General features: G+C 42.9%; 3 protein-coding genes across 13 annotated transcripts in view; 1 reads left to right on the top strand and 2 right to left on the bottom strand.

The window, feature by feature from the left end:
• Nucleotides 1-45,663, bottom strand: part of PLEKHB2 (pleckstrin homology domain containing B2) — a 77,234-nt gene extending 31,571 nt beyond the window's left edge. Inside the window, exons 1-4 of one of the 5 annotated variants that reach the window (XM_064586348.1) lie at nt 45,414-45,663; nt 14,706-14,750; nt 10,734-10,886; nt 9,290-9,392 (exon numbers count right to left, since the gene is read on the bottom strand). In XM_064586348.1, the coding sequence (XP_064442418.1) occupies nt 9,290-9,392; nt 10,734-10,886; nt 14,706-14,742 (293 nt within the window). In that variant the 5' untranslated portion in view covers nt 14,743-14,750; nt 45,414-45,663. The remainder of the gene's footprint in view (nt 1-9,289; nt 9,393-10,733; nt 10,887-14,705; nt 14,751-45,413) is intronic. The other 4 variants (XM_064586347.1, XM_064586345.1, XM_064586346.1 and 1 more) reach the window with 4 other exon arrangements.
• A 12,862-nt stretch (nt 45,664-58,525) lies between these two features.
• FAM168B (family with sequence similarity 168 member B) lies at nt 58,526-104,128 on the top strand. Of its 6 annotated transcripts, XM_064586341.1 has the most exons (8): nt 58,577-58,794; nt 62,167-62,322; nt 67,344-67,424; nt 74,730-74,813; nt 96,734-96,876; nt 97,011-97,188; nt 98,971-99,096; nt 99,551-104,128. In XM_064586341.1, exons 3-7 carry the CDS (start codon nt 67,355-67,357, stop codon nt 99,081-99,083), a joined length of 588 nt encoding a protein of 195 aa, XP_064442411.1. In that variant the 5' UTR covers nt 58,577-58,794; nt 62,167-62,322; nt 67,344-67,354; the 3' UTR covers nt 99,084-99,096; nt 99,551-104,128. The 6 variants fall into 6 exon arrangements, with proteins under 6 accessions (XP_045725063.1, XP_064442411.1, XP_045725062.1 ...); XM_045869107.3 differs by lacking the exons at nt 58,577-58,794; nt 62,167-62,322 and adding an exon at nt 58,526-58,570; XM_045869106.3 differs by lacking the exon at nt 62,167-62,322.
• Nucleotides 104,129-104,884: 756 nt separating this feature from the next.
• Nucleotides 104,885-130,070, bottom strand: ARHGEF4 (Rho guanine nucleotide exchange factor 4). Of its 2 annotated transcripts, XM_064586339.1 has the most exons (7): nt 129,968-130,070; nt 118,444-118,623; nt 117,240-117,416; nt 116,979-117,158; nt 114,831-115,063; nt 114,399-114,528; nt 107,779-108,594 (listed from the first exon to the last, which is right to left on the bottom strand). In XM_064586339.1, the coding sequence occupies exons 1-7, from the start codon at nt 130,031-130,033 to the stop codon at nt 108,433-108,435; spliced, it is 1,128 nt and encodes a 375-aa protein (XP_064442409.1). In that variant the 5' UTR covers nt 130,034-130,070; the 3' UTR covers nt 107,779-108,432. The 2 variants fall into 2 exon arrangements, with proteins under 2 accessions (XP_064442410.1, XP_064442409.1); XM_064586340.1 differs by lacking the exons at nt 116,979-117,158; nt 117,240-117,416; nt 118,444-118,623; nt 129,968-130,070 and adding exons at nt 104,885-106,059; nt 106,594-106,671; nt 107,437-107,680 and having other exon boundaries at nt 108,463-108,594; nt 114,831-115,786.
• Nucleotides 130,071-144,179: the final 14,109 nt, after the last annotated feature.

Raw genomic sequence — 144,179 nt, 5'->3', positions numbered from 1 at the left:
TTTTTTTCTCAGCTTGAGAAACTGACACATAACATGTAAGTTTAAGCTATATAATGTGGTGATCTGATATATATGTATCACAGTAAGATTAATACCTTCATTCCCTCACATAACTGCTTTATTTATTTTTTCTGGTGATAACATTTAAAATCTACTCCCTTAACTTGTTCAAGTATATAATAAAGTATTTGTTAATTATAATCACCATACTATATAATTAGATGCCCAACTTATTCATCATATAGTTGAAAGTTTGTACCCTTCAACCAACATCTCCTGATTTCCCCCAACCACCGGCCCTGGGCAACCACCATTCATTCTACTATTTTTAGGAATCTGGCTTTTTTAGATTCTACCAGTAAGTGAGACCATATAGTATTTGTCTTTCTCTGTTTGACTTATTTCACTTAGCACAATGCCCTCAAGGTCCATCCATGATGTTGCAAAGGGAGGATTTCCTTCTTTTTTTCATGACTGAATAATATTCTGTGTGTGTGTCCCATTTTCTTTATCCATTCATCCATCAACAACTGCTTAGGTTGTTTTATGTTTTGGATACTGTGAATAATGCTGCATTGGACATGTGGGTGCAAGTATCTCTTCAAGATAATGATTTCATTTCCTTCAAGACAGATATCCAGAGAGGGATTGCTAGATCATATGCTGGTTCTACTTTTAGTTTTTTTAGGAACACCGTAATATTTCCATAGTGGCTTGTACCAATTTACATTCCTGCCAACAATGCACAGGGTTCCCTTATCTCTATATCCTCACCAACACTTATCTTTTTGTCTTTTTGGTAACAGCCATTCTAGGAGGTGTGAGGTAATCTCATTATATTTTTGATTTGCATCCCTGGTGATTAGTGATGTTGAGCATCTTTTCCTTTTGGCCATTTGTGTATCTTTGGAAAAATATCTATTCAAGTCCTTTGCTCATTTTAAAATAAACCTGTGGGGGGGCGCCTGGGTGGCTCAGTTGGTTAAGCGGCTGCCTTCGGCTCGGGTCGTGATCCCGGAGTCCCGGGATCGAGTCCCGCATCGGGCTCCCTGCTCGGCGGGGAGCCTGCTTCTGCCTCTGACCCTCCCCCCTCATGTGCTCTCTCTCTCTCTCAAATAAATAAAAAAAATAATAATAATAAATAAAATAAACCTGTGGGGTTTTTTGCTATGAAGCTGTATAAGCTCCTTATATATTTTGGATACCAAGCCCTTATCATGTAGATGGTTTACAAATATTTTCTCCCAGGGGCACCTGGGTTGCTCAGTCGGTTCAGGTCATGATCTCAGGGTCCTGGGGTTGAGCCCTGTGTCGGGCTCCCTGCTCAGTCAGTGGGGACTCGGCTTCTCCCGCTCCCTCTGCCCCTCCCAACTCATGCTCTCTCTCTCTCTGATAAATAAAATCTTAAAAATATATTTTTTTCTCCCATTCCATAGGATGCCTTTTCATTTTTCTGATTGTTTCTTTTGCTCTGCAGAAGCTTTACAATTTGATGTGGTGCCATGTGTTTACTTTTGTCTTTGCTGCCTGCGCTTTTGGTGTTATATCCAAAAAAATCACTGCCAAGACCAATGTTAAAGAGCTTTTTCCCAAAACTACCATTTTCTTACACCATACACAAAAATAAACTCAAATGGGTTAAGGACCTAAACCTGAGACCTAAAACCAAAAAATCCTAGAAGAGAGAGCACAGACAGTAATTTCTCTGACATAAGCCATAGCAACTTCTTTCTTGACATCTCCTGAGGCAAGGGAAACAAAAGTAAAAATAAATTACTGGGACTACGTCAAAGTAAAAAGCTTCCCCGCAACAAAGGAAACAACCAATAAAACTAAAAGACAACCTACAGAATGGGAGAAGGTATTTACAAATGGCATATCTGATAAAGGTTAGTATCCAAAATATATAAAGAACTTCTAAAACTCAACACCCAAAAAACAAATAATCCAATTAAAATAGGGCAGAAGACACGAATAGACATTTCTCCAAGGACACAGCCAGATGGCCAACAGACATATGAACTCAACATCACTCGTCATCAAGGAAATGCAAATCAAAACCACAGTGAGATATCACCTCACACCTGTCCAGAATGGCTAAAATCAACAACACAAGAAACAAGTGTTGGCGAAGATGTGGAGAAAAAGGAACCCTCTTGCACTTGTGGGTGGGAATGTGAACTGGTGCAGCCACTATGGAAAACAGTATAGAGGCTCCTCAAAAAATTAAAAATGGAATTACCCTATGATCCAGCAATCACACTCCTGAATACTTACCCAAAGAATATGAAAACACTAATTTGAAGAGCTATACACATCCCTATGTTTACTGCAGCATTATTAACAGTGGCCACACAGCAGCCCAAGAGTCCATCAACAGATGAATGGATAAAGAAGTGGTGTGTGTGTGTGTGTGTGTATGTGTATATGTATACATATGTGTGTATGTATATGCATATATACGTGTATGTATATGTATACAGACACATATGTACGTATACACACACACACATATATACACATGTACACACAAAATGGAATACTATCAGCCATAAAGAATAGAATCTTTCCATTTGCAACAACATGAATGGAGCTAGAGAGTATTAAGCGAAAAAAGCCAAAGACAAATAACCCTATGATTTCACTCATTTGTGGAATCTGAGAAACAAAAGAAATGAACAAAGGGAAAAAGAGACAGACAGACAAACACAAACCAAAAAGGAGAGTCTCAACTATGGAGAACAAATGGATGGTTGCTAGAGGGGAGGTGAGTGGGGGGGATAGGTGACATTGGTGAAGACGATTAAGAGTACAACTTATCACAATAAACACTGTATAATGGACAGAATTGTTGGATCACTGTATTGTACACCTGAAATTGATGTAGCACTGTATGTTAACGTGTAAGAATTAAAAAAAAAAAAAAAAAGACAAAGAGCTTTTTCCCTATGTCTTCTAGTAGTTTAACAGTTTAAGGTCTTACATTTAAGTTTTTAATCCACTTTGAATTAACCAGTGTGAGTAGTCTAAGATAGCATTCTCATTTCATTCTTTCGCATATCATCCAGTTTTCCCAGCACCATTTATTGAAGAGACTGTCCTTTCCCCATTGAGTATTCTTTGCTCCCTCATCAAATATTATTAACCATACACCTGACTGGCTCAGTCAGAAGAGCACACGACTCTTGATCTCAGGGTCATGAGTTTGAGCCAAAAAGAGATTACTTAAATAAAAAATAAACTTTATGGGGTGCCTGGGTGGCTCAGTCAGTTAAGTGTCTGCCTTCAGCTCAGGTCATGATCCTGGGTCCTGGGATTGAGCCCCACATCTGGCTCCCTGCTCATTGGAGAGCCTGCTTCTCCCTCTCCCTCTGCCTGCCACTCTGCCTACTTGTGCTCTCTATCTCTCTGTCAAATAAATAAAATCTTTAAAAAAAAAAATTAAAATTAAATAAATAAAAAAATAAAAAATAAACTTTAAAAATATGTATTATTGACTATATACACGTGGCTTTATTTCTGGACTCTTAATCTGTTCCATTTGTCTATGTGTCTATGTGTATCCCAATACTACAGTTTTGATTACTATAGTTTTGCAATAAAGTTTGAAATCCAGAATTGTGATGTCTCCAGACTTGTTCTTTCTTTGGCTATTCAAGGTCTTTTGTGGTTCCCCTTGAGTTTGCTCTTTTTATTTGGATTAAAGGATTGCTCTTTTTATTTGAAAAATGCCATTGAAACTGACAGGAACTACACTGAATTTACAGATGGTTTGGGGTAGTAATGATATTAATTCTTCCAATCCATGAACACAGGGTATCTTTCCATTTGTCTGTGTCATCTTCAATTTCTTTCATCTATGTCTTGTAATTTTCAGTGTACAGATCTTTCATCTCCTTGGTTAAATTTATTCTTTTTTTTTAAGCATTTTATTATTTTTAATGCTATTACAAATGGGATTTTCTTTTTCAGAAGTTTTGTTAGTATAAAGAAATGCAACTGATGTTTGTACATTGGGTTTATATCCTATAATTTTACTGAACTCATTTATTAGATCTAACAATTTTTTGGTGGAGCCCTTAGGGTTTTCTTTTGTTTTTTAAGATTTTATTTATTTGTCAGAGAGAGAGTCAGCAGAAGCAGGGGGAACAGCAGGCAGAGGGAGAAGCAGGCTCCCCGCTGAGCAAGGAGCCTGGTACGGGACTCGATTCCAGGACGCTGGCTGGGATCATGACCTGAGCTGAAGGCAGACACTTAACCAACTGAGCCACTCAGGCATCCCTCTTTAGGGTTTTCTATATAGAAGATCAAATCATCCATAAACAGAGACAATTTTACTTCTTCCTTTCCAATTTAAATGCCTTTTATTTTTCTTTCTTGCCTAACTACTTTGGCTAAGACTTCCTGTGTACTGAATAGAAGTAGTAAGAGTGGGAATCCTTGTCTTATTCCTGATCTTGGTGGGAAAGCTTCCAACCTGTCACTGTTGAATATGTTAGCTGTGGATTGGCCATACATGAGAACTACGCTATTATTAAAACAAACATCCTTATTACCTTTGTACCCTTATGTAAACATTTCTATAGGACAAATTCCAAAGAGTGAAACTGCTAGGTCAAGAAATATAAACATATTTCAGTGGACACTGCCAAATGACCCTGGGAAAAGTTGTAACAAATTCTATTCCTACTAACTGCCCATATATGGTCACAAAAACTAGATACCTAAATCTTAAGTCTCACAAATTTTCTGTTCTCCCTCCCTCATCCCCTCACCTTTCTTAATGACTATCGTTCTGCTCTTATCTATACCAGTTCCTTTTCTGTTTTATTGTCATTTCACTACCTCCTTGAGTTAAAACCTTTGCTAAGTTATTTTCAAGCTAAGCTACTTTCAAACATTCTGGTTTTCTAATGGATGCAATCAAGTTGCAAAATTCCCCCAACAGATTTATAAGCAGTTCACTACTATCATTCATTTTGCTAAAGGGTATCCTATTGGATTGTTCATATATTGTATCTGGATTTAATATTGTCAGGTAGGAGAGTCTATTATGGACTTTGGTCTAATTCAGTTCTAGTATTTCAGAAAGTTTTTCTTGCACTGAATTTCTAACTACCTTCTTGGGTTCTGTACTTTGCAGACTATTGATCAATAATCTTCCTGATAAACTCTTTTAGTCTAACATAATTCTGATCTTTTCTCTAAATTCTTTAATCTTTTCCCCCTGCTTTCCCTGAGAGTACGCTCAAGTCTTTCCTTCATGTCAGTGATTCATTTTTTAGTTGGGCTTGTACCCCAAGGAAGGGAGCCAAGATTTAAATTAGATTATAAAATGAATGGCAGATATACCCTACGACGGACCTTCTTGGCTACACAGATGCTAAAGGGCACAGAAGAAACATGAATTCCCTCTCTCGTGCAGTTTATATTCTAATAAAAAGAGACAAACAAGGTAAACAAATAGCTAATTAGATTGTAAGTATGTGTGTATATGTATGATGCAAGAGAGGGGGTTATAATTTTAAATATGGTAGCCAGGAAAGCATTCTTGGAAAATTTGATTCTGTTTTGTGGGTTTTATTTTCCTACAGATGAGGAGCTTTTTCTGAGGCTTATTACATTTTCCTTCTTATTTTTCCTTTACAGTATATTTGGCACACCATTTCTTTGCATCCTGCTCATGTTTAACATGGGAAATGATACCTAAAAATTCTATTTGCTCTCATATAGTATGTGTTATTTCTTCTTGACACCCTTCCTACTTAATCTGACATCTATTGGTAGCCCCACCTCACTCCACCCCAGCAACAGACTAGGTGTTACCCTCAATCATTTTTCTGTAATCAAAGAGAATAATGGTGAGAGAAAAGAAAATTTCTTGTGGCAGTTAAGTCCTTTCTGAAAAATCTGGCTTCTACACTCTTCTGAGCATATTCTTTTGAATGTCTCATGCTAGGACTTACTTCATCAGCCACAGAATTATCCTACTCCTGTGAGCTCTGAAGTCTTCCAGTGGCTCTGGAATGACAAACCCTGGTGGGAACCTTCCACTCTCCACTGAGGTCCCAAGGATATCATATTCTCAAGGATTTTTCCTTAGCTTTCCCAAAAAGTACCTTACTCCTTTAGTCAACATCCTTCCAGACTGCAGAGTATTACTGAAAATTTGCAAGACTTAACTAACTCCTCTTGTTACTACTTCTGGGAGTTGGAGGTAAAAACAATGAAACATCTCAACAAAATCTTCTATTTCTTTCTTTGGCCATCACTCTTTGTAGTTGGTGCTTAAAGCTGAACTTCTTCATTTGGCTGTTACTGCTAAAAGGTTTCCCCTTCATTTCACCATTTTTACTCAAAGGTCTCAGTTATGGGTTGAATTCTGTCCTCTGCCAAAAAATAAGTTGAAGTCCTAATCCCCAGTACCTTTGACTTACTTAGAAATAAGGTTTTGGGGGCGCCTGGGTGGCTCAGTCAGTTAAGTGTTCAGCTCAGGCTGTGATCTCAGGGTCATGAGATCAACTCCACGTAGGGCCCTGTGCTCAGCACAGAGTCTGCTTAAGACACTCTCTCCCTCTCCCTCTGCCCCTTCCCAGGCACATGTGCACTCCCTCTCTAAAATAAATAAATAAATCTTAAAGAAAAGAGAAGAAAAAGGAAGGTGGGTTGGTCGGTCTTTACAGATGGACTCAAGATGAGGTCATACTGAATTAATGCGAATCCTTACTCTAATACAGTTGGTGTCCTTTTAAGAGAACATCTGGACACAGACACACAGGGAGAATGTCTTTTTACAACAGAGGAAGAAATTGGACTGACACAGTGGCAAGCCAAAGAACGCCAAGGATCAATGGCCACAACCCAAACTAGGAAAAGGCAAGGAAGGATTCTACTCAGGAGTCTCAGAGGGAGCAAGGCTCTGCTGACACGCTGAGCTCAGACTCCTAGCTTCCACAACTGTGAGAGAAAACATTTGTTGTTTTAAGGCACCCAGTTTGTGGCAGCCATGGGAAACTAACAGTCTCCTGAAACTAAGAGTCTCCTATTCGTTACTTTTTTACCTTTCTGAGTCATTTTATTTCAAGTATGTTTCTTGTTAACAGACTATATAGTTAGACTTTGCATTTTTTACCCAATCTCAGATCTTATTCTTTTTAAGGGGAATTTAACCAGTTCACATTTACTGAGATCATAAACATCATCGGTCTAATTACTGCTAGTTCCAGATATTTTTGCCACTACTTAAACATTCCATGCAACACCTCAGTGTATAGTAGAACAAAGCAGTTAAGAACAAAGGTCTCTGTGGAGACAAAGGTTCAAATCCTGAGTCTAATCTGTTAGCTCTAAAATCTTGGGAAGTGTGGTAGGCAGAATGACATCTACATCCTAATCCTGAAAACCTGTGAATGTTATCTCACAGGGCAAAAGAGACTCTACAGCTGTAATTAAGGTTAAGGACTTTGAGATGGGGAGATTACCCTGGATTATCCAGGTTGGCCCAAACTATTCATTAAGTGCTTAAAAGCATATAACCTTCCCCACCTGCAGAGAACCAAAGAGATGACCGTAAGAAAAGGGCATGGCCCAGAAGCCAAGAAACCAGGAAGCCTTTAGAAACTTAAAAGACAAGCAGACTCTCCCCTAGAGCCTGCCAATACTATAAGACCCAGTGTTGGACTCCTGACCTTCAGAAATGCAATCATAAATTTGTACTGCTTGAAGCCACTAAGCTCAGGGTAATTTATTATAGGAGCATTAAAAAAGTGATATAGGGTGGTGCCTGGGTGGCTCAGTTGGTTAAGCATCTGCCTTCGACTCAGGTCATGATCCCAGGGTCCCCTGGGATCAAGCCCCGTGTCAGGCTCCCTGCTCAGCAGGCAGGAAGGCTGTTTCTCCCTCACCCTCTGCCGCTCCACCTACTTGTGCTCTTTCTCTCCTTCTCTCTGTCAAATAAATAAAATGTTTAAAAAAAGAAAAGAAAAGAAAAAAAGTGATATAGGAAGTTACTAGTTTCTTATAACAAAAACAGCACTTACCTTATAAGATATGGTAAGGATTAAATAACATATATAAAGCAGTTAGCATAGTGCCCAGTGCCAAGTAAGTGTTCAATATACATGTTTAAATTGTTGAGTAGTAATACTGTAAGTCCAGTTTATTAAAAAGTAGCAAACTGGCTTTACGTGTGGTCATTTCTCCATCAGTCTATAGGAAAGCTATATTTCTTCCAAAAAGTATCATTTAAGATTCACTGATATGAATCATAAGAGTGTAAAAAAGCAGCTATATATGGGATTTAAAATTAATTCTGTGAGTTTAGCATGGAATAAATGTTTATATTTAAAATGAACATATATGTGAAATGCAGAGCAAGCACTCGACAAACTGGTCTGGATTGTACGAAAATAGTCACCTACATATAAATATTTTAATATAAATGAATATTACAATAATATGTTAGTGAATTCTTATAATGTCCAGACTTAACTCATAAGAGTGGTACAGAGTGGCCAGGAAAAAAAAAAAATTCTTCCCCCCAAATTCTTTTTTTTTTTTCGTTTTTGAGAGAAAGAGAGAGTGCATGTGCTTGTGCTTGGGCAGAGAGAGAGGCAGAGAGAGAGAGAATCTTAAGCAGGCTCCACACCCAACGTGGAGCCCAATGCAGAGCTCAATCTCATGACCCTGAGATCATGACCTGAGCTGAAATCAAGAGTCTGATGCTTAACCGACAGAGCCACCTAGGCACCCCCTCACCCCCAAATTGTATTTAATCAGTGTTTTCAAGATTCTGATCCAATTTCACTGCCAATGTTAACAGGCTGAGAACTGATAAAGCTGGGTTTTCTTTCTTGCGGCTCTACATCTCTTCTTCAGAGATGGCAGATGGAGCAAGAACCACCAAAGGAAGGAACAGACTGTGTAATAGAGATGTCAGTGCTTTTTTAAAAGATATTTACATAAAAAGAACAAGATTTAAGAACCCATTCAACTATGCCCATTACCCAATGTACATCTAGTAATGAAAAAGTACAAAGTGGCTATATACTAATACTTTGTCATTCCCGCTATAACGGGATCTTGCCTGCACAGCTCTGGAGAAGCAGAAACTAGGACGAGAGTTATTAGGCTTGGAATAAGGCCCTGTTACATTTGTTTCACACATCCTCTGAGTCACTTATTCTGCTGCCTGAAGGAAAACGCCATTCTCATTCTACTCCCTTCCTGATAACTGGAAATTAAAACACAACACTTTTTAAATTAAAACACATAAAAACCCAAAACTTACAAACAATCATCTGTGCTTTCTGCACAAAGACTGATAATTTTCCCATCTCGGCAAACAATCTGCAGCATACAGTCTTTTGGCTTCCCATCTGGAGGCTGAATATCTGTGAAAAGTAAGTAGAATAAGGCAATATTTATATAGTTCTTTTTAAAGGCTTTATTCTTACCTAACAGCTCAGATAAGCAAAGGACGAATATTTCAGAACGTTCCAATAATAAAACATCTTTGTCCTGCTCTACAGAACCAAGCACATGAATTACAACTCTGTTCCAATTAAACTTTCTGCAGGAGGGGCGCCTGGGTGGCTCAGTCAGTTAAGCATCTGCCTTCAGCCTGGGTCATGTTCTCAGGGTCCTGGGATGGAACCCCACATCAGCCTCCCTGCTCAGCAGGGCGTCTGCTTCTCCCTCTCCCCCTCCTCCCACTCGTGCACTATCTCCCTCCCTCTCTCAAATAAATAAAATCTTTAAATAAATAAATAAATAAACAAACAAACTTCCTCCAGGAAGAACAAGCAGGCCTCTTCTAGAGGGCAATCCATAAACAGAGATGTACAGAACAGCCCAGATATTAGAAGAATAAGCCCCAAACAATGAAAAGTGTTAATGAGCATCAGATAACAGAATACTTATTGTTTTTATTCACAGGAAATACTAAACTGGACCACTGCTTTAAAAGTGAAAATCATACTTTAAAGTAGTTCTGTGTACCAAGAAATAAGGTCTGTGATATTTGAGCCTGGTTTAGGTAGATATTTCAACAGCTAGTCATCCATGGACACTTGTGTTTCAAGAACTAACATGCAGGGGGGCAAGATGTTACAACAACAATGGTTACTACAAGCATATAGGCCATTTGTAACTCTTTAATTCAAAAACTATTTATAGGAGCAGGATGTTTCAAACATCAATGTTTACTAAAACAGACTCTATTCCAAATAGAAACAGAGCTAATAAGCAGGGAAGTCTACATATGCCCTTAATAAGAAATAGAAAAGTCTATACTTATTAAAAATTTATTCCTTTAAAATGAATATAAAGAATAACTCAGGAAACCAAGGCATCATGGATTTTTAAGTAACTGACTGATGGTGTTATCAATGAGATGCCTGTTTCTGAGCAACAAAACCTATACACTACCTAGGGTGGTTCCATCTTTCTTGGGGATCCCAGCACTCTGGTTATTCTCCACCACTTTCTCCATGACAGAGCAAGGAATGTGGACTGCTGGGTCTGATTCAGATGAGAAAATTAATCTGCCCCAATCATATGATTCATGATCCAAGTGTCTGGGTGCCCACTGTGTTTACCTCCCTTGTTTGATGAAAGATGAAACCCTTCTTTGGTCTGTCAATGAAAGCAAAATGAGTAAGGAAAATGATTCAACTCCCACCAAGAATGGGGAAGGGTAGAGGACAGAAGCTGGCCACAACTGACTCACTTACCCCGACACTCGTGCCCGGTGCGGATATTGATGCAGTCCACTGGCATATGGACCTTATCCTCGACACTCTGCCGAGTTTGGTCATCATAATAGATCAGGTGACCATCTGACCACAGGTCAAACCAATTCTTCTTCCAACGCTTCAAAATAGTACCTGAAAAAAATGGAAAGGTTGGCTTTGAGCCAAAAAAAGCAAGGACTTTATCCTCTAGCTCACAGGTAACTGAAACGAAGGAAACTTTTCTCTGGCCCCATAAGTACACATGCATACAGTTGCCCAGAGCACTACATCAAAATGGAGATGAAATCAAACTCCAATGGCACAAACACCCATGCTGTACATGCACCTTACACTAAAGATACTAAGAATGCTGCCAACTTAATAGTCCAAATTTTTTTTTTTAAAGTTCAATAAAACCTTGATTTTGATAACAAGTGTTGGTGAGGATGTAGAGGAAAAAAGAACCATCATGTTGGTGGGAATGTAAACTGGTACAGCCACTGTGGAAAACAGTATGGATGCTCCCAAAAAAATTAAAAACAGAAATACCATATGGTCCAATAATTCTACTACTATTTACCCAAAGACAACAAAAACACTAATTCAAAAATATATAGGCACCATGTTTATTGCAGCATTATTTACAATAGCCAAGATATGGAAGCAACCTAAGTTGCTAAGTGTCCATCAATAGACAGATGGATAAGGAAGATGTGATAGTTATATACAATGAAATATTATGCAGTCATAAAAAAGGATGAGACTGTGCCATTTGTGATGACATGGATGGACTGAGAAAGTATTACACTAAGTGAAATAAATCAGACTGAGAAAGACAAATACCATATTATTCCACTCAATGTGGAATCTAAAAAAAAAAAAAACAAATGAATAAACAAACATTAAAAGCAGAAACGACACATAAATACAGAGAACAAACTGATGGTTGCCAGATGGGAAAGGGCTGGGAGGATGGGCAAAACAGAGGAAGGGTAGTGGGAGATAGAGGCTTCCAGTTATGAAATGAGTTAAGTCATGGGAATAAAAGGCACTGCATGAAGAATACAGTCAATGATATTGTAACAGTGATGTATGGAAACAGATGGTAGCTACGCCTGTGGTGAGCATAGCATAACAAGAGTTACACACCTGAAACTAATGTAACATTACGTCAACTATACTCAAAATTTTAAAAACCAAAAAAAACCCCAAAATCCTTCATTTTAAGCTAATAAAACATCTAATATTTAATTTTCCATGTAGTATATCTACACTCTCCCAGGAGTATTTAACTTTGCTAAACTGATCAGAGAACATTGGACTGTGAAGTCTCTATATACAAAAAACAATAATACATTCCTCTTTTAAAAAAACATGCTTTGTTTTGTTTTTCTCGAAGAGCTTTCACATATATTCTTCTCTAACATTCACCATCCCTTAAAGCCCATGGTGTGGGAGGGTCTCCCTGCTTCAGACAGACACAGAAGCAGGTTCGGACACTGGGTGTACCCGCAGCCAGGACACTGACTCCCATCCTGTGTGCATCTGTCCTGCTACCTCATACGTCCCTATCAGTTTAGGGAATTCATCCTAACATTTGTAATCTTGGAGTAGGCACTTAACTTTATGAAACTCAAATTTCCCTATTAGCCAAAAAGGAAAACTAAAAGGCCAAGTCAGTCACCCCTGCTCCTTCCTCACACCCAGACACTACCTACTACATCCTTTGTTCCTGTAGATCCCACCCTTCTTGGCCATCGTGCACAAATTCCATTCCATGTACCTCTCCTTATGCTCCCATAGCTATTACTGGTGTGAACTAAATATGCATCGTATCAGCTCTCCAAATTTCTTTTACCACTATCAGGCACCCTCCTTGCTAAGAAGGGCATCCACAGCAGTGTCCCAAACTGATAAATAAGTGACATCAGCATCCACTTGATTGGCAGCCCCTGAGCTGTACAGAAACTACCAAATAGAGCCACCCAGACACATAGGTGAACCGGATTAGGGAGTTCTACCCAAGTATCTCACCTGCCACCAAAGCCCTGACTGCAGATTCCCAAATTAGGCTGTCCTCCATAGTCCTAAAGGTCTGTGTGGCAATAGCAATAAAAGGAATCCTCCAGACTGCTTTGCATACATGTAACCATCTGTGTACCTCTGCTACCCAGTGAATATAATACAAGTCACCTCATCTTATTTTATTAGGATTGATAGTTCTGATTTTTGCAAAGGAAAATGGAATAAGTCTTCTGAATATACACTTCAAGACTGCCATGGACCAGGACACTAGAAAAGTCTGTACAACTTATTTAAAAGACATCTATTTTGTGTACGTCATTATGCTAGGCATTGACTGGGAGAGGGGACAAAAAGTCAAAATGGTCACTGTTCACTTATGTTGACAGAACATTTACACTGAGTCATGGTGAAGAAAGGAAAGCTTGTCCTCAAACAAGGACACAGCAAAGCCTAAAGAGAAAACCAGAGGATATCCTTAGGACCAGGAAAGGAAGGTACATCCTCTAGGTCCAAACAAGGCTCTCCACATCCCCTGACAATTTAGGGAAGGATGGGATCACAAAACCCAAAACAAAGAAACTTACACAAAGACTGGGGCTAGGCTCCAATATGCCAGGACTTTCTTTTTAAAGCAACATTGCTCTATCTATTCTTAGAATATAGAACTGTCACAGACCTTGAAAGGACACCTGGTTCAGCTCCAGGTCTGGGAATGTAGAACTAGTGACAGGACAAATAAGCTGAAGGCTTGTGTTCTGGTAGAAAGTGTGTCAATGCCGAAATGACACAGTCCTGAATCTGAATACAGGTTTGCCACCCACAGTGTTAAGTTACCTAATATCACTAAAACTCAATTTCTTCAACTAGAAACCAGGATAATGCCACCTACCTCACAGAGCTGCTGTGGTAAGTACATAATATATGTAAAATCTATGTAACAAGGTCACAAACAACCTTCATAAATAATAGTTTTTATAAACCATCTAAGGTATGCAGTCCATTCTTCACTGCTAGTCTCAATTTTAGCTAAGTTCTGAAGGTAACCCCCCAACAGAAATTTGTATCTGAATAATAAACAGTATAAACTATAGCTCAGTTTTTTGCTAGTCATAAATGATATAGTAGTCACTTTTCCCTTAACTCTGCTCTTTATAGAGGGACAGCAGAATAATCTGTTTACTTTTTCTCTAATGAACAGAGTTGGTTATTCCTGCTTTAGAACACACCATGAATCTGGGGGCCTGGGTGGCTCAGTCGGTTAAGCGTCTGCCTTTGGCCCAGGTCATGATCCCAGGATCCTGGGATTGAGTCCTGCATCAGGCTCCCTGCTCAGCAGGGAGTCTGTTTCTCCCTCTCCCTATGCCCATCCCCACTGCTCATGCGTTCTCTCTCTCTCTCATGCTCACACACTCTCTCTCTCTCTGCCTCTCTCAAATAAATAAAATCTTAAAAAAAAAAAAAAAAACTGATTCTCTTCTGCAGAGTCCTTTTGGAGATCCAAAAGATTAGTTTTAGATAAACTCATTCCTTCAAGTCAAATCTTCATCTCTATAAATTAAAGTCTCCAGTGTTTTAGAATCTTAGTCACTATTCAATCCCCAAATAAAACAGGTATTTCCCACAAAGACAGCAGTACCTCCATGCTAATATATCAGAGTTCAGCTTGGTTAGATTCAAGCAGGGACTCAGGTCAGCCATGAGTACATGGGCCCCTAGATAACTTTAGGATGGGGCTGACTGCCAAGGAAATAGCAACCAAGAAGGAACTCTGGTGAGCAGAAACACAGTTCACAGAGCTCTAAAAATTTCCCAGAGGAAATCCAGAGCAAGCACATTAATAAGACTTTGACATTTATTTTTAAATGTGATCTGTTTCAGCAATAGAAATAAACATGTACCCTAAGGCAACACTAAACCCAGTCCAACAGGCTCATGTTCTGTACTTACTCTGTCGCAGCAACCATCCACTCTTCACAAACGCCATTTTTCCACCTGTAAAAGAAACAGCCAGGTTCAAAGTTATACCCTGAAAAGAGAATGGCCCATACAAGCTGTTTTTCACTCACAACAGTTCTGACACCAAACATGTGGGGTCTTTCCACATTAACAACGAATTCTCCAAATCTCAGGACAACAACTAGATGTCTACTGATTCAACTCGATTCTGACCTGGAATGAGCATCAGTTAAGGGTTCAGTTCCACAAGAGTGCTCCCACTTCAGAAAACAAGTTCTGAGCCTCCAATATTTCTGACCTACAAATTGGGGGTTCCCATAACCTCTCTTCAAATTTGATAATTTTGCCAGAATGGCTCACAGAACTCAAGAAAGCATTTTACTTACCATGTCCTATTTCTTATAAAGCATACAACTCAGGAAAAGCCAGATGGAAGAGATGCACAGAGCAACGTAAGTCTTTCATGCTTTCTCTAGGCACACCGCCCCCTCCTAGCACCTCTGTGTGATCATTAACCCAGAAGCTCTTAAAACCCTGGCTTTAGGGGTTTTAAGGAAGTGACATTAGGTGGGTGTGATTGATTATCACATTACTGACCACTGGTGACTGAACTTAATCCCCAGCCTCTTCCCATCCCTGCAGGTCCAGGGATGGGGCTGAAAGTTCTAACCTTCTAATCACAAGGCTGATTTCCCTGGCAATCAGCCCCATCCTAAAGTTATCTAGGGGCCCAACAAAAGTCACCTCATCAGCATAAACAGATATGGTTGAAAGGGGCTCATTATGAATAAGAAGATACTCTTGGCACCTCTACCTCAGGAAATTCCAAAGATTTTAGTTCACATAGTTCTTACATCACAAAAATCACAGCCATCTGGTCTAACTCTCCATCCTGATCTCTGTGTCAGCTGAGGAAGGCAATAAAACCATTTTACCTCACTGGCCATCTGGCATTTACTTAATACCTCCTCAGTAGGGCCAACACAACCCCTCCCCCCACCTCCCCCCACCTCCCACTCTAGGCTTTGGGCTCAACACTCTGCCCACCTTACTAAATCTAACACCACTCAACAGACATAAAGCATCCCAGGAACACTAAGATTTAGCTCTGTCAAGGATTTGTGGCTTCTCCTAATATGACCAGCATCCTGGGGCTCTGGGGTCCACTGCCTCAGCTTTATACCTGGTGTGCCCAGTAGCATTCACACAGCCCAGTCATATGTGCACTGGTGTCAACAGGCCAAGTGGCCAGTCAGAGCAGAATACCGAAGTCAAGAAAGAGTGTGATAAATTTAACTCCATAAAAATAAAAATCTGAGTGGCAAAAAAAGTCAAGAAAACAAAATACTAAGAAAAACATTTACAACAATGTTTTTGGCAACAATGAGCTAATTTCCTTCAAGTACAAAGCTCACATATAACAAAAATGACAATCATCTGGCAGTTCACAAGAAAACAAACATTAATAGGCAATAAATTTGTTAAGATATTCAATTTCTCTCTCAATTCAACACACAAAATTCAAAACACAAGTTAACAATATTACCTATCAGATGGGCACAAATGAAAAAAAACTATGATACCCAGAAAGGAGTAAGCATGATGGCAGGAATGAAAACTGTTGCAAACTTCTGGGAGAAGGATTTGACATCTATCAAAATTTTAAATGTTCATAAACTCTGACCCAGAGATTTCACCATTACTAGGATTATACCTCATTGATACACGTGCAGAGGTCTACCAACAAATCTGTATATTTATGGCAATGTTGCTTATACTGCAAAACACTAGCTCCAACCAAAGTGATCCACATCAGAAGATGGCTCAAAGGGTACCTCCACACATGACATATCATTATGCAGATATGAAAAAGGAGGTAGAACAGTGTGTGCTGATACCTGCACAATTGTTTTGGGGAAGGAATCAAAGAAACTCTTAACCACATGTACCTTTGAGGAGAGAAAGAAGGCAATGCTGTGTATGTATCAGAAAAGAAAGTGACTAGGGGCGCCTCGGTGGCACAGTCGGTTGAGCATCCAACCCTTGGTTTCAGCTCAGGGAGTGAGCTCAGGGTTGTGAGATGGAGCCCCACATCAGACTCCACACTCAGTGAGGAGTCTGCTTGTCTGCTTGATACTCTCTCTCCCTCTCTCTCTGCCCCACCACCCACCCTTCACACACAAAAATGCTCTCTAAAATAAATAAATCTTTCAGAAAAAAAGTGCCTATTCAGTCCTATTATACCTTTCTTTCTATTAATACTTAAAATTTTTAACAACTTGCATGTATTATATTTTTTCTTTAATCAACAGATTTTAGGGGCCCCTGGCTGCCTCAGTTGGTAAAACATGTAATACTTGACCTCGGGGTTGTGAGTTTGAGCCCCATGTTGGAAACAGAGATTACGTTTTTTTGAGGGGGGGCATAGAGATTACTTTTTTTTTTAATTAAAAAAAAATAAGGGCACCTGGGTGGCTCAGTCAATTAAGCACCTGACTTCGGCTAAGGTGATTTTGGGGTCCTGGAATCAAGGCCCAAGTCAGGCTCCCAACTCAGTGGGATTTCTGGTTGTCCCTCTCCCTTTGACTCTGCCCCTCCCCCTACTTGTGCTCTCTGTGTCTCTCAGATAGGTAAATAAAATCTTTAAAAAAAACAGATCTTACTTGGAGATTTTATGGGAACCATTTTTCTTTTCTACTTTAGCATTTTTAGGTACTCTCTTTAACAGTTGGATGGTTAGCAAAAAGGAGGAAAAGCCCAAGTGGGCACCTGAAAAGAACAAATCAGCCCCCCCAACCTTTAATTTTTCCCATGTCTAAGTATGACTAAATTCTCACCATTCTCCAAACCTTTACAAAAAGAGCTACACAAGCTTGGTTTATCCTATACTCCAGCATCTCCAAAATCTCATACTCAAGGTTCTTAATGTCCTTGTGATTTCTGCCAATTCATGCTGTCTGCCCTCTCTACGAAAGTTAGAAAGTTTTTCATCTTTCCCCATTTTTCTCCCACACACTCAGGTAAACTAGAAACAGAAATGCAGTCTCTCCCATTTATCCCACTGGACATGCATGCTGCTCACTGCTGACTAGAGGGGACTAGCCCAAGTGCTGCTGACTAGATGGCTAACAGCACCTATCACTGACCAGGAAACCCACTCTAATCCAAAGCTCTCTGTTAGGCAAAATGACAGTTTATTATTTAAACTGGGTTGAACTGGTTTGCTAAACTCGCAGGAAAAAAAAGGAAAAACAAAAACAAAAAAAACATGCAGCCAAAAACCATCATTTACTTCCAAACAGATACCATCATATCTTCATCCAACAAATATTGAGTGCTAATATGTGCCCAACCTTGTAGTAGGCACTAAGGACACAGCAGTGACCAAGCTAAAGTCCCTGTTTTCATGTAGCTTACACTGTAGGAAAGCAATTGGTTAAACTTATAAATTAAAAAGACAGGTGGGGAGGAGCAAGATGGCAGAGGAGTAAGAGACCTAAATTTCGTCTGTTCCCAGGAATTCAGCTAGATAGTTATGAAACCATTCTGAACACCTCAAACTTGACAGCAGATCAAAGAAAAGAAGAGCAACAATTCTATGAACAGAAAAGGGACCACTTTCTGGAAGGCAGGACGTGCAAAGAAGGCAATATTCAGGAAGATAGATGGCCAGGGGAGGGGGCCTCCATCAGCTGCTATGGGCAAGTGATACAGCCGCGGAGCACAAAATCAAAACTTTTAGAAGTCGGCTCCGCTGAGGGACTTCGCTCCGGTGGCTAAGCATGGGGTGGGAACCTCGCTGGGACAGTGTGCTCTCAGGCCCTCGGGATCACAGAAAGACCAGGGGAGCCGGAGAGTGGCAGAGCTCCCAGGTATCAGAGCAGGGAAGCCAGCTGCAGAATCGGGGAGACTCCCCTTCCTGCCCCAGGAGAAGCAGCACGGGAGCGCACCGCAGGGATCTGCTGGGTTTGGAGACTCCACATGGGGTCCGGTGGCAGAGATAGAAACCCTTGGTCACAGGCCAGGTGAGCACGGACTGCAGCCGGAGGCCGGAGAGATGGGAGAGATTGACTGCTTTTCTCTGGGGGCTCAATGAGGAGTCACCTGAGTTCTTGGCTCCTCCAGAGCGGAGACTGGGAGGCTGCCATTTCACTCTGTCCTCCAAGGCTGTAAAGAAAGCTTTTAGGGAACAAAAGCTCCCAAGAGCAAATCCAAGATTACTTAGCCCCGACCAGGCAAGGGAGGGGCAATTCCGCCTCTGGCAAAGACATTTAAGAACCACTGCAACAGGACCCTCCCCTAGAAGATCAGCAAGAACTTCCGGCCAAAAGCAAGTTTACCGATCAATGAGAACTGCAAAACTCCAAGCACTAGGGGAATACTACACATAGAATTCATGGCTTTTTTCCCATGATTCTTTAGTCTTTCAACGTTAATTTTTTTTTATAATTTTTTTTAATTTTTTTTATTTATTTGCGAGAGAGAGAATGAGAGACAGAGAGCATGAGAGGGGAGTGGGTCAGAGGGAGAAGCAGACTCCCTGCTGAGCAGGGAGCCTGATGTGGGACTCGATCCCGGGACTCCAGGATCATGACCTGAGCCGAAGGCAGTCGCTTAACCAACTGAGCCACCCAGGCGCCCTCAAAGTTAATTTTTAAAATTTTCTTTTTTCTTTTCTATTCTTTTTTGAATTTTTCTACTTTCCTTTTTCAACCAACATCTTACATTATCAATTCATATTAAAATCTTCTTTAATTTGCATTTTTAGTCATATTCTATCCCTTCATTGTATTTAACCTTATTTTTGTGTGTGTGTATATATATGTATATATATATATACATAAATACACATACACATTTTTCTTTCTTCAAAATTTTGGGATAGAGTTTCTTCCAAGAGACCAAAATATACCCTAAATCTAGTATATGGCTTGGTTCTAGTCTCCTGCCTGATCACATTCTATCCTTTTTTCTTTTTTTTAATTTTTTTTCTATATTTTCTCAACCAACTTATCAATTCCGTTTTTAAAATCTTTTTTGATTTTCATCTTTACAGTCATATTCTATCCCTTCATCATATTTACCCTTATTTTTGTATATATACATGAGTTTTTCTTTCTTTAAATTTTTGGAGGCAGTTTCTTCTAACAGGACAAAATACACCCAAAATCTAGTGTGTGGCTCTGTTCTAGTCACCAGCCTGATCATATTTTTTTTTTCCTTTCTTCCCCACCCCCCACCCCTCTGGTTTTTGGGTCTCTTCTGATTTATTTAGTGTATATTTTTCTGGGGTCGTTGTTACACTTCTGGCAATTTGTTCTCTCACTTATCTATTCTCTAGACAAATTGACAAGACAGAAAAACTCACCTCAAAAAAAAAGAAAAAGAGGCAGTACTGACTGCCAGGGACCTAATCAATACTGACATTAGTAACATGTCAGAACTACAGTTCAGAATGACGATTATAAAGATACTAGCTGCACTTGAAAAAAGCATAGAAAACACTAGAGAATCCCTTTCTGGAGAAATAAAAGAACTAAAATCTAACCAAGTCGAAATCAAAAAGGCTATTAATGAGGTGCAATGAAAAATGGAAGCTCTAACTGCTAGGATAAGTGAGGCAAAAGAGAGAATTAGGGATATACAACACCAAATGATGGAGAATAAAGAAGCTGAGAGAGAGAGAGAGAAACAACTACTGGATCACCAGGGGAGAAATCAACAGATAAGTGATACCATAAGATGAAACAATATTAGAATAACTGGAATCCCAGAAGAAGAGAAAGAGGGGCAGAAGGTATACTGGAGCAAATTATACTGGAGAACTTCCATAATGTGGGGAAGGAAACAGGCATCAAAATCGAGGAGGCACAGAGAACCCCCTCAAACTCAATAAAAATAGGTCAACACCCCAACATCTAATAGTAAAACTTACAAGTCTCAGAGACACAGAGAAAAATCTAAAAGCAACTCGGGACAAGAAGTCTGTAACCTACAACATTAGAAACATTAGATTGGCAGCAGACTTATCCACAAACCTGGCAGGCAAAGAAAGGACTGGCATGATATACAGAGCACTAAATGAGAAAAACAAGCAAGCAAGAATGCTATATCCAGCTAGGCTATCATTGAAAATAGAATGAAAGATAAAAAGCTTCCAAGACAAACAAAAAATAGAAGAATTTGTGAACACCAAACCAGCCCCACAAGAAATATGAAAGGGGTCCTCTAAGCAAAGAAACAGTCTAAAGGTAACATAAACCTGGAGGGGGGAAAGATACCAGAGGAGTAGGGAACCCTATTCGAACCGGGCCCTGGAATTGAGCTGGATATCTACCAGGCCACTCTGAACACTCACAAAATCAGCCTGAGATGTAAGAAGATAGATTTGGACCTCTACAAACAGAATATCGCAGGCGGTTCGTTTCGAGGTACCAAGCGGGGAGCCGATTCCATGGACAGATATCGAATAAATGGAAGGGGGAGGGAGCCTGGCCGTGGGGATCCTACATCGCCAGTGAGCAAAAGCCTCTCGCACTGGGAACGAGGCACAGGCTCCCAGATGAGTAGCGACGGGGAAAGGACTTTAGGACAGCCCCATGGAGGGAAACCTGGAGCAGCAGGCTGAGCCTGCAAACTGGGGGAGGCTGGTGGTTTTAGAAGCACAAAGGCAGAGACGTGCCCCAACCTGGAGGCAAGGACTGGGAGCTCTGCTGAGGGGCGCACAACCCAGGACGCTGCAGTTTATAGCAGCACAGACAGAAACAGAGATAGTGTGGCCTGGAGAGCTCACTGAAGAACAAACAGATCTCTCTGCTACGAGGCAGAGGGTTGGAAACAGTCTCTTCTGCTCTCTTGGAAGAGATGCACAAAGCCTCCAGGGAAAGGTGCCAGAGAACAAAAGCCCCAAAAAACCGGTTTCCACTGAGCCCATACCTGGCCACAGGGAGCAGGGCAACTCTGCCCGAACAGGGTTGCCTGAGTATAGTGTGGCAGGTCTCTCCCCCAGAAGACAGGCTGGGAAAACAAGAGGCCAGCAACCCTAAGGTCCCTAGAAAACAGGTGCATCTTGCTTGGGTTCTGGTCAATAATTTGGACTCTATACATTCCCTCAACCACCATCAACAGAATGACTAGGAGGAGGAACCCCCAAAATATGAAAGACTCATACTGTGACTTCTGCCACAGATTTACAAACGGATACAGATATAACCAATATGTCAGAAATGGACTTCAGGGTAACAGTTATGAAGACAAGAGCTAGAATGGAGAAATCGATTAATGGCAACATAGAGTCTCTAAGCACAGAAATGAAAGCTGAATTGGCAGAAATTAAAAATTCTATCAATGAGATCCAATCTAAGCTAGATAATCTAACAGCTAGGGTAAGTGAGGCAGAAGAACGAATTACTGACCTGGAAGACCATTTAATAAATAAAAAGGGAAAAGAGAAGGTCAGGGAAAAACAACTCATAAGCCATGAAAATAGAACCAGAAATAAGGGACACCATGAAGTGTACCAATGTCAGAGTTATTGGAATCCCTGAGGAGATGGAGAGAGAGGACTAGAAGATATATTTGAGCATTTCATAGCTGAGAACTTTCCTAATCCGAGAATGAAACAAACATTCGTGTCCTACAGGCAGAGAGGAAACTCCCAAGATCAAGAAAAACAGGCCAACACTCCAGCATGTAATAGTAAAATTCGCAAATCTCAGAACCAAGGAAACCACCTTAAGGGCAGTTAGGGAGAAGAAATTGCTTACGTACAGAGGGAGGAACATCAGAATAACGTCAGACTTATCCATAGAGACCTGGCAAGCCAGAAAGGCCTTGCAAGACATATTCAGGGTACTAAATGAGAAGGACATACAGCCAAGAATACTTGATCCGGCAAGGCTGTCATTTAGAATGGATGGAGAGATGCAGAGCTTCCAAGACCAGCAGAAACTGAAAGAATTTGAGACCACTAAACCGGCCCTGCAAGAAATATTAAGGGAGAGTTCAATAAAAGGAGAAAGACCCCAAGAGGGATATAGAAATTTACAGGGACAATCTAGAGAGACAAGGTCTTCACAGGCAACATGATGACATAAATTCATATCTTTCAATAATCACTCTCAATGTGAATGGACTAAATGTTCCCATAAAAAGGCAAAGGGTTGCAGATTGGATAAAAAGACAGGACCCATCCAAATGCTGTCTAAAAGAGACTCATTTTGAACCTAAAGATGCATCCAGACTGAAAGTAAAGGGATGGAGATCCATCTTCCATGCCAACAGACCTCAGAAGAAAGCTGGGGTAGCAATTCTTATACCAAACAAATTAGATTTTAAACTAAAGACTGCAGTTAAAGACACAGAAGGACACTATGTCATTCTTAAAGGGTCTATCCAACAAGAGGATCTAACAATTGTAAATATCTACGCCCCCGGGCGCCTGGGTGACTCAGTTGGTTGAGCGACTGCCTTCGGCTCAGGTCATGATCCTGGAGTCCCGGGATCGAGTCCCGCATCGGGCTCCCTGCTCAGCGAGGAGCCTGCTTCTCCCTCTGACCCTCCCCCCTCTCATGTACTCTCTCTCATTCTTGCTCTCTCAAATGAATAAATAATTCTTAAAAAAAAAACAAAAACAAACAAACAAAAAAATATCTACGCCCCCAACACGGGACCAGCCATCTACATAAGCCAACTGTTAACCAAAATCAAGAGTCATATTGATAACAATACGTTAATTGTAGGACACCTCAATACTGCAGTTTCAGCAACACACAGCTCCTCTAAGCAGAAAATCAACAAAAAAACAAGAGCTTTGAATGACACACTGGACCAGATGGACCTCATACATATATACAGAACATTCCACCCTAAAACAACAGAATACTCACTCTTCTCGAGCACACATGGAACTTTCTCCAGAACAGACCACATACTGGGTCACAAATCAAGTCTCAACCAATACCAAAAGACTGAGATTATTCCCTGCATATACTCAGACCATAATGCTTTAAAACTGGAACTCAATGACAAGAAAAAATTTGGCAGAAATTCAAACACTTGGAAGCTAAAGACCACTCTGCTCAAGAATGTTTGGGTCAACCAGGAAATCAAAGAAGAACTTAAACAATTCATGGAAACCAATGAGAATGAAAACATATCAATCCAATACCTATGGGATACTGCCAAGGCGGTCCTAAGGGGGAAATACATAGCCAGCCAAGCCTCACTCAAAAAAATAGAAAAATCCAGAATTCACCAACTTTACACCTTAAAGAACTAGAGAAAAGGGAACAAACGATGCCTAAGCCACGCATTAGAAAAGAAATAAGGAAGACTGGAGCAGAGATCAATGAATTAGAAACCAGAAACACAGTAGATCAGTTCAACGAAACTAAAAGCGGGTTCTTTGAAAGAATTAATAAGATTGATAAACCACTGGCGAGACAGAAAAAAAAGAAAGGACCCAAATTAATGAAATTATGAATGAAACGGGAGAGATCATGACTAACACCAAGGAAGTAGAAACAATTATTAGAAATTATTATCAACAACTATATGCCAATAAACTGAGCTATCTGGATGAAATGGATGCCTTCCTGGAAACCCATAAACTGCCAAGACTTTGGAGCAGGAAGAAACTGGCCACCTGAATAGGCCAATAACCAGTAAAGAGATTGAAGCAGTGATCAAAAACCTCCCAAAAAACAAGAGCCCAGGGCCTGATGGATTCCCTGGGAAATTCTACCAAACATTCAAAGAAGAAATAATACCTATTCTCCTGAAGCTGTTTCAAAATAAAGAAACAGAAGGAAAGCTTCCAGACTAAATCTATGAAGCCAGCATTACCTTAATCCCCAAATCAGGCAAAGACCCCAACAAAAAGGAGACTTTCAGACCGATATCCCTGATGAATATGGATTCCAAAATTCTCAACAAAATCCTAGCTAATAGGATCCAACAATACATTAAAAGGATCATCCACCACGACCAAGTGGGATTTATCCCTGGGCTGCAAGGGTGGTTCAACATTCGCAAATCAATCAATGTAACAGAACACATTAATAAGAGGTGAGAGAAGAACCATATGGTGCTCTCAACTGATGCAGAAAAAAGCATTTAACAAAATACAGAATCCTTTCCTGATTAAAACTCTTCAGAGTATAGGGATAGAGGGAACATTCCTCAAGTTTATAAAATCCATCTATAAGAAACCCACAGCAAATATCCTCCTCAATGGGGAAAACCTGAGAACCTTTCCCTTAAGGTCAGGAACACGTCAAGGATGCCCACTCTGACCACTATTGTTCAACATAGTACTAGAAGTCCTAGCAACAGCAATCAGACAACAAAAAGAAATAAAAGGTATTCAGATTGGTAAAGAAGAAGTCAAAGTCTCTCTTTTCGCAGATGACATGACACTTTATGTGGACAACCTAAAAGACTTCACCCTCAAATTACTAGAACTCATACAGCAATTCACTAATGTGGCACGAAACAAAATCAATGCACAGAAATTAGTTGCTTTCTTACACGCTAACAATGCAACCATAAAAAGAGAAATTAGAGAAACGATTCCATTTACTATAACACCAAAAACCGTAAGATACCTCGGAATAAACCTAACCAAAGAGGCAAAGGATCTATACTCTAGGAACTACAGAACACTCATGAAGGAAATTGAAGAAGACACAAAAATATGGAAAAACATTCCATGCTCATGGATCAGAAGAATAAACATTGTTAAAGTGTCTATGCTACACAGACCAATTGATACCATCAATACCATCCCAATCAAAATTCCAATGACATTTTTCAAAGTGCTGGAACAAACAATCCTAAAATTTGTATGGAATCAGAAATAACCCCGAATCGCCAAGGAAATGTTGAAAAAGAAAAACAAAGCTGGGGGCATCACATTGCCTGATTTCAAGCTACGTTACAAAGCTGTGATCACCAAGACAGCATGGTACTGGCACAAAAACAGACATATAGATCAGTGGAACAGAACAAAGAGCCCAGATATGGACCCTCAACTCTATGGTCAAATAATCTTCGACAAAGCAGGAAAAAATATGCAATGGAAAAAAGACAGTCTCTTCAACAAATGGTGCTGTGAAAATTGGACAGCCACAGGCAGAAGAATGAAACTCGACCATTCTCTAACACCCTATACAAAAATAAACTCAAAATGGATGAAAGACCTCAATGTGAGACAGGAATCCATCAAAATCCTAGAGGAGAACATAGGTAGTAACTTCTTTGACATCGGCCACAGCAACGTCTTTCAAGATACATCTCCAAAGGCTAGTGAAACAAAAGCAAAAATGAACTTTTGGGACTTCATCAAGATAAAAAGCTTCTGCACAGCAAAGGAAACAGTCAACAAAACAAAGAGGCAACCCACAAAATGGGAGAAGATATTTGCAAATGACACTACAGATAAAGGGCGGGTATCCAGCATCTATAAAGAACTTCTGAAACTCAACGACCAAAAAATAATCAAGTCAAAAAATGGGCAGAAGATATGAACAAACACTTCTCCGAAGAAATACAAATAGCTAACATACATGAGAAAATGTTCATCATCATTAGCCATCAGGGAAATTCAAATCAAAACCACATTGAGATACCACCTTACACCAGTTAGAACGACAAAAATTGACAAGGCAAGAAACAACAAATCTTGGAGCTTGTGCAGAAAGGGGAAGCCTATTACACTGTTGGTGTTTGTACAGCCACTTTGGAAACAGTGTGGAGGTGCCTCAAAAAATTAAAAATAGAGCTACCCTATGACCCAGCAATTATGCTACTTGGTATTTACCCCAAAGACATAGATGTAGTGAAAAGAAGGGCCATATGCACCCCAATATTCATAGCAGCAATGTCCACAATAGCCAAACTGTGGAAAGAGCCGAGATGCCCTTCAACAGGATAAAGAAGATGTCCATATATACAATGGAATATTACTCAGCCATCAGAAAGGATGAATACCCAACTTTTGCACCAACATGGATGGGACTGGAGATTATGCTAAATGAAATAAATCAAGCAGAGAACGTCAATTATCATATGGTTTCACTTATTTATGGAACATAAGGAGTAGCATGGAGGATATTAGGAGAAGGGAAAAATGAAGGGGGGAAATCGGAGGGAGAGATGAACCATGAGAGACTACGGACTCTGAGAAACAAACTGAGGGTATTAGAGGGGAGGATGGTGGGGTGATGGGTTAGCCCAATGATGGGTATTAAGGAGGGCATGTACTCCATGGAGCACTAGTATTATACGAAAACAATGAACCGTGGATCACTACATCAAAAACTAATGATGTATTGTATGGTGACTAACATAGCAGACATAAAACAAAACAAAACAAAACAAAAAAGTAACATAGACCTGAAAGGAACACAGACAATATACAGCAACAGTCACCTTACAGGCAATACAATGGCACTAAATTCATATCTTTCAATAGTTACCCTGACTGTAAATGGGCTAAATGCCCCAATTAAAAGACACAGGGTATCAGATTGGATAAAGAAAACGAGACCCATCGATAAGCTGTCTGCAAGAGACTCATTTTAGACCCAAAGACACCTCCAGATTTAAAGTGAGGGGGGTGAAAAAACATTTACTATGCTAATGGACATCAAAAGAAAGCTGGGGTGGCAATCCTGAGATCCAATTAGATTTTAAACCAAAGAGTATAATGAGAGATGAGGAAGGACACTACATCATACTTAAAGGGTTTATCCAACAAGAAGATCTAACAATTTTAAATATCTATGCCCCTAACTTGCGAACAGCCAATTATATAAGCCAATTAGTAACAAAATCAAAGAAACATATCGACAGTAATACAATAAAGTAGGGGACTTTAACACCTCCCCCTCACTGAAATGGATAGATCATTTAAGCTCAAGATCAACAAGGAGATAAAGGCTTTAAATGACACACTGGGCCAGATGGACTTCACAGATATATTCAGAACAACGTGGATGCAACTAGAGGGTATTATGCTAAGCGAAGTAAGTCAATCAGAGAAAGGCAATTATCATATGATCTCACTGATACAAGGAATTTGAGAAACGAAACAGAGGATCATAGGGAGAAGGGAGGGAAAAATGAAACAAGACGAAACTGAGGAGGAGACAAACCATAAGAGAATCTTAACCTCAGGAAATAAACTGAGGGTTGCTGGAGTGGAGGGGGGTGGGAAGGATGGGGTGGCTGGGTGATAGACATTGGGGAGAAGTGCTATGAATTGTGTAAGACTGATGAATCACAGACCTGTAACCCTAAAACAAATAATACGTTATGTTAATAAAAAAAAAAAAGAAATATAGACTGTTAAGATTGTTGCTTCTACTCTGAATCTACTTAACTCCTATTACCAAAAATGTGTAAAATAAAATTGGAAGTCTTTCCATATTAAAAAATATTAAAAATAAAAAGACGGGTTTTGCAATGTTGTAGACAGCATTACATCTTTATAATAGTGTTATTACCCCCCAGAACATAAAACCGTATTCATTTACGCCAAAAACTGAATAATTATACTAAAGTATCCTACCATCATAATAATGTGTATTCTCAATCTGTATTTCACGTGGAAAAGAAAATATCTGGGTATACGCCAAAAAATTATTAGCAGGTATTTGGGAGCTACCAAGTCACAATATAATACAATTAAAGCTGGCTGAAATGCTATCATACAAATTCGCTGGTACTTGATCAGTTGGTGGTTATGTAAAAGTGTGGAGCAATAGAAAGGAGTTTCCTGAACTTCTGTGTTAATTTTTTATAAACTTTTATGACTTTTTTAAAAGATTTTATTTATTTATTTGACAAAGGAAGACACAGTAAGAGAGGAACACAAGCAGGGGGAGTGAGTGGGAGGAGAAGCAGGGTTCCCGCGGAGCACGGAGTCTGATGTGGGGCTCGATCCCAGGACCCGGGGAGAGTGACATGAGCCGAAGGCAGACACTTAACGACTGAGCCACCCAGGCGCCCCATCTTTTATGATTCTTGATATCAACTTGTCTCTATTTGCTGTCATTCATAATAGTCAAAAATGTCAGACAACTGTTAACACTGATAAGAACAGTTACATTTATTCAAAGGTCTTTTAAGAACCTGAGTACAACAACTTTACATACCTATAAAATTAGTAACACTACCACTCATGAAGATAAGAGTTAAAAAGAGAGTTCGAGCTAAAACCTTAAGGACCTAGAGATTTCCTATTATCTACAAATTGTATGCGTCAACATCTGAGTTGCCAGATACTGTACCTGTATTCTCTTTGAAATTTACTTGCTGGGAGCCTGAGTTTTACTTTTCGGGTACCTGAGGTTCAAAGGTATGTCAACATGAGGGATCAGAACAGTTTGGGAATCAATACCAAGCCATTTGAGAAAAAATGCAAAAAGAAGAAAAAAAAATACATGGAGGTTAAAGAACATCCTACTAAAGAATGAATGGGCCAAACAGGAAATTAAAGAAGACTTAAAAAATATATGGAAGCAAATGAAAATAAAAACACGACAGTCCAAAACCTTTGGGATGTAGCAAAGGCAGTCTTAAGAGGACAGGATATAGCAATACAGGCCTTCCTCAAGAAACAAGAAAAGTCTCAAATAACCTTACACCTAACCTTACACCTAAAGGAGCTAGAAAAAGAACAGCAAATAAAGCCTAAATCCAGCAGGAGAAGAGAAATAATAAAGATGAGAACAGAAATCAATGATACAGAAATTAAAAAAAAAAAAAATGAAACCAGGAGTTAGTTCTTTGAAAGAATTAATAAGATCAATAAACCCCAGGGGCACCTGGGTGGCTCAGTCGTTAAGCATCTGCCTTCGGCTCAGGTCATGATCCCAGGGTCCTGGGATCGAGTCCCACGTCGGGCTCCCTGCTCAGCGGGAAGCCTGCTTCTCCCTCTCCCACTCCCCCTGCTTGTGTTCCTGCTCTCACTCTCTATCTCTGTCAAATAAATAAATAAAATCTTTAAAAAAAAAAAAATCAATAAACCCCTAGCCAGACTCATCAAAAAGAAAAAGAACCCAAATTAATAAAATTGTGAATAAAAGAGATCTCAACCAACACCACATACATACAATTATAAGAGAATATTATGAGCAATTAAATGCCAACAAATTAGGCACTCTGGAAGAAATGGATGCATTCCTACAAACATATAAATTACCAAAACTGAAGCAGGAAGAAATAGAAAACCTGAACAGACCTATAAACAGCAAAGAAATTGAATCAGGCATCAAAAATCTCCCAATAGGGTTAGAGCTCTTCGTCCACCTGGAAGGCGCAGCTCACACTGGGCAGAAACCTTGCTGAGGGGGTGGAGCAAGATGGCAGAGGAGTAGGAGACCTGGATTTCGTCTGGTCTCAGTTATTCAGCGGGATAGGGATCAAACCATTCTGAACACCTACAAACTCAATAGGAGATCAAAGAAAAGAATAGCAACAACTCTCTGAACAGAAAAGCGACCACTTTCTGGAAGGTAGGACGTGCGGAGAAGTGAATCTGAGGTGACGTTCGGGAGGATAGATGGCAGGGGAGGGGGCCACCGTCAGCTGATACCCGCAAGTGATAGAGCAGCAGAGCACAAAATCGGAACTTTTAGAAGTCTGCTCCGCTGAGGAACTTCGCACTGGTGGCTAAGCAGGGGGTGGAAACCTCGTGGGACTCTGTGGTCTCAGGACCCTTGGGGTCACAGAAAGACCAGGGGTGCCTGGGTGCGGCAGGGCTCCCAGGTATCCGAGCAGGGAAGCCGGCTGCAGAGACGGAGCTGAGATGCGGGCTCTCTGCTCAGGGTTGCCATAAACCGCGACCCGTGGCACAGTCGGGCCACTGCTCCTCCAGGAAGGACCCAACAAGCGGCAGATCCGGGGAGACTCCCCTTCCTCCCCCGGGAGGAGTGCACGGGAAGTGCACCGAAGGGATCTGCTGGGTTTGGAGACTCCACACGAGGTCGGGTGCCAGAGATAGAAACGCTCAGTCACAGGCTGGGTGAGCACAGAGTGCGGCCGGAGACCGGGGAGACAGGAGTGACTGACTGCTATTCTCTAGGGGCTCACTGAGGAGTGGGGCCCCAAGTTCTCGGCTCCTCCAGGGCAGAGATTGGGAGGCCGCCATTTTCACTCTTGGCCTCCAAAGCTGTACGGAAAGCTTTCAGTGAACAAAAGCTCCTGAGAGCAAACCCGAGCAGATTACTTAACCCGGACCCGCAAGGGAGGGGAAATTCCGCATCCCGCAAAGACATCTGGGAACCAGGGCAACAGGCCCCTCCCCCAGAAGAGCAGCAAGAACAGCCAGCCAAGACCAAGTTTACCGATCAATGAGAAGAGCAGAACTCCATCACTAGGGGAATAATGCACATAGAATCCATGGCTTTTTTACCATGAGTCTTTAGTCTTTCAAAGTTAATATTTCTTTTTAACTATCTTTTTTTTTTAATTATTCTTTTTCCCAATTTTTCTTTTTCCCCTTTTCAACCAACATCTTATCAATCCCTTTTTTAAAAAACATTTTTATTTTTCATTTTATTTTTCATTTCATTCTATCCCTTCATAGTAGTTACCCTTATTTTTGGCATGTATATATATAAATTGTTCTCTCTTTAAAATTTTGAGATAGTTTCTTCTAACAGATCAAAATATACCCTAAATCTCTAGTGTATGGTTTTGTTCTACTCTGCTGCCTGATCACATTCTCTCCTTTTTCTTTTTTTTTTAAATCCTCTTCTTTCTTTTTTCAAACAATTCCTTATCAATTCCTTCTATAAAATTTTTTATAATTTTCATCTTTACAGTCATATTCCATCCCTTCATCATATCAACCCTCATTTTTGTACATATATAAGTTTTTCTTTCTTTAAAATTTTGGGAGGCACTTTCTTCTAACAGACCAAAATACACCAAAAATCTAATGTGTGGCACTGATCTATGCACAAGCCTGATCATATTTGATCATATACTGTTTTTTTTTTGTTTTGTTCTGTTTTTGTTTCTTTTTATCTTTTTCTTTTTTTTCTTTTTTCTTTCTTTCCCCTTCTTTCCCCCCGGCTTCAGGTCTTTTCTGATTTGTTTAGAGTATATTTTCTGGGGAAGTTGTTACCCTGTTAGCATTTTGTTCTCTCACTCATCTAGTCTCCTCTGGACAAAATGACAAGATGGAAAAAATCACCTCAACAGAAAGAACAAGAGGCAGTACCGACTGCCAGGGACCTACTCAGTACGGACATTAGTAAAATGTAACCTACAATGGTAGAAACATTAGATTGGCAACAGACTTATCCACAGAGACCTGGCAGGCCAGAAAGGACTGGCATGATATATTCAGAGCACTAAACGAGAAAAATATGCAGCCAAGAATACTATATCCAGCTAGGCTGTCACTGAAAATAGAAGGAGAGATAAAAAGCTTCCAGGACAAACAAAAACTAAAGGAATTTGCAAACACAAAACCAGCCCTACAAGAAATCTTGAAAGGGGTCCTCTAAGCAAAGAGAGAGCCTAAAAGCAACATAGACCAGAAAGGAACACAGACAATATACAGTAACAGTCACCTTACAGGCAATACAATGGCACTAAATTCCTATCTTTCAATAGTTACCCTGAATGTAAATGTGGCACAAGCCAAGCTACTCATGCTCTTTGACAAAGTCCAAGTATGGGGGACGATTCTGAAAACAGGAGATTCCAGAGCTGGCTCCTACTATTCTCTTTCATTTTGTTCATGGCAATCTTTATAATTGTGGGAATATTTCTGGGCTGGCTCCTGTTATTCTCTTTCATTTTATTTATGGCAATCTTTGTAATTGTGGGAATATTTCTGGGGTTTCATGATAAAGTGACTACTCAGTTACGCCTATCTAAGCAATCATAATGAAACTAATTCCACGAAGAATTAGTTTCTATAGAACAAAATAAGAAGACAGTCATGCTCTGTCTAGCAGCTTTCTCTTTGCGTACTGTTTTTTGGTTTTAGCGAAAGCCAATAAAGCAGAAATCAATAAAGGTCGTGTTAATCATTACAAAGGAAAAATGAAAGAAGGCTATGGCTGTAATCAAGAAAATGATCTAAGATTTGGAAAACAAAAATATCCTAACATATATATAAAGTTCCTCCGAGGCTATCAGGAGGAGATGCTTGCAAACGGATCCTGTGTCTCTGTCTCCTCATTCGCCGACGATGTCCTTTCCTATGAGAGACCCACCCCGGCTGGAGCTGGACTCCGGCATAAAAGGGCTAAATGCCACAGTCAAAAGACACAGGCTATCAGATTGGATAAAAAAACAAGACCCATTGATATGCTGTCTGCAAGAGACTCATTTTAGACCGAAAGACACCCCCATATTGAAAGTGAGGGGGTGGAAAACCATTTACCATGCTAATGGACACCAAAAGAAAGCTGCGGTGGCAATCCTTATATCAGAGAAATTAGATTTTAAACCCAAGACTGTAATAAGAGATGAGGAAGGATACTATATCCTACTTAAAGGGTCTATACAACAAGATCTAACAATTGTAAATATGCCCCTAACATGGGAGCAGCCAATTATATAAGACAATTAATAACAAAAGCAAAGAAACACATTGACAATAATACAATAACAGTGGGGGACTCTAACACCCCCCACACTGAAATGGACAGATCATCTAAGCAAAAGATCAACAAGGAAATAAAGACTTTAAATGACACCCTGGACCAAATGGACTTCACAGACATATTCATTCCATCATTCCATCCCAAAGCAACGGAATACACGTTCTTCTCTAGTGCCCATGGAACATTCTCCAGAACTGATCACATCCTAGGTCATAAATCAGATCTCAACCGGTACCAAAAGACTGGGATCATTCCCTGCCTATTTTCAGACCACAATGCTTTGATACTAGAACTCAGTCACAAGAGGAAAGTCGGAAAGAACTCAAATACATGGAGGCTAAAGAGCATCCTACTAAAGAATGAATGGGTCAACCAGGAAATTAAGGAAGAATTAAAAAAACTCATGGAAACCAATGAAAATAAAACCACAACTGTTCAAAATCTTTGGGATGCAACAAATGCAGTCCTAAGAGGAAAGTATATAGCAATACAAGCCTTTCTCAAGAAACAAGAAAGGTCTCAAGTACACAACCTAACCCTACACCTAAAGGAGCTGGAGAAAGAACAGCAAATAAAGCCTAAACGCAGCAGGAGAAGGGAAATAATAAAGATCAGAGCAGAAATCAATGAAATAGAAACCAAAAGAACAGTAGAACAGATAACGAAACTAGGAGCTGGTTCTTTGAGAGAATTAACAATATTGATAAACCCCTGGCCAGACTTATCAAAAAGAAAAGAGAAAAAAAAAGAAAAAGAAAAAGAAAAGAGAAATGACCCAAATCAACAAAATCATGAATGAAAGAGGAGAGATCACAACCAACACCAAAGAAATACAAACAATTATAAGAACATATTATGAGCAACTCTATGCTAGCAAATTAGATAACCTGGAAGCAATGGTTACATTCCTAGAGATGTATCAACTACCAAAACTGAACCAGGAAGAAATAGAAAACCTGCACAGACCATTACCACTAAGGAAATTGAAGCAGTCATCAAAAATCTCCCAACAAACAAAAGCCCAGGGCCAAATGTCTTCCCAGGGGAATTCTATCAAATATTTGAAGAATTAATACCTATTCTTCTGAAACTGTTCCAAAAATAGAAATGGAAGGAAAACTTCCAAACTCATTTTATGAGGCCACCTTACATTGATCCCAAAACCAGACAAAAACCCCATCAAAAAGGAGAATTACAAACCAATATCCTTGATGAACATGGATGCAAAAATTCTCACCAAAATACTAGCCAATAGGATCCAACAGTACATTAAAAGGATTACTGACCACGAGCAAGTGGGATTTATCCCTGAGCTGCAAGGTTGGTTCAACATCCGCAAATCAATGAACATGATACAATACATTAATAAAAGAAAGAACAAGAATCATATGATCCTCTCAATAGATGCAGAAAAAGCATTTGACAAAGTACAGCATCCTTTCTTGATCAAAACTCTTCAGAGTATAGGGATAGAGGGTACATACCTCAAGATCATAAAAGCCATCTATGAAAAACCTACAGCGAATATCATTCTCAATGGGGAAAAACTGAGAGCTTTCCCCCTAAGGTCACGAATGCAGCAGGGATGTCCACTATCATCACTGCTATTCAACACAGTATTAGAAGTCCTAGCCACAGCAATCAGACAACAAAAAGAAATCAAAGGCATCCAAATCGGCAAAGAAGTCAAACTCTCACTCTTTGCAGATGATGTGATACTTTATGTGGAAAACCCCAAAGACTCCACCCCAAAACTGCTAGAACTCATACAGGAATTCAGTAGTGGCAGGATATAAAAGCAATGCATAGAAATCAGTGGCATTCCTAAACACCAACAAGACAGAAGAAAGAGAAATTAAGGAGTCGATCCCATTTACAATTGCACCCAAAACCATAAGATACCTAGGAATAAATCTAGCCAAAGAGGCAAAGGATCTGTACTGAGAAAACTATAAAATACTCATGAAAGAAACTGAGAAACACACAAAGAGATGGAAAAATGTTCCATGCTCATGGACTGGAAGAACAAATATTGTGAAGATGTCAATGCTACCTAGAGCAATCTACACATTCAATACAATCCCCATGAAAATACCATCCACTTTTTTCAAAGAAATGGAACAAATAATCCTAAAATTTATATGGAACCAGAAAAGACCCCGCATAGCCAGAGGAATGTTAAAAAAGAAAAGCAAAGCTGGTGGCATCACAATTCCAGACTTCAAGCTCTATTACAAAGGTATCATCATCAAGACAGTATGGTACTGGCACAAAAACAGACACATAGATCAATGGAACAGAATAAAGAGCCCAGAAATGGACCCTCAACTCTATGGTCAACTCATCCTTGACAAAGCAGGAAAGAATGTCCAATGGAAAGAAGACTGTCTCTTCAACAAATGGTTTTGGGAAAATTGGACAGCCAACCACATGCAGAAGAATCAAACTGGACCATTTCCTTACACCACACACAAAAATAGACTCCAAATGGTTGAAAGCCCTAAATGTGAGACAGGAGTCCATCAAAATCCTAAAAGAGAACACAGGCAGCAACCTCTTCGACCTCAGCCACAACAACTTCTTCCTAGAAACAGTGCCAAAGGCAAGGGAAGCAAGGGCAAAAATGAACTATTGGGACTTCATCAAGATAAAAAGCTTTTGCACAGCAAAAGAAACGGTGAACAAAACCAAAAGACAACTGACAGAATGGGAGAAGATATTTGCAAATGACGTATCAGATAAAGGGCTAGTATCCAAAATCTATGAAGAACTTATCAAACTGAACACCCAAAGAACAAAGAATCCAATCAAGAAATGGGCAGAAGACATGAATAGACACTTCTCCAAAGAAGACATCCAAATGGCCAACAGACACATGAAAAAGTGCTCAACATCGCTCGCCATCAGGGAAATCCAAATCAAAACCTCAATGAGATACCACCTCACACCAGTCAAAATGGCTAAAATTAACAAGTCAGGAAAAGACAGATGTTGGCAGGGATGTGGAGAAAGGGGAACCCTCCTACACTGTTGGTGGGAATGCAAGCTGGTGCAACCACTCTGGAAAACAGTATGGAGGTTCCTCAAAAAGTTGAAAATAGAGCTACCATATGACCCAGCAATTGCACTACTGGGTATTTACCCCAAAGATACAAATGTAGGGATCCAAAGGGGTACGTGCACCCCGATGTTTATAGCAGCAATGTCCACAATAGCCAAACTGTGGAAAGAGCCAAGATGTCCATCGACAGATGAATGGATAAAGAAGATGTGGTATATATATACAATGGAATAATATGCAGCCATCAAAAGAAATGAGATCTTGCCACTTGCAACAACGTGGATGGAACTGGAGGGTGTTATGCTGAGCGAAATAAGTCAATCAGAGAAAGACATGTATCATATGACCTTACTGATATGAGGAATTCTTAATCTAGGAAACAAACCGAGGGTTGCTGGAGTGTGGGGTGGGGTGGGAGGGATGGGGTGGCTGGGTGATAGACACTGGGGAGGGTATGTGCTATGGTAAGCGCTGTGAATTGTGCAAGACTTGAATCACAGATCTGTACCTCTGCAACAAATAATGCAATATATGTTAAGAAAAAAAAAATAAGAAAATAGCAGGAGAAGAAGAATGAAGCGGGGTAAATCAGAGGGGAAGGCAAACCATGAGAGACTATGGACTCTGAAAAACAAACTGAGGGTTCTAGAGGGGAGGGAGGTGGGAGGATGGGTTAGCCTGGTGATGGGTATTAAAGAGGGCACGTTCTGCATGGAGCACTAGGTGTTATGCACAAACAATGAATCATGGAACACTACATCAAAAACTAATGATGTAATATATGGTGATTAACATAACAATAAAATTTTTTTTTTTTTAAATCTCCCAATAAACAAGAGTCCAGGGCCAAATGGCTTCCCAGGGGAAATCAACCAAACATTTAAACACAAATTAATACCTATTCTTTTGAAGCTGTTTCCGAAAACAGAAATGGAAGGAAAATGTCCAAACTCATTTTATGAGGCCAGCATTACCCTGATCCCAAAACCAAAGACCCCACTAAAAAGGAGAATTAACAGACCAATAGCCCTGATGAACATGGATGCCAAAATTCTGACCAAGATACTAGCCAATAAGATCCAACAGTACATTAAAATGATTATTCACCACGACCAAGTGGGATGGATTTATTCCTGGGCTGCAAGGATGGTTCAACATCCAAAAATCAATGTGATACATCGCATAAATAAAAGAAAGGACAATAACCATATGATCCTCTCAATTAATGCAGAAAAAAAAGCATTTGACAAAATATAGTATCCCTTCCTGATAAAAACCCTCCACCATGTAGGGATAGAGGGAACACACCTAAACATCATAAAAGCCATATATGAAAGACCCACTGTGAGTATCATGCTCAATATGGAAGAACTGAGAGGTTTTCCCCTAAGGTCACGAACAGGGATGTCCACTCACACTGTTGTTCAATATGCTACTGGAAGTCCTAGCCTCAACAATCAGACAACACAAAGAAATAAAAGGCATCCAAATCAGCAAAGAAGAAGTCAAACTTCCACTCTTTGCAGATGACATAATAACCTCGGAAACCCAAAAATTGCTAGAACAAATACAGAAATCCAGCAAAGTGCCAGGATATAAAATCAACACAGAGAAGTCAGTTGCACTTCTATACACTAACAATGAAGAAGAAGAAAGAGAAATTACAGAATCAATCCCATTTACAATTGCACCAAAAACCGTAAGATACCTAGGAATAAAACTAACCAAAGAGGTATAAGATCTGTACTCTGAAAACAATTTAACACTTATGAAAGAAATTGAGGAAGACACAAAGAAATGGAAAACCATTACACACTCATGGATTGGAAGAACAAATATTGTTAAAATGTCTATACTGCCCAAAGCAATCTACACATTCAATGCAATCCTTATCAAAATACCATCAGCATGGGCGCCTGGGTGGTTCAGTTGGTTAAGCGACTGCCTTCGGCTCAGGTCATGATCCTGGAGTCCCGGGATCGAGTCCCGCATCGGGCTCCCTGCTTGGCAGGGAGTCTGCTTCTCCCTCTGACCCTCCTCCCTCTCATGCTCTCTGTCTCTCATTCTCTCTCTCTCAAATAAATAAAATCTTTAAAAAAAAAAAAATACCATCAGCATTTTTCACAGAGTTGGAACAAACAATCCTAAAATTTATATGGAACCACAAAAGACCCCAAATACCTAAAGCAAACCTGAAAAAGAAAACCAAAGCTGGAGGCATCACAACTCTGGACTTCAAGCTGTATTACAAAGCTGTAATCATCCAAACAGTATGGTACTGGCACAAAAACAAACACATAGCTCAATGGAACAGAATAGAAAACCTAGAAATGGTCCCTCAACTCTATGGTCAACTAGTCTTTGACAAAGCAGGAAAGAATGTCCAATGGAAAAAAGACAGTCTCTTCAACAAATGGTGTTGGGAAAATTGGACAGCCACATGCAGAAGAATGAACCTGGACCATTTCCTTACACCACACACAAAAATAGACTCAAAATGGATGAAAGACCTAAATGTGAGACAGGAATCCATCAAAATCCTTGAGGAGAACACAGGCAGCAACCTCTTTGACCTCGGCTGCAGCAACTTCTTGCTAGATAGGTCTCCAAATGCCAGGGAATCAAAGGAAAAATAAAATTGTGGGGCGCCTGGGTGGCTCAGTCAGTTAAGCATCTGACTCTTGGTTTCAGCTGAGGTCAAGATCTAGAGGTTCAGGGATCGAGCCCCACGTCGGGCTCCACACTTAGTGCAGAGTCTCCTTCAGATTCTTTCTCCCTCTCCCTCTGCCGCTCCCTGCTCATGCTGGTGCATGAGAGCTCAGGCTTGCTCTCTCTCTTTCTAAATAAATAAACAAAATCTTTAAAAAAAAAAAAAAAGTATTGGGACTTCATCAGAACAAAAAGCTTTTGCACAGCAAAGGAAACCAATCAACAAAACTAAAAGGCAACCCATAGCCTGAGAGAAGATACTCGCAAATGACCTATCAGATAAAGGGCTAGTATCCAAAATCTATGAACTTCTCAAACTCAACACCCAAAAAACAACAAATCCAGTCAAGAAATGGGCAGAAGACATGAATAGACACTTCTCCAAAGAAGACACACACAAATGGCTAACAGACACATGAAAAAATGCTCAACATCACCCGGCATCAGGGAAATACAAATCAAAACCACAATGAGATATGACCTCACACGAGTCAGAATGGCTAAAATGAAGAAGTCAGGAAACAATAGATGCTGGTGAGGATGTGGAGAAAGGGGAACCCTCTTTACATTGTTGGTGGGAATTCAAGCTGGTGTAGCCAACTCTGGAAAACAGTATGGAGGTTCCTCAAAAAGTTAAAAACAGAGCTATCCTACAACCTAGCAATTGCACCACTAGGTATTTATCCAAAGGATACAAACAGTGATTCGAACGGGTACATGCACCCCAACGTTTATAGCAGCAATGTCCACTTCAGCCAAACTGAGGAAAGAGCCGACAGTTGAATGGATAAAGAAGATGTAGTGTGTATGTGTGTGTGAAGATATCTATAATGGAATATTACTAAGCCATCAAAAAGAATGAAATCTTGCCATTTGCAACAACTCAAGTGTACAAAACTTACACAGTAGAGAAGACTAGAGGTATAGGCTTTGAACCAGTATAGGCTGCTGGGAAGAAGGATGTTCAGGAAACGAACCTTGGACTCACACCCTCAGAAATACACTGAGTTTGACTACTTGCACTTGCTGAGCAGGCACTTACAAGCCAGTCTCCAGAAAAGTCAAAAGAAACCAAGAAAAGATTAAAGCCCCATGATAATAAAAGCCTCCTAAAGCCCCCTGTGAGATCTTCACTCTAATTGGGCAATATCATCCATGACAGCACATCTTCTTGGGGGACTAAAGCCAGGGTATTTTGCCATCTTAGCAGAGACTGCAAGGTGGGCCCTCATCTGAATGCAGGAAAATAAGTTCTTTATCCCCACTAAAGAGATGTGTGTCCTTTGTGCTAATAGCCTCTTCTGTCAGGCATCACTTTGGTATCATGACCACCACATGAAGCTTATTGCCTCATCAGCCTTAGTCTCAGCCTCTAAAGCAAGAGAACCCTTGCCTCTGACTCCCAACCCATAAGCAACATGTAACACAATACAGACCCTCCACATAAGATACACCAAGGTCCTATAAATAAGATACACCACGGGCAACAAGTCCTTAAATAAGCAGCTGCCATCAACTGCTCCTTAAATGACCCACCTCACCTAAACTGGACCGCAGGTACATCTTTCTATTTAGAGTCTGTACCCTGCCAGGCTCCTGAATCCTGACCACAAAGCAGAGGAGGAAGGGACATTATCACTCAGCCTACTTGCCCTCAGCCTTACAGAGCACTCACATGCCACTGCCTAAAAGAGGTACCCTACTCATCAGCCTAGCCCAATTTCTGATCCCAGATCCTGCTAGCCTGCCCTGCCTTGAGATTACCTGGAAACAGTGCTCAGAGGGGGGAAACAAACAAACAAAAGGCAGACTTTAAACATCCATCTTTTCATTTTTCCCTCCGTGTTAAACAAATATTACATAGATATGTAAAATCCATATTTCTTATCACTAAACACTGAAATTCACAGGAGAATTATTTTCATAGAAGACACAACAGTAATACTAAAATGAGGATCCAAGACAAAAGATATACCAATAATGTCAAGATCACCCATGCTGGTGACTGCTTTGCTATTTTCAACATTAATGATGGATTATAAGGAGCACAAACAACTAACTCTGTTCCCTCCTGAAATGGAACTTAAACGAGTTAAGGGGAAAACAAGGCATAAATCACAAAGACAAAAGATACCAACAGCAGAGACAAAAGCAGATGACCCATGTTCAAATCCTGACTCACCGACTTATAAATAAACTTGGGCAAGAGGGGCAGGGTTGGGAAATAAATAAGTAAATAAATAACCTTGGGCAAGTTACTTAACTTTTCCAAGCCTTAGTTTCTTGATCTATACAATGAGAATGCCAACACCTACTTGACAGATATTTGGAAAACTGGGTGAAATAACATGTGTTTGGCATAGTGCCTTACATTTACTAAAACTCAAGAAATGGGAGCTGCTCACACAGCAATTATTACTGTTATCACTATTACTTCCTCACCTGACAAAATTTGCCCAAAACATTCCAGGAGACAGAAGCACATTAGGATGCTTCTCAAATGGCTTAGAAGATTTAATAAATTAAGATGCCCTTGAAGGTCAAAATTTGAACACATATACACTTAAAATAAAAGCAAAAAACAAACAAAAGACCTCCCAGTACATAACCAAATCCATCTCTTAAGGAACAGGAATATTTCTTTGCTTTCCTTGCTGAATTCCACATCACTTCACAATTTATTTCAACATTTCACTATTTATATCCTGGAGCAAGATCTATTGCATAAACTAAAACTCATCAGATAAAAGTCCTGCTGGTGGTCTCTAAACAATAAAACACCAGCAAACTAACTAGTTGAAAAATACCCACATTACTCACATGCCAGTAAACCTATAGGAAGTTTTCAAATATAAATCATATTCAGCAATTCAAATTATTTTAAATGTGAACTGAAATCATTTCAAAAACACTAAATCCAGGGGTGCCTGGGTGGCTCAGTTGGTTAAGCATCCCAACTCTTGGTTTCGGCTCAAGTCCTAATCTCACCAGGGTCATGAGATTGAGCCCATGTGGGGCTCTGCACTCAGCATGGAGTCTGCTTGACATTCTCTCTCCCTTTCCCTCCAGCCCTCCCCGCCTTTGTGAGTGCATGCTCACTCTCTCTCTAAAATAAAATAAATTTTTAAAAACAAAACATAACACTGAATCCAAAAGAGATCAATTTAACAGGTAGAAAGAATATTGCCTTTGGAATCTGGCAACAGATTCCTTTTACTACCTTTTACTAACTGGTATGACTTTGAGCACAATACCAAACCTCCCAAGCCTCACTTTTCTTACCTATACAACAGGACATTACTAGTTATCTTATAAGGTTAGTGTAAGAATTAACTGAGGCAATATGCCCAAAGAGCCCCTTAGGAGGCTCTCCAAAACAGAGAACAGCTATAATTACATTACTATTTTGTTCTAAGAACAGCAATTCAGGGTTGTCTACAACTGACTCATTCACAATACCCTCGTTCCTCTGGCTAGCCCTCTCTGTACTTTAACTGTAAAAGTTACTACCTTATGAAAGGGAGGAAAACTCTGTTCTTCAAAAATGATAATGCAGGGGCACCTGGCTGGCTTCGTCAGTAGAGCATGACACTCTTGATCTCGGGATTGTGAGTTTGTGCCCCACACTGGGTGTAGAGATTACTTAAAAGTAAAATCTTTAGGGGTGCCTAGATGGCTCAGTCAGTTAAGTGACCAACTCTTGGTTTCGGCTCAGGTCATGATCTAATGGGGCGTGAGACTGAGTCCCGCCTTGGGCTGTGCACTTAGCTCAAAGTCGGCTTGAAGATTCTCTTCCTCTGCCCTTCCTCACCGTAGGAACACACACACACACACACACACTCTCTCTCTCAAATAAATAAATCTTTAAATAAAATCTTAAAAAAAAAAAAGAATGATACTGTAAAGGCAACAAGAATTCCCAAGCGTCTCTAAATACAGGGGACAAGAACTGGGTGACCCATCATCATTTAGAGGTCAGTTCGTATGTAGCACTGGCCATTGCCGGGTAGCAACCATTTCTTGATAACAAGCCTAATACAAGCACTCATCAAAGGGCAGACACACTGGACAGGCAAGAAAGTTCAACTTTCTGTCCCCATGATCAAATTCAGAAGCAAACATACAACCAATAAATCATAACTAAACCACTTTTTGTAACATGTTTAATAGTTTATTTTACTCTCTGCAGTTTTTCATAGTTACAGACACTAATAATTTTTAATTTCTTCAGACATCTAGTAAGAAAGAAAAAAAGGCAGAGTTAAGGAGAAAGAAACCAAATATTAATGTAGGGTGGCAAGCTGGGAAGCATAGCAAAGTTTCTAGAGGGAATCAGAAAAACCCTCTATCTTCCAGAGAAATAATACGACCATCACACCAAGAATGGTATCTGTTCATTCTATAGAATGATGTACACACACACACACAAAATGTGTACACATTTCATAAATTCAGTCCTTGAGATTATTAGGAATATTGCCTACAGAATGTGCCAACGCAATTAAAAATATGCTAGTGAAGAACCTCTGTCAGGTTCTGAGTTCCTTTCCGCAGCCTCCTTTAGTAAACATTTACTGAACACTATATTGTCTGCCAAGACCATCCTGCAACATTTTGGATTCCTGCCCTCAGAGATTAGTATGTTGGGGAGGGGCAGGAGGAGTCAAGTACAGAAATCACTAACGCAAAAAGTAATGCCCCAGGCATTCTCATTCCCATGTACAGGCTGGCCCTTAAGACAGTCCGGCTGCCCAATCACATATATTTTGGTCATTGATTTGTTCGACAAAAAATGACGGCCGTAAGTCAGCTGACAATCCCCGCTTAGGCCCTAATTCCCCTTGTGACTTAAGACAACTCACTTCCTGCGCTCGCAATGGTTTCCTCAAAGACCACGAGACCGAGGAACTTTCCTCCCTTTCAATTTAAACACTCCTGCCTCAAGCAGTGGCTCCACCCTGTCCTAGTCAGAAGAGGCACTCAAAAAAAGAAAGATTCTCAGGGGCCAGGAGTCAATGGCGTTGGGAATTAACCACGTTCCTCTAGATTTCTTGACAGTATGACTGTCACACCTCATTCCCTCCACCCACCCTGAAAAACAGGAACTTACTATTCGTTCATTTTTATGAAGCCTCTTCTTTGTAAATTACTCTACATTTGAGATAAAAACAAAAAACTCTTTGCGACACAAAATAAAAACCGTGGGCTCCGGAGTTCCCGATCTGGCTGAGTGAAAGGATCAAACGTGAAAAAAGATAATGTACAACCAAAAGTCTTAACCACCACAAAGCCAAGAGTAAGTGAAACGAAGCGGGAGGCCGGGCGCACCCGCGAGTCCACAGCTTCAATGCCGCTCCGGATTCCTAAGGAGAGTACGATCTCAGTGCGGGCAAGGGCAGAGACCAGGCACTGGGAGACCCATGCGTGCGGAAAGGTGGCGGGCTCGCGGGGAGCACCTGCGGGAAGGGGGCAGCAGAAGGAGATCGGGCGGGGCTGGGCGGCTCTAAGGGAGGCTCTGGAGCGGCGGACACCAGAGAGGGGAGAAGGGGAGTGGGCCGGGGATCGCCTCAGAGGGGCGCCGAGTGGGTGGCGCTAGAGGAGGCTCCACAGGACCCTGGGACGGAGGGACGCTGACCCGGAGGAGGGGGTCCTCTCCGAGGGGTGCGGGGTTGGGCGGCTCTGGAGGGGCCGGCACCAGGGAGGGGAGGCGACGCGGGCCGAGGACAGTGCCTCCAGAGCGGCTTGGAGCTGGGCCGCTCTAGCCTGGCCGAAGCCGAGGGGGTCCGCTCCGAGCGGCGCGGGGTGGGCTCTAGGGAAGAAGGCTCTGGAGCGTCCAACACCGGGGAAGAGGAGGGCGCTCGGAGCTCGAGGGCTCTAGCGGAGGCTCTGGTGGAGCCAACACCAGGAAGGGAAGAAAGGAGGAGGGCTGGGGAAGGGGGGTCGCCTCCGATGGGCGCGGAGTGGACCGCGCTAGAGGTGGCTGGGATCTAAGCCAGGGAGGGGCGGGCCGCGGGCTGGAAGGGGGGGTCCTCTCAGAGGGGTGCGGGGCTGAGCGGCAGTACGGGAAGTTCTGCAGGGACCTACACCCGGGAAGGGGAGGGCGCGCGGAGCGGGGCGACTCTAACCGAGGCTCTACAGGGACCGACGCTGGAGAGGGGCGGGACGCGGGTCGAGAGGGGATCTTCTCGGAGGGGTGCGGGGCTGGGCGGCTCTAGGAAAAGCTCCAGAGGAATCAAATCTGGGGGATGGGGAGCAGAAGGGGGCCTGGCGTCACCCGGACCGGACCGACACATTTACCTGCGAACTCTCGAGGCGCCGCCGCGGAGCACCGAAGCAAGGCACTGGAGCGCAGGGACGCCGCTGGGGTTCCTCGGCTCCGACTGCCTCACGCCTGCGTCCGGGCCGATGTCCAGCGTCACACCGCCCCGGCGCGCATGCGCTCGGTCGCGCGGGGCATGCCTGGAATAGTCGCGGGGGCTGCGTCGGAGGTCGTCGTAGGAGGGAGGGCAGGGTCCTGAGGCATCCTCAACTCTACTTCATTTTCAACTGAAAGGGAATCGTTTGCACTCTGGTCTTCGTCCAAATACCATCCTCCAATAAGAGAAGCCAGGGCTGTTTAGAGAAAAGAGTGGTTCTAGAGCTGTGGCAGGGAAAGTACAACCGGAGTCTGGAGCTTGGTATAGCTCCAGAAGTAAAAAATGCTCAAAGAATAAAATCATGGAGGCCTGTCGAAGGACACAGGAGTCAACCTGGAAGAGCTCCCCATGGCCAAATCTGGAACAATTTGAGCACCAAAATAAATTATGTAGTATTAGATTATAACTTGGAGTATAAAACAAATATAATAGGGGCGCCTGGGTGGCTCAGTCGTTAAGCGTCTGCCTTCGGCTCAGGTCAGGATCCCAGGGTCCTGGGATCGAGCCCCACATCGGTCTCCCTGTTCCGCGGGGAGCCTGCTTCTCCCTCTCCCACTCCCCCTGCCTGTGTTCCCTCTCTCGCTGTGTCCCTGTCAAATAAATAAATAAAATCTTAAAAATATATATATATATAATAGAGTCCATTCTTTTGTAAGTAAATGGTTAAATTAATGGGGAGAAGAGAGAAGTCTTTTTTATAGAGGAATTCTAATATCATACCCAATCCAGAGGGGGTATTAATCTCCACCCAAACACCCCTGAATCTGCATAATTACTTCCTCCCAAAGAGTGTGAGAAAGGGAAAAATAACTTTACAGTGGAGGAACCTGACAAACACTACTCAACCATGTGATCAAGAATGACATCAGCCATGGTAAGTCATGTTGATAATATTTACCCTTGACGTGATGTAATGAAAAGGTCACTTTTCCTGTGGTCTTCCTCCCCCAAAAATTATAATCCCAATCTAACCATGAGAAAAACATCAGACAAATCCTAATTGATGGATATTCCACAAATTACCTCACCAGTACTCCTCAAAACTATAAAGGTCATGAGAAACAAGGAAAGACTGAGAAACTGTCAGAGGCAATGGGGGATCAATGGGATGGAATCCTGGAACAGAAAAAAAGGATGTTAGTGAAAAAATTGGTAAATTCCAAATAAACTTTTGATTTTGATTATAATAATTACTAGTGGGGCGCCTGGGTGGCTCAGTTGGTTAAACAACTGCCTTCGGCTCAGGTCATGATCCTGGAGTCCCGGGATTGAGTCCTGCATCGGGCTCCCTGCTCAGCGGGAAGCCTGTTTCTCCCTCTGCTTGTGCTCTCTCTCTCTGACAAATAAGTAAATAAAATCTTTAAAAAATTTTAAATAATAATAAGAATTACTAGTAATTTTTAGTTTTGATAATTGCACCATGATTATGTAAGATGTAAACATTATGGGAAACTGAATGAAAAGTATACTAACTTTTCCGCAGATTTAAAATTATTCCAGGGGCACCTAGGTGGCTCAGTCAGTAAAGCGTCTGCCTTAGGTCCTGATCCCAGGGTCCTGGGATGGAGCCCTCCATCGGGCTGCCTGCTCAGCGTGGAGCCTGCTTCTCCTCTCCCTCTGCCTGCTGCTCTGCCTACTTGTGCTCTCTATATCAAATAAATAAATAAAATCTTTAAAAAAAAAAGATAAAATTATTCCAAAATAAAAAAGTTTATTAAAAAAAAAAGAAGACAATAGAGGGAAAAAGGGAAATGTTAGTGATCTTTACTGCTAAACTTTTAAGATGCCTTTAAGCCCCTGTGGTGCATCTGGGCTCAGGGTAGGGACCCTTCCTGGGAAGTAGCCTGAGGGAACCTCCCACAACCCTACTCCTGAAAGGTGAATTCTGTAAATACTTATCGAGCTGTACACTTAAGGTTTGTTTCCTTTTCTGTGATAAATAGCAAACATTTAACAGTAAATTTAAAGATCAAATTGATTTTATTCAGCGATTCATGAATCGGGCAGCATCACATCTAGCAAGGAGCTCCAATGAGCTATAGAAAATGAAAAGTTTTTAAAGGTGGAAAGAGGATAGGAAAAGAAAATTATTGGCAAAGAATGCATTGTTTCAGGCAAGACAGCCTTCCTAAAGAGATCAAAAGGGGTCTATCAAGAAGATTATCTCATTATGCTTACCAGACAATTCCATGTTGTCTGGTTAAAGGTTATTCCTGGGAGGTTGCAACTACAATTAGATTAGGCATTAAATCTTTTTTAGCTAGTGTGGAATTTAGCACAAGTGACTCCATTTTGAGACTGCTTTCTCATTTTTTTTTTTTAAGGATTTTATTTATTTATTTGACAGAGAGACACAGCGAGAGAGGGAACACAAGCAGGGGGAGGGGGAGAGGGAGAAGCAGGCTTCCTGTGGAGCAGGGAGCCCGATGCGGGGCTCGGGGCTCGATCCCAGGACCCTGAGATCATGACCTGAGCCGAAGGCAGATGCTTAACGACTGAGCCACCCAGGCGCCCCTGCTTTCTCATTTTTAACATCTACATGTAAACTTTCACTCTCTATCTTTCTCTCTCTCTCTACACACACACACACACACACACACATTAAAAAAAAAAAAAAAAAAAAAAACTTTGGGAAGGCCTGTGGTTAATGGGCTTCAAAACTCCAGACTCTGATGGTAAGAGCTCCTGCCCAGCTCCTCTCTGAGAAGAAATTCAGGATGGGGCATACTGTGATGTCTTCCAATCTAATCTTTTGCAAAATAGCATGACTTAGTCAACAAAGAGTTCAGAGATTGGAGTCATCTAGAATTCTTCCTGGTCCCACCACCCAAGGATGAGCTTGAGCAAACTGTGCCATCACTGAAGTTCCTGACTCTCTCTCAGTAAAGCAATAAGGCTAGCCCTATCTTCTGTGTTAGTTTTAGGTATCTTTCAGGGCTTGGATTTGGAGTGTTCAAAAATACACAAACATTGTCTTCAAGTAATGGGTCTATGGATGACTTATTTCTTCTTCATTCTTTTCTATATTTTCCAAATTTTCTTCAATTAATCACTTAACACATAATTTTAAAATCACATAGACAATAGGAAAAAAGTAATGTGTGTGTGTGTGTGTGTGTATTTTTTTTTTAAAGTAGGCTCCACGCCTAGCATGGAGCCCAACACAGTGCTTGAACTCACAACCCTGAAATCAAGACCTGAGCTGAGATCAAGAGTTGGCCACTTAACCAATTGAGCCCCCCAGGTGTCCCACAAAAAAGTAATATTTGAATCCAGTTTGGTTTATGTAGATGTTCCAGGAGCTGGAGCAGGAAATATCTCCTAGTAAGTTTTCTGGTTTAGTAAAATTGGCTTTCTTTTCTTTTCTTTTTTTTTAATTCTCCAATCTCTTTAACACGAATTCAGGTCAAAATAGTTCTCTTAGGCTATTAATAAACTATTTTACCATAGGTGGCAAAGTTCATAAACACTCACCAGCACCATAACTTGTGCATAGTTATAAACACAATTCAATAAATATGAATTGAAAAATCATAGTGTGCCAGTCACTGGTGATATGAAGAACAGCAACATTCAGATCCTAATCATCCTGGACTCCTGGGATTCCATAAATGGAGGTAAATGAAAATCTTCTCTGGAGTGTTCTGACATGCTCGTAAATCACCCAAGTCATTTTGATCCCAACTTGCTGCCACCTGACCCATTGATGCATTTGGATCGGAGGATGGTTGCAGGGCACTCTCACAAGGAGCAGTGCCCAGCAAAATTGGCTTTCTGTCCAAGTTTGCTGACAAGAAAAGTACAGGAGGAAGAAGGCCGACTGCGTGTAAGAACACCTAATTTCCAGCCCCACATCTGCCATAACTGAGTATGTGGCTTCTGGTCTAGAATTGAAATGGGGTTTCAAGGAGCTACACTGGGACTCTGCATTCATCAGTTCCCTGGCTCCATTGGCTCCATAGAATTTGTGGTCCTCAACTCAATCAAACCAAATTATATGCTGATTAACCCTGCTCCCTTTGCCCCAATTACAAGTACTGAAATTGATAAAAGAAAGTGTAAGATTTTTGTGGTTAAAAAAGAAAATCTAAATAGGACATTGGGTCCTTGGCTGGCTCAGTCAGTAGAGCATGTGACTTGTGATCTCATGGCTGTGAGTTCAAGCCCCATGTTGGGTGTAGAGATTACTAAAATAAATAAATAAGGGCGCCTGGTGGCTCAGTCAGTTAAGCTTCTACCTTCAGCTCAGGTTGTGATCCCAGGGTCAGCTGGGGAATCTGCTTCTCCCTCTCACTTCTCCCTCTCCCACTGCCCCTCCCCCTCCCCACTGCTCATGCTCTCACTCTCTCAAAGAAATAAGTAAATCTTTTAAAAATCATTTAAAATAAATAAATTTTAAAAAAATTAATAGGACATGAAATAATATGTTGTGCCTCTCCATGCCACACCCCATGATTTGGAATGAGAATCCTAGTTAGAAACAGACTTGGCTCTTTGGTCAAGCCAAAGCCAAGTCTAGTCCAGGACTAGGAAGCTCTTCCACTCTGCTCGCTGCACCTTTGCTCTTCCTAGAAGGAAATTCTAAAACTTTCTTTATTGGGTAGGAAATAATGAGTTTTTGCATATTTAAATTTGACTCTACTTGCGCTCAACATCTACTGAAGAGCGTTAGCTTTCTTCAGATAGTTGAGCCCATTTCTTTGGAGGAGAGCAGTTGTGTTTTTGCCCACTATAAACATGAAACTGTCCATTCACACAAGAATGAGGAAGAGAGATGGGGCACAGCTATGGCACAGGCAGCCTTGCTGTCACTGTCCCTGTTTACAGGCCTATTTCTCACCACCCTTCCCCCTCCTCACCTCACACCTGCTCTGCCTTTTTAAACCATCCACATGAAAGTGAGTCCCTCTCCTCCCCCACCCACCACAGCCTCCACTACTGCTTCAGTTTGCTGTGTTGCTTATTATTTTTAAACACCCACTATCTATTTCATAGAAGTCTAAGGAGAGAAGAGAAGACCAAAGTGTGTTCTTGGTCTGCCATCTTGATTCAGAAGGCTCCAACCCCAATTGCTTTCTATCATGCTCAATTGTCTCTAAGAGTCTGGTTAACTGACAATACCCTTAACTTGTTTTCCAGGACTATTCAGGATTCATTTTTTTAAAAATACTTTTTTTGGAGGGTGCCTGGGTGGCTCAGTTGGTTGAGCATCTGACACTTGATCTCAGCTGAGGTCTTGATCTTGGGGTCATGAGTTGGGGCCCCACATCGGACTTTATGCTGGGCATGAAGCCTACTTAAAAAAAATAAATACTAAAAAAAAAAAAAAAATACTTTTTCTTTTACCTAAATAGGCTTTGGAGGGGAAGGGAAGTAGATCCCTATGTTCAACCCTATGTGCTGAACCAAAACCAATCCAAAAATTTTGTACTCTCAAAAACTTTGCCTGCAGCTAGATAGTGAACAGAAAACAGTGCCATTGTCCTGTTAACCTCTCAATTTTTTTTTAATTTTTTTTTTTTTTAGATTTTATTTATTTGAGAGAGAGAGACAGAGATAGTGTGAGAGAGAGCACAAGTGGGGAGGAGAGGGAGAAGCAGGCTCCCCACAGAGCAGGGAGCCCGATGTGAGGCTCGATCCCAGGACCCTGGGATCATGACCTGAGCCGAAGGCAGACGCTTAACTGACTGAGCCACCCAGGCACTCTAGCCCCTCAATTTTTATGTAGAAGGAACTCAAATAGATTGACAAGAAAAACACTAAGTCTCCAGTACAAAAACAGGCAAAAAAATATATGAGTAAATCAAAAAGCAATGAAACTTTTTTTTTTCTTTTTTTTAAAGAGAGAGAGAAAATGAGAATGTGGGGAGGGGCAGAGGGAGAGAGAATCTTAAGCAGGCTCCATGTCTGTCCTGGGGCAGAGCCTGACACAGATGCAGACAAGGAGCTCATGACCCTGAGATCATGACCTGAGCAGAAATCAAGAGTTGGATGTTTAACCAACTGAGCCACCCAGACGCCCCTGCAACAGACATTTTTAAATGAATCTTGCCTGTAATCTAACATGCAAATTAAAACAAATGAAATAGATTTTTAGTGATCAAATTTTATTTTTTTATTTTATTTTTTTAAAGATTTATTTATTTGACAGAGAGAGACACAGCGAGAGAGGGAACACAAGCAGGGGGAGTGGGAGAGGGAGAAGCGGGCTTCCCGCGGAGCAGGGAGCCCGATGTGGGGCTCGATCCCAGCACCCTGGGATCATGACCTGAGCCAAAGGCAGACGCTTAACGACTGAGCCACCCAGGCGCCCCTAGTGATCAAATTTTTAAAAAAAATTTAATGAAATGCTCGATACAAGAGTTGACGAGACAGTCAGTGGTATACAGTGTTTGTGCAACCATAGATTGATGTAACCTTTCTGGAGTTAAATTTGATACCATCAACAAGTTTAAGTTCATACTCTTTAAATTAGTAATTCTTTGATGCAAAGATCCCATAATATACAGAAACTCCAGCCAAAAGTTGTTTACAAGGATGTATATCAGGTGTATAAGAAATAAAAATTAGGGTTGCCTGGGTGGCTCAGTCAGTTAAGCGACAAGTCATGATCCCAAGGTCCTGGGATGGAGCCCTGTGTTGGGCTCCCTGCTCAGCAAGGAGTTTGCTTCTCCCTCTCCCCCTGCCCCCTCCCCTGCCCCTGCTCATGCTCTTTCTCGCTCACTCTCTCAAATAAATAAATAAAATCTTTTTTAAAAAAAAATAGAAATTAAAATGATCATGAGATAAAATTTCACATCCAGCTGATAGTCAAAAATTTAGAAGTTCATACTAAGCATGACAAATATGTGAAGCTACCAGGGCTTGTATCTTACTGTGGATGGCTTACCTTATTACAAACACTTTGAGAGCAATTTGGCACTATCTGGTTAGTTTTAAGATACAGGTAACCTATGACCAAATAAGTTCTGCTTCTAGGTAAATACCTTAGAGTAGTATTTTCAAACTTTTTGATTATCAGCTACAGTAATAAACTAATTTCATGACCCAGTATATAATATATGTAAAAACATATTTATAGAGTTTTGCAAAATAATACTTAACCATATCTTGTGCTATGCACTCTATTTTCTTGTTTTCCAGTCCAGTTCACTTTTTAAAATGCACACAATAAATCATTAGATTGAGTTCATGACCTGGGACTGATAGTCAGGTTGCTGTTTAAGAGAGGGCTGCTCTGAATATCTACTGCTGCATACCAATTCACCCCAAAACCTAATGGCTTCAAACAACAATTTATTATTACCATGTCTCATAGTACTCGGGTTGATATTTCCCTTTATGTTAATCAGTAAGATTTAAGTGAAATTATCTTGTTGGAACTTCAGTTGCTTGTCAATGACATGAGTGACTTTTTTGCTGTGTAGGATAATAGCTTTTGGATATTAGAAGAATATTTCCTAAATTTTTTGTGCTATTCATAATGTGACAGCTATTGACATCATCCCTTTAAGTTTAATCTACATTATTAATATTTTCTCTATCATATTCTTAAGCCTGTAAAATTAGCAAACAATAAATCAAGCCCTGATTAGTATTACTGGACAAGTTGCTTGGTGTAGATATTCCGACCATGGTTGATTTCAGGCTACAACATGACCTCACGGAGGGGAGGCAGGAAGGGAAGCCCTGCAGCCTAGTCTTATAGAACATTTCCACCAGGCAGTTCCAATAGCGGCAAAGAGCCTCAGGGAACAGGCAACCATAAAATATAAGAATTAGGAAAGAATAAGTTTTTGAATATTTATTTCTTTTCTTTTAAGATTTTATTTTTTATTTATTTGACAGAGAGGGACACAGTGAGAGAGGGAACACAAGCAGGGGGAGTGGGAGAGGGAGAAGCAGGCCTCCCCACTGAGCAGGGAGCCTGATGTGGGGCTCGATCCCAGGCCCCTGGGATCGTGATTCGAGCGGAAGGCAGATGCCTAACGACTGAGCCACTCAGATGCCCCTATTTCTTTTGTTTATAATATCAAATTTCTATAACTGTTAATAACGGCTGTGCTTGCCCAATGTCTTGCCAAATTCCTGAAAATATATCCTTTGGCTTTCAGGAACCAGTGCAGGTCATTATAAACAGACCCCAGGCACCCTACTGAGCTGGTTCAGCTATTCTCCTGATGATAGATGTGTGTACTTTTTTCAATTTTTGGCCATTATCAATAAAACTGCTATAAACATTTTTGTACAATTCTTTTGCATGGATTTGTGTTTTCATCTTTCTTTGGCAGATACCTACAATTTATAAGGTGATAGGATAGGTGTGTGTTTAGTTTTTGAGAAACAACCAGACCTATTCCCAAAATGATTATACCATTTTACACTCCTGCAAAATATATTAGATTTTTTTTATTTATAATTTTTTAATAATATGTAATACATTCATATATTTCAAAAGAAAAACAAACCTTGAAAATTATTCTTACCGTTGTTCCACATTTGCCCACTCTGTCCCTGGCCTCATTACAGGTGATCACAGTTGTTAGTTTCTTGGATTTTAGAAATTAATTCTGTATTTTTTTTTAAGATTTTATTTATTTATTTTTAGAGAAAGAGAGAGCACAAGCGGGAGGGGCAGAGGGAAAGGAAGAGAGAGTCTCAAGCCGACTCCACACTTGGATCCTGATGGAGGGCTCTATCCCAGGACCTGAGATCATGACCTGAACCAAACCAAGAGTCAGACGCTTAACCACCTGTGCCACCCAGGTGCCCCAGAAATTATTTCTGTATTTGTACACAAGTAAATACTAATATATATTTTCATTTCCCCTTTTAACACAATGCTTTTTAACACATTTGTATTAGTTGACTAGGGCTGCCATAACAAATACCTCAGACAAAACAGCTTAGACAACAAAAATTTATGTTGTCCCAATTCTGGAGGCTGGAAATCCAAGATCGTGGTCCCAGCAGGGTTAGATTCTCCTGATGTCTTTCTCCATGGCTTGTAGATGATCACTTTCTCACTGTGTTCTTACATGGCTGTCCAGTCATCTGTTTCGTCTGTGTCCTAATCTCCTTTTCTTATAAAGACATCAATCAGATTGGATTAGGGCCCACTGACCTCATTTTAACCTAAGTATCTCTTTAAAGGCCATATCTGCAAATACAGATTCTGAGGTACTGGGGGTTAGGGCTTCCACATATGAATTAAAGGTGGGGGAACACAATTCAGCCTATAAGAACAGGTCTATCCTTTGCTTTGTTCATTTAACAGTCTTCTTTGATGATATTCCCCTTTCAATATATAGAAAGGTTGCTTATTTGTTTTTTGAGTTAGAGAGTAATTTATTGTATGGATGAACTGACCGGTCAGTAAATCAGTCCCCTATTGATAGACACTAGGGTTGTTTCCAATATTTTGCTACTCACAACAATGCTGCAATGAATAAGCTTACACCTAGTTCATTTTATATACCAGAAAGCATCTCTATAGACAAATTCCCTGAAGTAGAATTGTTGGGTCAAATGTTTTGTGTATACTTGTCATAATACATCATCAAACAGTCTCTTCTCCAGTCCAGCAATGTGCCTACTTCCCCACAGCCACATCAATAGAGGGTACTATCTATTTTTTGGATGTTTGCCAATCAAATAGGGGGAAAATGCTATGTCAAAAAGTTTTAACTTGCATTTTTCTCAATGAGTAAGATTGAATTTTTTTATATGATTAAGAGCCATTTACTTTCTTATCTGTGAACTCTCCTCATTGTTTTTTATTGGCTTGTAGAACTTCTTACTAACTTCTGAAATTCCTTTATGCTAGAGAGATTAGCCCTTTGTCTATCACGTGTGTTGGAACTATTTATTCCTTGTTAATCATCTGTCTTTTGACTATGTTCATGGTGCTTTTTGCCAAACCAATGTTTTTCATAGTCATGGCTTCTGGATTTTGAGCAGGAGTTAGAAAGGCCTTTTTTAGGGTACCTGGGTGGCTCAGTTGGTTGAGCATCTGCCTTCCACTCAAGTCATGATCCTGGCGTCCTGGAATCTGGTCCAGCATTGGGCTCCTTCCTCAGCAGGGAGCCTGCTTCTCCCTCTGCCCCTCCCCCCACTTGTGCTCACTCTCAAATAAATAAATAAATCTTAAAAAAAAGGAAAAACCCTCTTTACTCCAAGATTAAAAAGGATTTTCCCCATGTTTTCTTCTTGACCTTTTATGATTCCACTGTTATACATTCATATCTTTTTGATTTGGATTTCATTCTGGTATGGTGTAAGGTATGGGCCCAATTTTATATTTTTTCATATGGCTATATTTTTGTCCCAATACCATTTATTGAATAATCCATCTTTATCCTTGGTGATTTCCCAGAATTATTTGGGTGTATTTCTGGATCTTCTGTTATACATCATTGGTCTATCTATTCATGAGTCAGTGACACACTGCTTTACTTATTGAGGCTTTATTATTTTTTAAAAGATTTTATTTATTTATTAGAGAGAGAGATAGCGAGAGAGAGCAAGAGCAGGAGTCAAGGGTAGAGGGAGAGGGAGAAGCGGACTCCTCGCTGAGCGGGGAGGACTTAGGGCTCTATCCCAGAACCCTGTGATCAGGACCTGAGCTGAATGAAGGCAGGTGCTTAACCAACTGAGCCACCCAGGCACCCCACTGAGGCTTTTAAGTATGTTTTCTTATCTAGTAGCCAGCCACCACCCTATTACTCTTTGTTTTCAAAGTTTTCCTGGCAGATTCTTTCTTTTGATTCTTTTTGATTTTTTCCCCATAAGTAAATTAGAATCACTTCATCTAGTTAAAAATAATTATTGGTGTTTCATAGGCATTTTATTTAAATTTATAAATTAATTTAGGGAGCACTGACATCTTTCTGATGTTAAATCTACTCATCGAAGAATATGATGTTTTTCTCCATGTGTTTAAGTGTTCTTTTGTTTTTAAAGTTTTATTCACATAGATCTTGTACAATTCTTATAAAAGTTTATTGATAGGTATTATATCATATTTATATAATCCTTGTATAATATTGAACTTTTGTATAATTTCATTTTATCTTCTAACTGGTAGTTAACTAGGTGCATGATAGCTATATATTTTTTTTCATTTTGATTATTGCTTGTTGCTGAATTCTCTTATTGTTTGTGTAGCTTTTCAGAGGATCCCACCTGTTTTTTGACCTGATGCATACATGAGAAATAAAATCCTGTTGTGTGAGGATACTGAGATTTTGGGTTTGTTGTTACTGGAGCATTTCCTAGCTATCCTGACAAATACAAGTGATAAAAAAAAAAAAGACACTCAACACACAAGTATTAGGGTAAAATTCTGTGGGGGCAGTGAAATTGAAGCAGTCAAGGAGAAAAGGGAACAATTAAATTTTTTGTTATAGAACTTACTCACGTATTTTTAAAATGGAAAAAGGTGGGAATTGAATTGCCATAGTGTTTATATTCTAGTGGATATTTGAAAGAGTAACATCGTTTTATTTAGAACTGTCAACATTCAGGGCTCCTGACTGGCTCAGTTAGTGGAGCATGCTACTCTTGATCTGGGGGTTGTAAATTCAGCCCCACATTGGGTGCAGAGATTACTAAAAAATAAAATCTTCAGAAGCACCTGGGTGGCTCAGTCCCTTAAGCAGCCAACTCTTGATTTGGGCTTAAGTCATGATCTGGGGTTTCTGGGATCCAGCCCAGTTCAGCAGGGAGTCTACTTGAAGAGGTCTTTTCCTCTCCCTGTGCCCCTCCCCGCCCAATAAATAAATCTTTAAAAAAAAGTCAACATTTACAGCTTGCCAGAAATCATGCCCTTTGCAACTACTTTAACCTACACTGAATTCTTACAGATGTGCCGGGTAAAGAGTCTTTAGAAACTGTACATACTAAGTGTCCCTCCGTATCAGTTATTCTCTGCTTGGTCAAGAAGGTAAACTGCCTGGGCTTTTTCTGCCAAGTACAGGCCCACAGGGTTGTCCTGCTTTCTCCAGGCCCTTCCAAAGAACCCATCCCAGCCTGCAACACAGGATTCCTCCACCTTTCTTCAAAGCAGACTCACTGACTCTCAGCTCAGGCAGGGAACTTGTGGGTCCTATTAATGTCACACAAACTGCTATAGCTGTTTTGGGAAAACTAAATCCGAGAACATTCCCTTAAAGAGCATGGACTCTGACGCCAGATGTTGGGGTTTGAATCCAGAGTGGGTTTCCTAATAGCGTGTTCTTGAAGGCTTATCAGTTTCTTTTTGTCTTAATTCCCTCATTTGCAAAATGATTACGGGTATTAACCTAATGAATGCAGAGTTTTGGAAACAGTGATTGGCAGAGTGAGCGGTGTCCGCGCTGGCAGCCTCTACTTGCTGCTCTGGCGTCGCTGAGGCGTGCTGTGTTGCGACCGCCCCTGCAATGTTCCAGGCCAGCCCCCGTGCCACTCGGTGGGATAGCACTTGGACTGCCCGCCACTACAGTAGCCCTGGCTGGGGGTGCTGAGCCTTGTCCTCAGTTGTCACCATCGAGCAGCACAGCCAGGACCGGGTCACACACCACCACCGCACCCTTGCGTCTTCATTTACAGAGGCTCCTGCAGTACGGTGGCTGTTTTAACAATACGAAATCGAAGACATATTTCTCATAAGAAATTAGTAAAACTCTATAATTATGTTCCAATGTGTTCCTTCCACATTGCATTAGTAGAAGGGCAAAAATAGCGTGAGGAAAAACAGTCCATATGAATGCCTATTCCGAAAGGTGGACACAGACGTCTACGTGGGCGCCGTTGGCCGCTCGGGTTACTCGCCCTCCAAGCCCCACACGGGGGGCTCTAGCGTACACAGACCAGCCCTGGGTCGCACGCCGCGCTGCGCCCGGCGGGCTCTCCATCCGGGCGCTTCTTAGACGCCGGCGGGAGCGCGCACGCCACCACCCTAGTCTGGACGGAGTCCTCCAGTCACGTGCTCAGCGCGCCCTCGCTGCGGCGCGCTCCAGGCGGAAGTGAGGTCGGCGGCTCGGTGGCTGCGCAGCGTCGGTGGGTAGCGCGGGCTGCGGAGAGGCGGGCCGGGCGGAGCGGAGCGACTGGAAGCGCGGGCCGGGGAGGCGGCGGCGGCGGCGACGGGGGACCTCGAGGCTCAGCCCCCGCATCGGAGCAGCCCTCCGCGGCGCTCGCCCCTCGCCGAGCCCCACCACCGAGCCCGCTCCGGGCCGGCGTGCGCTGGTCACCGAGGCCCAGCCCGCCGCCGCCGCCGCGGCGCGGTGAGTGCGGGCGGGCGCCCCCGGGCGGGGGTGGATGGGGGGGAACGCGGCGTCCTCTCGGGCCGGGGGCTGCCCGCGGGCCGAGGCGGCGGGCTCGGGCGGCGGCGCTACCCGGCCGGAAGTGCGGCGCTTTGTGCGGCCGGCCTGGGCGGCGCCAAGGTCGGGCCCGCGGCTCGGGGTCGCTTGGCGCCGGGGCGGGGGGACGGCCTGTCGGCCGCCGCGGACCGAACCCTGGCTGTGCTTTGTCCGGTGGGGCAGGCCGGGCAGCTGGGGGCCCGAGAGAGTCGGAGCTGGGCGCGGACCCGCGCTTGGGCAGGTGCGGTGTGGGCGGCCGGGGGTGGGGGGGGGGTTGCTGCTGCCCAGGTGGCCGGTGAGAGGTGGAGTCAGTGCACAAGACTGTTCTCTGGGCCTTACTAAGGTCCGACTTAGATCAGGTCAGGAATACGTATGAAAAAATGGGGAAGCGGCAAGGTGTTTTCTGTAACTTAGATTTAGAATTCTTGTGGTTGTAATCATTTCGAATGGGTAAACTATTCATTTTGTCTACCCACAAAGTGAAAATTAGTCCATTTGCCTGGCAGAAGCTTAGTGTTCGCCCTCCAGCTTGAAAGGCTTTTAATGATTTCTTCAGAAAGGACGTTTCGTGGCCCAGTCTGTTAACTTTGGGAAAAAGAGGTGTACCTTTGCAACCTGTCCACAAACAGGGTATTTTTCTTTCATAATATATGTAAGTGTGCGTCTAATGGATTGTATGAGTTAATGTTTTATTCAAGTCATACATAAAAATATTTTGGAGTGTTTTTGGCATGCAGGAAAAAATTTTAAATGAAAAATGTAGTCTTGTTCCCACCCCTTAAATTCTCAAGTCATCTTTGTGTAATTTGAGATTTTCTCAAATACTACATGAAAAAGTTTAGATTAAAAGTTTTTGCTGTGGACAATAATAGGGACACATTTGCAACTTTGGTTAAGTAAAGTAGTGGACTATTTTTGCTTTGACAGCCAATTGGATAACTTAAGGCTCTTCTTCCTAATGCTGAAGCTAGTGTGTGCACATTGTGAAGATTTTTTTGTTTTTCTTATAAAGCTGGCTTGTTTTGGTCGGGGTGTTTGCATGTTATGTTTAGTTGTGTTTGTGAGTAGATGGAATCTGAGGCTTGGTAGAGGTCTCCGAAGGCCTTGAGTTGGAGACAGCTGGCTTTCTGTGCGTTCTGCTGGGTGTGCTTGTGTGGCAGTCGCTAGAAATGCTGAGCAGGTAGCAGCATCCTGTCTTCCTGGTTCCTGCCCTTGGAAATAGTGGAAAGATTGGGTTGTGTGTATGAGGCAAGTGCCTGCATCTCAGGAGGAAGCACCATTTGCTGCTGTTGCTGTTACTGCCCCCTGCCCTTTTATCAGGCCCTGATATATTTGTTAGGATATTTAATTATTCTGCTCTACTTCGGCTTTTCGACTCATTTTCATTCTAAGATTAGAATTGTAATGCCAAAATCATTTGAATTTTTGAACATCAGGAAAATTAGTATAATGCCACAGAGGTAGAGGATTAGAATTGGGAAAAAAAGTTCATTTTAAAATATTTTAACTTCTTATAGGTTCTGTAGTTTAAAAAAAAATTTTTTTTTAAGTAGGCTCCACGGCCAGTCTGGAGCCCAACATGGGGCTTGAACCCACGACCCTGAGATCAAGACCTGAGCTGAAATCAAGAATTGAGGCTTAACACACTGAGCCACCCAGGCACCCCTATAGGTACAGGTTCTGTAGTTTAAAGGGAAATTTTTGTCTGCCAAACTTCTCACTTAAATAGCTTCTTTTCCAAGATAATTGAAACACTTTTAAAACAGTGGTACACCAGTGTAGTAGGGTAGTAGTTACTTTTCTCATGTCTGTGTTCCACTCTATATCTTTGTCTTCGAAGTCTCTCCAGTCCTGTGAGAAATACATGAATTTCTCCCAATAGATTGCAAACCGCAGTAGTGAAGGTAGAGTTTGAAGGAATTGAGAAGAACTTTGTCTTCTTATATGCTCTTCTTGATAGTATCAGACGTTGCTAAAAATTTCCAGTGTTGGTTGTGCTGAAGAGTATTATATCTTGTATATTGATGTCTCTGAGAGAAATAAAATTTAAGCCTCTTGAAATTAGTTTTGTTGATGTGAAATACTAATATAAAAGGCCTTCAGAGTTTTATAATTACCGTTGTACGTGAGAACTTTCTTTAGATCATCGTATCTTTTGAAACTAGGGAAAATAATACAGTGTTGGGTCTTAAATGTGTTTTATCTCTGATTATCTCTGGATTTTCAAATGCAGAAATTTTTGCTGTCATCTTTTTTAAAGGTAAATCTGAGATTTGTCTTTTCTGGTGCAGGTGTCAAACCGCCTGTAGGTATTCTGACAATTGAGTCATTCCAAATGGGGAGGAAAAAAGTGATACCCTCTGGGTCCAGTGTTGGAATTGGGGTCCTTGGTCCACAGTAAATCAGACTGGGAAATTGATGGTTTCTGGGTGGCCAGTGGCACTAGGATCCGAGGCAGAATGATGGTGTATTTTTTTCTTATTTTTTTGTTACGCAAACTTAAAAAGTATGAAAATACAGTATACAGCCATAACCCAGTATCTCAGCGTAACAATTATTAGCATTTTACTGTAATTTTCTTTTTTTGTAAGAATACTTAGAGACCATGTCATTTTTTAAATCTTGTATGCTTTAGCATGTACTTTTTTTTTTTTTTTAAGATTTTATTTATTTATTTGACAGAGATGGCGAGAGAGGGAACACAGGCAGGGGGAGCGGGAGAGGGAGAAGCAGGCTTCCCGCAGAGCAGGGAGCCCGAGGCGGGGCTCAATCCCAGGACCCTGGGATCATGACCTGAGCCGAAGGCAGACGCTTAACCGACTGAGCCACCCAGGCGCCCCTTTAGCATGTACTTCTGAAAAATGGTGTCTTTACATAACCAAAATGCTATCACCACACCTAGCAAAATTAATGCCATTTGATATTTAGCCCATATTCACTTGTGTCCCCAAATCCTTAAAATAGCTTTCTACAGTTTTTTCAATCTAAACCGAAATCCAAACAAAACTACCTAATTTTTTTTTTTTTTTAAGATTTTATTTATTTATTTGACAGAGAGAGACACAGTGAGAGAGGGAACACAAGCAAGGGGGGTGGGAGAGGGAGAAGCAGGCCTCCCACTGAGCAGGGAGCCCGATACGGGGCTCGATCCCAGGACCCCAGGATCATGATCCGAGCCGAAGGCAGACGCTCAACAACCGAGCCACCCAGGCACCCCTACCTAATGGTTTTTATGTCTAAATCTATTTTATTTTATTTTTTTAATTTTTATTTTATTTTATTTTATTTATTTGACAGAGAGAAACACAGCAAGAGAGGGAACACAAGCAGGGGGAGTGGGAGAGGGAGAAGCAGGCTTCCCACCAAGCAGGGAGCCCGATGTGGGACTTGATCCCAGGACCCTGGGACCATGACCTGAGCCGAAGGCAGACGCTTAACGACTGAGCCACCCAGGTGCCCCGTCTAAATCTATTTTAATCTAGAACTGCCCTCCCCGCCTCCCCAGCCCCCTATCCCCACCAGTTTTCAGACCATTGACTTACTAAAGAAACTGGGTTATTCGTCTAAGATGCCCCATCTTTTGGGTTTGTCTGATTGCTTCATGGTGTTGTTCTCTATTCCTCCAACTTCTTTTTCTGTAAACTAGAAGTTGGATGTATAGGATTCATTAGATTCAGATTGTAATGTTTTTGTAGTAGTACACCTTAGGTGATGCAGAGGAATTCTATCATATGAGCATGCACATAATGTTAAATAGTTTGATTTCTGGTAATGTTAATTAAGATTGGCCAGTGGGTTCAGCTTTCATAGTCACTAATCAATAAACAGATGCGTTTCAACTATTCTGAGTTATATTTGAAATAAATATCTCATCTTCATTTTTTTTTTTTTTTTAAGGAAGCTCTACACCCAGTATGGGGCTTGAACTCAACTACCCTGAGATAAAAGAGTTACATGCTCTGACTGAGCCAGACAGGCGCCCCTCAACTTCATATTTATTGCTGTGAAAAGTTATATTTTCTATCACATAATTCTTCAAAAACATTCAGAAGATATATGTTAACTACCTGTGTGCCTAGCACTGGTGAGATACAGGAAGACAGAGCTGAACAAAGTATTTTCCCTGTCCTTGAGGGTCAGAATCTTGGGGGGAATCTCATTATTTGAACAAGTAACCAAAGAAGCTTTTTTTTTTTTTTTTTTTGGCATTAATTCACAGACTTTGCCTTTATATTAGTCAGGCCCTTTTATTGGATAGAGGGAACTGCAACATTTTCTTTCATCAATCTTGTTATATTTCTTCCTAATATTTTTTAAATTCATTAAGATTTTTTAGTCTCTTTAGGAAACATTATCCTCTGGGGAGGTAAAAATGCTTTTAGGAAATATAACTTCTGGGTAGTTTGGAACTTACGGTATTGAGAATTTAAATACAATTCTATACACTTTTTAGTGACAAGCATATAGTAGAATTGTATTATTGGTTTACACTGAGATCCTTAGGTGAGCCTTGTGGTGTTCAGTGCTTCATTTGAGTTGTTTACAGTTTTTGGCTGTTACGAATAATAAACATTCGTGTACAGATTTTTGTGTGGATGTATGTTTTCATTTCTCTTAGGTATTTACCAAGGAGTAGAATTACCAGGTTATCTGGTAACTCTTGTGTTAATCTGCTATGCTATTCATGAGCTTCAGTGCCTACCAGATGACATCTGCTCAGCCCCACATTTAAGGGTCTCCACATGATGGTTCTAAGAAACTAACCTGTGTTTCCATAATTATCTTTGTTGTTTCCCTATAAGCCCAATTGCCCAATATTCCAAAAGTGCATTTTACATTTTCTCACTTCAGTGGCTTTTTACTTGTTCAGAGCTTATTGGAAATACTACCTCTGTAATCAAGTTTTTCCTGACCATTCCTCCCCTCATCTATTGAATTTTTGCTCTCTCCACTTAACCCTCAGAACACTTTATTCCTTAATGGTACTTAATGTGTCTGTTAATACTCTTTGCCCTGTATCACCATTAGTCATGTCTTTGTCTTATAGTCCTGAGTTCTCCAATACAATAGCCATCACCTATGTGTGACTGTTTAAGTTAAACTAAAATGCAGTTCTTTAGTTGTGCTAGCCACACTTCACGTGTTCACTAGCCAGCCATTAGTGGCTACTTTACATGGACAGTTACCATACATTTTCATCTTCACAGAAGGTTCTGTTGGACAGCACTTTCCTAGATTGTAAACTCAGAAGCTTGTGACTTGCTCTTTTTGTTTTCTCTGTGGCCTTTGCATAGTGTTTTCCTTATCTTGAATTCAATTGAGAAAGTAAAATTAGGTTCTGGCACGGAATAGAGAAACAAGAGTTTTGGGAATTATATACTTTCTCAACAGATCATAATTAAAGCACAGAGAGAGATGGAATTTATGAGCGCTACCACAATTCTTCTGTTGGAGATCCACCAAGAATGGGTTAAAAGTGCAGGATAATAGGGGTTGGCAATTGCTAGTTTTTATTCTTTTTTTTTTTTTTTTTTTAAGTAGGCTCCATGCTGGGTGTGGAGCCTAATGCAGTGCTTGAACTCCCGACCCTGAGATCAAGAGTCAGACGCTTAACCAGCTGAGCCACCCAGGTGCCCCCCCAGCTTGTTTACTTTCTTTCTTTCTTTCTTTTTTTTTTAAGATTTTATTTATTTGAGAAAGAGCACAGCAGGGATGAGAGGGAGAAGCAGGCTCCCCGCTGAGCAGGGAGCCCGACGTGGGGCTCTATCCCAGGACCCCACTGGGATCATGACCGGAGCCCAAGGTAGATGCTTAATGGACTGAGCCACCCAGGCGCCCCCCCCAGTTTGTTTATTCTTAAACTATGTGGTAAGATACATAATCGATTGATTCTCCTGCTTACTTTTTGTGTCTTCCTATCCTTGTTTTCTCTCATCTGTCTCATAGACTTGTGCTGTCCATGTGGTAGTTCCTAAGCACATAGGACTATTTAAATCTAAGTTGAGGCTCATTTGGTGGAGCGTGACTCTTGATTTAAGGGTCATGAGTTCAAGCCCCTTGTTGGGTGTAGAGATTACTTTAATTAATTAATTAAAAAATTTAAGTTGAGGTCAGATAAAATTTAAAAATCAGATCTTGCACTAGCCACAGTTTTGAGTGCTCAGTACTTTTTTTTTTTAAGATTTTGTTTATTTATTTGACAGAGAGAGAGACAGCGAGAGAGGGAACACAAGCAGGGGGAGTGGGAGAGGGAGAAGCAGGCTTCCTGTGGAGCAAGGAGCCCGATGTGGGGCTTGATCCCAGGACTCTGGGATCGTGACCTGAGCCGAAGGCAGACGCTTAACGACTGAGCCACCCAGGCTCCTGGGTGCTCAGTACTTTTAGCTAATGGCTGCCATATTGGAAGGCACAGATAGAGAGCATCTTCATTGTTGCAGAGAGTACTGCACTGATCTAGACTAATCTCTTAGCTGTAATTGTGGATGGCATAGTAGGTTTGGCTTAGAAGTTTTTTTAAAAAAAAAAAGTCAGACAATTATTTAGGTAAGAACGTCCCAATCACTGATGTTCCCAGTTTATTCCTGATTTAGACTAGAACTTGTTACAAAGGCTAGGGATGTGACCGGGTGTGTTTTTGTGTGTACTGAACTGCTTGATTGTGAATATTTTAAATGAGTCAGGTAAGCTGAGACTTGGAAGTGGTTAATTTTTGCAATATGTTTTTGTAATGGAATTTGATACCTACAGTGTTTGAAGGTGCATGTGTTTTTAGAAAGTCAGCCGGTCAGGCGCCTGGTGGCTCAGTTAGTTGGGCGTCTGCCTTTGGCTCAGGTCATGATCCCAGGGTCCTGGGATTGAGTCCTGCTTTGGGCTCCCTGCTCTGCCAGGAGCCTGCTTCTCTGTCTGCCTGTCTCTCATGAATAAATAAAATCTTTTTTTTTTTTTCTTAAAGAAAGTCAGCAGGTACTTGGACCTGTTTTGTGCCAGCAGTATTATTGGCACTGGAGATACTGCACTAAATAGGACCAAGTCCTTGTTCCCTGTCTGCCCCAGGCTACTTTCTAGTTGGGGATGTAGTAGGGGAGGCAGACACTAAGTATGTATGTGTACATTTTATTTATTTTTAATTTTTAATTTTATTTATTTTTAAGTAGGTTCCACATTGTGCACGAAGCCCAACGTGGAGCTCGAAATCATGACTGTGAGATCAAGACCTGAGCCATCCAGCCACCCCTCTTTATTTTTATTTTTAAGTAGACTTTTTTAGAGCAGTTTTAGGTTCATAGCAAAATTGAGCAGAAGGTACAGAGTTCCCATATTACCTGTTGCCTGCTATCCCCCTCCCCTGTACCATTTTTATTTTTAAATTTAAGATCCCCTTAATCCTTACTACCACATAAATCAGTGAGTGACTTACTAGGTGAGGAATACAGAGTAGTCTTAATTAAACTCAAACTTTCAGAATACTTTGGGTGATAGAATTCAGAGGAGCTTGCTGGAGATACTGATGAAAATTATATTTTACTTTTCGGGAAGAGGTAAAATCATGGTTGTGGTTGTGCAAGCTCTTGAACTTTTCAGGAAAAAAAGATTATGAAAAAACATTGGATGGGTTAATAGAGTTGCTGGGCTACAGCTGATTTGTCTTTTAAAGAAAATATATACATATTTAACAAAAGCTACTTAAGAAATAGAGAAAAGTGTAAAAACAACACTAAACCTACTCCATCTAGAGATCATCTTTGTTCGTATTTTTATATTCTCCCAGACCTTTTCTGTTTGTGCTGGAAGTGCACATGCCTGTACTACATGTAGGTGCAGATTTGGGATCATACTGCACAATGCAGCATTGTTCTTTTCCTTTCATCACATAACTTTATATCAGTCATGTTTTTAAACACTTTAAAAAGTAGCTGTATAGGGCGCCTGGGTGGCTCAGTTGGTTAAGCGACTGCCTTCGGCTCAGGTCATGATCCTGGAGTCCTGGGATCGAGTCCCGCATCAGGCTCCCTGCTCGGCGGGGGGTCTGCTTCTCCTTCTGATCCTCTTCCCTCTTGTGCTCTCTGTCTCTCATTCTCTCTCTCTCAAATAAATAAATAAAATCTTTAAAAAAAAAAAAAGTAGCTGTATAGTATTTCATATTCTCGATAGACCTGGTTTCCTTAACTATTTTTGTTATAAGGACATTTAGATTATAAGAACACTTTTTCACTGTTTTAAGCAGGAATGTAGAGAACACTTTCCCGTAGCTTCTGATGGACTGAAGAAGTTGTAAAGGAAAGATTACAGTGTTTAGGTGGGCTTTCATCAGGACTTCCGGCCTTCCTTTTCTGTGTTGGTTGGCAGCAGCATGAAATGCCTTGTTTTTAGTAAACTAGAGAAGGGACTCTTGCTGCCTGTTCTTTTGCGAGTGATATTGGAAAAAAAACGGAGAATAAAAGTGCTTGGCTAAACCACTTTTTTTTCCTTTTTAGTTCTTGAAATCATGAATCCTGTTTATAGCCCTGGTTCTTCTGGGGTTCCCTATGCAAATGCCAAAGGAATTGGTTATCCAGGTAAGCATGTAAAACTTTGTTTCATTATTGAACTTTGAACACTTGGTAAATTTCCTTGTTGCTCAGAATGCTTTCAATTGACAAACCTAGCTCAAAGTGATTTACACAAGAAAACGTTTTGGGCATGGAACTGAAAAATCAAGAGCTAGGACTGGCTTTGGTCAAAGCTTGATTTGGTGGCTCCAACAGTTGGACTAGGATCTAGTTTCTACCGCCTGGGCTCAGCTTCACTTCCTCAGGATTGGCTCAGTGTTGGTCACAGGTTACATATCTCCCCGTTGTGATCTCTTTGTGGTGTTCAGCAACCCCCCACCCCAAGCAGTACCCTGACTAGGAGCCTCTTTATCTCTGCTCTACAGGAAACCCCCCTGGGGCTTCTTGTTCTCTAATCAGACCAGTCCTGGGGTGTGTTCTGATTGCACTCAGCTACCATCCCAGGGCCAGGGAGGGAATTCTACTAATTAATTTATGCCTGAGCCACTTTCCCTCGTTACTGGAGTCAGCTAGTCGAACATGGGCTGTGAGGGAGGCAATAAAGCAAAATTTGGGGGAATAGCTGGTTGGTTGAAAATAGCAGATGGACATCCTAATTGGTGACATCCAATAAGGAGTAATTATTTGTAATGTTACAGTTTTATTGTGGGTTTTGATAATATGGTGGAACAGATCATCTTAAAATCTTGTTGCTAAAAAAGTCTCTAGAAAATTGAACAAAACATCTTGAGAAATGTGTAACTGAACTGGCAGGGGTAGTAAGCAAAATATCTGTGCTAAATATGAAAGTGACCTAAAAACCAGTGCGTTTGGCCATTGAACTGATGATGTGCCTGTCTTGGGGGCATTTGCTTTTTGTGGGTTTTGATAACCCACATGGGGAGAGAAAGTGAGGCCTTAGGCCCTTGTGAGTCTGGGGCTTGGAGGTGGGACCCCTCATCAATCTGGTTCCTCCAGAGGGTGGTACTCCCAGGGAAAAGGTAGATTAAAAAAATCCTTTCACTGGTTCCACGAGGGAATTTTGTCTCTGCTTGGGCTCTAGGAAGGGGAAATCTTTGCTAAGACTTTGTAACCAGTCAGGGATGTTGGAGGCTCTACTTTGTATTACTTACTTTGGGGGTGGGGGGGGCTCATAATTGAAAAACTAACATAAAAAGTAGTCTGCAGCCTACATTACCCCCAGCACTTGACAGCAGCAAAAGCAGAACTGCTGTGGAGGCACATGTCCTCATTCCAGGTTGTGTGGGTTTTCCCACAAAATTCTGCCTGTTAACAATGCAAAATTATTATGAAACGTGACTTCTTCATCACCTAAGAGTTACCAGTCATGATAGATTGCACGAGTAGAACATCAAATAGATACCGCATCACACAAGTTTAGAATAATTGAAGATCTAAAAGAGTCAGAATATAAGAGGGGAACAAGATACTGGGGTGGGGGGAGAACCAACTGGAACTTAAATGAAAAAGCAGTGGCATTTGAACAAAATTCAGGTTAAATTGCAGGTAAAACACTGCTAAATGGGAGAACTAGGATGCAGAATAAAGAAAGAGGGGGCAATAGGAGACCAGTTAAGAAATCGAGATGTCAGAATCAGATTTGGGGAGAATTAAGAGCTCCAGAAGGACTGAATAGAGAGACAAGAAGAGGAGTGACAGAATTTTCCAGAATTGATAAAAGGTAATTTAGTAATAAGACCTGTTGTCTTTAAATTATCAAGACTAGTTTAAACAGAATGCCAAGTAGCTTCCTGAGAATCCTGAGTGGATCTAGAGCAAGGGATAAAGGCAAAACCCGATGGCATTAGTTTTACCTGATAGACTTTTTAATAAAACAATGCCTGTCATATTCCAGTTCTATGCAAGGTGTCTAAATTTTGTTCCAGTTCTTTGGTTGGTCAAAAACAGGGTTTGACAAAGTTTATGTAAAGGTCCAGGTGTAGTACATATTTCAGGCTTTGTGGGCCATAGCATCTCTGTTGTAACTCCTCAGCTCTGCCTTTCCAGAGCTAAAGCAGCTGTAGACAATACTGAGTGTGTGTGTTTCAGTAACACTGAAAACAGACTCAGTAGGCTGATTTTTTTCCCCCCCAGCAATAGGAGTGACTTTTCAAATACTTTTTTTCTGCTCCCTTCTTCTCTCTTGGGACTCCATTTATAAGTATATTAGACCATTTTACTCTGTGTCACATCTGTTGCATCCTTTTCCATATTTTACAGTTTCTTCTGTGAGTTTTAATGTGGATATTTTGTACCTGTCTGCTTCCATTTCATTAACTCTGCTAATTTTTCTCTAATTTACTATAAAACCCATTCATTGAATCTTTTAATGTACTTCATTTTTTTTTTTTCTCGAACAGCATACTACTCACAGTTATTCTAAAGACTTTGTTGGTTGACTGCAGCCTGTGAGTCACCTGTGGGTTTGTTTCTATGGTCAGTTTGTCTTATTCTTTTGTTATTCAACTATGCAGTTTTGTCTCTTGGCATGCCTAATGTTTTTTCATTGAATGTAATACACAGTATATTAAAAATTGTAGGTGGTCCAGTTGCTGTCTTCCCTGTGAGGCAGATAGCATGCTGATTAGCTTTTTTTTTTTTTTTTTAAGATTTTATTTATTTGACAGAGAGAGACACAGTGAGAGAGGGAACACAAGCAGGGGGAGAGGGAGAGGGAGAGGGAGAAGCAAGCTTCCTGTGGAGCAGGGAGCCCAGTGCGGGGCTTGATCCCAGGACCTGGGACCATGACCTGAGCCAAAGGCAGACACTTAACAACTGAGCCACCCAGGTGCCCCTGATTAGCTTTTTTTTTAAACAGCTTTATTGAGGTATGATTGACAAGTACAAATTATATGTATTTAGGTTGTACAAGTTTTTTTTTTTTTTAAGGTTTATGTGATGATTTAATATATGTATACACTGTGAAATGATTACCATAATTGAGTATCTTCAAATACTGTCACATTTGGGGGTTAGAATTTCAGCACATAAATTTTGGAGGAGACACAAATACTCAGTTCATATCGTGGCCACACTCCAATTTGTCCATATACTCTAATTTCTCTTTTGTTAACACAAAAGGTAATGGACACGGAGATGAAATTAGGGAAGAAGGCATTTTGGGGGAACATTTGTGAAAGATCTAATGAAGAGGATGCAGAATCAGGTAGGGGGAGCCTCAGGACTGTGCTACACTTTGCTGAATTCTTAACCAGCTCATGGGGGAGCTGTGAGGGAAGGATTGGAGGTTAGAGGAGGCCCTCATTAGGCAAAAGTGGCCTTTGGAGGCGCTGCTGCCAGAGGCTGTCCGCCCATGTACTATTCGTGGCTGAACAGGGGCTTCTTCCCTGGAATAGAGATTCAGGTGGTGATGTTCGCTTTGCTTTGTCAACTCAGTATATTCTAGAATCATTCCATCTCGGTTTACAAAGGTTTGCCTCTTGTTCTTTTTTACATTTTGCACAGTACTGCTGTGTAACCTGCATCTTGTGGGGTTTCCATAGTTTATTCAACCAATTTTTGGATAGATGTGTTGTTTGAAGTATTTCAGTATTCCAGTAATATTGCAGCTTATGTTGATTGTGGAAATTATCTTCAGAGTGGGTTCTTTGAGATGGGATTGCTGGGTGAGAGTGTAAATGCATACTTTTTTTTTTTTTTTAAGATTTTATTTATTTATTTGAGACAGAGAGAATGAGAGACAGAGAGCATGAGAGGGAGGAGGGTCAGAGGGAGAAGCAGACTCCCTGCCGAGCAGGGAGCCCGATGCGGGACTCGATCCAGGGACTCCAGGATCATGACCTGAGCCGAAGGCAGTCGCTTAACCAACTGAGCCACCCAGGCGCCCAATGCATACGTTATTTTTAAGATGCTTCTGATTTCCCCTCCATAGGATTTTTACTGTTTTGTATTCCTACCAGAAGTCTGTGAGGCAATGGTTTCCCCATAGTCTTGCCAACAAAGTGTGTTTTCAGCTTTTGGAGTTTTGCCAGTCTGATGTTAGAAATGGGATCAGTGTAGTAGTTGGCAGTTCTGTCCATGTCCTTCTACTGATTTTTTTTTTCTATTGGTGGTTTTTTTTTTTTTTTTTAGTTTTAAGAGTTATATTATTAAGTTTTTGTATTTTTGTATGTATTAAGTTTTTGTCTATATAATTTGCAAGTATTTTTTCTTTTATTTTTTTTTACTTATGGTATTTTCTGTTTTGAAGTTTTTTATTTTCATGAAGTGATTAATCTCATAAAAGTGGTTAGGATTTGGGATCACATAGTCTCTTATAAGAGAGGCTTCTGGGCAGTGTAGTTTCTAGCTTTCCAGAGTTTCTGTCCTAGAAGGGAGCTAGACCAGATGTTGAAGGAAACAGTCCACAGTACTTGCTGTGAGGGGCATTTTTAGGAAGACAGTGCTGTGGCCAGAAAGATTGACAGGGATAGGAAGGAATAGTGCTTCTCAACCTTGTTGATTGGAGCCCTGCAGGTTAGAATTTTCTTGAAAAATGAAGAAACAGAAGATGCTACAACCAGTTAAAATAGTGTTTGTGGGGCTCCAGGGAGATAGTCCTTTCAAGGGTTTCTATGTGGGGGTTTTATATGGCCAGAGTGGAAGTGTATGTGTGGGATTTGGTGGTATGTGAGTGGTGTGTGAGGGTGGTGTACTTCTGTGCGCAGGCATAGAAGCAGGGATGTCCTGTTGCTGGTGGTTAATTAATGCTGTTTTAAATACTTGTTATGTGGCTTTTCTTTTTCATTTTAGAGCATGTTAACTCACTGTTAGAAGGCTAGGATAGGAAGGGCCAAGCAAACATAATAGTAGTGTTTCAGGAGCTCTTAGACACAAGACAAGTACAGAAGCAGACAGTGCCCCGGAGGATTTATTGGTAGAATTTATGGAGAGATGAGGACGTTTGGATTTTGAGGGAATTGTTGCAGAAGCCTAGGTCAGTAGTATTTTAAACTTTTCTTTTTTTTTAAAGATTTTATTTATTTATTTGACAGAGAGACACAGCGAGAGGGGGAATACAAGCAGGGGAAGTGGGAGAGGGAGAAGCAGGCTTCCCGCTGAGCAGGGAGCCCGATGTGGGGCTCGATCCCAGGACCCTGGGACCATGACTTGAGCCGAAGGCAGACGCTTAACATCTGAGCCACCCAGACACCCCTTAAACTTTGTTTTTAACAATGAAACCTTAGAAAGGATTTGTAAGTGGTTCCTTAGTACTAAGATGAGTTAGAGCATTTCCCAGGGTGAATTTCGGGCAGGCTCCAGAGCCTGCTTGGCCTCCTGCTGCTCATAGTTGAGGCCTCTAAGGAAATGCTCAGGGTTCATAGAACACAGATTGAAAACCACCTTCCTGGTCTTTTAAAAATAGCCATTTTAGGTCTCTTTCAAGTGGAATCTGTCCTTGATGTTCACAATGAGAGAATCTGGTAAGCATTTGATCCCCTCACAGTTCTCTAAGTAATTGGACAAAAAGGAAAATAATAATATAGGAAGGAAACTCAAAATAGCTTCTGCTGAGGTGTAGGGGAGGTTCAGTCTTGAGAAAGAAGAAGGCGACTCCGAAGCAGAGGATTTGTATATGACGTGAAAACTGGGCACTTGCAAGTAGGGATTCCTTGGGAGCAGTGGGACTGAACACTTCTGTCCCTGCCCTTGGAGGAGCCCATGGAACCTACAGGACAGCTGGAGCAGGAGGTGCAGCAGAGCAAGGTCATCCAAGCTGTGCTGGAGACTGCAGGGATTCCTGTAAGGCACCTTATCCAAAACCTTTACAAATGACATCCAGACCCACAAAGATGACCTTTAGAATTCTACTCTGAACTCTACTCCGTTTTCTCCTTTATGTTATCCTACTACCCTTACGTTTTTTTCACTTCGGTTACTCTCAACCACCACAGTACCTGAGATATCCCTAGTGTCCTCAACAGTGTCTTTTGAAGTCTGCCTTTCCATTTCAACTTTATTTATAGGTGAGGGGAAAGAGGGAAAGAGAAGTTAACAGGTTTTCACAACTAGTTTGTGACAGTAGTAAAGACTAGGGAATGTGGGTCATCTTTGTTGGCTCTGTGCCCTGAATATAAGGAAGTAGATTCTAATGCTTTAGCTGTCACATGAGTGCAGCATTTTGAACTGTGAACCAGACAGGTCAGGGGAAGGCCTGGGCATGGGCCTTACAGGGGTCCCTAGGCTCCGAGGAGGCCAGGAGCAGGTAACTGAGGCCCCTTTGCTGGTGGATGGCTGGTAGCCAGGATTTTGACTGTAACACTGTCTTAGTTGATGTTTTTGTTGTATTCACATGAATTAGTAGTGGTTATGGTTTAGTGTTATTAAGGATTCCTCATTTATATTAATAAAGATTAGGTTGCTTGCAAGAGGGTTGTGAGATTGGATTTTTCCCATTTCCGTGTGTCAGTGGTGCCAGTTAATGGCCCCTTCACCACACAATTTCTTAGCATTCTTACTACTGTTGCTAAGTAATAAATTATGTGATGAAAATCTACAATAAAACTGCCAGAAGTATTAGGAGTTTCCTGACTTCAGCTTAGGTTTGTTTTTTTGTTTTATTTTTTGGCGTTCTCAGTTTTCTGGCGTATTTTTTCAATTGTAAGAAGTCGTAAGCATTTACTTACAGGTTTAAAAGACTTGATTATGTTCGTGATCCTTTCCAAATTTTTTTTAAATTTAAATTCAAGTTATCATACGGTATATTATTAGTTTCAGGGTAGAGTTTAGTGATTCATTGGTTGCATATAACACCCAGTGCTCATTACATCAAGTGCCCTCCTTAATGCCCATCACCCCCCCCACCTACTTGCCCCCCAGCAACCCTCAGTTTGTTCCTTGTAGTTAAGAGTCTCTTATGGTTTGTCTCTCTCTGTTTTTATTTTATTTTATTTTCCCTTTCTTTCCCCTTACGTTCATCTGTTTCTTAAATTCCATATGTGAATGAAATCATATGGTATTTGTCTTTCTCTGGTTGACTTACTTCGCTTAGCATAATACCGATGTTCCATGCACATTGTTGGAAATGGTAAGATTTCATTCTTTCTTATGACTCAGTAATATTCCCTTGTATATATATACCACATCTTCTTTATCTATTCATCTGTAAATGGATATCTGTGACCCATCCCAATTCTGAGGAAAGGAGACAACTAGTGACAAACTGCTTATCATATGTAATACTGTTGGGCTCCTTAAGTCAGTCTGTGGAGCTTGATGAAGAAGGTAAGAATGACTGGGTCTGTGGGAGCCATGGTTGTAACATTATGTTACTCCTTCAGGTGGTGATATCCCATTGTTCTTTTTCTCCAGCTGGTTTCCCCATGGGCTATGCAGCCGCAGCTCCTGCCTACTCCCCCAACATGTACCCTGGAGCGAATCCTACCTTCCAAACAGGTATGCAGTGTATATGTGCTGGCTGGCAGAAGTGCTTTGTCTGCGTGGCTGGGGGAGAATGTAAGTGGGTAGGTTTTGAGAAGTGTGGTTATAGAATTGGGATTTGGGTTTGAATTGATTTCTTGGTTCATAAGTTCAGCCTTGTTGATGAGTGTGATAAAAACTTTATTCTTACTGCATGTAAAACTTCAGACGCTGCATTTCTGATGTTCTTCCACAACATAGATCTTTATTCTAATCATACGTTGTTACAGGTGACTAGTGCCAGGACACGTATTTATGAAATAGTGTTGATTACTAGAAATTAAAGATCATTTTGCCTAGTTAATAGGTGGAATTTCCATGTTGCTAACGTTTTTAGAGATGACTGATTTCTCTCCAGTGTTTTAGCACTCTGGTTATAGTTCTGTTATTTTTTCTTTCAAGTGTGGGTGATAATGTTACATTAGTTTCAGGTGTACAGGATAGTGATTCTACAGATGTACTTTATGCTATTCGTACCACAAGTGTAGCTACCATCTGTCACCAGACAACCCTATTACAGTACCACTGACTATATTCCCTATGCTGTCCCTTTTATGGTTTTAAAACAAAGTCTTATTTCATATGCATGAGAATATTTTTAGATTTTAGAAATCAGTGATACAGTTGAAAGTTAACTTGGTTTGGGTCTGAACTTTGTAAAGAGAGTGGGACTTTCCTCTGTGAGTTTGTACTTTGGTGTGGGCTTGTTCCAGGCTTTACTCACTGACACTGGACTTTGTGATTCTCCTGCAGCAGTGGTGGCCCACACTGACCTCAAGTCTTGGCCTCATGGATCTGCTGGGGTGCTTCACTTTTTTCACCTTGAAACCCCTAGCCTCACACAGTTAACTTTGACAGAAAAGGAGATAGGAGTAGTGTCCTTTCCCTGAATTCTCCGTATTTTGCTAATCATAAAATTCTTCCTTCTGTGACCCTTCTGTCTCTTTCTCCTTTTCTATGCCTACTCTGACTGCATTTGTTCAGCTTGTAGCTCACACCCAGACAAGGACCTTGGCTTGCTTATCCTGCTCCCAAGCCTTTTCACCTCTGGTTCATGTTCCCTCCCTGCTTACACCAGAGTAGTGTTCTCAGATGAAGGTTTCCTGTGACTGTAAAGGCGAGACTCTCAACTTTAAAAATCTAGTTCTTTGCCATATTGGCCGGTTCTTTCCAAAATATTTTTGTTTTATGTTTTTGCCAGCTTTTACTTTCTTTCTTTCTCTCCCACCTGGCCTAGAGTACCTGCTACAAATGCCTATCTTTTGGGATCAGTTATGGAAATCCCTTCCCTGGGATCAGCAATATTACGTTACTTACTGGATTTTTTTTTAATTTAATTTTATTTTATTATGTTTAGTGTTTGATGTAGTGTTCCATGATTCATTGTTTTCGTATAACACCTAGTGCTCCATGCAATACGTGCCCTCCTTAATACCCATCACTGGGCTAACCCATCCCCCACCCCGTCCCCTGTGAAACCCTCAGTTTGTTTCTCAGAGTCCATAGTCTCTCATGGTTCGTCCCCCCCTCCGATTTCCCCACCTTCATTTTTCCCTTCCTTCTCCTAATGTCCTCATGCTATGCCTTATATTCCACAAATAAGTAAAACAATATGTAGTTGACTTTCTCTGCTTGACTTATTTCACTTAGCATAATCTTCTCCAGTCTCATCCATGTTGATGTAAAAGTTGGGTATTCATCCTTTCTGATGGCTGAGTAATATTCCATTGTATATATGGACCATGTCTTTATCCATTCGTCTGTTGAAGGGCATCTCGGCTCTTTCCACAGTTTGGCTATTGTGGACATTGCTGCTAACATTGGGGTGCATATGGCCCTTCTTTTCACTATACCTTACTGGATTCTTCAACAGCTAAATGGCACCACCCATCTCTTTTTGTAAAACTTCTCAGGTTGTTTAACTTTTTAAAAGTAGTTCTCTTGAGGTGTAGATGACATACAGTACATTGTACATATTTAAAGTGTATAGTTAGATAATTTTTGATATAATGTGTATAAACCTCACATATGTATCACCTTCACAGTTGGGAGTAAACATAGCTCTCATCACTAAAAGTTTTCTCCTGCCCCTTTGTAATCTCCACCAGGATATCCAGGAAATCACTGATCTGTTTTCTCTCACTGTAGATTGCTTTATTTTCTAAAATTTTGTATAAATGAATCCTATGGAATGTACTCTTCTTTTTCAGACTGCTTTCATTCAACATAATTAACATCCATGCCATAGTGTTTATCAGTAATTGGTTCCTTTTTATTGTGGGGTTCCATTGTTTGGAAATACCACAATTTGCTTACCCATTTGCCAGTTGATGAACGAATGGATTATTTGCAGTTTGGGGCTGTTAAAGATGAAACTGCTGTGAATAGCTCTGTACAAGTCTGTGTGGATATATGCTTCATTTCTCTTGAGTAAATACAAAGGAGGGGAGTGGCTGGTTCTCAAAGCACGTGTATATTTAACTTTGTAAAAAATTGCCAAACTGTCTTCCAAAGTGGTTGTACCATTTTATGTTCCCATCCACAGTGTATGAGAGTTCCAGTTCCTTTACCTCCATGTCAACACTTGGTATGGTCATTCTGTTTAATTTTAGCCATTCTAGGGGGTGTGTAGTAATGTCTCATTTCAGTTTTAATTTGAACTTAACCTAATGACTAATAATGTTGAGCATCTTTTCATGTGCTTATTTGCCATCTGTAACGGCTTTGGTTAAGTGTGTACATCTTTATTGTATGACAGTTTTTGAGTTTGTTTTCTTATTGTTCAGTTTGAGACTTGTTTTACAGATGATTTGCAGCTATTTTCTCCCAGTCTGTGGCTTTTTTCATTTTCTTAACAGTGTCTTTAGAAGAGCAAGAGTTTTTGTGTGTGTGTGTGTGTGTGTGTGTTTTTTAAGATTTTATTTATTTGACAGAAACAGCGAGAGAGGGAACACAAGCAGGGGGAGTGGGAGAGGGAGAAGCAGGCTTCCCGTGGAGCAGGCAGCCCGATGTGGGGCTCAATCCCAGGACCCTGGGATCATGACCTGAGCTGAAGGCAGACGCTTAACGACTGAGCCACCCAGGTGCCCCGAAGAGCAAGAGTTTTTATTTATTTATTTATTTTTTAAGATTATTTATAAGTAATCTCTACACCCAGCATAGGGCTTGAACTTCCAATTCCAAGATCAAGAGTCGTTTGCTCCACCAACTGAGCCAGCCAGGCGCCCTAAGAGCAAGAGTTTTTAAATTTAATGATTTTCAGATTATCGTTTTGTTCATTTATGGGTCATGTGTTTGGTGTTATTTCTAAGAAATATTTGCCTAACCCAAATCACAAAGATGTTCTCCTGTTTTCTTCTAGTTTATAGTTTTGGCTTTTACATTTAAGTCTGTTGCCCATTTTGGTTTAGTTTTTGTATTTGATGGGAGGAATAAATTGAAGTTCATTTTTCTGCTTAAGAATTAGTTGTTAGCAGATCACCATAAAATGGCACATTGTAGAATTTTCCATGGTAGCTCACCTATATTCATTTTCTTCTTGGAGTACAACAAGTTAATGTAAAATTGTAGTAAAAGCGGGGTGCCTGGCTGGCGCTGTCAGTTAAGTGTCCAACTCTTGGTTTTGGCTCAGGTTGTGATCTCAGGGTTGTGGGATCAAGCCCTGCATCAGGCTCTGCGCTCAACACAGGGTTTGCTTGGGATTCTGTTCTGTCCTGCTTCCCTGTCCCCCACACATGCTCATGTGTTCTCTCTCTCTCTCAAGTAAATAAATCTTAAAAAAAAAAAAATACCAAAAGCTTCCAATTCTTTTATATTCTTTTACAAAAAGAGCCTCAGGCTTGTTTGAGGCTGGCAAAGCTGTTATCCTTGCCCAGAGTGTACAATGCTCCCCCAAGAGGAAGCTTTGTGTTTTTAGGCCTGGTTAGCTTCCTCCTTTGGGGGTGCCTCAGGCCAACCTGTAGAACCAGTGTCATCCATCTTCTCTTTGGGAGATGAGTCATTTCTTGCTACTTTTCTAAGACTGCTCTCAAGTTGCTGTTGTAACCAAGAAGCTGGACCAGGCAGGTGTTGAGTAATGGGATTATTGGGGATGGTGGCTGCCAAGAGGGCCTGCTTTGTACAAAGGGGCATCCACTGATAGATGGCAGAGAGTTGTCAACTGCCTGACTGCTGGCCCAGTATTGTCAGACCCTCTGATTTTTAGGGAAAGCTGGTAATAAAGATGTATGTGAAATTTGTAAACGACAGAAGAAGCTGAGAATAAAAAATAAGCTGGGAAGAGGCTGGGGATAAAGATGTATATGAAATTTGCAAATGAGAAAATAAAAGCACTTTGAAGGTTCCACCAACGTCCCCCAGTGATTTTAGCCACCTGATTTGAGTCTGGGCCACAGCTGTGCTCCCATCTTTTTCTGGGATCTGCTCATTGTTTCATATTGTGAATTTTAAAATTTTCCTTTTCAGTGGGCATTTTTATCTTACCTGATGAGCAAGCCAGAGTTGTCACTATAAAAAGGTTAAGCAAAAAGAAGTTTGTCTCCCATTTCTGCTGCTTTCTCAATCTGCCTGCTGGTTCTCTCAGCACCAGATTTGTGGACAAAGCTGATGTGTAGTACAGGTGGTGTGTTCGTGGAGATTGGCTTTTAAAGCACTTGGGCAATCCTAATACTGCTTATTTCTTAGCTCTTCTAAGTGTGACACAGTGAGGGTTTAGAGAACCTTGTGATGAGATATCATGTCTTTTGCTGAAAGATTCCATTATTCTGATGGAAGTGTCATTTATTTCATCCTCATGAACAAGTGTAGTAGGCTGAGTACCTGTGCAACATGAGTGGGCTGTCTTTTTTTGGAATCAGAGAAATATATTGGAAAGAGTTTGGGGTGTGGAGTTTGCTAGATGTGGCTCAAATCATAGCTGTGTCACTCCTGGGAAAGTTATTTTATTTCATTTTTGGCATTTGTATAATGAATTAACATATTCCTGCAGTTGTGTTATTTGAGGATTCTGGCAGGCAGCATGCACACAATCAGGCTCTCATGGCCCTGAGGCTGCACATTCAGGCTTCTCTTCTCCCATTTACAGTCGTGAGTATCTATAATAATATTTGCAATGATCATCTGAAGTCCTCAAGAAAACATTCAGTTCTTTGTAGTAAACTCTATTTAAGAAATGATTTAAACACTACATTAACGTGCATTTGGGGGGGTATTTATCTTTTTTCTTTCCAAGTTTTAAAATTCCAGTTAACATACAGTGTAATACCAGTTTTGGGTGTAGAATTTAGTGATTCATCACCTACATATAACACCCGGTGCTTCAACACAAGTGCCCTCCTTAATACCCGTGAACTATTTAACCTCTCCCCCCTACCCACCAGCATACATTTTAAAGGGAGAGAAATGTTAAAGAGTGATGAAATAGCTTCCTTGGTTGTTGCCATGCAGGGCTGGATGGAGAATAAATTGGGGAATATTTGAATTATGTCCATGAAGTAAGACCCCAGGTTTGTTTAAAAAAATAAACTTCACTTATGGCAGTCACATAGGAGAGAAAAGCCTTAGAATGTTACCAGGTTGTGGGGTCATGGGATCTGTTTTCTCTCGTTTAAATTAAAGGTTTACATGCACTTAGTTTAAAGGTAACCTCCCTCCTTCCTATCCCTGTTACTGTGACCCTGTGAGCATCCTTCAGTGAAGGTGTGGCTATTTTCTTCTGCAACTGCTTTGTCTTCCCTGGACCTGGTATCCTAGATTATGCCTCACTCTGGGGTCATTCTTCTCCAACAGCTCAGGGATTTCTTTTTAAAGATTTTATTTATTTATTTGACAGAGACATAGCGAGAGAGGGAACACAGGCAGGGGGAGAAGGAGGGGAGAAGCAGGGGAGAAGCAGGCTTCCCCGCGGAGCAGGGAGCCCGATGTGGGGCTCGATCCCAGGACCCTGGGATCACGACCTGAGCTGAAGGCAGACGCTTAACGACTGAGCCACCCAGGCGCCCCCAGCTCAGGGATTTCTTAAACCTTTCCCTTCTGTTCAATTCCTTGTCTTTCTTAGTTTACCTTTTGGTTTCAGTGGAGGATCTCCTTCAGTAGTCTCCCAGTAGTACAGGAGAGTCATAATTTCGAGATTTTTCATGTCTGAAAACATTTTGTTCTGCATTCATACTTGAGTAGTTTGGTTATAGAAGTCTAGGCTAGCAATTATTTCCCCCAGAATTTTGAGGACATTGTTTGTTTTCCAGCTTCCATTGTTGCTGCTGAGAATTGTGATACCTTGCTGATGCTTGATTGACTGTAAGCTGGGTTTCTCTATGGTAATCTGTAGTATTTTTGTCTCCAGTGTTTTGAAATTTCTTGAGCTGTGTCTTGGTGCAGGTCTTTCCTTTTCACATACATTTTATGTTCTGAATTTTCTTTTTTTTTCTTTTTAAATATATTTTTTTCTAAGTTTTTATTTATTTAAGTAATCTCTACACCCAACATGGGGCTTGAACTCATGACCCCGAGATCAAGAATTGCATGCCAGGTGCCCCTGTTGTTCTGAATTTTCTAACTATTATGCTGAGAAACTTAACGTAAAATGTTGTGCAGTATACAGTACTTTTGGAAGAAATGTGATCTATTTGAATATAAAAAGCTTTTGGTACCTCACAGTTAGCAGTCTAAGAACAGTGGCCCTAGACATGTACTTTTCCCTGAGGGAAGTCAACCAACGGTGACTCACTTTTTTGGTGAGAGGGAAAGGAGAAAGGTTCTAATCATTTTGTTGTCTGTGTTGCATTGGAATGGATGGTCTTTTTAGGAAAGGACAATCTGGAAAGCTATTACTGTTTTTAGAAGACTGTGCAGTGAATGTGTGGGGTTTTTTTTTTTGTTTTTTTTTTTTTTTATTTGAGAGAGAGCATGAATAGGGGGAGAGGCGGACTTTCCCACTGAGCAGGGAGCCTAATGTGGGGCTCGATCTCAGGACCCAGAGATCATGACCTGAGCTGAAGGCTGACGCTTAGCCACCTGAGCCACCCAGGCGCCCCAGTATTTGGTTTTGTATTGTGAATGGTTAATAAGTTTTAGAGAGGCCTTGTCAGTTTTGGATACTATGAGAGGTGTGTGTGTATGCATTTTAAGTTTCCTGTTGAGGTGTTCCTGTGTGATAACGTTGGAGCTAGTGCTATATAAAACAAACAAAAAAAGGAAGATGCCTGGCACACACTCAGTTTTTTTGTTTTTTAAAGATTTTATTTATTCATTTGAGAGAGAGCCAGAGATAGAGACAGCATGAGCAGGGAGGAGAAGGAGAAGCAGGCTCCCCACTGAGCAGGGAGCCCGACGTGGGCTGGATCCCAGGAACCTGGGAACATGACCCGAGCCGAAGGCAGATGCTTAACCAACTGAGGCACCCAGATGCCCAGCACACTCAGTTTTAACTGACAGGGGACGTGTTTATTTTCCTTGAAACCGATTTGTCTTGAGTGTTGGTTAGAAAGTACCTATACAAGAAAAAAGTAAATTTTCTGTTTTAGTATTAAGACGTAGCTCACAGTTAAAAAATACGCAGTATGATAACATATATTAAAAATCATTGCTGGGGCACTGCTTTGTCTTCCCTGGACCTGGTATCCTAGATTACGCCTTACCCTGGGGTCATTCTCCAATCTGTTGAGCGTCCGACTCTTGGTTTCTGTTCACGTGGTGATCTCAAGATCATGAGATGGAGACCCATGTCAGGCTCTGTGCTCAGCACAGAGTCTGCCTAAGATTCTCACTGCCTCTCCCTCTGCCACCCCCCTCATACTCCCTGCCTCTCTCCCATATAAATAAATGAATCTTAAAAAAATCATTGCTGTCATTAGTAATAATAGTGGGTGACCGTTTTTCCAACATTTTTATTGTGAATATTTTCAGTATACAGAGAAACTGAAAAAATGTTCACAGTGAACATCTACATGTAGACTGCCAAGATTCTACAATTAAACTTTTTTTTTTTGTTTTTTTAAGAGTGTGCACGATGGTGGGGAGGGGAGAGAATCTTAAGCAGGCAAGCAGGCTCCATACCTAGTGCAGAGCCCCATACAGGGCTCGTTCTCACGACCTCGAGCTCATGACCTGAGCTTGAAATCAAGAGTCAGATACTTAACTGACTTAGCCACCCCAGCACCCCTACAATTAAACCTTTTAAAACCTTTTATTTTTTTTTTTTAAGTTTTATTTATTTAAGTAATTTCTACCCCCTGTGTGGGGCTTGAACTCTTAAGCTGGAGCTCAAGAATCATATGTTCCACCCACAGCTAGGCAGGCACCCCTAAAATCAATTTTGAAAATTAACATTTTACTTGTATCACATATGTATCCTTCCCTCTACCTGCAGTGCCTCATGTTTTTTGATGTGTTTCAAAGTAAGTTGACATTAATACACTTCACCCCATTTGGTTCACTGTGCTTATCATTAGTATTTGCAATTCTATTTTAGGTTTTTTTTTTTTTTTTTTTTAGGTGAAATTGAAAACGAGATGCATACATTTTAAGTGTACCATTCCATTGCATTCTGACAGGTGCATATACATAGGAGCTTCTTGGAGTCATCTCATCATCTTTAACAAAGCATACATACAGGCAGGTGTTACAAGACATCTTCAGATGAGTAAGAGACCTAGGGCCAGCTGGAGGGATTTCTGCAGCAGTAGCCTCAGGCTTCCATTAGAAGAAATGAAAGGCATTGTAGGTTGACCATTCATTGGTTGTGAGTGAAGGACTTCACCTTTTTTAGTGGATGTGGTTGGTCAAAACAGTGCTTCTGAATCAGAGAATCTCTCTGTGAAGGGTTGTATGCCTAGATCTTGTTTTGTTTTATACTGTATTTCTGGAAGCTTGTTCAGGTTGGCAGCTTCCATTTTGTATGCAGTCCAAGCTCCAAGCTCTTTCTGCAGTTTGAACAGTGACAAAATGGTCTTTAACTTTCTTATTAGGAATAGTGATAGGCTTTTTAGAGGCTCTTTTTTCTCCAGGTCATGAATTCATTGCTTGTATGTTTTCACTTCCTCAGGCAGCTGCTTTTTCTAAATCAATTTATCGTATTGGGATCAATGAAATGCTAATGTGTGGTGGGCATACTTGTGAGCAATCCTGGTGATGGAAGCACTACACCTGAGCAGAGTGGCTATTTGTTATTTTTACTTACAGTTAACATAACAGTTAAAATGAATTTCAGAATAGTACAGTAAAACTTTGGAGGATCTTTTCACTCTTCAGACAGAAAGTAGCTGAGCCTGGGAGGTGCCTGGTTTGGGCAAAGGAGTCAGGACTCAGCCAGATCTGGGGTTGTACCCGCTGTGCTACATAGGACTTTGTGACATTTTGGGCAGTAGTATCTTTATCAGCATCTTCATAATGAATGCCATGCAGGGCATTTTGGGGAGTGAACCTAGGCAAGTACATAACAGTTCTAAGAAGGACCTCTAGATTAACTTGATCCTTGTAGAAAAGGGGGATTTCTTTCTTGTGGCTCAAAAAAAGCATCATTTAAAACTGGCACAGAGAGGGAGGCAAGATGGAGGAAGAGTAGGGGACCTCGTTTCATCTGGTCCTTTGAATTTAGCTAGCTAACTTTCAAATCATTTTGAACACGTGTGAATTCAACCTGAGATGTAAGAAAAGAATTGGTGGAATTCTACAAATAGAAAAGTGACCACTTTATGCAAGGCAGATGTGGAGAAGTGAATCTGAGGGGATATATCAGAAGATGATAAATGGTGGGGGGAGGGAGTCTCCATACGCTGGCTACCGGAAAGTGATAATAGCAGCAGAATGCAAAATCAGAACTTGTAGAAGTCTGCTTCTGTGAGGGACATCCCTGCCTGAAAGGTGCTCAGGTGGCAGAGTGGGGCAGAATCCGAGGTGGGACAGTATGGTCTCAGGATCCCCGGGGTCTCAGAAAGAACAGGGGTGCCTGAGCTGGCAGAATTCCCAAGCTTTGGAGCAGGGAAACCTGCTACGGTCAGCGAGCCCAGGAGTGGACTCTCAGCTTGGTTTGCCATTAACTGTGAACCAGGACACGATGGGGCGACTGCTGTCCGTGTGGGGGCCCTGCAAGCTGCAAGCCCAAGGCAACCCTCCTCCCACCTCTATGAGGATCCGCACAGGTGTACACCACAAGAGTCTGCAAAGTTTGGGGCACACAAAATTGAAGACTGCTTTTCCCTGAGGGTTTACTGAAGAGAGGGGATGGTGATCTTTCACCTCTGGGGCTGGGGATAAGGTGTGGCCATTTTTATTTTCATCCTTTAAAGCAGCAGGGAAAGCCTTCAGGGAACAAAAGCCACATAGAACAATCTGAAGCAGCTTACACTGACCGAGCTGGGCCCCCTTGCAAGGGAAGGTACAACTCCGCCCAGGCAGAGACACCTGAGAATCAGCACAGCAGGCCCCTCCTCCAGGAGACCAGCTGGAACATCAGGGGAATACCAAGTTTACCACGCACACAGAATTGCAAAACTCCAGCACCAGGGGAAAATATGATATAGGATTCGAGGTTTTTTCTCATGATTCTATTATCTTTCATTTTAGAATTTTCCTTTTTTTCTTTTTAATTTTTTATTTTATCAACTCTCTTTAAGTTTTTTTTTAACTTTCATTTTTACATTTGCATTTTATAGATATATTCTTCATTTTGGGGTTCTTTCACTGTATTCAATTTTATTTTTGTATATACATATATAAGTCTTGGCTTTCTTTACAATTTTGGGATTTAGTGTCTTCTGACAGACCAAAATATTCCCAGGACAACATGGATCACCCTGTTTTGTCCACCTGGGAGATTATATTCTCTCTCTTTTTCCTTTCTTTTGTTTCTTTTTCTTTCCTTTTTTGGTTTCTAACCTTCGGATTTGTCTGTTCTGTATTTCGTTTGGATTGTGTTTGATATTTTTGCTCTCGTTCTCTTATTCATCCATTCTTCGCTGGGCAAAATGCCTAGAAGGAGGAATTCAAAACAAAGGAAAGAACCAGAGGTAATACTCTCTGCCACACATCTAATCAGTATGGACATACATAAAATGTCAGAGCTGCAATTCAGGTTAAGAGTTATAAATTTACTAGCTGGGCCCTGAAAAAAAGCATAAAAGACACTAGAAAATCTCTTAGAGCAGAAGTAATATCTAATCAGACTGAAATTAAAAATGGTTCAACTGAGATGCAGTCTAATCTGCAAATAGATGCTCTAACAGCTAGGGTAAATGAGACAGAAGAGAGAGTTAGTGACATAGAAGACAAGATGCTGTAAAGGAAGGAAGCTGAGGAAAAGAGAGAAAAACAACTAAATGGACCCTGAGGGGAGGCTTCGAGAAATCAGCAATACCATAAAATAAAACCATATTAGAATTATTGGGGTCCCAGAGGAAGAAGAGAGAGAGGGACAGAAGGTATATTTGAGAAAATTGTAGCTGAGAATTTCCCTAATCTGGGGAAGGAAACAGGTATTCAAGTCCAAGAGGTAGAGAGAACACCCCTCAAAATCAGTAAAAATAGATCAACACCCAGACATATAATAGTGAAGCTTGCAGATTTTAAAGATAAAGAGAAAATCCTGAAAGCAGCTTGAGACAAGAGCTCCTTAACCTACAATGGTAGAAACACTAGACTGGCAGCAGGACTATCTACAGAGACCTGGCAGACCAGAAAGGGCTGGCATGATATATTCAGGGTACTAAATGAGAAAAACATACAGCAATACTTTATCCAGCAAGGCTGCCATTCATAATGGAGGGAGAGATTAAAGAGCTTCCAGGAAAACAGAAAATAATTTGTGATCACTAAACCAGCCCTGCAAGAAACACTAAAGGGGATCCTGTAAGCACAGAGAGAGCCCAAGAGTAACACACACCAGAAAGAAACAGAGACAGTCTACAGAAACAGGGACTTCACAGGTAATACAATGGCACTAAATTCATATCTTTCAATAGTCACTCTGAATGTAAATGTACTATATGCTCCAATCAGAAGACACAGGGTAACAGAGTGGATAAAAAAGCAAGACCCATCATAGGCTGAGGCTCATTTTAGACCTAAAGACACCTCCATATTGAAAGTGAGGGGGCAGAGAACCATTTATCATGCTAATGGACCTCAAAAGAAAGCTGGGATAACAATCCTCATGTCAGACAAATTAGATTTTAAACCAAAGACTATAGTAAGGAATGAAGAGGGACACTGTATCATACTTAAAGGGTCTATCCAACAAGAAGATCTAACAATTACAAATATGTATCCTAATTTGGGAGCAGCCAATTATATAAACCAATTAATAACCACATTAAAGAAACACATTGATAATAATGCAATAATACTAGGGGACTTCAGCACTCCACTCACAACGATGGACAGATCATCTAAGCAGAAGATCGATAGGGAAACAAGGGCTTTGAATGACACACTGGACTAGATGGACCTCACAGATAGCTAAGGAGCATTCCATCCTGAAGCAACAGGATATACATTCTTCTCAAGTCCACATGGAACATTGTTCAAAACAGATCACATATTGGGTCACAAATCAAGTCTCAACTGGCACCAAAAAAATGGGATTATTTCCTGCATATTTTCAGACCACAGTGCTGTGAAACTTGAAGTCAACCACAAGAAGAAATTTGGAAGGAACATAAATACATGGAGATTAAAGAACGTCCCTCTAAAGAATGAATGGGTCAACTAGGAAATTAAAGAAGAATTAAAATATACATAGGAGCAAATGAAAATGAAAGCACGACAGTCCAAAACCTTTGGGATGCAGCAAAGGTGGTCTTAAGTGGGAAATATATATATAGTCCTTCCTTAAGAAAGAAGAAAAGTCTCCAATACATAACCTAACCTTACACCTAAAGGAGCTGGAAAAAGGACAGCAAATAACACCTAAATCCAGCAGAAGAGAAATAATAAAGATCAGAACAGAAATCAATGATATATAAATGGAAAAAATCCCAGTAGATCACTGAAACTATGAGCTGGTTATTTGAAAGGATTAATAAGATCGATAAACACCTAGCCAGACTTATCAAAAAGAAAAGAGAAAGGATCCAAGTTAATCATGAATGAAAGAGGAGAGATGATGAGCACATGAGCAACACCTTGGGTCACTAATCAGATCTCAAGTGGTACCAAAAGACTGGGATTATTCCTTGCATATTTTCAGACCACAATGCTTTGAAACTTGAACTCAGTCACAAAGGGAAATTTGGAAGGAACTCAAACACTTGGAAGTTAAAGAGCATCCTATTAATGAATGGGTCGACCAGGAAAATAAAGAATTTTAAAATTCATGGAAACAAATGAAAATGAAAACACAGCTGTTCAAAACCTTTGGGTTGCAGCAAAGGCAATCAGTCCTAAGAGAGAAGTACATAGTAATACAAGCTGTTCTCAAAAAATTATTTCTATCTCAAATACACAAGCTAACCTTACAACTTAAAGGAGCTGGAGAAAGAATAGCCAATAAAGCCTAAACCAAGCAGGAGAACAGAAATAATAAAGATTAAAGCAGAAATCAATGAAATAGAAACCAAAGGAACAGTAGAACAGGTCAGTGAAACTAGAAGCTGGCTCTTTGACTTAACTAAAATCAATAAACCCCTAGCCAGACTTATCAAAAAGAAAAGAGAAAGGATGCAAATTAATAAACTCATGAATGAAAAAGAGATCACAACCAACACCAAGGAAATAACAATTTTAAGACCATATTATGAGCAACTAAATGCCAACAAATTAGGTAATCTGGAAGAAATAGATGCATTCCTAGAAACATATAAACTACCAAAACTGAAGCTTAATTAAGAAATAGAAAACCTGAACAGACCCATAACCAGCAAATAAATTGAATCAATAATCAAAACTCTCCCAACAAGAGTCCAGGGCTGGATGGCTTCCCAGGGGAATTCTACCAAACATTTAAAGAAAAATTGATACCTGTTTTTCTGAAACTGTTCCCAAAAAATAGAAATGGAAGGAACTTCAATACTCATTCTATGAGGCCAGTATTACCTTGATCCTAAAACCAGACCCCCACTAATTACAGACCAATATCCCTGATGAACATGGATGCCACAATTCTCACCGAAATACTAGCCAGTAGGATCCAACATACATTAAAAGGATTATTCACCATGACCAAGTCGAATTTATTCCTGTGCTGCAAGGGTGGTTCAGCATTCACAAATCAATGTGATATATATCACATCAGTAAAAGAAAGGACAAGAACCGTATGATTCTCTCAATTGATGCAGAAAAAGCATTTGACAAAATACAGCATCCTTTCTTGATTAAAACTCTTCACAGTTTAGGGATAGAGGGTATATAACCTCAATATCATAAAAGCTATCTATGAAAAACCCACAGCAAATATTCTCGATGGGGAAAAACAGAGCTTTTCCCCTGAGGTCAGGAACATGACAGCAATGCCCACTCTCACCACTGTTGTTCACTACAGTACTAGAAGTCCTAGCCACAGTAATCAGACAACAAAAAGAATTAAAAAGCATTCAAATTGGCAAAGAAGTCACTCACTCACTCTTCCAAGATAACATGATACTTTATGTGGGAAACCCAAAAGACTCCACCCCAAAATTGCTAGAACTCATATGGGAATTCAGTAACATGGCAGGATATAAATCAATGCACAGAAATCAGTTGCATTTTTATACACTAACAATGAGACAGAAGAAAAGAGGAGTTAAGGGCACCTGGGTGGCGCAGTCGTTAGGCTTCTGCCTTCAGCTCGGGTCATGATTGCAGGGTCCTGGGATTGAGCCCGCATCGGGCTCCCTGCTCAGCGGGAGACTTGTTTCTCTCTCTCCCACTCCCCCTGCTTGTGTTCCCTCTCTCGCTGTGTCTCTCTCTGTCAAATTTAAAAAAAAGGGGAGTTAAGGAATCAATCCCATTTACATTGCACTGAAACCCATAAGATACCTAGGAATAAACCTAACCAAAGAGGCAAATGACCTGTACTGAAAAAACTACAGAACACTTGTGAAAGAAATTGAGGAAGACACAAAGAAATGGAAGAACATTCCGTGCTTATGGATTGGAAGAATAAATACTGTTAAAATGTCTGTGCTACCTGGAGCAATCTACACATTCAGTGCAATCCCTATCAAAATACCATCAACATTTTTCACAGAGTTGGAAAAAATAAATCCTAAAATTTGTATGGAACCAGAAAAGACCCTGAATAGCCAGAGGAATGTTGAAAAAGAAAACCAAAACTGGTGGCCTCACAATGCCGGACTTCAGGCCTATATTACAAAGCTGTGACTATCAAGACAGTATGGCACTGTCAGAAAAACAGACACATAGATCAGTGGAGTGGAATAGAGAATCCCAAAATGGGCCCTCAGCTTATCTTTGACAAAACAGGAAAGACTATCAGTGGAAAAAGGACAGTCTCTTCAATAAATGGTGCTGGGGAAATTGGACAGCCACATGTTAAGAATGAAACTGGACCATTTTCTTGCACCATACACAAAGATAAACTCAAAATGGATGAAAGGCCTAACTGTGAGACACGAATCTATCAGAATCGTAGAGGAGAACACCAGGCAGCAACCTGTTAAACCTCGGCTGCAGCAACTTCTTGTTAGACATGTCTCCAAAGGCAAGCAAACAAAAGCAAAAATAACCTATTTCATCAAGATAAAAAGCTGCACAGCAAAGGAAACAGTTGACAAAACTAAAAGGCAACCTACGGAATGGGAGAAGGTATTTGCAAATGACATAATCAGATAATGGGCTAGTATCCAAGATCTATAAAGAACTTACCAAACTCAACACCCAAAAAACAAACAATCCAGTTAAGAAATGGGCAGAAGACGTGAACAGACTTTTCTCCGAGGAAGACATCCAAACGGCCAACAGACACATGAAAAAATGCTCAACATCACTCAGCCTCAGGGAAATACAAATCAATACCACAATAATATACCACCTCACACCAGTTAGAATGGCTAAAATTAACAAGACAGGAAACAACAAATGGCAGGGATGCGGAGAAAGGGCAACCCTTTTACACTGTTGGTGGGATTGCAAGCTGGTACAGTCACTCTGGAAAACAGTGTGGAGGTTCCTCAAAAGTTAAACGTACAGCTACCCTACAACTAAGCAATTGCACTACTAGGTATTTATCCCAACGATACAAATGTAGTGATCTGAAGGGGCACCTGCACCTCAACGTTTATAGCAGCAATGTCCGCAATAGCGAAACTGGAATGAGCTGAGATGTCCACTGACAGATGATGAATGAAGATGTGGTGTATATGTGTGTGTGTGTGTGTGTGTGTGTGTGTGTTTGTATACGTATACACACACATACATACACACACACAATGGAATATTAGTCATCAGAAAGGATGAATACTTACAATTTAATTACACGGATGTGCATGGACCTGGAGTGAAATAAGTCAATCAGAATGACAATTATATGGTTTCACTCATATGTGGAATATAAGAAACAGCATAGAGGATCATAGGGGAAAGGAGGGAAAAGTGAACGGGAAGTCTTCAGAGAGGGACAAAAACCGTGAGAGACTTAACTATAGGAAAGAATTGAGGGTTGCTGGAGGGGAGGTGGGCAGGGGGATGGATAACTGGGTGATGGGCATTAAGGATGGCACGTGATGTGATGAGCACTGGGTGCTATATGCAACTGATGAATTATTGAACACTTCATCTGAAACTAATGATGTACTGTGGAATTTAAATAAAGAAATAAAAGTGGTGCATTTTGGGGCACCTGGGTGGCTTAGTTGGTTAAGCATCTAACTCTTGATTTTGGCTCAGGTCATGATCTCGGGGTCAGGAGATCAAGCCGTGCATTGTTGGCCTCCACTCCTCAGCGGGGAGTGTGCTTGAGATTCTCTCTCCCTCTGCCCCTCCTCCTCAATAAATAAATAATCTTAAATTCCTGGGATCATTCATTCTCTTCCTTAAATTAAAAACAAAATATATGTCCACTTCTAACCACAGTCCAGTAAGATAAATTTTTCTAATTTTAATTTTTTAATACTCAGCTTTTTTTTTAAGATTTATTTATTTGAGAGAGAGTGTGTGTGAGCTTGGTCTGGGGGGCAGAGTGGGACAGTGACAGGAGAATCTCAAGCATACTCCCCAGTAAGTGCAGAACCCGACGTGGTGCTTGATCTCAGGACCCTGAGATCATGACCTGAGTCGAAGTCAATAATCAGATGCTTAATTGACTAAGCCACCCAGGTGCCTCACTTAGCTTGTTTTTTAAACTTGAGGTATAATTTATGCACAAACACCCATGTATTAAGTGTTCAGTTAGACTGATTTTGACAGTTGTATATACTCATGTTATCACATCTGAAGGAAAATACCAAGCACTTTGATCATCCCAGATGCTTTCTTTCTGCCCTCTCCAAACCACCCTTCCCCTTTCTCCCACCATAGGTATATTTATAGGCTTTGTATTGAAAATGAGATCATATGATGTGTGCTCTTCTGTGTGTGTCTGGTGTCTTTTAAACATTCAACATGGTGTTCAACATGGTTTGAGATTTATTTGCGTTTTTTCCTTTTGATACTTAGTATTTTTTATTTGGATGTGTCATAATTTATCCATTCTCCTTTTGATGAGCGTTATTTCCCAATTTTTGTCTATTATGAAGAAGTTTGGTGAACAGTTTTTATAAGTCCTGGTGTGAACATATGTTTTCATTCTTCTAGGATAGATATCTGAGCGTGAATTGCTGGGTCCTATGGAAAGTATTTCTCTAGCTTTATGAGCAGTTGTACTGACACGCCCATGAATTAAGTGTGAGTGAGTGAGCCCTTGTCTCGTAATGAATGAGAAATAGTACCTCAGACACCTTTTTTTTTTTTAATTTTTTTTGAAGATTTATTTTAGAGAGAGGTTTGGGGGAGGGGCAGAGGGAGAGACTCTTGAAACGGACTCCACCCTGAATGTGGATCCGGAAGCAGGGCTCAGTCTCATCACCCTTAGATCATGACCTGAGCCAAAACCAAGAGTCAGACACTTAACTGAGTGCTCCACCCGGGAGCCTCTCTCACTTTTAGAAAGCAGTTTTATTGAGGTATAATTTACATATACTAAAAGTTTATCCTTTTAAGCGGTTGGTCTGGTGTCTTTAGACAGGAGTATACAGTTGTGTAACGCCACCACAGTCAAGTGACTTCATTCCCTGAGAAGTTCCTTCATGCCCTCTGGCCCCTGACCACCACCAATCGGTTTTCTATCTTGGAATATTAGGTTGGTCTTTCCTAGAGTTTCCTATCAGTGAAGTTAGCATGTATTTTTTTTAATAATTTAAAATTTTCTTAAGTAGGCTTTGTGCCCAATGTGGGGCTTGAACTCAGGACCCTGAGATCAAGAGTCAGGTGCTCCACCAACTGAGCCAGCCAGGCACCTCTCAGCATGTATTCTTATGTCTGGCTTCTTTTGCATCTTATAGTTTGAGATTTATCCCATGTTGTATGTATCAGTTGTATCTTTTTGGTTGCTAACTAGTATTTTATTCTATGGATGTACCAGTTTGCTGGTGGACATTTGGTCATTATGAATAAAGCTGCTAAGAACATAGCAGTTCAGAGGCCCTCTCATACCCTCCCTTGAGAATAAGCCACTGTTCCTTGTTGGGATGGGGAGTCAGGAAGAATGGGGAGCCAGACATCTTCTGGCTTAGCAAATAGACTCTAGCCACTCTTCCAGACTTTTAGCCCTCCATCAACTGGAAGCAAGTGCTGATAGTTTCCAGGTTTTGGGGAAGGGGTGTGCCTGGTAGCAGGCTGCTTCTCGGCCCTCTTCACTGTTGGCTGCGATGTAGCTATTTTGAGTCTGCCAGATCATTTTCCGCTTCTGCTTTTTAGGTTCCAAAGTGTTGTCTTCTCTCCCATTCTTTGTCTCTGTGGCTTTACATCTTTAACTTATTAATCTGATTTATTGTCACTTTGGGTGGGGACAGATGCAAATGTATGTGTTCAACTTGCTGTCTTAACTCAGATCTTTTTATCTTAGCCCTGGTGTTTGACAAGTTTCTCCCCTGTCCCCTTTTTTTTGCTGTAATAAATAACACTGTGATGAGAATTCTTACAGTTGAGTCTGTTCCAGTCCATACTTTTAATGCCAGATTGTGGCCCAGGAAGGTGTACCAATTTGTATTCCCACAGGACAGGTATTTCTTTCCTATTCCTGTGTTGAGTATACTCTCAGTAGAACCTTCTCCTTTGTTTTTTCCCTTCTCCCCCAATCCCCACAAACATACTTGCACATCAGGTCTAGAAATGAAGTCAGATGTTTGTGGAGGATAGACAGGGCCACAGTGGTGTCAGATCTTGACTGCAGTCAGGGCTGTAACATTGCTTTGTTCCTCACTGCACATGTGGTTCCTCCCTGTGCCGGGCCCAAAAGTGGGTTTGAATTAAGGCCTTTTTTTCTTTCCTTTAAAAAATTTTTTTTTATTAGTTTTAGGTGTATAAACATAGTGATTTAACATTTCTGTGTATTGCTCATTGCTTAGCACAGTCATACAGTGTTATTACAGTATTATTGACTATATTCCCTGTACTCTACTTTTCGTCTACATGACTGACTTAACTTTATAACTGGACGTTTGTACCTCTTAATCCCCTTCACCTGTTTTGCCTATCACCATTCCCTTCTCCCCCAGCCCGGCAACCACTGCTTTGTTCTCTATTTTTGAGTCTGTTTGTGGTTTTTGCTTTGTTTTGTTTTTTAGATTGTACATATAAGTGAAATCACTGGATCATATGGTATTTGTCTTTCTCAGTCAGACTTACTTCACTTAACGTAATATCCTCTAGGTCCATCCATGTTGTTGCAAATGACAAGATCTCATTCTTTTTTATGGCTGAGTAGTATTCCAGAGAGAGAGAGAGAGAGAGAGAGTGTTTGTGTGTGTGTGTGTGTGTGTGTGTGTACACACGTACATATACATGACATCATCTTTATCCATTCTATCATTGGATACTTGGGTTGCTTCCATATCTTGGCTGTTGTAAATAATGCTACAATAAACATAGGGGTGTATGTATCTTTCCAGACTAGTGTTTTCATTTTCTTTGGTTAAATACCCAATAGTGGAATTACTGGATCATGTGGTGTTTGTTTGTTTTTAACTTTTTGAGGAATGTTCATACTATTTTCTGTAGTGGCTGCACCAATTTCATTCCCACCAGCAGTGCACCAGGGTTCCCCTTTCTCCACATCCTTACCAGCACTTGTTATTTCTTGTCTTTTTGATACTAGCCATTCTGACTGGTGTGAGGTGAGATCTCATTGTAGTTTTGATTTGCATTTCCCTGATGATGAGTGATGTTGAGCATCTTTTAATGTGTCTTTTAGCCACCTGGGATCTTGTTTGGAAAAATGTCTATCCAGGTCTTTTGCCCATTTCTTAACTGGATTGTTTTTTTGGTGGTGTTCTTCATGTAATTTTGGATATTAACCCCTTATCACATTTTTCATTTGCAGATCTTATCTCCCATTCACTAGTTGTCTTTTTGTTTTGTCATGGGTTACTTTACTGTGCAGAAGCATTTTATTTATTTGTTTATTTTTAAAGATCTGTTTATTTTAGAGAGAGCGAGTGCGGGAGGGAGGGACAGAGGGAGAAACCGAAGCAGACTCCTTCAGTGTGGGGCCTGGAGCCAGGCAGGGGGCTCGATTCCATGACCCTGATATCGTGACTTGAGCCGAAACCAAGAGTCGAACGCTCAATCAGCTGCACCACCCAGGAACCCCTGTGCAGAAGCTTTTTAGTTTGATGTAGTTCTAAGTTTATTTTTGCTTTTGTTTCCCTTGCTTGAGAGATCCATAAATATGTTGCTAAGGCCATTGTACAAGAGATTATTGCCTAGATTTTCTTTTAGGACTTTTTTGAGGTTTCAGGTCTCACATTTAGGTCTTTATTCCATTTTAATTTTTGTGTATGGTGTAAGAAAGTGGTCCAGTTTCATTCTTTTGCATGTAGCTGTGCACTTTTCCCAATACCATTTATTAAACTGTCTTTTCCCCATGGTATATTCTTGCCTCCTTTGTTGTAGATCATTAGTTGGCCAATTAAACGTGGGTTTATTTCTGGGCTCTCTATTCTGTTCCATTGATCTGTGTGTCTGTTTTTATGCCAGTACCATACTGTCTTGATGATTACATCTTTGTAATATATCTTGAAATCTGGGATTGTGATACCTCCAGCTTTGTTCTTCTTTCTCAAGATTGCTTTGGCTATTCAGGGTCTTTTGTGGTTCCATATACAAGTTTTAGGATTGTTTGTTCTAGTTCTGTGAAAAATGCTATTGGTGTTTTGATAGGAATTGCGTTGAATCTGTATATTGCCTTTGGTAGTAAGGACATTTTAACAATATTCTTCCAGTTCATGAGTGTGGTGTAGCTTTCCATTTATTTGTGTTGTCTTCAGTTTTTTTCCATAAGTGTGTTCTACAGTTCTCAGAGCACAGGTCTTCCACCTCCTTGGTTAAATTTATTTCTAGGTATCTTATTCTTTTTGGTACAGTTTTAAGTGGGACTGTTTTCTTAATTTCTCTTCTACTTTTCATTAGTGTGTAGAAACACAACAGATTTCTATATATTCGTGTCCTACAGTTTTACTGAATTCATTTATTAGTTTCTTGATGGAGTCTTTAGAGTTTTCTATGTGTAGTGTCATGTCATCTGCAGATAGACAGTTTTACTTCCTCCTTACCATTTTGGATGCCATTTATTTCTTGTCTGACTGCTGTGCCTAGGACTTCCAGTACTGTGTTGAATATCAGTGGTGAGAGTGGACAGCCTTGTCTTGTTCCTGACCTTAGAGGAAAAGCTCTGGGTTTTTCACGGCCATTGGCTTCTTTGTTTCAGGTTACACTCCCGGCACACCTTACAAAGTGTCCTGTTCCCCCACCAGCGGGGCAGTGCCACCATACTCCTCCTCCCCCAACCCCTACCAGACCGCTGTGTACCCTGTGCGAAGTGCCTACCCCCAGCAGAGCCCCTACGCGCAGGTAGGCCTGGGGTGTGCTGTGGGTCTCTTAATGGTGCTCACGGGCACTGTGCGTACGGGAAGGGTTGGTTCTCTCTGGGCTCTGATCCATGGGGTGTGGAGCCCTGTGGCAGTTGTCTCTCCTCTTCTCCACAGCAAGGCACGTACTACACACAGCCCCTGTATGCAGCACCCCCTCACGTCATCCACCACACCACAGTGGTGCAGCCCAATGGCATGCCGGCGACGGTGTACCCTGCTCCCATCCCTCCACCTAGAGGCAACGGCGTCACCATGGGCATGGTGGCTGGGACCACTATGGCCATGTCGGCAGGTGAGTCCTTGACCCTGGGTTGCCTGTTTTATGATGGCGTGAGAGCCGGGGGAAGAGAGAGCTCACTAATTCTTTTACCCTTGGTTTGATTTTTCATGGCTCGAGTTGTATGGAAGGACATACTCGTCAGGAAAGGAACAGCATATAATCTTTTTCTTTCCCTTCCCTTCATTTCCTCCTCTTCTCCTTTCAGTTGAGAGGAGTCTGGGGTTTAGAGTGACAAGCCAAGAACCAGGTACCTTTCCTGTGGGCACAACTGGTTAGTGATCTCTGTATTTGACGGGTGAGCTGAACCCTTGGCAGTAGGGCCGAGGAGTGGTCGGTCCCCCTGAGGAGCATACCAAGCTTGAGCAGAAGGGGATTACTTTGTGTCTAGGTGGGCTGGCCCTCCTGGTACCACCCTTTATTGTGGGCTATCTTTGCAGGGCAAGTTGTGTGAATGTTGGTGTTTGCATAAATCTAAAAAAACTGGCTTTGTGTTAATAGACATTAACAGCTACTTGTAGAAATCCTTTGGCATTGGTCGACTTTATTTCCCAAGGCTTCCCTTGGTCAGAAAAATAAATCACAGAAACATGAGGCTCCTGGGTAGGATGTACACATCTTCTTGGACTACAGAGCCCCTGGGGACTTGACGTAATGTCTAAGGATTAGGTTACCTCCAGTGGGCACATGAGTTGTCTATGGCCGGGCGGCCAGGTACACAAGATGCACGTGCTTGCCATTGGCTGTGTTTTTTTGTTTTTGTTTTGTTGGGGTTTTTTTCCCATTGTTGTTCCCTCTTTTTTTTCTTTTCTTTTTTTTTTTTTTTTAACTTCAACATAGGGAGATTGTGCCAGAGAGAAAGGTATGTGTTTTCTGCCCAGAGTCTCCATTGTATTTGGGTTTCCCATACTTATCTGTGGAGAGACAGAAACTGCATGTTTGAGGCATGTGGAGGGAGGGATGGCAGGCTGTGGGCTTGTTGTGGGCAGGGAGATGGGAAGTGAAGAGAAGCAAAGTGAGGCTGTTAGGTTTGAGGTTCTGCTTATCTACAGATGGGCTCAGAGTGTTGCTGAGTTTTCTGTAGTTATAAGGGAATACATTATTTTCATGTACTCAGAAGCTCATGTAGTTTGGAGTCTTCCCTCTCTTCAATTTATTACCATCTTAACCATTTTTAACTGTATATAGTTTAGTAATGTTAACTTTAGTCACATTTTTGTAAAACAGGACTTTTTCACCTTGCAGAACTGAAGGTCTGCTCATTAAATAACAATTCCCCTTATCCCCTGTGCCCCCCACCCCCAGCCCAGTCCAGCCCCTGGCCACCACCGTTTATACTTTGTCAGTTTGACTACTCGAGATACCTCATGTAAGTGGAGTCCTTTTGGATGTATCTTTTTGTGACTGGCTTATTTTACTTAACATAACGTCCTCAGGGTTCATCCATGTTGTAGCATGTAACCAATTTCCTTCCTTTTTAAGGCTGAATTTTTTTATTTTGTCAATTACCTGATTTCCAAAAATCATTTGAGTATGCTTGTGTGAAGGGAAAGCACAAAGCCTTCTGTAGACGTTATCATATAAGCTTGCTGTGTTCGTACAGCTTTGAGTTGTGTACGATCAGAGTTCTGACAGCACTCTAGGTCGAGACTACCCCTCCTTCTGTGTATCTCCTTCCTTTCAAAGCAGGCCGGGCCAGAGCTCTCTTGTTGGGCAGCGTGGAGCTGTATGGTGACACGGGCTCGCCTTGTGTGTGGTGGTGCTGCCTGCCACTGAGACAGCTGCTCTTTCTTCCAGGTACCCTGCTGACCGCCCACTCCCCAACTCCTGTTGCCCCCCACCCAGTCACTGTGCCCACGTATCGGGCCCCAGGAACGCCCACCTACAGCTACGTGCCCCCTCAGTGGTGATCACCCTGCAAATGTAAGTGACCGGTGAAATCTGTGTTGACTCTCGACTAAAGTGTATTTTTTTCAGTACAGAATGGCAAATCTAACATATTTTAAGCACTAATGAGAAAAATGCTACCTGTTAATCCAAGAGCAGTGTGGTATTTAAATTTTTGTTCTTATTGGGACTCTATAAAGTAGAAGAAGGAAGGGAACCATGGAGTACTTGCTGTATACACTGTAGACTTTGTTCCTTTCCTCTTCCATGCTCTAATCTCCCACTGCCTTCTGCAGGAAATAGGATTCTAGTTGTAACTGGAAGTCTCTCTCAGGTCCACAGAACCAGGAGCAGTGGCCTCTCCTGCTGCTGCCCTTTCTGGTCCTAGTGGATTTCGTCCTCCTTGAGTTGAATGAAACCCCTCCTTTTTGGAGCAGTGGTGCCAGAGGCACTCTTTGTTGACTGTGTCTGTCTTTCTTCCCCCTGCCAGGTTTGAGGATGGAGCTGTGCAGTCACATCATGGAGGTTCCACAGCTGGTGCTGCAGGCCTCGCGCCTCCAACCCGGACTTTCTTCTTAATGCTCTCTACACTTAGCTAAACACTACTATGGCCCGGCCCAGCAGGTCCCAGCGCCATTAGTCTCCAACTAACTCTGTGGGTTGGTCTTAAAGCAAATCCTGTTTTATGGGCTGCCTGGCAATTTTTTTAGCTAACTGTAATGATTAAAAGGGAGTATTAATCTATTCTGAATCATATCTAGTTGAATGCATGTTTAAAAAAACAAACACAAAAACAAAGCTTGCTCAATCTACCTGCAGTGACTGATGCAAAACCATCATATGCAAAACCCAAAGGAATGGAAAAGCATTTTATAACTTGTATCACTAATGCACTGTTGTAATGTATGCAGAGTCTTAAAGTTATAAGTGTTAAAGTGAATTTCTTCATAGAGTATCTGAAATCCCTTAGATGATGATTCTTCAGCCTTTGGGGTTGAGGTGGGTTGCCAGTTGGTAACGTGGACTTTGAGTTTTCAGCCATCTATTTCTTTCACACTGACTGCACGGCGAGGGGAGAGAGTTGCAGGGACAGGGAGAGTGCCAGGAGAGCCACCACTGCCAGGGATGCAGCCAGCTTACTGGGCATCCCTATCTTGCCATTTAGTCTTGGGGGGCATTGTGGTGTGGACATTCTTAAAGATCATCGTGAAAGTGTAGAGTGTGTGGCCAGTATATAGCTAGGGGCAAGAGGTGGTCTTTGTATCAGCAAAGCAATTTTCTCTGCCATTTAAGTTTTCATGACAAGCCTCTTACAGATAGAGATGAGGTTTTCTGTATCTTTACTGGAAAAGTCCTATGTAGAACTAAATTATTTTCCTGGGATGGAAGACATGTGAAGGAGAAACAGCCACACTTGTAGGAGGTATTGGCTTCTCCTTTATTTAGCACAGAAAACCATTCCTCCCTGCCCCAAGAAATGTTTCAGTCCACTGAAAACATAGATAGGCATTGCTGTTCTCACCGCCCCCCTGTCACCCTCCTCGCCAAAGAAGGGCAAAGATTTCAGCTGTTATGAAGAAAGTTGTATATTTAAGAACTATTAAAAGGGAACAAAACTTTATTTGAAGTTTCTTGTAGAGAGGCAGGGCTTGGCTATGTTTGGGCCCATCCACCTGATGGGGACTTGTCATCTCAGAAAATTTGGAGGCTGCTCCTGGAGATGGGTCTGTGGAGATGTGAGGGAAGGGCTGGTGCCTTTTGTCTGTGAGCCTTGTCTGCCATGTCTTGTAGCTGAGGGCTCTTAGCACAAAGCAGGTATGGACAGCAAAGGGCCAGGCAGCATCAGAATGCATTTGCTTTCCAGGATTTATTCGGAAAGGATTTTGTGTTTAAAGTCTGAATATTGTACATAAGAAATGAAAAGGATTTTTTTGCCTAAATGTGCCCAACTTGTATCAATGGGAATGTGTGTCTGTTCAGAGAGGGGGTGGGAGGGTGAGGGTTTTGTTCCCTTTCAGCAGTCTGTCAGGTGGGCGTGGGGTATGCTCCTGTTCACCCCATCATTGTTTCAAGTGTTGTGGGCTTTGGTTGGGGAGGGGACCCTGCCCCTACATCTCTGGCAGCTAGGTCAGGACTCTGGCACTGGTTTGGCATTCGGCCCCATTTGGTGAGTAGGACACCTGACCCCTGAGCCTTTGGTAACCTTATTTTTTGTAGTAAGTACCCCATAATTTTTTTTTCCACATTTTATTTTATAAGAAGTTTAGGAATATTTTTGCATGGATCATTGTAAACAGAAGATTCCTTATTCCTAATGTCTATTAACATAGTGTGCTTACTGATAAGTACTTTAAATTGCTTCATTAGCACTTAACCCACATGTGTGTTTGTCAGTGTGTGTCTGTGTGTATGTGAACCATTTACTTCAGGCACATGGTTTGTGTCCACTTCTTCAACTCTTTGTTGGTAATTCCATCTGTATAGTAGATGGTTTGTGATAAATATCTGATAGGTTCTAAGGGTTCCAGGGCTGAACTGACCAAGTAAAAGAAAAGTCAGTTTCCCCAGTTTAGTGTAATAGATTAGGAGAAAATACGATTTTAATGTATGCTTTAGTAAAGCCCTGAACATCAAAATGGGTGCGCGCACACACACATACACACACACACAAAACTACATGTAAAGGGGTGGAGTTATTTGAATTGAGGAAAGATAGAAGTTATATAGGATGCTTCATTGGGCTTGCTTGAGACATGGCACACACAGGGTGAGCGTTTTCACAAGCACTGAATTAAATGGTGTTTTTGAGAGCAAGAAGGGTGGGTTGCATTTCGCCCCCATTTATATCAGCTTCATAAACACTTTCCACCTTATAATTTTTTTTAATCTCTTTTCTCCTTTTGTGAAGGTGAGTTTTGGGAGGCTTTATCAAATACTTTTGCATAATGGAATACATCTCTGGAAATCTTCTATTTTGAACCTGTCAGGGCGTCAGCTATCAAATATAATGAAAGGTAGATCTTGCCTAGCAGGTAAGAATCTGGACATACGAATAGTAGCAAAACTGTCATAGGTTGCAATTTTAACAGCATTTAATTCCAGTAAAATTAATTAAGGAATAGACTTCTGTTATAAATTTGCATAATTTGATATCCCAAGAATAATAGTGGAACATTCAGAGAAACTTTGCTTTTCTTTTTGTATGTGACATTCCTAATTTGAGAGTCTTTCAGCTGAATTATGGTTCTTTCAGAAGTGGAGATAGGCAAGCGAAGGACCTAATTCCTCTAAACATGAATGTTATCATGGGTATTAAAAAAAAAATTGTTCTACAGCCTCTCTGCTAAGGTTTAGGAGGTCTCTTTGCTTATGGAAATTTTGTTAGGATCTGGGCCAGGTGACTTGACTGTTTAGTGAAGAGCGTTGGTCCCATCAGCTTGCTGCCTCTGTGAAGTGAAGCCAACATCACGGCCAGGGCCATTCATGGTGATAGGCATGGAGGCCAGGCGCTTCCAGAAGCTTTTATGTATCGTGTTAAATCTTTTCAGAACATTCTTATTGGTATGGTTATTAGACCAGCCAGTTGCTGTTCTGTGACTCTGTTTCTTGAGTGCTATGCAAATGCAGTATTTACAGGACACGAGGGAGGTCTTGAGCCTCGGCCTGGGCATCTGGTTGGCAAGCATTTTGCCCTTCCCACGCTGGGCATACAGTGCCTTGCTCCATCTGGTGGCACCATCACTTCTATAATGAGAGGAAATACATTCTTAAGGCACTTTGGCTATGCTGCTCTCTGGCACACGGGTTTCTGTGAGTGTGCCTGCCAGCCGGTGGTGAAAGGTGGCACATGCCAACCACATCAGCATTGGGGCCCACTTCCAAAAGGAAATCCAGACTTCTTCAGTTCTTGGAAACAGTTGGAAACAGTATTTCTCTGACCAGTTGGGCCACCTTCTCCCTATCTGGCAGCTAATGGCTGGATACCCCAGTCATTGCCAACCTGAGTATTGCCCAGACAGGACAGGATGCCTCTCTGACCCCTCAGCAGGCTCATGGGCAGTTTTAAGGCTGAGTGGCTTGAGGGTGGGGGGCAGCTTCTGGTTCTTCTCTCTGGTGCTTTCTAAGGGTGGGTGGGGGTGTCTCTACAGAGGAGTGTGGTTGGCTCAGGGGAAGGGCAGACTGCTTAGCTCCTCTCTAGCACATCTCAAGTGTTTGTGTGTGTTTTTCCCCTGAGCTGTTTATTACTCAGCCTGAGCTTTCTGAAGGTGCATCAGACTTTTTTGAACAGACTTGCAGATGACCTGCTGCAGAGGAGGGTCTGATCTTTTTGGGTTGAAAGTTGCAAAGTTGATGTTACATGTTTCAGAGGATTTGTCTCCTCCCCCCACCCCTAGCATGCAGCCCCCCCACCCCCCATTCATTTGAAGAACAGAAAACCCCCTAGGGATAACCTTATTTGAATCCCCAGGACTAAAGTTTACTTACTTGGGACAGGGAGACAGAGGAGAGGCAGGTGTCTGTTCAGGAAGCCTGCAGAGGGCTTCAGGAGACCTTTGCTCCCAGGGCTGGTGTTTTGGAGATGACAGGTGTCTCTCGTTTGGGCCTCCTGAGCCTTGTCAGTCTCCCACGGGTCCTTGTGCAGACTAGTGGTCAGTAAAATAGGCTCTGTTGCACTCCGGCAGGGTTGCTGTGATGGAGGAGAGGCCCCAAGGAGCCACATGGGCTGTGACTGACTAGGAAATGGTTCCTTTTTTTTTTTTTTAAATGATTTTTAAATACTTTTTTTAGACCGTTCTCTTGGTACTTTTTTTAAGCTTAAGTCAGCATTGTCTTCCAGTGTTAAAGGCATCCCTCACCTCTGCATTGAACTTACGGTGTCCATCAATACAAAGGAATGGAACATCCATCCTGAGCCAGTTCCATTATGTGTAAATTCATACTATTTTAATTTTTTATGCAATCTGATGAGTAGATGAGCTCAGATTTAAAATTCTTAAAGGCACGTTTATTGTAACAAGAATTGTTATGTATTAATACTGCAGTTTTCAATAAAGATTGACTTGTGTTTCATGTTGTGATTTTTTAAAAAAATTTTTCCCCTGTAGGTTTTATCGAGGTGGCATGGCCTGGCTGGGAGGTGGTATAGATTCTTTCAAGTTAGGACATCCAGGGTTTGGGGGCCGAGGGCCTTGTGGTGCTCAGCCCCGGTGACCTTGTGTGGCACTGACATCTCAGTGTGTAAGGGTGTGTGGAGGCAGCAGGTTGTGGGGACTCTTTCCCCTGGGGGAAGGGGAGGAAAGCTGGCCCTGTTCCTCTTCTGGTCCTGTGGCCTCGCTCGTCCTGGGAGGACGCATTCTCCATTTCACTGAGGAGGATGCTAAGACCCAGAAAGATTGCAGACTTCCTGTTCCCCAAATTGACATTGGCCAACGTCAGCTAAACATCGACTCGGAGCAGCCAGGGAGGCTTCCAGGCCTGAATAGGTTAGAGGAGCTGGGCCAGCTATATCCCACATCAGGACAGCTGATTGGGCCACATATTGTCCTCCCAGCTCCGTCTGACCCTCTGAAGTACTTCCCCCATCACCTTTGTTTCTGTCCACCAAAGCTCTGAGGGCATGGTCTGCAGATAAGTGAGCTCCCACGCACTGGGTGATGCTGGGCTCTTCCTTTCTGTTGAAGGAAAGGCCCAGGGCAGAGACAGGTATAAGAGGTACAGGAAGGATGGGGCATGCAAAGAAGAAAATACACAGACACAAATGGAAAAACAAGGGCTGGCAGCCAGGTTATTTTTCATAAGTTTCTTTATGAAATTAAATGTGGTTTCTGGCTTGGAGAAGGTATAGTGCAAGAGTGACTGACTGTACATGCTGCTGAATTCCCATGGGCCAGAGGGGCAGCTCAGTGTTCCACACCCACAGGCCAGGTCCTGGCTGTACTCATGGGGAACCCTTCTCAGCGGGACGTGGGCTTCCCTCTAACTCACATGTCCACCGGCCTCTGGGTTGGTGGGTCAGTCCTGGATGCTGGGCCACAGAATTCAGTCCTTATGGCTTTTCATGCTCACTTAGGGTAAGGCAATCTTTCTGTGTCACTGATAACAATTCTTTTTCCCCATTGTTAGAAAAACAGCACAATCCAAACAAAAAAACCGGGACCAGGTTCTGGAGTCAACCCACAACTACACGTGGACTGGTCACAAACCCTGGCGGAAGTATGCAGTGACTATGGTTTTGTTTTCTTTCCACTATAAACACATCACAAGTGAGGAAGGGTGTCCAGCAGCCAGGAGTGCCTAGACGGGCTGGGAGGCAAAAATGAGTTGGCTCTGGGCCAGACATTTTTGTGCAGAGAATTCTGGTTCCCACCCTCCAGGGATGCAAGTTGCCTGGCACCACCAGCTGGGGACTGTGGGCCTGAGGGACAATTGGAGGGCAGGGGGCACAGAGCCCAACTTTGCAGGGGCTAAAGGCAGATGGTCCCCTGCCCAGAGGAAACAGGAGGAGGGACGATCAGATGTCCAGAGAAGAGGGTTCAGAGCAGCCAGTTTTCTACACTGGCCTGGCCGCTGGCTCTGAGCTGTAGCTCCCAGGAGGCCCCATAGAGGTCCAGAGGGTGGTGGGAGGCTCACCGCTGTGGGCCCCTGCCCCTTCAGCTGGTGTCTTCAGTGCACCAGTAGTGGGGGAGAATCCACGAATGGGGCGCCGAGCAGCTCCCTCGCTCAGTCCGTAACTTCCAGTGTGCGTGACCAGCAGAGGAGGCCACATGCGGTGGGCCTCGGGGAGAAAAAGCTGTGGAGGCCCACTGGCGGGGCAGGTCCAGACAGTGCTGTCGGATGGGGAGCTGGCTCACTTGCGGAAGGGTGCCAGCCGGCTAATGCTGTGCCAGAAGGTGGACGGCTTTCGCTTGGGCTCTGCCAGTACCAAGACCTGTTGCTGGGGCAGGCTGGCGGGCAGAGCCGGGTGCTTCTGGCGTGCCAGGTAGTAGGGCCGGCTGAGGGCTGGGCAGAAGAAAGCAGGGATCATAGGTGCCTAGGTCGCCAGGTGGCACAGGGCAGAGCGGCAGCCTCTGCTCAGTAGGGGGGTGGGATGGGGCCTGTCCCACGGGAGGGAACTGCCTTCCTATGCGGCCCACCACACCTAGTGGCCTGGGCCACCCGCTAGCCTACAGAGATGGTGTGGGGCTCTGGAGCTCCTCCATGGAACAGGCTGCATGCCAGGCATTTAACATCTCTGTAAGAAGCTCCTTGCCAGGTGACTGAACGAGGCCTCCCAGAAATCCTGCCTGGGGAGGTGCACTTCCACTAATGTTCCTGCTCTGGGGTACCCAAGGGAATTGAGAGCAACATCAACTGCACACCGACGAAAGCTTTGTTACCAGTGGCCTCAACACCAATCTTTGGGAACAATTACCTGCAAAGGGCAGTGGGCAGCACGTGGGCCCCAGGAGCTAGCTCACTTTGGGGGTCAGAGAAGAGTTTGATCATGGCTAGGGCCAGGCTGCTATGGGAGGAGTTAGGGAACCATCCGCTTACCTTTGGGCTTCCCAGTGGCCTGCTGCTTGCTGGCATTCAGCATGGCCTGCTTCCTCTGCAGCTCGGTGATGGAGAAGCCTGGGAGGGAGGGCCACAAATGAGACCTCTGCTTACCTTGAGGACTTGGCTGCCTTTCCCCCCCCCGCCCCCACCTCCCCAGCCAATAATTCCTCTTGCCCTGTGTCTCCTGGCATCTGTGTGGTCCTCTGTGTACCCTGCACCTCCCACAGGGCCTGGGATCTCATCATGCTGCAGATGTTCGGCATCCTGCTCAGCCAGCCTGCCTTGACCAGCCAGGCAGAGGAGATGTGCAAGGGCCCTCCCCACATCCTTGCCCTATCCCATCTCTCACCCTGACCTAATCCCTGATGTATCCAGCATCTAGTATCCTTTCTCTCCACTGTGGCTTTCCCAGACCAAGAGCCAATCTGGTCACTCTTGAGCATGATGCCCAGGGGCCCACGGAGAGGAGAGGAATGCAGTGGGAAGGTGCCTTGCTTATGCTGGGGTGGGGGAGGCTTCTCACAGCCAGTGCCCAAATCCTACTTGAATGCTTTGTGCTGGAAAGAGGCCTCACCGGGTCTCTGCAACTGAGCAGAGGGCCTCCACCTTATGAAGTGTGCGTGCATATGTGAGTGTTCTGGAAGCAAACCCCCAACAGGCCAGGAGACCCATGCCCTGGGGCTGAAATGAAGAGGTGCCCTGGAGCCTTGCCAAAACCTGAGGCCCTTAGGCGGTGGGACATGCTGTCTCACAGTCTCAAGGTTCTCCTGACCTCGTGTTCAGGGGTTAGGAGGGCTGGGTGGGCCCTCACAGTGGAGCAAGGCTGATGGCGTCTCGCACCTGTCTCCTGGTCCAGCCGCACCTGCTCCCTCTCTCTGGCGAAGGCCTTGAGCCAGCGCTGTTTCTGCTCAGGCTTCCTGGCACACAGCAGGTGACTCTCTCCCGTGGTGCCGCAGAGCAGCCGGAAGGCATTCTTGACACTCATGTGGAGGTCTCTGTCTTTTCCATCCTCTAGATCCACCACCTCCAGTCCATCCATATCCACTCGGCCCTTATAGTACAGCACATCCCGGCGGAGAAGATCCTGCCAGAGACTCTGTGAGCTCCTGGCCTATCCTGCTTGTTGGGTCCCTCCCAGGCCTCCAAACCACTCTCCTGACCATGTTTATGCTTCACCCCGCACCCTGCAATTGGAAGGGCCAGTGGGCTGCTCACCCACTTTCCAAGCAGATGGTGGGCTCATGAGGGCAGAGTGAGTGTTGGTGTAGCCCACAACTGTGTGCTGTAGCCATGATGCAGGAGCCTCACTCCTTTAGCGAAGGAACTGGCCTTCAGTTACTGACTGGCCTGGAGGGTCTTTAGGGTACCCATAATCTCGTGGGGAGGCAGCCATGGAAACAGTGGCCCAGGGCCCACCCTGCATGACAGAGAAGAGTACCAGGCCTACCAGGCTGGGCCCAGGGCCAGCAGCCAGGCAGGCTTCCTCGACAAAGCCACCTGGGCCACGTGTTGAGAGGAGTAGAAGCTACAGCAAAGAAGCAGCAGTGGGAGCAAGGATCCCAGGGCTCAGGGGGAGCTGAGATTTGCAGGGACAGTAGAGGTGGCTTTAGAAACAAGCAGGGGCTAGGTCAAGCAGGAAGGTATTCTCAACAACACTGGGCCCTGGTCAGACTGCCATGGTCCTTGGGCTATTTGGCTCCCTCTGCACAGAATCACCTCAAAGGGCCTGCTCCACTGAAGGTCCCCAGGAAAAGGAACCACCTCTGTGTGGCTCCTTTTCTTTGGCAGCTACTCCCAGCCCTCAGCTTCACCCCCTCTACTCCTGCTCTAAATGGTTCATCCAGCAGGGCAAAGCAATTCTGGTACCTTCTTGCAGTAGATGAGCTGGTGGTCAAAGAGAAAAAACATCCTCTGCTGGCTCTTGGCTTGTGGCTGTGTAACACGAGTCAGCTCCCCGGAATAGATGAGTTCTGAGCTCCTGACCAGGAGATCTTCCCCCTGGGGTACCCCAAGGAGAGCTGTGAGCTGAGTGCACCTAACATTGGAAGCCCTCTCCACTGGGCACTTCCTCCTGCCTCCATCATGGGGTTGGGTGGCCTCCCCACTGGCCTGGCCTGCCTGTGGTCCCCACTGGCAAGTAGTAAGCAGAAGGCCACTGAGGGAGGGATTGCTCTTGAAGCTCAAGGAAGTGGTGGGGGCTGTTGGGGGTGGGGTGGGGAGTGAAAAGGTCATCTGACCTACAAGTTGGTTGTCTCTGCAAAATGGGGCCAGGAGGCAGCCTGTGGCATGTGCACTTGAAATGTGGCCAATCCCTGCTGAGATGTTATGTAAGTAAAATAACACCGAATTTGAAGACTAAATAAAATAAAGAATGTGAAATATTTCACTAATGATTTTATGTTCAGTACACACTGAAATGATACGTTGGATATTCTGAGTTAAATAGAACATTAAAATAAATTTCACCTTCAAGGACAAACAAAAACTAAAACAATTTGTGAACACGAAACCAGCCCTACAAGAAATATTGAAAGGGGTCCTCTAAGTGAAGAGAGAGCCTAAAAGTAACAGACCAGAAAGGAACAGAGACAATATACAGTAACAGTCACCTTACAGGCAATACAATGGCACTAAATCCATATCTTTCAATAGTTACCCTGAATGTAACAGGGTAGCAGATTGGATAAAAAAATAAGACCCATCGATATGCTGTCTGCAAGAGACTCATTTTAGACCGAAAGACACCTCCAGATTGAAAGTGAGGGGGTAGAAAACCATTTACCATGCTAATGGACACCAAAAGAAAGCTGGGGTGGCAATTCTTAGATCAGACAAATTAGATTTTAAACCAAAAACTATAATAAGAGATGAGGAAGACACTACATCCTACTTAAAGGGTCTATCCAACAAGAAGATCTAACAATTGTAAATATCTATGCCCCTAACATGGGAGCAGCCAATTATATAAATCAATTAATAACAAAATCAAAGAAACACATCGACAACAATACAATAATAGTAGGGGACTTTAACATCCCCCCTCACTGAAATCAGGACACATCATCTAAGCCAAAGATCAACAAGGAAATAAAAACTTTAAATGATACACTGGAACAGATGGACTTCACAGATATATTCAGAACATTCCATTCCAAAGCAACAGAATACACATTCTTCTCTAGGGCACATGGAACATTCTCCAGAATAGATCACATCCTGGGTCACAAATCAGGTCTCAACTGGTACCAAAAGTTTGGGATCATTCCCTGCATATTTTTGGACCACAATGCTTTGAAACTAGAACTCAACTACAAGAGGAAATTTGGAAAGAACTCAAATACATGGAGGCTACAGAGCATCCTACTAAAGAACCAGGAAATTAAGAATTAAAAAAATTCACGGAAACCAATAAAAATGAAAACACAACTGTTCAAATCTTTGGGATGCAGCAAAGGTGGTCCTAAGAGGAAAGTATATAGCAATATAAGCCTTTCTCAAGAAACAAGAAAGGTCTCAAATACACAACCTAACCCTACACCTAAAGGAGCTGGAGAAAGAACAGCAAATAAAGCCTACACCCAGCAAGAGAAGAGAAATAATAAAGATCAGAGCAGAAATCAATGAAATAGAAACCAAAAGAACAGTAGAACAGATCAACAAAACTAGGGGCTGGTTCTTTGAGAGAATTAACAAGATTGATAAACCCCTGGCCAGACTTATCAAAAAGAGAAGAGAAATGACCCAAATCAACAAAATCATGAATGAAAGAGGAGAGATCACAACCAACACCAAAGAAATACAAACAATTATAAGAACATATTATGAGCAACTCTATGGCAGCAAATTAGATAATCTGGAAGAAATGGATGCATTCTTAGAGATGTATAAACTACCAAAACTGAACCAGGAAGAAATAGAAAACCTGAACAGACCCATAACCACTAAGGAAATTGATGCAGTAATCAAAAATCTCCCAATAAACAAGAGCCAGGGCCAGATGGCTTCCCAGGGGAATTCTACCAAACATTTAAAGAAGAACTAATACCTATTCTTCTGAAACTGTCCCAAAAAATAGAAATGGAAGGAAAACTTCCAAGCTCTTTTTTGAGGCCAGCATTGCCTTGATCCCAAAATCAGACAAAGACCCCATCAAAAAGGAGAACTACAGACCAATATCCCTGATGAACATGGATGCAAAAATTCTCACCAAAATACTAGCCAATAGGATCCAATAGTACATTAAAAGGATTATTCACCACAACCAAGTGAGATTTATTCCTGGGCTGCAAGGTTGGTTCAACATCCACAAATCAATCAATGTGATACAATACATTAATAAAAGAAAGAACAAGAACCATATGATCCTCTCAATAGACGCAGAAAAAGCATTTGACAAAGTACAGCATCCTTTCTTGATTAAAACTCTTCACAGTGTAGGGATAGAGGGTACATACCTCAATATCATAAAAGTCATCTATGAAAAACCCACAGCGAATATCATTCTTAATGGGGAAAAACAGAGCTTTCCCCCTAAGGTCAGGAATGTGGCAGGGATGTCCACTATCACCACTGCTATTCCACATAGTATTGGAAGTCCTAGCCACAGCAATTAGAAAACAAAAAGAAGTAAAAGGCATCTTAATCAGCAAAGAAGAAGTCAAACTCTCTTTTTTGCAGATATGATACTTTATGGGGCAAACCCCAAAGACTCCACCCCAAAACTGCTAGAACTCATACAGGAATTCAGTAAAGTGGCAGGATATAAAATCAATGCACAGAAATCAGTGGCATTCCTATACACCAACAACAAGACAGAACAAAGAGAAATGAAGGAGTCGATCCCATTTACAACTGCACCCAAAACCATAAGATACCTAGGAATAAATCTAACCAAAGAGGCAAAGAATCTGCATGCAGAAAACTATAAAATACTCACGAAAGAAACTGAGGAAGACACAAAGAAATGGAAAAATATTCCATGCTCATGGATTGGAAGAACAAATATTGTGAAGATGTCAACGCTACCTAGAGCAATCTACACATTTAATGCAATCCCTATCAAAATACCATCAGCATTTTTCACAGAATTGGAACAAATAATCCTAAAATTTGTATGGAACTAGAAAAGACCCCAAATAGCGAGAAGAATGTTGAAAAAGAAAAGCAAAGCTGGTGGTATCACAAAGCCAGATTTCAAGCTCTATCACAAAGCTGTCATCATCAAGACAGTATGGTACTGGCACAAAAACAGACACATAGATCAATGGAACAGAACAGAGAGCCCAGAAATGGGCCCTCAACCCAATGATCAACTAATCTTCAACAAAGCAGGAAAGAATGTCCAATGGAAAAAAGTCTCTTCAACAAATGGTGTTGGGAAAATTGGACAGCCACATGCAGAAGAGTGAAACTGGACCATTTCCTTATACCACACACAAAAATAGACTCAAAATGGATGAAAGATCTAAATGTGAGACAGGAATCCATCAAAATCCTTGAGAACACAGGCAGCAACCTCTTTGACCTCAGCCACAACAACTTCTTCCTAGAAACATTGCCAAAGGCAAGGGAAGCAAGGGCAAAAATGAACTATTGGGACTTCATCAAGATAAAAAACTTTTGCACAACAAAGAAAACAGTCAACAAAAACAAAAGACAAGGGACAGAATGGAAGATATTTGCAAATGACGTATCAGATTAAGGGCTAGTATCCAAGATCTACAAAGAACTTATCAAACTGAACACCCAAAGAACAAATAATCCAATCAAGAAAAGGGCAGAAGACATGAACAGACGTATCTGCAAAGAAGACATCCAAATGGCCAACAGACACATGAAAAAGTGCTCAATATCACTCGCTATCAGGGAAATCCAAATCAAAACCTCAATGAGATACCACCTCACACCAGTCAGAATGGCAAAAATGAACAAATCAGGAAACTATAGATGTTGGCGAGGATGTGGAGAAAGGGGAACCTTCCTACACTGTTGGTGGGAATGCAAGCTGGTGCCACTCTGGAAAACAGTATGGAGGTTCCTCAAAAAGTTGAAAATAGAGCTACCCTATGACCCAGCAATTGCACTACTAGGTATTTACCCCAAAGATACAAATGTAGTGATCTGAAGGGGCACATGCACCCCGATGTTTATAGCAGCAATGTCCACAATAGCCAAACTGTGGAAAGAGCGTATTTACCCCAAAAATACAAATGTACTGATCTGAAGGGGCACCTGCACCCCAATGTTTATAGCAGCAATGTCCACAATAGCCAAACTATGGAAAGAGCCTAGATGTCCATCAACAGATGAATGGATAAAGAAGCTGTGGTATATATATATATATATATATATATATATATATATATATATATATACACACACACACACACTCACACACACATATATATACGTATATATACACACACACAATGGAATATTATGCAGCCATCACAAAAAAGAAATCTTGTCATTTGCAACAACGTGGATGGAACTAGAGGGTATTATGCTAGGCGAAATAAGTCAATCAGATCAAATTATCATATGATCTCACTGATATGTGGAATTTGAGAAACAAGGCAGAGGATCATAGGGGAAGGGAGGGAAAAATGAAACAAGATGAATCAGAGAGGGAGACAAACCATATGAGACTCTTAATCTCAGCAAACAAACTGAGAGTTGCTGTAGTGGAGGTGGGTGGGAGGGATGGGGTGGCTGGGTGATAGACATTGGGGAGGGTATGTGCTATGGTGAGCACTGTGAATTATATAAGACTGATGAATCACAGACCTATACCCCTGAGACAAATAATACATTATATGTTAATAAAAAAATATATATAAAAAAAGAAAATTACTGAGCAGAAAAGAAAAAAAATTAATTTCACTCTTTTTTTTCTGTTTTAAGATGGCTATTAGAACATATACAATTACCTATGTGACTCCCATGATATTTCGTTCAGTGCTGCGCTCAAGAATAGTTAGACCTGGCTAGAAGTCACCTGTGAACTTTGTCTTTTAGGGGCTAAGGAAGTTTTCTCAGCTAAATGTAGTTAGTACCTGAAGCCCCATCATTAGACTTCAAACTTTCAGGCTAAGCCCTGCCCCCTTTCGGTTCCTCCTGGGAAATGCAAACCTCAGCCAGGAGTTTTTGGCAGCTGTTCAGTTTGGGATAAGTGAATTTTGTAGGGGTCCTTAGCCAGGTCTGGGCCTCAGAACCAAGCACTAGGAAAATAAAAAACCCTGAACAAAACAAAGACCACATTGCTCAGCCCCACCACCAGGGATTCTAATTTCCTAGTTCTAGGATGAGGCCCAAGAATCTGTATTTTCATAATATTTATGGCTAGTGGGTGGAGGTGAGAGAACAGGACAGGAAATGTCCCTGTAAGTTCAGGCCTCCGGGAGCTTTAGAAGGCAAGACTGGCAGAGACAAGGGGTATGTGCAAGCCAGAAGAATGGAACCAGGAGGCTCTAACCCATGGCAATTGTTTTTGGTCATGCTATGGCAGGCCTGAACCCTTCTGTTGGGAGAAGTCCCAGTAGTTACTAAAACTGGGGGCTGGCCTGTCCTGCTGGGCTGACCGGCTGCACCAGGAGCGACATCTTACTTCACACATGCCCTACACTCTCCACCACCAGGCCTGCAGCTCAGTGCTCGGGTGGGTTGGCCTGGGCAGAGGACCAGCTTGCTTACCACTGGTGCCTGTTCGCCAGCTCCCAGGAGCACGGCTCCCTGCTTCAGCTCCTTCCTAGATTGTTCAGGGGCAGAGTCCCATGGTATTTTGTGGGGTGTGGGACCCTCACCTCCCAGTCCTCTATGGAGCTCTGCCACTGAGCAATCTTGTCGATGTTTTCAAGCCTCCGTTTCCGTTCATTGATGAGCCGGGCCACGTTCTTCATGGCATGTAGGGCTGCTTCCACGTCCTTGAAATCCCTGGGGCAGAAGAGAGATGGAAGAAGGCCGCACTTCGGAGAGCAGAGAGGGGCCCCCTGTGGAGCTGCTTCCCTCTGGGGCTCTGCCCTCGGCCAGTTCTTCACTTGTCAACGCACACCTGGCTGGACACAGCAGAACGGAATACCCCATTTTTGTCCGGTCCCCTCCTTGCAGCAACAGCATGCAACAGTGGTGCCTGTTTGACTGTGGGCTGCCAGCCAGCGCCTACAGCAGTGGCCACCCACAGCCAGTACGCGACACCCTGGCTGGCCCCCGGCCCCCGCTCCCCTACAGCCTCCTACCTGTGCTGGGGGTGTGTGTACTTGAGCAGCTCGGCCAGCTGCAGAGGGTACTTGCAGATCTTCTGCACGGGGGTCAGCAGGAAGCCGTCCAGCGAGATGTCGATCATCTTCTGTAGCAGCCGGCAGGCCTCAAAGAAGTACACGTACTTGCTGAGCTTGGCGAGCCGCGACAGCTCCACACAGGCATTGGGGTGGTTGTTGCAGTACTCTGAGTAGATCTGGAAGTCCGCTTGCTGGGGGCACAAGCTGGAGGTTAGCATGGGGAGCCCCTGCCCCTCAGGCCACCCAGGCGCCTCAGGCACAGCATCGGGAGGGAGTGGGAGCGAGTGTCTGCATTTCCTTCAGGAGCTGGGCTCGGAGGACCCAGGCTCTGTCTACTCACTTCACTGGGCGCAAACTATGTGGAATTAGGCACGGAGATGTGAGAGACCTGAAAACTCAGGCTTGTGTGTGCACTGTCGCCACCCAGCTTTCTCAGCAGGGCCCTCAGCAGAGATTCTGACTGTATGTCTGGTTTTTTGGATGAAATCAATGATGCTAATAAGGAAGCGTTATAAGACCAAAAACCAGAGAGAGAAGCAGAGAGAGAGACAGGACAGGAGAGAGAGGGAGAGAGAGGGGGAGGGACAGGGAGAAAGAGAGGGAGAGAAGGAGTGAAGGAAAGGGAAACTGGGAAAGAGGGGGAGAGGGAGAGAGAGGGAGAGGAGAAAGGGATTAAGAGAGATTAAATGGGGGCGCCTGGGTGGCTCAGTTGTTAAGCGTCTGCCTTCGGCTCAGGTCATGATCCCAGGGTCCTGGGATCGAGCCCCACATCGGGCTCCCTGCTCCGCGGGAAGCTGGCTTCTCCCTTTCCCACTCCCCCTTCTTGTGTTCCCTCTCTCACTGTCTATTTTTCTGTCAAATAAATGAATAAAATCTTAAAAAAAAAAAGAGAGAGAGATTAAATGGATGCCAGGGTCTATGGCTATGTCCCCTGGATTGTTCTCCTCCTCAGCCCAGTGTCTTGCTTATCCTTCACAAAGCTCTTTCATATCTGAAAGACAGCCACTGCCACTTTGTTCAACAAACACAATGTGACAGATATATCCACATTGTGTGTGTATCGTACAGGAGACTCACAGTGCCTTTTTTTTTTTAAGTTCCATCTACCTAGAGCCAGAGAAAGACTGGGTGTGCCCTAGAGTGACTAGGACTTCACGGACTTAGGTGGGAAAGGAGGGTAACAGCAGTTGGCTGGCTGGCGGGTTGCTGGGATCGTCACACTAGGTAATATCGATAAAGTGCCTGCCCCACCCCCCGCCCCCATCACAGCTCTGCCTGCTGAATAACTGGCTGCAAATCCCATACTCACACAGGTGCTCTGACCCGCCCCCAGTTCCTGCTCGGGAAGTCTAAGGTCTCCCTTTCCAGTTCTCCTCCTGCCACTGGAGTGAGGTGCCAGGGCCCTTCCAACACCAAGAAGGAACCCACATTGTCCTTCATGGGCCGGCCTTGGCATCCTCGGCTCAACTGCACGTGACTGCCACAGGAGAGGGATAGTAACAAGTGCCTTCCTTACCAAGCAAGGCCAGGAGTCCATCTAGCCTAGACCAGGCCAATGAACCTTGGCTAAATTCCAACTGGCATTTAGCGTGGAAGTTAAGCACTGTACATTCCACAGATTCCAGTTTTCTCAGTGTGTGAGGAAGCCAAGAACCTGTTAGGAACAGCTCTGAAGATGCTCAACAGGTAGCCCAGCCCAGCTCTGTCTTCTACTTACTCTAGCCCAAGCAAAGCTTTTCAGGCAGATGCCCAGGCACCCCTGCTCCAAGGAGCCCTCTCTGGCTTGGTCGGCCTCCCAAACAAGAAGAGACACTGCTAAAACCGTGTGGGAGCGTGAGGGCAAGGTGGGCAGTAGGGGTGTGGGGCCTGGATGCTTCTGGGCAAAGAGCAGCAGGTTGCCTGGGCTTTAGCCTACAGGGTCGACTTCTGAGGGGAGGCAGGCACGGGAGGCAAGGGCGAAGGGAGGCTTTGTGCTGGGGCCAGGGGGTTTGTGTGTAGCCGGGTGCAGACCCCCAGCAGGGATGGGCAGGGCAGGGGGCTCGCGTAGTGGGGAGACAGGGTGCGTGGGTCCTGGGCAGCGGGGTGTCCGGGGCGGGGCGTGCTCACGTGCTCCAGGAAGCAGGCGCCCAGCTCGCTCAGGTGGGGGCGCTCCCTATTGAACCTCTGCTCCAGCGCCTTCACAAACGCCTTCTGGCACCGGTAGATGTCCTCGATGTTCCCGAAGATGGTGCGCAGCTGCTCCTCGCTGAACATGTCGGCGCGCTTGCGACACTGCCTGATGTAGCCCTGCGGCCCGCGGCCCATCAGGTCTCTCTCCCGGCACCCGCGTCCCCCACGCCACCCTCCGCACCCCCGGCTGGGCCTCACCTCGCAGATGTCGCGCAAGTGCTTGATGTAGTCCCGCTCGGTGCTGAGGATCTCATTGATGACGTTGGTCCGCATCTGGTCCTTGCTGCTCTGCGCCTCGGCCCCTCCATCCGCGGCCCCGCCGTCCCCGGCCCTCAAGGCCTCCTCGTCGGCGGGCTCGTCCTGGTTCACCCGCAGCTGCAAGAACCGCGCGGCTGGTCAGCGCCCCTCAGGTCAGCCCCCGCCGAGGCTCAGCGCCCCGCGACCGGCACGCGGCGGCAGTGGGGAACAGAGGCTCGGAGGACGTGTAGACCCGGCAGCCCCTTTCCCCCAGCACCCGAGACCGCGCCTGCCCCTCTGAAGGCACCCTTCTCTCTCGCTCCTCGGTCGGTTCTGGACTCAGTGCTGGGAGCGGAGCACAGATGCTCACTCTCTTGGGGTTCGGACCCAGGGCCTGCTCACACGGGGCTGGCCCTCTAGGGGCTGTGACAGAAGAGGATGGGTGACGGGGCCTTTCTGGCTCTCTGACCTATAAGTAGGACAGGCTAGAGGTGGAGAGTGGGCAGTTCATCCACGGGGTTTGGGGCAGCAGAAGCAACGAACCCCAAAGTCTGGGATATCTCCTCCCCACTGCCCTCTGCCTGGCCTTTGAGAAGGCACCATGATTCCTTCCTAGGAGACCAAAGGCTGCCACAGGGAGGCTCTGGGTCCCCTTCCTGTGAGCTCTTGTGCTAACGACTTAACTTGTCCATGCCTCAGTTTTCTCAGGTGTAAGGGGCTGTTCCCAGCTCCCAGGGCATTGTGAAAGTTATAATTGAGAAGCCTGTCCAAATTTTCTGCACGGGGTTTAGTAAATGCCCGGTGCTAAGTTGTTTGTGGTGATGGAATTCTAACAGGCAGATTCCCCCTGGAGGAATGCACACACCATCATTTCTGACCCGTTCCTTTCTGGACACTGAGGGCACCCTGGAGGGAGGGGTGGGAGCAGGCAGGAATTGGTGATGGCTGTGTCACAACTCTGTGGCTGGTCTTCTGGACACCTCGATCCCCATCTCCAACCCACAGCCTTGCAGTCCCAGCACAGCCCTGAGGGTGGGGGAAGGCGGGGGCGGGGGGAAGTCCATGCCCAGCACCTCTGACCCCAGAGCAGTTTCAGGTCTGCATGTCTGAGCAGAGCCACTTGGCTCCTAATGGGCAAAGGAGAAGCACACAGGCTGTGCCATACCCGCACAAAGCTGGCTGGAAACCAGCCCTCGCCGTCAGCAACACGACCCCACCACCACTCTCTGTTGGTGGCATCCATTACTTCGATGACATCCCCAGCTTTGAAGCCCAGTTCCTGGTCATCCATGGTGACATGGTCCCAGAGTGCTTCAGCACAGACCACACTGCCATCACTGATGAGCTGTGGAGAGAGCCACAGATAGCAGATCAGTGGGCAAGGCTGTCATGGACCTCCTCATGGGGCAGGGTGCTCTGCCCTCTATCCTCCATCCCTCAGCAGCCCTGCAAAGAGGGGATCCTGACTCAGGTTACAGAGGAGTGAACGGAGGCTCCCTCTGAGCCCGTCACTCTTCAAGGGACAGGACTATGCCCTGGGCATGTCTAGACTGGCAGGGCTCGTGATGAAGCCTGAAGTGAACTAGAATCCTGGTGAGCCACAGAATCTGAGAGGCAAGTGTGTTGCTCACTCCCCTGCACAGGGCACACCTTCCTCCCACCCCACTGGACCAGTGAGTCACTTACTACTCTCAGCTTCATTTACCATCTGTGCCCTGCTCTGGGAGGCTGGGGCTGAGCACAGCAGGCTGCATTTCTTCTGTGCTAGCTACCCCGTTAGGTTCTCCCAATGTGGCACTGGAGGGGACCACAAGGTCAGAGGGAGAAGGGGCTTACTCCCTCCCACTGGCTTCCTGTGGCCTTGCATTACCTGTGAGGTCACCTGGCAAGCACCAGTGCCACTCCTCCTAGGTACAGGGCAGGGGACGGGGGGGGGGGGGGGGGGGGGGGCGCCCAGCCATCACAGTAGCTGGATCTGGTTTGTGGTGATTTTCGAACACTTGTGGAACCAGTCTCATGGCCCTCCCCCGCCATCCCAACCTGCACTAGCTGAACAGCACCTAGCCTCAGACTTTCAGGTCCCAAGGCCCACAGGATCCTCAGCTTTAATTATTCCAACCTCTTTACTTTATTCCCTAGCTCTAGGAGGGGTAGGTACATCTTGCAGCTGCTATCTCTGTAATGGATACTTCAGGATTGTTCTTGTGCACTTGGTTTTGGGGCAGGCACTTTATACCTGGCTCACAAGTCTTTATAGTAATTTCTCTCTGCTGAAATAATTTGGTGTATTTCCTTCCTCCCACAGGGTCATGGACCTCACATCAGGAGGGATGCTCCCCTGCCCTGAGGGGCAGGGAGATGGGACTCCCGCCCTCCTCCATGCCCCAGGCAGCCCTTGTGCTTAGAGCTCCATTTGCCGTTGGGCGGATGCCTGCTTTCCTGTAATGTGGGCTTAGTTTCTGCTCCATGAATAATGAATGGCTCTGGGGCTTAGGACAAGAGGAGGGGTAGGTTGGGGGCTATACAAGAGGTGAGGTCCAGGGGCGCTTGGGTGGCTCAGTCGTTAAGCGTCTGCCTTTGGCTCAGGTCATGATCCCAGGGTCCTGGGATAGAGCCCCGCATCAGGCTCCCTGCTCAGCGGGAAGCCGGCTTCTCCCTCTCCCACTCCCCCTGCTTGTGTTCCCTCTCTCGCTGTGTCTCTGTCAAATAAATACATAAATCTTAAAAAAAAAAAAAAAAAGAGGTGAGATCCACGTCTGCTGGGACCAAGTGTTGGCTCTGCAGGGTGGCTCTTTGGCAGTCAAGGCCTCAGAGGGTCAACCAGTCAGGCCCTCTGCAACCAACTATTTCCTCCTCTGAGCTGCTCGCCTCTCTGTTCCCACTTGTGCGTGTGAATCCTTCTTTGGCTTCAGGTCCAGTGGGGCCTTCTCTGCGTGCTCCCCGTGCAGTGTGTGTGCTGCTCCTCAGACTGAAATGGGAACCAGAGCAGGGCTGCAACAGGACTGTCTGGATCTCCAGCTGACATTTCCAGTAGCTAGGGGGTCTCCCCCAGGCCCTGAATGGGCAGGGTGAAGGGTGGGGTAGGCCACCTGGATACCAGAGCCCACTCAGGCTGGAACCTTCCTCCAGGGTAGGGCCTGAGCAAGCACATTCAGAAACCTCCAGTTCATGTTTTCTGGGGATGAAACCTGCTTTAAACCCTGATGAAACCACTCCTCTGAATGATCTACAGCCGACGTGTATACCTATGCTCCCATGCAAAGCCATTCAGGGGCTGCAGGTTCCTGATGCCCACCCAGGGGCCCTGGGCACCAAGCACTGGGTTATTCCTGGGGGGCTGCATGCCTCCTCAAGGGACCATTGAACTCACCCCAGCTAAAAAGACCTACTACAGGCATGTCCTCTTCTGCAGGAAGGCCTGGCCCCCAGGATCAAGACCTCCTGGCTGCAATACGAACAAGATGAGACAAGAGGACTCAGCGAGCCACATGAAGGTGCCTGCTGTACCCAGGGAGCAAGCACTAGACTAGGCAGCCCAGAGCAGGCACGCTCCACATGAGGAGGCTACCACCTCTAGCCTTGGAGGATCTTGCCTGAAGACAAGGAAGAAGCAGGGTACTCAAGGGTGGGGTGGGTGAGCCAATGAGAATGTGGGCTGCAGGTGAATGTCCTCTTTCAGGGACAGTGATCACAGGTGAGCAGATACATCAGGACAGAAGATGTATGTGACCAAGGGTGAGTGTGAGCATAAGGACAGAGAGTGTGTATGACCTCAGGCAAAGTGTGTGCATCACAATGGAGGGAATGTGTGACTACAGGCTATTTGGGTAGTTTTGATCCTTGAGAGGTGCGTGTCCTGAGACTCCCTCTTCCTGCACAAACCCCGACATGCACCTGCCAACACACATTTATACACTCGCTACTGGGATGCTACACTCTGATCTCCTGAGAACAGTATGCCACGCTGCAGGTGAATGCCGTCCACCCTCAGTTCACACCAGCTGCACATGCAGGTCTCCAGGACAGTGTGGAAGCCACCTTTCACTGCTGGAGCCCAGGCAGGGAGGACGTAATGCAGACATACTCCACACAGCCCAGCTTCCCGCCATTTCCCTGCCCAGGTCGTTCCCTACTAATACTAGCCAGATCAGGTGTCTCCTCCTAACCCTGGGTTCTCTCAGATGAGCCCCGAGCAAAGCCCCTCTTGTATGGGCCAGTGCCTCCTCCCGCCGCTGTCCTCTGCCAGCCTTGCAGAGAGGGGGCGTCCTACACAGCTGGTTTCCTCTATCGCTGCAGACGTAGGGCTTCCCAGAGAGACCATGGTTCCTGACACCTTCATGGACAAGTCCCGACACCTGTCTTGTCCAGTCAGCCAGAAGCCCTTTCTGGTAGTGGGTGGCCACCTTTGTCACTTCCTTGTCCCAGTGCCTTGCTGTGCACAGAAGGTACTTGACAGACATACAGCCATGAGGAATTCCCCCGATCTCCCTGTGCTTTGGTCCCGACTGATGCCCACAGTAACCATGTGCTCTCCCTGGGCCACAAAGCTCCTCTACGGATCTGCAAATGCAAGGCACTCTGTCAAGTTAGCAATGACGTTAACCATTTATGTGATGTCACCAAGATAAAATGTAGCTCTAAGAGTTCAGAGAGGCATTCTACCTCCGACAGCCCAGAGGCCACGAAGGCCCACACTGGATGGGTTTCTGGGCAGAGGCCCTTCCTGATGCTCTGTCTGAGGTGCAGCTGCATGGTAGCCCAGATTTAAGTCCAGCAGGCTGAGAGGCAAGGGTTGCAAGCTCTTTCTTGGCCTGGCAGAGGGGAGCAGAAGCTGGTTCTGAGACATGGAATATTTATGTGGAGGCAGTTGGGGAACTGTCCCCATGGAGGGACAGGGGCAGGATCCACTCCTGTACCTCAGAGATTTTGACAGGCTTCAGGAAGCCAGGCTTTGGCTCAAAGTTCCCCCTGATGAGCACCCACCACCTTTCCCACCCTGCCCCATCTCCTCCTGTCTCTCACATATACAGGCTGGTGGAGGATTCCAATCAGATAGTCTGGGAAGGAATGTGGCTCAGCTTCTTTGGGCCCCTGTACAGCAGGGGACAGAGGGTATTCAGAATGCCCACCTTCCAGGGGGTGCAGGAGGGGCTCTGCCTGTAGTGGGGGCACGTTGACTGAGACCACTAAGACCTAAAATGGGAAAAGCAACTGCAGATGACATGTGAAGAGGAGCCCACTCATCTTCCCAGACATTTTTCAACCCACACAGAAACGCATGTCCAGTTCCGCTCACATGGCAGTCACATGTACAGTTTCCAGACAACTATAGACAGCCGTGGCCACAGCTGCATCCGCATCCTCAGCTACACATAGAGACACGCCATTTTAGACACACGCACGCGCACACACACACACACACACCACGGCAAAAGGACAGATGGAAAGACCCTGTGGCACAAGTGTCATTACGCCCCGAGTCACCTGCAGGGCCGCATCCCCAGGGGGGCACACACACAGACCGGGCCTTGGCACATGGGGCTGGCAGGGGAGGCCTCCCCTAGTGGCGTCCGGTGTGGGACTCACGGGGGCCAGACGGGGCCAGCCGCTGCACCTTGGGCCACTGCGGGCTGCGAGCCGCGGCGGGCACCGAGGAGGACGGGTCTGAAAGGGAAGACGCGCGGCGGCCGCAGGAGCCCAGCGCCGGCACCACTCACCCCTGCGCGGTTCCCCGCGGCGCCCTGCCCGTGCGGTCAGCGGAAGGCCAGCAGGAATATCAGCACGACGTTGATGAGGACCAGGAGCGCCAGCACCGCGAAGACCACCACGCGCTGGGCGCCGGGGGGCAGGTTGCAGCGCAGCAAGGCGCGCAGGGCGCTCCCGGGCGCCGCGGGGCGTCGCCGGGACTGCGGGGCCCTGGCCATGGCGCCCGGCCTCCCGGCTCCGTGCGGCCCGGAGATGCCGCTGCGATAGGGCGGGAGCGGGGCGGCCGGGAGCGCCCGGAGTGGGGCGGAGCCGCCTGCGCTCGCCGGGCCCGGGGCTTCTCCCGCTCAGCCCGCGACACGTGCGCCGCGTCTCTCAGGCCCCGCAGCCCTAGCAACCGAGCGGCTGCAGGGGCGGGGGAGCCGGGGCGGGAGGGGTGAGGAGGCTTGGACTTGCGCGGCGCTCTGCCCTGGGCGCCTCCGGGGTGTGTGTCCGGGGGACCTCAACTACCCCCCTCGGCGGTTCTGGCCCGCGGCCGGCAGGGCGCAGAGGACCGAGGCGGCGCTCGGGGCGGGGGTGGGAGGAGGCGCTCCGGGGTGCCACGGGCCTTTACAGGTCCTGACGCACGGCGGCCGTGGGGATGGGCCAGCGGTTCTGATTCCTTTTTTTTTTTGCATTGTACTAAGTTTTTTTTGTTGTTTTTTTGTTTTGTTTTGTTTTGTTTTTGCGGTTCTGATTCCTAACACCAAGAGCTGTCTTGGCCTCCACTTCAGAGGAGTAAATGCGGCTCTGAAAGGTCCGGTAATTTGCTCACTCATAAAATCTCATGGGTATACAGGGATGGTGGAATCAGGATTTGAACTCAGGACAGACTGACGTCATCCACATCCAGGTGCTCCATTCAGGTCCTGACTCAGGACCTCTCCTTACTGACCCATCAGAGCAGCATTTTGATCCTTTGGGAAAGCAGCTGGCTTCTTCAGCTACTATTCCCCACCTCCTCCCAGATTTATTGAAGTATAAGTGACAAATAAAAATTGTGTATACTTAAGGTGCATAACTTGGTATTTTGAAACAGGTATACATTGTGAAATAATCACCACAATCAGGCTAATTACCATATCTGTCACCTCACACAGTTACCATTTGTGTGTCTGTGTGTGGTGACAACTCTTAAGATCTATCCTCTTAGCACATTTCAAGCGCACAACACAGTATTTGTTAACTATGGTCACCATGCTGCAGGTTAGATCTCTAGAATTTATTCATCTCGCAGACACTTTGTATCCCTTTGTCTGACATTTCCCCATTTCTCCCTCCCCCAACTCCAGGCAATCATTGTTCTCCTCTCTGCTTCTATGAGTTTGACTTTTAGATTATATATATGAGTAAGATCATGCATTTTTCATCTTTCTGTGTCTGGCTTATTTCACTTAGCATAATATCCTCCAGGTTCATCCATGATGTCACAAATGTGGACTTTCCTTTTTTTAAGGCTGAATAATATTCCGTGGTATATGCACCACATTTTCCTTGTCCATTTCATTCATCCATCAATGGGCACTTAGGTTGCTTCCATGTCTTTACTACTGTGCATAATGCTGCAATGAAGATGGGAATGCAGATATCTCTTTGAGATCCTGATCTCATTTCTTTTGGAACACCCAGAAATCCTTTACTCCGCATTGTCACCAACACTATTCCTTTGTCTTTTTAATAATAGGCATTCTAAGACATGTGAAGTGATACCTCATTGTGGTTTTGATTTGCATTTCTCTGATGATTAACAATGTTGAACGATATATCTGTTGGCCATTTGTGTATCTGAGAAATGTCTATTCAGGTGCTTTGTCCATTTTTAAAATGAGTTATTGGGTTTTTTTGCTATTGAGTTGTATGAGTTACTTATGTATTTTGGATATTAATCCTTTATCAGATATATGGTTTGCAAATACATTCTCCCATTCCGCAGGTTGCCTTTTCACTCTGTTGATGGTTTCCTTCACTGTACAGAAGCTTATAGTTTGGTGTAGTCCCACTTAACCTATTTTGCTTTTGTTACCTGTGCTTTTGGTATCATATCCAAAAAACCATTGCCCAGACCAGTGTCAAGAAGCTTTTCCCTGTTTTCTTCTAGTAGTTTTATGGTTTCAGGTTTTTGGTTTAAGTCTTTAATCCATCTTGAGTTGATTTTTGTGTATATCGTGAGGTAAGGGCCCAGTTTCATTCTTCTGCATGTGATTCAGCAGCTTTTTAAAAAAATCCTATGTCAGGGGTACCTGGGTGGCTCAGTCGGTTGGGCGTCTGCCTTCAGCTCAGGTCATGATCGCAGGGTTCTGGGATCCAGCCCCACGTTGCCCTGCTCAGCGGGGAGTCTGCTTCTCCCTTTCTCTCTGCCCCTTCCTCTGCTGGTGGTCGTGTGTGCTTTTTCTCAAATAAAATCTTAAAAAAAACCCCCCAAAAACCTATGTCAGCTATGCAGGAGTTTCCACTGTCTTCCTGACAGAGGCTGCAAACTTAACACTGTAGGGATTGAAGCTCATGTGCAGGTGTCTGTCAGTCCATCCACAACAGCGAGCTCTGTCACAGTCACCATGCCATCAGAAGGATGCAGCTGAGGGGGCTGAGGAGACTTAAAAGCAGGTCAGAAGTGAATAGAGATTTCTAGGCTCCATATTCAACACTGTGCCTCCTGGGGCACGAGTCATGGAATATGTGCAGAGGTGGGTGTTCACATGTAGGTGACTTTGTTTCTGTATGTTCAGGTTTCCAGGTGTGGGTCAGTACCACATGCATGTGAGTGAGTACAGATGCGTGCACTGAGGACACCCCCATCCTGCTGAACACCCTAAGCAGATGCTGGGATGTGTGTGCCAGGGGAGGGTCAGGACTGCGTCCAGAAGGGCTGGCTGCCTTCCTCAGATCAGAAGGTTCAGCCCAGTCCCATCTGTCTGGTTGTGGGGTAAAAGTCTTCTTACTGTATCTCTTCAGTTCTTCAGGGAACTAGGCTCAAGACTTGCTCCCTCAAGCTCTCAGAAGGATGGTGGGGGAACAGAAGGCATCAGAAGGCTCCCTGCCGCCCCAAATCCCGGGGCTCTTCTGGTAAGACTGTGTGACATGCCCTCTGGTAGGGTGTGGCTCAGAAGCCCTGACTTTGGGCCCGGCGTTTTATCGTACCCCTGTGCTTCCAGAGCCATCGGACACCAAAGAAGAAGGGTCAGGAAGCAGTTCTGGGGATCCGCTCGTCAGCTCAGTGCTGCGGGCTGTGGGTCTACAGCACTCTGCCTGCTGCTGTTCCGGCCCTGGGGGTGTGTTTTAGGGCTTCATCCAAGGCCCGGTTCTGGGGTCAGACCTCCCCTATAGCTGACCAGCCTGGGGCAGAAGAACCTCTGAACCTCCGAACCTGGGCTGGGACCAAGAACTAAGATCTAAGAGGTGCCCTCTGCCCTGCCTGAAAAGAGAACAAAAAGACACTCCTCCTTTCAGCCCTCAACTCCAGAAAATATGCTTGGGCTAAGGATACCCTCAGGCTTGACTGCAGGGATAACTGCCCAGCCCAGTAGGGCTTGCTCAGAGCCTTGTGAGGCAGGGAGAGGCTGGGAAGAGGGGGAGGAATCAGGCAGACAGGCCCAGGCCTGGGTCACTGGCATCTGGACAAGACACTAGACAGGGCAATGCTGAAGAAAGAAAGGGACACTTCTAGGCACGGACGTGAACTCCTGTACCAGCGCCCGGACAATCACGAGGTGCAAGGCACGCGTGAGATGCAGGGAACACAGAATGAACGTGATCCTGTGTCCTTTCTCATTCTTGTCAGGGCACATACATGCCCTGCCTGCCCCCTGGACCCGACAGTCTTGTATCCCAGGGCCTGGGACATTCCCGGACATGAATGAAATACTCAGTGGATATGTCACAGACGTGCAACACACACATCCACACATCACACTCAGAACCTTCTTGTGCATGCAGGTGTGGGCACATGCATTCACTTCTGTACCCAGAATACCAAAACGCTTCAGTGTTCTCCCCTGTGTCTACTGCTCTTTGGGCCAGATGGTTTGAGCTCCCTTCTGCTTGGAAATTGAGATGTGGTCTCTCTTTCTGAAGTCAATACAAACAAGAAAGTGTCACAATTTAGAACATGATACATGTGTCTAAAAAATACAAGTGAATGTGTGATTTTAGAGCAGGATAAATATTCTTTAGTATGGACTTTTGACATCTGTTACTTCTACAATCTCTAAGTATGAAACTCACGTTGACCCTAGCAAACCTTCTTGCCATGCATGTGAGCCAGCAGTGAGTGCTAGAGGCTTCAGGGAATGCACAGTGGGATTTGCTGCTCTTGGAAGGCCAAGTGAACTAGCCTGTTATTAGAGAATCACCTTTTATAGCTCTTCAGTTTCTGATAAAGTGGGTCTATTTAATGCTGCCAAAAAATCATAATGGGTGCCTGCCTTTCCTGAGTACCTTATACACCTGTATAAGTGGCCCTCCTATAGCTCCCTGTAGGACTCAGGTGCCACATCCACCCCACAAGAGGAGACTGAGGCCCTGAGGAGAGAATGGCTTGACACATGTCCCCAGCTAGCCAGTGGCAGGATGGGGGGAAGACGCAGGGCTGTCAGCCTCCAAACCCAGGCCCTGTCCTTTATGCTATACTGCCCTGAAAGGGATCTAGAAGTGCAGGTGGGTGTCATAAAGGCGAGCAGCCTGGTGGACCCTGACCAAGTCAGGAGCCCAGCTTCCAACTGGCATGAGCTTGCTGTATCCCTGGAGAGGGGCTCCTCGGTCTGGCTGGCCTCCTCCAGGATGTGACACGTCCTTCCCCGCAGAGGCACATCCAGGAAAGACAAGTACCCTGGAAAGCACTGAGTTCTCTAAACATAAGAAACAACGTTACCACCCTGTCTACTCAGGAGCCCCAAATACCAAGAAAGACCTTCGAACTGAATAGGAAATAAATTCTCTAAGTGGCCAAAATAGGTGATACCCAATTCATAATCTAAATTACCTTCATTTCCCTCATAAAGGTGCCCTCTGCCAGAGCTTATTTGTTCTTTTAGAGTAGTCCTGGCTCTTGGCTTCCCTCATCCAAAGCATCTTAGAATGAAAAACTTGTCAAGGGCTGGGGCACCTGGGTGGCTCAGTCGTTAAGTGTCTGCCTTTGCTCAGGTCATGATCCCAGGGTCCTGGGATCAAGCCCCGCATTGGGCTCCCTGCTTGGCGGGAAGCCTGCTTCTCCTTCTCCCAGTCCCCCTGCTTGTGTTCCCTCTCTCACTATCTCTCTCTCTCTGTCAAATAAATAAAAATTAAAAAAAAAAAATCTTAAAAAAAAAGAAAAACTTGTCAAGGGCCTCGGAAGGCCCCTCCGCACCAGCAACACAATGCGACGGACCAGAATTTCACCATCAGGAAGGACACACGCAGCTACAGAAAACAGACTCAAGAACTCTAACAACGCAGCACCGATGGTCACACAACTTTTCAGAGTCCCTAAAAGCTGTATGTGAGTATTTCCTTTTTGTTATCATCCTCATTGCTGGAAATTTACCAAGAACCCACCACATGCCAGGGTATTTACATTATTTCAGTCAGTCTTCAGGTAACCTCATGGCCATCCTATTTTACAGTTAAGTAAACCAGCATTCAGAGGGTTTACCTGCTCAGAGCTCCACACCTGGCCCAGGGCAGGGAGGAACTCCCATCCAGGTCTGGGGGGCCCCAAGGCTCAGATTCTACCCCCTGCACCATGCCGCTCCCCACCAGGGCTGGGGCCCAAGACTGAGGAGGGCAGCCTGAGACTTCAAGGAAAAGCAAAACCATTATCTGTGAATTCAGCTTAAGATGACATAATTTTAGAACATCTTCCATTCAAAATAGCTGATGAGAAGTACTTAAAGAAAGACTTTGTGTATTGGAAAAGTCAACTTACTTGGATATGTGTTATTTAACACACCATGGATTTTGAATAAAGCATTATTTAATGACTTCTAAATCATTGTTCAGATCCGGGCCTGAGAGAAGAGTTTGTCCACCATCTACAGTTTGTACCCATCTGTCGAATAGGTAATGAGGACAGCATACTCCTTGAGGGCTTCTGAGAATCCTACCAGCCCATTCATTCCCTCACACTATTCATAAATTGACCCCCTTCTGAGGTGCTGCAAGATCCTGGGTGGTCAGATTCTGGTTTTGATGAGGCAGAAATACATAGTAGCTTATGACCAGGAAGAGAATGCAGTGTAATGGATGTGAGTTATGAACCACATTATGTTTAGGGCTCCCCTACCCGCCGAATTAAGTAAAAAAGAAGAGGGGGAGAAAATAGGAGTACAAATGAGAAAAAGAGAGGAGTCAAGGTCTCAAAATGTCTCTGTCCTTGGAGAATGCAAAAGGAGTCCTTGGTATGGGAAGCAGTTTTGCCTGGAGGAAGTATGTCACTAATTTCTTCTGTTAAGGTAAGAACAGCAAACAAACAAACAAACTTGTACACAGTTGTCATAGCAACCAGAAAGCTTTCTGAGCTCTTGGAGTCAATAGGAGAAAAATCAATTTTCACTTGCCTTGCTTTCCATCCTGCCCAGACAACTTCTTGGAGGGACAGGGCGCTAAGCCCTGGCCTCCTTTCTGCCAAGCAAATCTTGTTCCATCCAGGATGGCTTACAGGGGCTCTTATGGGGAAGGACAGACCAGCGCTCTTTCATTGTAGGTCCTGGGTCATGCCTGCCATTCTGGGTTCCTTGTAGGCCATGAAGGCAGAGGGGCAGGTCCTGTATTTGGGGAAGCTCTGCTGGTGCACCCCACATCCTTAAGTGAGAGCCACAGGCTGAAACTGTGCTGTGTACACGTGGGGCGTCTGCCATCTGCTTGGAGCACAGAGACTGTGGACATCTAGGCCTGTGCGAGCATGCTGGACTCACCCTGACATCCAGGCCATCTGTCCCAGCCCCATCCCTTCACCCATGCAGCCTTGACCCTACCTCATTGATGGCCAGCTGCTCACCACCCCCTCCGGGGTGGCTGTAGTGGTGGCTGGAGCTGTGCATGTCCTCATACAGGTCCTCCTCACTCCCCGCCTCATCAGCACGGATGGCTGTGTCCAGAACTCCATCAGGGATAGCTGGAAGGAGAGACACCAGCTGGCAAAGAGGAGCTGAGGAAGGGAGACAGGCAGAGCAGGAGATGAACCTTTTCAGGATAAATGCTCCTTCTTTGAGAGGAAGGAGAAGACCTGGGAACTAGTTTCTCAAACCAGTTTTGCTGCAAAAACATGGTCTGATTCAAAGAGTGCACAGGTTGATGTTCGCCCCATCGCTGTTAATCACCTACCATTCAATCCCCACCACCTCCCTAAGAAAGGAAACAGAAATATCTGCCAGAGCATGACACTCAAGAGTCCCCTCTAGCTGAATTCAATTCAAAGCCATCTACCAATGTGCCAGGTATGGGAGAAGGCCCTTAAGAATAATGCTAACAATTTATTATGAAATATATATGTATCCAAAGAAATACACAGTATATATATTTAAGTATAGTTTGGAAATTAATAAAATGAATTCCATAGTACTTACTCTGCTTAAGAAAAATACCAGAATCTTAGAATTCAACCACCTGCATGCCCTACTCCAACTGCATCTCCCTCTCTTTCCTTTAGAGCTATCCATTATTTCTATAAATCACACCCATGCTGTGTTTTAGCATTTATTTCTGTTGAGTCTTGCATGTTTTGACCTTATATAAATGGGACCATCCAGTAGCATTTCTGCTTTGGCTGGCTTTTTTTTTTTTACTCAGCTGCTTGTGTAGCTGTGATTGATTCATTCTCACTGATGCACAGTCTTGAATTTTATGAACATGTTAAATTTTACATATCCATTGCACTGCTGGAGAGCAGTGGGTGCTTTTCTGTGTTGCTGCTGGTATGAATGATGGTACTGCAAACATACCTACACACCTCCTGGGCACATGTTCCACAGTTTCCCCTTGGACAGTGGTTCTCAACCTCTTTCTCATTACTACCCCCTAAAGAGCCTTTTATACATTGTTTTCCTAATCGTCCCAATGAAACTTTAATACCACAAATATACTGTATATTTGTTATGTTCCATGGCTCTTTGGAAGACCACAAATCATTGTCATGCCTAAGATTTTTGTCCTCTTTGGCAAAATCATTACCCCTGGTGTGAATTGATGCTCTAGGGGGGGTAGGGCCCAGGTATGGCATCCCAGGTGTGGCATCCCTGGGTCCTAGGTATGCCAAACTGTTTCCCAAAGCTATTCTACCACTTAAGATTTCCGACAGTGGGGCACCTGGGTAGCTCAGTCGGTTAAGCGTCTGACTCTTGAATTCAGCTCAGGTCATGATCTCGGGGTCATGAGATGGAGCCTTACCTCAGGCTCTATACTCTGCATGGAGTCTGCTTAAGACTCTCTTTCCCTCTCCCCCTGCTCTTGTCCCCCGTGTGCGCGCACACGCTCTCTCTCTCTAAAAAAAAAAGCCTTCCAACAGTATGTATGAATGTTCCCACCACACCATATCCTAGCCAGCTCCAAGGACTGGCATTGTCAGACACTGTTGACAGGCTGATGGGTATGGAATGGAATCTTACTGTGGTTTGAATTTACATTTCTCTGATCGCTAATGATCACTAATGAGGCGAACACCTTGTCTATGTTTATGGGTCATTGGTATTTCCTTTAATGTGAAAAATCTATGTCTATTGAGCTATTGGTCTTTAATATAATCAATAATGTAAAAAAATATATTTCTATGTATGTGTATATATACATACACTGCCCCAATTCTGCATACTAAATCTTTGCCGCCCACTTGTATCACAAGTATCATCTCCCACTTTGTAGCTTGTCCCCTCTCTTTAAGATGCTTTTGATGAACAGAAGTTCTTAATTTTCATATAGGCAAATTTATCAATCATGTCCTGTGTGGTTCATATTTTTTGTGCTTAGGAAACTCTTCCCTACCTCAAAGTTGCAAAGATACTCTTCTATGTTATCCTTCAATGTTTTATAGTTTTTCTTTTGACATTAAGTTTTTATTGCACTTGGGAATGCTTTTTGTGTATTGTGTAGGTTGAAATCTGTAGTATTATGATTTATAATAAATTTTATATTTGGTCTTTGACCCTTTCCAGGCACAGAGCTCCTAAAACTCTTGGGATGTCCTGTGATAAGAGTGATAAATGTTTCTTTTGTTATGTTAATGATGACTTTTGGAAAGCCCCTAGGTAACCCAGGGATGGGGCTGCCCCCTCAACCCACTTCTAGGGAGGGGAGAAGGTCTGGACCAATAGCCAGTGGCCAATGATTTAGTCAATCATGCCTACATAGTGAAGCCTCCATAAAAACCCTAAGGACAGTGTTTGGAGAGCTTTTTGGTTGGTGAACACATGGAGATTTGGGGAGAGTGGCGCACCTGGAGAGGGCTTGGAAGCTCTGTGACCCTTCCTGCATACCCTGCCTGGGACTCTCTTCCATCTGGTTGTTCCTGAGTTCTATCCTTTTGTAATAAATTGGTAATCTAGTCAGTAAAACGTTTCTCTGAGTTCTGTGAGCCGCTCTAGCAAATTAAACCCAAGGTGGGAATTTGTTGGAACCTCCCATCTATAGCCTGTGGATCAGAAACACCTTGGGCTTGTGACTAGTGCCTGAAGTGGGAGAACAAGGGCGGTCTTGTAGGACTGAGCCCTTGACCTGTGGAATCTGATGCTAACTCCAGGTGGAGAGTGTGAGAATTTAGCTGAATTGTAGGACACCTTGCTGGTGTCTGAGAAATTGCATGGTGATGGGAACACACATGAGAATGGCATCCACAACCTTTAGAATCCAATTTCATTTTTTTCTGTAAGGATAAGCAATTTTCTCAGCACCATTTATGGAATAGACAGTCTCTTCCTATCGATCCACAATGTCTGCTCTGGCCTTAAATCAAGTTCTGGACTCTATTCTTGTGGGAGGCAGAGTAATGGCCTCCAAAAGATGTCAAAGTCCTAATCCCTGGAGCCCACGAATATGTTATTTTACATGACAAAGAGGAATTAAGATTGAAGATGGAATTAAGTCTGCAAATCAGCTGACATCAAAATAAGGGGATTATTTTACATTCCCTGGGTGAGCCAAACATAGGTGAAAATATTAACTTTGAAGACTCATCTCAAGCAGTACCTCCTCTGTGAAAGTCTTATCTAACACCATCACTCCAAGGACTGACATCGGTTTCCATCTCACTCCCAAGGTGCTTTGTACAGACAATCGTCATGGCACTTATCATACATCCCCTATACATTGCACTGTCTGACCATCTCCCCAAAGGCAGTAACCATGCCTTATTCATTGATGTAGACTTCAGTGAGTGTTAAAGAAATGAATGAGTAAAGAGATGGATGGGAGCATGGTGGACAGAGGAATGACTGAACAGGTGAATAAAAAAAATGGAGAGATGAATAAGTGAATGTAGGGAGGCCTGGAGGATGATGGCAAGTAATGGAAGGCAGAGCCTGTGGGGCCTGGCAGAGCCAATGCCTGGAATACAGCTAAAGATTCGTGCATGTGGCCGAATATGGACACAGAAGCACGGGACTTGATGAAAGCAGCACTCTGTCCCTGGAACTGGAACTGACTGGAGAAGCCCTCTGCTCCAGCCTGGCAGCAATGGTCTGAGTCCAGCTTGGGGGCAGGAGCTAAGAGCCCTGCTCCTGACCCACACAATCAAGAGTCCCAAGGAACCCTCATCATTTTTATTTCATTTCTGTTTTTAAACTGTTATTATGGAAAGTTCTAAATAAGCACAAACGGAGAGAATGAATCTTGTACATCCATTATCCAGCTTCAGCAATTCTCAACACGAGGGCAATTTTGTTTCATCATCCATATCCCCTCCTCCTCCAGATCCTAGATTTGGCATAATTTTATCTGTAAAAACTGCAGTATATATTTATAAGAGATGAGGACTTTGTCTTTATAAAAAAGTCACAGCAATACACATCTAAAACAAACTATAATCCATCAGAGGTTGTCTTAATAGCATACCTTCTCCTCTAGGGCATTAAAAAAACTTTTTAGGGGCACCTGGGTGGCACAGTTGGTTAAGTGATTGACTTTTGGTTTTTTGCTCGGGTCGTGATCTCAAGGTCGTGAGATTCAGTCCTGTGTGGAGCTTTGCACTCAGTGCAGAGTCTGCTTGGGATTCTCTCTCCCTCCCTCTGCCCCTCCTTCTGTCTAAAATAAATAGATAAATCTTAAAAAAAAACCTTTTTATTTTGAAATAACTATAGAGTATAGGGAATTGTAACTGTAGTGCAGAGGTCCTGTGTACCCTTCACCCAGTGGTTACAGCTTATGAAATTCTAATATAATATCACAGACAGGAAAATGACTTTGGTACAATGTGTGTTTATGGTTCTACATCATTTTATCACTGTGTAGATTTGTGTAACCACTACAGCAACCAGTATGTAAGCTTTGGAGGATAGCTTTTTCACTCAGCCAAATGCCCTTGAGATCCATCCAAGTTGTTTGTATTTATACCTCATTCTTTTTGTTGCTTACCAGTAGTCCATGCAATGGATATACAAGTTTGTTCAACCATTCAACCCACTGACAGACATCCAAGTGATTTCTAATGAAAGTACTATGAACATTTGTGTACAGGTTTTTGGGTGGACCTAAATTTTCATTTCTCTGGAATAAATGCAATTGCCCAGGGGTATAATTGCTGGGTCATATGGCAACTGAATGTTCAGTTTTCTAAGAAACTGCCAAACTATTTTCTAGAGCAATTGTACCATTTTACATTCTCACACTCAATAATGTGTGTTTCTCAGAATCCTTATCTGCATTTGGTATTGTCACAATTTTATATATATTTTTAAAGAGTTATTCATTTATTTGAGAGAGAGAGCAAAAGTGGGGGGAGGGGCAGAAGGAGAGCAAGAGAGAGAATCTCAAGCAGACTCCCTGCTAAGCTCTTAGCTCCCAAAGCAGGGCTTGATCATGACCTGAGCTGAAACCAAGAGTTGCACGCTCAACTGACTGAGCCACCCAGGTGCCCCTGTTAACAATTTTATATTTTAGACATTTTGATAGGTATAATAGTGATAATTGCATCATGGTCCTAATTTGCATTTCCCAAAGGGCAGGTGCTGTTGAACATTTTTTCATGTGCTTATTTCTCATCCATGTATCTTTTCTGGTGGAGTATTTCTTCATTTATTTTTGCCCCTTTTCTAATTAGATCATTTATTGTTTTGATGTTGAGATTTGAAAATTTTTTTTAAATTTTTTAATTTTTAATTTGTTTTAAAGATTTTATTTCTTTATTTGACAGAGAGATATATAGCAAGAGAGGGAACACAAGCAGGGGGAGTGGGAGAGGGAGAAGTAGGCTTCCTGCTGAGCAGGTAGCCTCATGAGGGGCTTGATCCCAGGACCGTGGGATCATGACCTGAGCCAAAGGCAGATGCTTAACGACTAAGCCACCCAGGTGCCCTGTATTTTTTCATCCTCTTACAAGGGTTTTCATGAGCAAAAATTTAAAATTTTGATAAAGTTCAATTTATTTATTTTTCCTTTTATGGGTAATGTCTTTGGAATCATGTCTAAGAACTCATCACCAAACCCTAGTTCCAAAAGATTTTCACTAATGTTTTCTCCTAAAAGCCTTATAGTTTTACCTTTTACATGTAAATCTATGATCCATTTTGAGTTGTGTTTTTTTTTTTCTTTCTTTCTTTTTTTTTGGTCAACTGTTGTACCCTAGATAAACTAGATGATATAGACAAATTCTTCAGAACACACATCTACCAAAAATGACTCAAAAAGAAACAGAAAATCTGAATATACCTAAAATTAGTAAGGAGATTGAAGGAGTAGTCAAAAACTACCCAACAAAATAAAGCCCAAGATTAGATGGCTTCACTAGTGAATTCTACTAAACATGTGAATAAGAATTGGCATCAATCTTTCCCAAGCTCTTCCAAAAACTGAATAAGAGAGAATACTTCCTAACTAATTAAAGCCAGACAAAACACAAGAAAACTACAGACAAATATCCCTTATGAACATAGATGCAAAAATCCTCAACAAAGGATTAGTAAGCTGAATTCAATAAGTAAACTACTAGTAAACTGAATTCAACGGCATATCAAAAGGATTATATATCTTTACCTAATAGGATTTATTTTTGGAATACAAGAATGGTTCAGCATATGAAAACTGTTCAATGCAATATACAACATTAATAGAATGAAGGGGGAAAAAAACTACATTGTCATCTCAATTGATGCAGAGAAAGCATTGACAAAATTCAACACCCTTTCATGATAAAAAATACTCAACAAACTAGGAAAAAAAAGGAATGTCCTCAACATGATAAAGGCCATATGTGAAAAAGCCATAGCTAATATACTCAATGATGAGAAACTGAAAGCTCTCCCTCTAAGATGAGGAATAAGACAAGGATGCCCACTTTCACCACTTCTATTCAAAACAGTATTGGAGATCCTAGCCAGAGCAATTAAGCAAGAAAAAGGAAAAAAAAAAAAAGCATCTAAAATGGAAAGGAAGAAGTAAAGTTATTTCTGTTCAGAGATGACATGATCTCACATGTAGAAAACCCTGAAGAATCCACAATAAATCATTAAGGCTAATAAATAAATTCAGCAAAGTTGCAGAGTACAAATCAACACATAAGAATCAGTTTTATTTCTATATATTTGCAATGAACAATTTGAAAAGGAAAAAAAATTTAATTGCAATATAGTCATATTGGAAATAATAAAAATACTTAGGAATAAATTTAACCAAGCAGGCAAAAAATGTGTACATTGGAAATTACAACACCTGCTGCAAGATACTACAGAAAACTTGATAAATGGAAAGACATTCCATGTTCATGAAATGGTAGATTTAATACTGTTAAGATGACATTACTACCCAAAGTAATCTACAGATTCAATGTAACCCCCATCAAAATCCCAATGGCATTTTTACAGAAAAAGAAAAACTTATCCTAAAATTCATATGGAATCTAAAGGTACCCTGAATAGCCAAAGCTATCTTGAAAAAAAAAAACCCAAATTAAGTTGGAGGACTCACATTTCCTGATTTCAAAACTTACTACAAAGCTACAGTAATCAAAACAGTGTAGTATTATCCTAAGGATAGACATGTAGACCAGTAGAATAAAATAAAGATCCCAGAGATAAACTGTCATACATATGGTCATTTGATTTTTGACAAAGATGCCAAGATAGTCAGTGGGGGAAAAGACAGTCTTTTCAACAAATAGTGTTGGAAAACTAGATATCTGTATTCAAAAGAATGAAGCTGGATCCTTACCTTACACCATATACTCAAAATGGATCAAAGACCTAAACATAAGAATTAAAACTGAAAACTATAAGACTCTTAGAAGAAAACAGAGGAAAGGCTTTATGACATTGGATGGGGAAATGATTTCTTGCATATGACACCAAAAGTATGCGCAAAAACAACAAAAAAATAGATAAACTGGAATACATCAAAATTTGAAGTATTATGCATCAACGGATAGTTTCAAGACATTGAAAAGGCAGCCTACAGAATGGGAGAAAATAATTGCAAATCATGTATCGGTTACAATTCAAGGACAAGAACAACAACAAACTGAATGAAAAATAGGCAAAGGTCTCGAAGAGATATTTCTTCAAAGAAGATATACAAATGGCCAATCAACACATAAAAGGATGCTCAATATCACTGATGATTAGGAAAATACAAATCAAAACCACAGTGATATACCACTTCACACTCTTTAGGATAGGCTATTTTTTTTTTATTATTATGTTATGTTAATCACCATACATTACATCATTAGTTTTTGATGTAGTGTTCCATGATTCATTATTTGCGTATAACACCCAGTGCTCCATGCAGAACGTGCCCTCTTTAATACCCATCACCAGGCTAACCCATTCCCCCACCGCCCTCCCCTCTAGAACCCTCAGTTTGTTTTTCAGAGTCCATAGTCTCTCATGGTTCATCTCCCCCCACCCCGACCTCCGCCAAATCCCCCCCTCTTCATTCTTCCCTTTAGGATAGGCTATTATTAAAACAAACACCAAAAACCAAAAACAAGGAAATAACAAGCACTGAGGAGGACTGGAGGGACTAGGACCCTCAGGCATTGCTGCCAGGAACATAAACAGTGAAGCTGCTGCGGAAAACAGTCTGGCAGGTCCTCAGAAAGCAAAACAAAGAATTAATGTATGATTTAGAAATTCCACTTCAAGAGAAGTGAAATCGGGGAATCAAAAAGATTCATATTGTATGCCAATATTCATGGTAGCATTATTTACAATAGCCCAAAGTTGGAAACAACTTAAAAGTCCATCAACAGGGCACCTGGGTGGCTCAATTGATAAGTGTCTGCCTTCGGCTCAGGTCATGGTCCCAGGGTCCTGGGATCGAACCCTGCATCGGGCTCTCCGCTCAGCAGGAAGCCTGCTTCTCCCTCTCCCACTCCCCCTGCTTGTGTTCCTGCTCACGCTGTCTCTGTCTCTGTCAAATATATAAATAAAATCTTAAAAAAAAAAAGTCCATCAACAGATAAATGGATAAACAAAATGTGGTATATACATAAAATGGAATTTTATTCAGCCATAAAAAGGGACAAAGTTCTATTTCATGCTACAACATGGATGAACTTTGAAAACACTATGCTAAGTGAAATGAGCCGGCACAAAGGACACACACTGTATGATTCCATTTCTATAAGGTACCTAGAATAGGCAAATTCTTAGTGACAGAAAATAGATTAGAGGTTACCAGAGTTTCCATTTAGGGTGATAAAGCTTGGTAATATATAGTGGTGGTGATGGTTGCACATGTGAAAATAATGAATGCCACTGAATTATCCAGTTAAAATGGTAAATTTTTAAATATATATTTTACCACTATTTAAAAAATTAATAATATATACCAAAACCCACTGAGTTTTATACTTTAAGTGGGTAAGTTGTATAGTATGTGGATTATATCTCAATAAAGCTGCTTAAAACATTGGTTGGCTATACTTGCTTGGCACTATTTCTGAATTCTCTGTTCTGTTCCAATGATCTATTTGTTTATTCCTCCAATACCATCCAGTCTGTACGACACAGTTTTCTGTAGCTGCGTAATTTTTGAAATTTGGTAGCGTGGTTCTTCCTACTTTATCCCTCTTTTTCAGAATTGTTTTAGCTATTCTCATTCCTTTGTCTTTTGTATACATTTTAGAATAATCTTGTCTATAGTTATAAACTATAGTTATAGTTGCTGGGATTTGATAAAAATTGCATTAAAACTGTGGATCAATTTGGAGATAATAGACATCTTTACAAAACTGTTGAGTCCTCCAGTTTGTGAACACGAAATATCTCTCCATAATTTAGATTTTCTTTGATTTCTTTCAGCACTGCATTATTTTAAATCAAATCCCAGACATGCTATAATTTAATCTATAAATACAATAAAATATGTCTTAAAAGATACAGCCTTTCTCTCTCTCTCTCTCTGTCTCTGCGCCATCCTTCTTCTCTGGGGAATTTAAAAATCAGTGGTCTTGGGAGAAATAAAATAGATTCCTTGTAAGAGTCACTACTTTCCTTGGCTTTTTTCTTAGCCAGTCTCGGCTAGGGTCTCAGCAGCTCACAGAATGATTGCTCACCTAGCAAACTTAGACCAGGGAGAAAAGAAAAGCACATTTCAATGTGAGTGTCTCAATATTTTTACTCATCATCTAATATTCCAGCTTCCATCACAGGGTCTGGGACAGAAGCGGTGTTTACATTAAAGGAAAGGGGGTGGGGAATTCCTGAGCGTGAGTGGAGGCCATAGTGGGAGAATGACCCCAGGACTAAAGTTAGGAAATCCAGGCCCTGGCTGGTCTGTGCAAATGGCCAGGGGCAGAGTCAATCACTTGCCCTCTGAGAGGTGGTCCAAACTCCTTCCTTACAAAGCAAGGCCAATGGAAGATTCACATGCAGTTAGCTTATATGAAGGCATTAAAGGGTGGAGCAAGTGCTCTATGAGCATCTTTGGGTGAGTAAATACATGACCACAACATGGCCTGGTCAACACAAAGTCAGTCTTGACTTCAGATTTTTAATTTGCATGTAGGAAGACAAGTCAGCTGTCTGATCCATTCTGAGATTCTAACTATTTGGAACATTTAAACAGTAACACAGCTAAGAATTTTGGATTCTAGACAAAAGGTCAGCAAGGCCCTTTTATCTCTGATGAACAGCACCCAGACAATTCTTTGTGTCCACTTACAAGGAAAGGCCGTGGCTCAGCCAATGAAGGGAGATAGTCCCAGGGGATCTTTTCTGTGCTGCCCTAGAACCCTGGAAATTAGTGGTTCTCAAAGTATGGTCCTCAGGCCAGCAGCATTTCTTGGGAACTAGTTTCTGGGGTCCCTCCCCAGACCTCTGGGGTGGGACCCATCAGGTTGTTTTTAACAGCCCTCCAGGTGACGTTGGTACAGAGCTGAAAGTCTGAGATTACTGTTCTCAGTCAAGAGTCCTTAACAAAGTGACTTACTAACTCCTAGGAAATTTCTGCTTCAGCAGATCCAGGTAATACAGTCTTTGGGGGTGGCTTCGGGGCCCTTTTAGAAAACTCTAAAGAGCCTGGCACATAGTTGCAGAGTAGAAACAGGAATTTCAGAATGTCAGAGCATCTGGAGGGGTACACGCAGCCTTGGCTGTTGCCCCAGCACCAACTGCCCAGGGGCTTCCATTTATTCCATCTATGCATGTATTTCTTTCTTTCTGTGAATTCACTCAAAAGGACTTAGCGCCCATTGTGTGTGTACCACCAGGTACATGCTGGGTTCTGAGGATGTGGTGTGAAGAAAACAGACACATCCCCTGCTCTCATGGGGATCAGGGTCTGGCAGGAAACACAGGAGTTAAATGGTGACAGGTGGCAGGGCTGTGAAATGGCAAGCATAGGAGACTCTGGCCAAGCCTGAGATGTCCTAGACACCTTGAGGTGGAAGTGACCTGTGGGGAGATGAGGGGGGGTGGCAAAGGGTATTCCAGGCAATGGGGGTGGCACCAGGCCCCAGAAGCAAGAAGATGGGGTTGTCCAAAGACATGGAAGAGTCTCAGAATTCCAGGAATAGAGAAAGGGCAAAGAGAGGGAAGAGGCGAGGTCTGATGGTCACTTCCTGGGAAGGACGGCTGTTGCAAACACTGTTGTTCTCGACAGCCCCTTGCGGGGCAACTAGAGTAAATTCTCAGGTCTGTCACCTCATGGGCTTCTTACTACATCCTAGTGATACACACAGGAAGGTTAAATTGTGTATCTTGTTCTACAGATGAGGAACTGGGGGTCCAGAGAGGTTAAAGTTCCTTTAGAAAAATCACCCAGCAAGCAAGCAGTCAAAGCTCAGACACCAGCCAGATCTCTGAGCTGCTTTCACCAGACTGAGTTTGTTTACGTTTCTTTCTTTTCTTCTCCATGTGCTGATGGCAAGTCAGACAAGGGTCCCTGAGGTCTGTGCTTACTGCTAGAGGAGCCCACAGCACAGGCCGAGTCCATCCACTCATTAGTAACCTATCAGTGGCCCTGCATCGATCGCCAGGTACAGTAGCCACTTCCTGCTCGTGCTCTGAGGCCAGGTCTGGGGAGTCAGGAGTGCGGACCTGGGGCGGTGGGGGGAGACAGTGGGTAATCTCCCAGGGGCCAGACCCCACTAGTCTGGATGCCAGACTGTCCTCCTGACATGACTAGTTTCTCCTCATGCGTTATTTGCTCATGAGTTGGAATCTGCCTTCTGCCCTAAATCTTGTCCAGCTTCCAGGTTAAAAACACTTTTTTTCCCACTAAATAGGCTTATATGTTAAAAGTTTTAGCTTTATAGAACAATTGAGTAGATAGTACAGAGAGTCCCCATATCCCCCACACCCAGTTTCCCTCATTATTAAGATCTTAAGCTACTTTTGTTACAGTGAATGAGCCAATACTGATACGTTATTATTAACTAAAGTCCATACTCTCCTCAATGTTTCCTCCGTGCTTCCTTAATATACTTTTTCTGTTCCAGGATTCTATATCACACTTAGTGATCAATTCAGCTCAAGATTTTTTATTCAGGTTGTACAAAGGGTCACTTATTCAAGCTTCTGAGAGCTTTGTCCATTTGGTAAATAAAACTTTATGGCTTCTGTAACACCAACCCTGAATCCCCTCTGTCCCACAAGGCCCACTTGCAGGGTTTTCTCACAGGAAAGACTTTGAACTTCTTTTGTCCCTACTAGTCTTCCTGTCCTCTTATTGCTGGGAGCAAATAACTCTTTCTGAGCATTTCCAGAGTGCCGACTGTTTTACACATCAGATTCAAGCTGCCCTAGGAGACAGGTACTATTAGACACATCACCCAGAAAAAGAGGCTCCCAGAGCTTAAGATGCTTGCTTGTCTCACAGACAGCCAGCAGCAAAGGCAGGACTAAAGGTTGTTCATTTGTATGTCCTCTTTGGAGAAATGTCTGTTCATGTCTTCTGCCCATTTCTTGACCGGATTTGTTATTTTTGGGGTGTTGAGTTTGATAAGTTCTTTATAGATTTTGGATTCTAGCCCTTTATCTGATAGGAGATTTGCAAATATCTTCTCCCATTCTGTCAGTTGTCTTTTGGTTTTGTTGACTGTTTCTTTTGCTGTGCAAAAGCTTTTTATCTTGATGAAGTCCCAATAGTTCATTTTTGCTTTTGTTTCTCTTGTCTTTGGAGATGTGTCTAGCTATATATACAATAGAATATTACTCAGTCATAAAAAAGAACGAAATCTTGCCATTTGCAATGACATGGATGGAACTCGAGGGTATTATGCTAAGCGAAATAAGTCAATCAGAGAAAGACAAATACCATATGATTTCACTCATACGTGCAATTTAAGAAACAAAACAGATGAACATAGGGCCAGGCAAGGAAAAATAAAACAAGATGAAAACAGAGAGGGAGGTAAACCATAAGAGCCTCTTAACTATAGGAAACAAACTGAGGGTTGCTGGAGGGGAGGTGGGTGGGGGGGATGGGGTACCTGGGTGATGGGCATTAAGGAGGGCACTTAGTGTCATGAGCACTGGGTGTTATTCACAACTGATGAATCACTAAATTCTACCTCTGAAACTAATAATACAGTATATGTTAATTAAGTTGAATTTAAATAAAAATTTTTTAAAAACTTGCCCAAATGCCCACACTCTTCCCCACACCTCTTGAGGGCCTCCTTGCTGTCCCGCCTTCATGAGCACACAGTCCCTTATTTCCCCCTGGCCTTCTTGCCCATCAGCCACCCTCCAGCACCTGGCTGTTTGGTGCCATGGTTCCCTATTACTCAAAGAATTAAGTACCTGGGAAATCAGTCAAAGTACAGGTCTTCACATATAAAAGAGGCTTTGTGGTCACAATTACTTCAAAAAGCAATTACATTAAAAAATGTGACATATCATAATTTAGCAAGAAGTGAAGCATGATTTTTGACACATGGCAATTTTATGTTAGGCAAATATGAAGTGCTAAGGATGTAAACAACTGTTCCTCTAAGTTTAGCCTATTGCAAAATTTAGGTAATGACTTTGATTTTTCATTTAATATAACCAGCCTACAATATAACATTCTAGGTCATAGACTTTTGGAGTAGAAATCCAAAGAAGGCAGTATCTTTTAGCAAATTTTTGGTAAATTTTTGGTAATCAATATAATATATACTCCATAATATAATAAAATGACATCACATGCACATGCTTTAATGAAAATTTTCATTACTCTGCAATGCCACAGAATCATATCATACATTACTGAAATAATAATTTTCACTATAAAAAATTAAGTACCAAATAAAAATCATGATTGTTCATGGTAGATTATAGCTGAGCCAGTTATTTTAAATAGATTGAACCTTTAAAATGATACAACTTCCTTCTTTTAGTGTGTAAGCTACTTAAGTTAAATGCGACAGGACAATCTCATGTATCTAAAAGATGTCTCTGCATAAACATTTAAAGGAGAGTTAACAACAATCTTCTCAAACTCTTCCAAAAAACTGAAGAATTGGGAACACTTCCAAACTCATTTTATAATTCCATAATCACCCTGATGCCAAAGCCAAAGACACGACATGAAAAGAAAACTACAGACCAATAATGCTGT

Source organism: Mirounga angustirostris, unplaced genomic scaffold (assembly GCF_029215605.1).
Source record: "Mirounga angustirostris isolate CCGP_5_RB_7025 unplaced genomic scaffold, mMirAng1.0.hap1 SCAF_3, whole genome shotgun sequence".
NCBI classification, from domain to species: Eukaryota; Metazoa; Chordata; class Mammalia; order Carnivora; family Phocidae; genus Mirounga; species Mirounga angustirostris.
Note: the sequence above shows the minus strand (reverse complement) of the source record. Positions and strands in the feature narration are given on the sequence as shown.

Bases quoted from the DNA above. Each gene is read 5' to 3' on its own strand.
- FAM168B (XM_045869107.3), top strand. From the start codon at position 67,355: ATGAATCCTGTTTATAGCCCTGGTTCTTCTGGGGTTCCCTATGCAAAT. The intron at 74,814-96,733 runs GTATGCAGTGTA...TCTTTGTTTCAG, and splicing joins GAATCCTACCTTCCAAACAG to GTTACACTCCCGGCACACCT. The intron at 96,877-97,010 runs GTAGGCCTGGGG...TCTTCTCCACAG, and splicing joins AGCAGAGCCCCTACGCGCAG to CAAGGCACGTACTACACACA.
- ARHGEF4 (XM_064586339.1), bottom strand. From the start codon at position 130,033: ATGCACAGCTCCAGCCACCACTACAGCCACCCCGGAGGGGGTGGTGAG. The intron at 118,624-129,967 runs GTAGGGTCAAGG...CTCTCTCCACAG, and splicing joins AGCAGCTGGCCATCAATGAG to CTCATCAGTGATGGCAGTGT. The intron at 115,064-116,978 runs GTGAGCACGCCC...TTGTGCCCCCAG, and splicing joins GCGCCTGCTTCCTGGAGCAC to CAAGCGGACTTCCAGATCTA.